This window comes from Hemiscyllium ocellatum, chromosome 19 (genome assembly GCF_020745735.1).
Source record: "Hemiscyllium ocellatum isolate sHemOce1 chromosome 19, sHemOce1.pat.X.cur, whole genome shotgun sequence".
Taxonomy (NCBI): Eukaryota; Metazoa; Chordata; class Chondrichthyes; order Orectolobiformes; family Hemiscylliidae; genus Hemiscyllium; species Hemiscyllium ocellatum.
Window position 1 is genome coordinate 40,105,934 of NC_083419.1, and position 144,179 is coordinate 40,250,112.

A 144,179-nucleotide genomic window follows, 5' to 3' on the forward strand; every position below is an offset into this window, starting at 1 on the left:
GCTTTCTATCTCTCTCTCTCATTTTGCTTTTTCTCACTCTAGCTTTCTCTTTTTCTCTCTCGCTTTCTATCTCTCTCACTTTCTATCTCCCTTGAAATAACTCCACAAAGGTTGGTATCCTGTCACCAGTCACACTTTATTTACACATGGGAAAGTCCTTGACACTGGTCCAACCCCCTCAGAACCAGATCTGAGTGTCACAATGTCTGCCACTCCTCTTGCTATCTGTCAGCCAGAGTATCCCTGATTAGACCAGATTACCAGCTCCAGTCAGAGAAATAATTCTATTAAGTCCACCTGGCTGATCTCATTACAGTCATTGCATCGCTCCCCCTCTGAGTCTGAGGACATAGCTTGGCTTTTCCTTTTGTAGCACGTCCTGAGGGTTTTAGCACCAGCTCAGGTTCCTCCGACTCCGTGTTGGATATGGGTGGGGTGTAACAGATTGGAGCTTGCCTCTTACGCCTGGACCATCTTGGGAGAAATTCATTCAATTCTTAAGACAGCAAAAGCATCAAACTTTATACATCCAACCTGAATCTTATACATTTCTGATGCTGACCTTGCGTTTACCATGCCTGTTACTCATGCATGGCCATTGTGTAGTTCCAACACCAAATTTTATCCCCTTTTAATAAACTGTCTCTCTCACTTAGCAGAGTCTGGCATCTGACAGTGGTGTTCCTGATTCAGTTTCACCCTCTTTCACATATTCTGCTCCATCGTCATGAATTTCATTCTTCTTTGTCTGAAACTGAACAAATTGGTAACCTTGGTGTCATAGTTGTGATCTCAAGATGAGATTGTAATTACGTCTCTGCACTGCCGTTAAGACCACTTATTTCCACTGCCGTACACATTAACACACCAACTTCCAGCAAAATAAGACTCTTGGCCCTTGAGCATGCTCCATTATTCAATAAAATCATGTTGATTTGATTACTCCACACTGTTACCTACTCTAATAACCTTTCACCTCTTGATTATCAAGAATCTATTTACTTCTCCTTAAAAATTTGCAAAGACTCTGCTTCCACTGCCTCTAGAGGAAGAGAGTTCCAAAGACTCTCAATCCTCTTTGAGAAATAAATTACTTTTCATCTGTCTTAAATGGTTGAACCATTATTTTTAAAACCGTGACCACTGATTCTAGATTCTCCCAGGAATGGAGAAATACTCTGCACATCTACCCTGCCAAAACTTCTCAGGATCTTATATGTTTTGTCTTTCCTCTTATACTTCTAAACTCCAATGAATATAATCCTAGCCTGGCTGAAACCTTTGAAAGAGTAACTGAGTTGGATTGATTCCATCTTCTGGATGGTCTTCTCGTGATACCCTACCAATCAGACACACACAATAGGTCTCCTCACCGTCAATGGTCTTCCAATTGACCTTAAATTTCCAGTACCTGTTATCTGTTCTTTGCTTCAAGCTGTCGCCATGATTCCCTACAAAGCAGACACTCACGCTGTGCCTCCTCTCCAGGAGCAATCCTTTCCCAGTCCTCACTAATCAAACTCCAGCTATCAACTCCTCAAAGGGCTGTAGGGTTTGGCTTTACAACTCCATTCCTTTGTTTCTCCTCCCAGATCATAACTTTCCTTAATGGTCATTTTCCCACCTGTTGCAAGATCATAGGGTTAAACTCCTCCTTAGCTTTGGTTGGCTTTCTGCAGTGTTGGGGATAGGGCCGGTGGCGGGGGTCGTTGTGATGGTGGATGGGGTGGGGGGATGATGGAATGGGGGTGACGGGCTGACTGATCACCAGCCAATCCTGATCCATGCTGATTTCTGCTGTCCCCAAGGTCAATTCTCCATTGGGGGATGAGGGAGCACTAACTGAGTCATGAAAATTGCACAGATTCCCGGTACTTTCTGATAATTTTTCAAAAACATTAACTTTAGAAGTTAGTTATTTGGAAGCAAAGGTTAGAGAGAGCAGAGGTTTTTTTCAATCTCCTTTTGTAGCCTCCTTTAATGTCTGACTGTATTGCATTTTACTCAATGACAGAAATTCATTGTGTTTCCTGAGGTTTAACAGTTGGCACTGTTACCAACCAGATGTTTCCCATTTGTAATGTTGCTGAAGTGATAGTCCTTGTAGCAGTTATTTGGAAGAGAGATTTCTTGATGGTCTGCTCCAAAAAAAGGGTCACCTCAGGAAAACTATGCAAAAAGAGTGTTTCCTCCCTGGTGCTACTCCTAAAAGTAATGAAAACAATGTGATCCAAGAGGTGGATAGAGCCTCATTTTAACCTTAGATGTCAATCCTGTTTACTGGTTTAAATATTTTCATATATGAATAGAGAATAGAATATTCATTTTGCATTCAGTTAAGAAATTATGCTGAAAATGTGATTTAAATTGTGTTTAAATTACAGTGAAGTTTTACCATAATTTAATTGCTTAATCACGAGCCTAACCTATTTAATGAACCAGCAAAATTGTGCAAATTAATAAAATGTAATTATTTTCTTTGCGCTATTAGGAAATATCCCTTGAGATAGTTAAAAGTGATGATCTGCTGAGGCTGAAATTAAACCGGCTGGAAATGGTTTTATCACCAAAAACAGCATTTACAAAAATGTCCAGTTGTCCACCTATGAATAAGCTGAGTGAAAATAATTGAATCTGGTTGAAAAGGACTGTATTGTACTATTGAGCAGATTCTTTACCCAAACATTATTTGAACTGTACATTTTTATATGTGCCTGCACACCCAAGAAAGTGGGTGTAATTTGAAGACTCTTTCAGAACCAGCACAATCTCACATTTTTGACCCAGACTTGGTGCTGTGCTCAATTCAGATGAACTAAAACCCTTCAGTGGCATAAGACATCACAGAAAACACAATTTCAATATGCTCAGGCTTATCTGAATTACATTCCAGATTTTCTGAATTTTAATTTAAAAATCACTTTTGGAATATGTTTCATTAGCAAGGTTAGCATTTATTGCCTAAATGTCCTTGACATGGCTGTTGGATGGTTTCTTAAATTATTGCAGCTATGTGTTGTAGGTACACCCACAATATTCTGTTTGGCAGTTTGGAACACTTGAATGACTTGCCTTACCATTTTAGATATCACTTAAAAAGCAACCATGTTGTTGTGAATTCTGAGTCATGAGTATTCTAGCACAAGTGAGGGTGGCAGATTTCCTTCCCTGAAAGACATTAGTGGAAACAATCTGGTTGTTATTATTGAGATTTATTCAAGATTTAGCAATTTCATTTAAATTCCCCAGTTGCTGTCATCAGATTTGAACTCATGTCTCCAGGGCATTATTTGGACCATTAGTCCCGTGATATTATCACATTGATACAGTCCCCTTCGAAGGAAGCTTGTGGGGTCATGCTATATTTCTTAAAGTTTTATGATCCTGCCAGTTGTCTTTTATTTGTTTTGTAACCATTGATTGTCCTGAGCTATTAGGTGTTTGTTAATGATTCATTCATTGGTGGTCCCTCGCAGATGAGAATGACTCTCTCTCACTCTTAGGGTGAGTCTGTAAGTGGCTATACAGACCGATACAGCTATTGCAGGCTCCGTTAGACTTGGGGCAGAGGGTGGTTGCAGGAAGAAGTGGGTGAGGCATTGATGTGGTAACGCATTTGTAACAAAGCTGCTCTTATAACAAGGTTATTGCTGTCCATGGCTTTTTTCTCAGAGAGGTTGTAAATGACACAGGCTCCAAAAAGTCTGGGGTTGAAAGGTTTTAGGCCAATTTGATAATAGCTAACAGATACTGCCTCAGGCAGAATGCTTTCAATTAAAAAAAACACTTGTACACTGAAAGGAGAGTGGCCAGCTCTCCCAGCTCAGCTTGTCTCTGGTTTGGTGTGTTTTTTTTAGCAGTTGTGTGGAAAAAATTGCTGGACCCAAAGAAGCAGATCCAGGCTGGTCCTCTCTCCCTGTGACTTCTCTTCTGTAAGACGCTGTGTTTGATTTTACCTTTTGTGCCAAGTGGTATTTACAGGGATTGTTGCAAGTATTGGAAACAGCACCATTAAGCTGGTATAACCTGTTGGGTTTTTGGACAGATTGGGTTATTTGGTATTCTGTTCTCTTTTGTTTGTGTTTCATTTGGTAATCTTCAAAATAAATTCTGTTTTGTTTAAAACTAAGTGGTTTGACCAGCAGCATTTCTCCTGGAATATCCGCTTTATACCCACTTAAAACAACTAGCAAAGTTACCGGAGGGGGTGCTTTCTTGAAATGTTTTGAGGGGGTCTGGCCTGGTCCATAAGACACTCCTTTCACTGTTTTCACCTCTCTCAACTTTTACCCAAAGGCAAGTCTCGAGGTGCTCCACGCCCTCCCAATGTTCCTCCTCCAATTCGGGTGGCCTTGTGCTAATGATTCCCAGGTGTCAGTGGGAAAGCTGCACTTTGCCAGTGAGGCCTTGAGGATATCACTGAAACACTTCTGTTCACCTGGGGCTTCAGAGCTGGGAGTACAGCACCTGCTTGGGGAGTCTTGTGGTTAGTCATGTGGACAATGTGCCCAGCCCACCGTAGCTGATCAGGAGTGGTCAGTGCCTCGATGCCAGAATGTTGGCCTGGCTGAGGACATTGGTATTGGTGTGTCTTTCTCCCTAGTTGATTAGCAAGATTTTGCGCAGGCAGCATTGATGGTCCTGCTCCAGTACCTTGAGGTATTTGTTACAGACAGTCTACATCTCAGAGTCATAATGGGAGGGCAGGAACCACCACAGATCTGTAAACCATGATCTTGGTGTCGCATCTCATGTTGTTGTCCTCGAACACCACAGGCAATCTAAGGCAGTGTCTGCTCTCCAATCATGCTAATGAATCACACAATAAATAAAACTGTATTCAGACTGAGGTTCTAATTTTTCAGCAGACCAACAATGAATATTTTCTATTTTAAACTTAGTCATAAAGCTCAACAGTCCCCTTTTTCTGACTGTGAGAAGGGGGATACAGGTAGATGTAGCTGTCAGTTGAGTTTGAAGAAAATCTTTTTAATGGGTCCTGTCTTTACCTCAAGAGCAGTTTGTTCAGATTCTCAGTAATAATGTACATTTTTAATTGTTAAAGCTAAAAACACTCTTCATTGAGCTAGTTTTACACCAACAAGATAATTTTGAGAAAACATCTACTGGAAATTATTGTAACCCACACCCACAAATAACCGTATGGTTCCACATCCAGAAGGAAGAATGTAATCCAAAATCAACAGTGATATTCTAGAAGCCTCCTGTCACACAAACCTACAAGTGTGAGCGTGTTTCAGAAACCAAGGTTATATGAAGCTTAAAGTTACACACTAATCCCTTTACGTAGGTCAAACGTTCTGATTATTAATAAATGCACCAATTAAGATATACACTGGCCACATTGCACATCACCATTGTATACTTCTACTTCAGTTCTTCTAAATGTCATTGTTACAGCTTGATTTCACTTACAGTTGCCATTATGTTACGAACCATCTTCTCAAAAAAAGGTCAGGTTGTTAGAGTCATTCTGCAAGTAGAGAAACAGCTTGAATCAGAACCACATACTCTGCTGAATGTTGACTGCTCCACACTGGAATATTGGGTGATAGTCGTTGATCTGTAACAATGCAAGCACGGAGACAACATTTCTCATGACTGGCTGACTTCTAATTCCTGATTGGTCACAGTCACCCACTGTGTGTTTCAATAGCTGTAGACATTCATGAATGGGCACAAATTTAGCATTTTCAGTTACAGTCTTATTTGCTAAATAAATTATTTTTGAAACATACATTGTTTTCATTTATTACTAGTTCTGGAATATTTACATGACAACATGTCTTTAAAGAGATTGTTAAATGTGATAGCTGTTTTAATTGCTCACAAACCATTTCTGTAAACTAACATGTGAGTGTGTCTGCATATGAAATCCCTACAGGGAGGCATCAATCAGGTACTTTCTGTTTGAACCAAAAATAATGAAGTGGCAGAAACATTTCCACAGCGCTCTCACATTCAATCACAAACCTGAGTGTGTTCATCTACTCCAGCTGAGAGATGTAGTGCCTCTGCTCTATGAATGTTAATCTGTCTGTGTGCACGAATTTAAGGGATTTGGACAATCACTGTTCTGTTGACGCTGCTGTTCATGTGAAGCCATTCTTTCGCATCTCAAAATGGAGCTCTGCTGACTCACAATACAAACCTTTGAAAATGCAAGATTACCCTTTCTCCTTACCCAGTTGAAAGCATGCAGTTCAGAGATAATAACATTTTATTTCGGTAACACAATAATTGAGGACACAATGAAGCAGTATCTGTTATACATAAAACAAAAGACTGAGGTGAAAATTATCAAAAGCTACTGGGGCATTCCACCAAATATCAGGCTCAGGATTCCCATCGCATGATCATATTGCCACAGACTGCTTGCAAACTTTATACCACCAGCACATAATCAGTGTGAGACACACTATAGATAAACTCTATGCTGAACAGGGATTCAGGTGTGTGTATAGCTTGCACAATGCACATATAGCTATCACTTCTTACAGCAGAGTTTCAAAGAGGCACCAACATCAGGTGGAGCAGTATTAGAAAGGTTTTATGGGAGTTTAAAGGTTGGTATGGAGCTAGAGCACAGAGACTGAGATCCCAGACTCTTCAATATCATGCTGGAGTTTTTAGTGATCATAATGAAAAGTGAAAATAGACCATGGTACAGAGGGAACCTGGAAGGTTCAGCCAGATCCTGTAACTGTAAAGGGAAGATGTACCCAGAGTGATTAATTCCTACAGTTGTCCCTGAGGATCAATCTTCAGTTCTGGAAAAAGTTAAAATGACATTAAATAGGTGGTGAATGGCAAAGAATGCCTCTTCATATCTCATATACATTCTACAACTAATTTCTCCTGTTGCTTAATGCAATGCAGCCCTTTCACTTACCCATTATCAACCAGTACACATGCTTTACATTCAAATGCTCCATCATGCCCTTTCAAAATGCTGCTTGTTTTATGTCCTCAAACACTTTGGAGTATCCATATATCTCCAGTTATGCAACAATGGCAAATACATCACTGAAACACATAGGAACACTTTCAGTTATGTTTCTCCTTTTCTTGTGCAGGAAAAGATCACACACGACTGCAGAGAACCGGCAGAGAACACGCATCCATGCATCCTGTGAGTTCTGCATCCAGGATCATCAATGATGTAGAAGGTGACTATATTTTTCAGCATTACATCCCCCTTCCCAAAACTCACTTCATCCTCATCCTGCTAACTTGCTTTCTACCCAATTCCTCTTCTCTCAACTCAAACATGCCTTTCTGTATTTTTACTTCCAGACACTTGAGGCTAGCTGTCTGGCAAGTTTGTCTCATCATGAAGAGCAAGATTAATTCCAGAGCTCCAATTAAGAAGCATTGTCATTTGACCTGACACATGCAACCACAAACTTGGATTGGATAGTATGGAGTTGAAATCAGCACGTGCTGAGTTACCAGGCATGATGTATCACTGTCACACCAAACAGGAAGGAGAGTAGGTGTGCCAGCTTCCTGGAGAGTGAGTTTGGTTACCCTCCCTAGTACTAACCTTTCAGTAGCAGAAAATTAGCTATCATTTAGGGAGAAGCTGGGATTCTTTTCCCTGGAGCATTGGAGACTGCGGGGTGACTTTAAACAGGCTTATACAATCATGAGGTGCTTGGATAGAATGAATAGCCAAGGTCTTTTTCTGAGCATAGTTGAGTCCAAAACTAGAGGGCATAGGTTCAAGGTGAGAGTGGAAAGATTTAAAAAGGACCTGAGGGGTAACTTTTCACACAGAGGGTGGTGCGTGTACAGAATGAGCTGCCAGAGGAAGTGGTGGAGGTGGGTACAATTACTACATTTAAAAGGCACCTGGATGACTACATGAATAGGGTGGGTTAGAGGGAGATGGGTCAAATGCTAGCAAATGGGATTAGGTCAGAATGGAATGTTTGGTTGGTGCCAATGAGTTGGACCAAAGGGCTTGTTTGCTTGCTGTGTAAATCTAGCTCCATTTTGCCTTCCATCATATCCATTCATTTGTGATCAAAACCCTTACTGCCTCTGAACTTTTTATGAATTAGTGTGTCAGTGTATGGCCTTGGTGCAAAGTTTGCTAAGGGTTGATGGCACCTTCCCTCTAAATGTGGTTTCCATACCTGGCTATACTTTCCATGACTTGCCCTACCCAAACAGTACAACTTTTATCTTAAAACCACATCTTGATTTGCCACCTTACTCCTATAGCACTTTCATATATTGAACTTCTCAATCCGGATCACCTCTGACACTTCCCATTCGCAGTTCTCATTCTCTATCATTCACTCAGTACTATAGTAAGATTCACTTAGAGAGATTTTTTACTGCTTTTATCCCTGAACTTCAACATTGAGCTAATTCACATCTTTAGGGATTCCAAACACAGCATTTTCTTTCCCTGCTGAGTTCAATATCATTCTAACCACCCTTCCTCCATCTCATCATATAAATCCTTCTTGCAATATTCTTGGTCAGCCCTTGACCTTGCTGTCTCCATTATGTAATTCACAGACAAAGCTATTTTTTAAGTTACCTCCTTGACTCCCTTACAGCCCACGTCATTCTTCTGAAGGAGGGTCATATTGGACTTGAAATGTCAACCCCGTTTCTCTCTTCATAGATGCTGCCAGATTTACTGAGTTTCTTGCACTTGTTTCATGTTTCCAGCATCCGCAGTATTTTGCTTTTATGTCCATCATCCTTCTGCTCCTCACCCTCATTTCCTATTATCATTAAGAATACTCTAGCAAACACACTTTCAAATTTCTAACAGTCACATCTCTCATCATCCATTCACCATAACATTTCAGTTGATCTGTTGAATCAGACTCTCACCTCTACCTTTTACTCCCTTGTCCTCGTTAAAACCACTGGGAGACTGGGTGATCATGATTAACAAATCTGTTGGAGTTTTCTAAAGATGTTACTTGCATCATTGGTAAAGGAAAATGAGAATATTTCTTAAACCATGAAAAATTGTGTGCTGCAGGTATCTAAATTGTCCCAGCAGGGTGGCCTTGTTTGTGACTCACTAAAAGCAAACATATAAGTTCAACAATCAATAAGGAAAGCAAATGGTATGTTAGTCTGCATTGTAAGAGGATTTAAAGACGGAAGCAAAGATGTCTTGCAAATGTATAGAGCCTTGCTGAGACTGCACCTGCAGCATTGTGTACAGTTTTGATCCCCTTATCTAAAGAAGGATACACTTGCCAGAGACGAAACGTAATGCGAGTTCACCAGCTTCATCCTGGAATAGCAGGATTGTCCTGGAGGATAGATTGAGAAACTGGGTCTGTATAGTTCTCTAGAGTTTCAAAGATTGAGGAATGACCTAACTTAAACTTACAAAACCTTTACATGATATGTCAGGATATTTTCCTTGGCTGGTGAGTCCATAACCAAGGAAAACAACCTCAGAATAATGAACAGGCCACTTAGGACTGACATGAAGAGGAATTTCTTCAGTCAGAGGGGGTGAATCCATGGAATTCTCTACTCAAGCAGGCTGTAAAGTCACAGTCATTGAGCGTGTTCAAAGCTGAAATTGATTGATTTCTGGAGAGTACTGACACTAAGTGATATGGAGATGGACATGGAAAATGGCATTAATCTATTGAATGGTGGAGCAAGCTCACTGGTCTGAAGGGCCTACTCTTGTATTTAGATTCCTATCTTCTCCCTAATACAACATTAATCTTTCTTGCTGTAATTCCAAGGAATATAAAATCAAACATTTATGTGAACATAGGTTAAACAGATAATTTATTCAAACGTATGGTTTAAACATTCAATACCTGATCCTGGAATGTAAAGATAACCTCCAGCTATGCTTCTCTAGTCCTCTCAGCTGCTTCACTGATCATTATTTTAACAAGTGCAGAGGCTCATGGCTTTCTTTATCACAAAGAAATTTTGTTTATCCCTCTCAAGTGTTTCCTTTTTTTAAAACCCTAACCAGTGAGTGAAACCTCAACAAAGGCTCCTCACTGTTCCAGCTCTGAACTCGTATCTTTCTCTACATTCTTTCCTAGTGCCCCATCCTACCTTTCTGAACTCACCTTGTTCATGAGCGTCAGCTCCTGCTCCCTGGATTATATTCCCTCCAAACTGTAATTACCTAGTTTCCTTTCTTGAATCTCATATCCTGAATATCGATAAAGATTCTCTTTCTTCAGGTATTGTGTCATCCTCCCTTTAAATCTGTCATCACCTCCCCTTTTCTCAAAATGCATCCTTGAATCCTCTGTCTTTGCAAACTACAGCCCCATCTTTTCCTTTCAACTTCCAAAGTCTTTGCCAAGGTTAAAAACGTCATCCTCCTTCAAGTTCTCTTCTCCATTTCCCTTCTCCATCATCTGATTTCAATCTTATTTGTCAATTTTTAGTGAGCTAATCACCTCACACAACTTCTCTTTCAGCATCACTGTAATTATTCAGGGATCTGCCCTTGGCTCCATATTAGTTCTCATGTAAATGCTGCCTGCAGTAACATGGTATGAGTTTTCACAGTACTCCTGACACCCAAATAAACCTATCCTTCATTTTCCACTGTACCTGGTTTAACATAGAGTTTGCAACATAGCTAGCACACGATGAACAGAAATTCTCTGCAAATAAATATTAGGTTTTTATCATCTCTGTTACAAACGTTGTGACCTAGCTCATGCTCTTGGCTCTCTTCCTAGCTACACCCTAAGACTGAAGTTAACCATTGGTGTTGTATTTGAATTTGAGATGAGCTTCTGGTAATATTTCTGATCCATTACTTCCACTGTTGTCTTTTACCTCTGAAACATCCCCTAACTTTGCCCCCACAACTCATCTAGTAGGCTTGACTATTCCAACAATCTTGTGTCTGAACTCTCATTTCTCAGATAAGATCTACTGCCCAAGGCTTAACTTGCATAAGATCATAGTATACCTCATCCTCCATTTTCTGTTGACACACCTATATTGGTTCCTGATCTAGAAGCATTTCAATTTTCAAATATTAAATTCCTCCATTGTCTCCTATTTTCTTACTCTTTAATCTCTCCAGCCCTCTGAGATCAGTGTAGTTTTGCACTTCCGGCTTCTTGCGCATCCTCAGTCTTAATTACTTTACTCTTTGTTGTTAAACCTTTAGCTGCCAAGGTTCTAATCTCTGGAATATTGTCCATAAACCTCTCCACCTCCCTATTTCTCCTCCTCCTCCTTAGACCTAACTTCTCAAACACACATTTAGTTATTTGACTTATTGTCATTTTAATTGTCTTGGTGTCCACTTTTGTTTTTCCTGTGGTACCCTGGATACTTTATTACATTGAGTGCTTTAATAAATGTTGTCAACAAACTTCAAGCAAACCATGCATTAGACATTTTTAGAAAATAGCTCATTCAAAACTACACTTACTGATTTGAACAGTTTATTTGACTAGAAAACTAATGACATACAAAATTTACAAGGATGTTGCCAGGGTTGGAGGATTTGAGCTATAGGGAGAGGCTGAATAGGCTGGGGTTGTTTTCCTTAGAGCGTTGGAGGCTGAGGGGTGACTTTATAGAGGTATATAAAATTATGAGGGGCATGAATAGGATAAATAGACAGAGCTTCTTCCCTGGGATGGGGGAGTCTAGAACTGGAGAGCGTGGGTTTGGGGTGAGCTAGAAAAGATATAAAAGAGACCTTAAGAGGCAACGTTTTCACACAGAGGATGGTACGTGTATGGAATGAGTTGCCAGAAGAAGTGGTGAAGGCTACTACAATCACAACATTTAAAAGGCATCTGGATGGCTATATGAATAGGAAGGATTTGGAGGGATATGGGCTGGGTGCTGGCAGGTGGGACTAGATTGGGTTGGGATATCTGGTCAGCATGGACGGGTTGGACTGAAGGGTCTGTTTCCTTGCTGTATATTGCTATGATTCTATGACAAATGGAGGAGTCACGTTTATAAGAAGATTGAGAAATGATGTGACTTAGGACTTACAAATTATAAAAGAAATTGATTGCTTCATTGTCAATAGATTTTCTTTCTTGAACTGTGATCATGAGATTAGAGGACTTCAAGATAAAATTGAAATAAAGTAACATTTACTTTGTTTTGAGAACAAAATGATTTGTTGAATTGTCTTTCCAGGCCTTGCCTAGAGAACGTTCCTCCTGGTGTCTAGGAGCCTTAAAAGAATTAAAACATGGAATGTAACTGGGCCTCTTCTCCTGATTACCACCAGCTATTGCTCTGCTTCCAGGACTGTACTCAATTTGCTCCAATGAGATTTAAATTGCTGTCATGCTTCAAATTATCTCATTGGACCCTAAATGGTCATACATAGGAGGTCCCACCCACTTATAGCAGGTGGCCTAACATACTTCAATATCTATGATTAAAAGGTTGGGAATGGGAAGGTGGGCAGCTCAGAGGACACAGCACGTTATGTCTATCCAATCCCCATGTTACCACTTCGATGTGCACTGGTTCCACCTCGCAGGGAAGGTTGAAAATAAAGGCTGTCAAAATTCTTTTCTTGCCAAGATGTTAATGTGTGCAACAAACTTCAATCAAAGTTAGTGCTAAATCAATTACCTCCATTAAAACAGAGCTGGGTAGTTGTCTGTACAAATCAGGACTGAAGGTTTCATGGATAAATTTAGACATTGATCATTAAATAATTTATAAGTAAAGTTATATATCCCTTGGCACATCTTCCTTGTTTTGACTTTTTTGTTATTTTATTAGTGTTTAGTTCCCTTTCAGTTAATTTAAATGAAAGGTGGCAATAACCACATAATTGCCTTAGCTTCATGAAGGTATTAGATTTGGAACAATGAATGGTCTTTTCCTGCTCTATACTTGGACATACTCTGTTATGATGAAGCATTTTGCATCTGTGTTGCTTCTACTAAATGACTAACAGCTGTATCTCGCTCTCCTGGTGAATTCCTCTTTTTGTTAATTGGAACAATTAAAACTAAAAATAGATACCATGATGGGCAAATGAATAAAATGGATTAATGAGTTCTGATGATCTGAATGTCCTATTCCTATCCTTTGCTTTTCTTATGTTATAATACATCAAGCAGTTATAAACCCTTTAAAAGCTGTGTGAGTTAACACTTACCTAAAATGTTAGAGATTGCAAAGGATAACCAAACTAGATTTAAAACTTAGATTTTGTGAAGCTATTGGAAGAAGATTACTTAATTGATGAATGAAGGTTAGCAAATGGATAATATCTTCTTGGACTTGAGAGTATTCTATGTAGTTCCACTTGCTAGGATTTTCCTTTTAATGACCAATTATTTTCTGCTGAAGTCATCTGTTGAAACCATTGATTTTTCTAAGCAGACATATTAAACATATATGACCTTGATAGTACTGCAAGATCAAGTCCAATTCTGTCCTCAGTCAGTGGAGTTTTCCCCAACAGAGATCACTGGACAATGGACAGTGATGAGAGCATTAGTTCAACTTAACGAAAATATCTGAGGTTTATGGATGTGAATTGACTCCAACAGACAGGTATTTTGATTAGATTCCACCCCCCACCCCTGACAGGCCAAATAAATAATATGTAGCAGCCCTTCACAGTGGGACACGTAAAAAAGTCAAGAATTGTCATTTTCTTGTCTTTAGGAACTTTTATTTTCCTAATGGGGTGAAATTCAGCAAGTGGCTCTCTTCCAGATGGTTCTTTTTGACTTTTTGACTTTTAGTCCTTTCTATCCCAACTGCTACTTCTGCTAACTTTCGGATAGTTACATAATCAAATACTGCTTTTGTTATTGTGACAGAGCTCCATAACGCTGAATGTTTTGGAGTAATGTCACTGTTATAACCTGACTGTTAAATGAGGCAGTTAATGTGTATTTTTAATTAAAATCAATATTCATGACAAACCACAAGAACAAGTTTGAAATAAAACATCTTTCACACACTAATATTTTTGCTTTTTCACTACTGATGAGAGAAATAAAAGGTTATTCCTTACTTTTGTGATAATACTTTTTAGCATTCACTACTGATTTAATAAAAAAGATGACATCAACTTGAAAGACAAAATGGCTATATGATAGAAATGTATGTATATGGCTGCATGGTGGTATAGCACTTTGGCTGAATAAGGGTTAAGCAACAGTGAGTCAGTTGAGAAAGGGGAACTTTTAACCCAGAGGAAAATTTGGATTTGATTGCAGGCAGGAGATTAACAGTGTAAAACATCGACTACATCAGGAAGTCAAGTGCAACCCTTTGACATTGTATTTAACTCAGGCACATTTGTTTGTTTTGTACAATCCTTTCTGAAGAAACAAGTTGTATATTGTATTATATTAACATCGTATTGTCTTATATTAACATATTATAATTTTTAAGTTGAAGTGATAGTTCAACACTTTAATGTCGCAACCACAGGTTCTCTGAAATGCGCCAATGTAAACAAGGTGAGAAAGTCTGACAAATGATGAATTGGTTTAAACTCATGGAAATGCTGCAATAGTTTGCAATCACAGCTATTTTCTTACTTCTTGCTTTTTTTTAGATTAGATTCCCTACAGTGTGGAAACAAGCCCTTTGGCCCAACAAATCCACACCGACCCTCCAATGAGTAACCCCCACAGACCCATTTTATTATATATCCTATGTTCTATTTATATGTTAAGCAAAAGGGACTTGGGTTCGATTCCTGCCTCAGACGACTGTCTGTGTGGAGTTTACACATTTTCCCCGTGTCTGCGTGGGTTTCCTCCTGGTGCTCTGGTTTCCACCCACAGTCCAAAGATGTGCAGGTCAAGTGAACTGGTCATGCTAAGTGCATTAGTCAGAGGGAAATGGGTCTGGATGGGTTACTCTTTGGAGGGTCAGTGTAGACTTGTTGGGTCAAATGACTTGTTTCTGCACTGTAAGGAATCTTTTCTAAAAAAAATTAATCATGAGCTTCATTTCACTTTGCAGAGAGAGTTGCGATTGGTGGACTATTGGCACTTAAGATTGGATACCGGTCACAAAGCAACACAACTAACAAGGGAAACAGCAACTTGCTGTTGAGTGACTGCCACTGCACAACAGGGAGGGGGCAGCAGAGGCTGTTGTTGAGAGATGTGAAGTTGAACAATATGTTGGTGCAGTATAAAGAGGGGGTGCAGCAAAGACGTGCAGTTCGAAGGAGTAACCACATGTGCCACTGAAGAAGCTAGTTTCAATGAGATGTTGAAATGTTAGTGCTTGGAGAGACTAGGCTACTGTGCCAGGTGATGGCAACATCCTAAAGCCTCCTGGAAGACCTTACTTGTGGGGCATATATTACTACCCCTCAACACTTTTACTACTTCTGAATAGTTCCAGATTCTATTGGAGGAAAAACAGGAATCCTGCTCCAGTCGCCCAAAAAAGGCAAAACATATAACTGATGGTCTGTCTGCCAAAGTTAGCTGTTTTGTGCATTTCAACTGTGCTATCAGTCGAAAGAAGGAGGCTTGTCAGGTTTCTGTTGCTGATTGGCTTCCCAGAGGTGCAGGGCATCATCAGCCAAACACATCTGGCAACTGTACAGCCTAATTCTCTAAATACCAGCTTGACGGTTCCAGCCCAGTATTTTTGTATGTTTATCTGGAAGGAGCATTCATTTAGTTGAAGCTATTGCATTAATGTTTAGGAGATGGACATTACCATTGCACACTAACTGCACTTTGGACTGAAACTGTTCTATGTTTAAGGCAATTGTCATATGGGATGTTGAATGCCACATGAGTTTCATTTCACTTTGCACTCACTGAAACTCTGACATTCTGCAGAACTGGATAACTCTCTCAGTTAGTGCTCTTATTCTATTGAGAAGCATATGAATTATGAATGGAGCATCAGTGGTCTTCTTATTGTAACAATGAACAGCTGCCTTGCTAGGGCGGTAAAGGCAATTCAAGGCAGTGATGCCTTCTAATCTGTTATCACATGGAGTGGTTGAAACAAACAGCATAGATGCTTTTAAAGGGAAGCCAAATAAGTAGGTAAAGCAGTAAGGAATAGAAGGATTAAGCTGATGAAGAGAGATGGAAAGGAATGCGGAGGAGGCTTGTGTGAAACAAATATTATCATTGAACAGTTGTACCAAGTGGTCTGTTTTGCTATTCATAAACCAGCAGTTGACACATTTCCCCAATAGCCTCCAGGGTATAGCCTGGTGAGGCACTGAAGTGCAGAAAAAGACTCCTGACAAAACCACCGCAGAGATACACTAATGAATGTCTGACAACAGATTATTGTCATTTGATTATCATTTGGGCTCATGAATAAGGTTGAGTATCCTTGGTGAGTTTAGTTGTCTCACGTGAAGATGTTGATACGTGAAAAAATGGGCCACAAATCATTCTACAAGCCAATTATATTGTAAATAAGTCACTGAATCACTGTGTTAGAGGAAATAGGTCTAAAACTGCATCCTTACTGATTTAAGTGAGACTAGCTGTGTGTAACTAAGTGACTGATTTCAAGTAAGACAGGTAGTAACACTTATTATTGAGAGTAAATACACAGGGTGTTTTAATTGATAAGAATTGTATACATGCTGATTGACATGAGATTAGCTGTAAAGTTATTGTTTTATTGGATCCTCAATGTATATGCTTTGATTTAATTCATCTGGTGTACATAAGCTCATTTAGTTGTGGTACATAGTGATTTAATTGACACTAACTGTATAGGACTTGATTTAATTGAAGCTGACGACATTGAGTGAAATTAGACTAATTATACATACTAATTTAATTGAAATGACAGTGCACTCATCAATTTAATTGATAGTAACCATGCACATGCTGACTTAATTGAGGCTGATTGTACACATGCCAATTTAAATGCAACTAGTTATACACATACTGGAATCATCTTATGTAAAAGAAACACATTATAACTGATTGTCACTGTAATTCATGAGCTCAATTATAAATAGATGGTGTTAGTTCCCAAAACACATCATAAAATTTGAAAAAAGATTCCAACTTTTGAGTTGCTGTCACTTACATGTCCTGACTCGATGCCCAGCCATATTGTGAAGCAGATAGACATTGAAAGTATGTAGCAGATGAACTACTAAAGCGCAAGGGAGAAGGTAGAATATAGAAGGCTAATTGGAAGCTTGTAATGGTGACATAAGTTTCAAAAGTGCAGTTATAAATTGGCATTTGGCTGACATTTAAGGCTGCTAAGCAAGCATATTCAGAGATCCTACCTGTCTTCTATAAAGAGATTTGAAGTATCAAGTGAAAATGGAACAACATCGGTATACTGCATGCAATCACTCTAAAATACAGACTATACACGGCTCTGCAAGAATTTAGTTTACACTGAGGACTGACAATCAGAGCTTGAGAGTTGTCAAATGTTTGATTGCTTGAGAATAGAAGGACAAGAATAGGTTGGACCAAGATGCAAGAAAATGTAAAATATGATTACTGTAAGGGAAAATACAAGAGCAGAATTGAAACTTCTGCACATTAGTAATGATTTCACAAATGATGCATAATTCCTATGTATAGTTGCCTGACTTACCATCTCATGTTTTAAATTAAAAACCTGTATGCACACATTCACAAAGGAAAAAAAAACATAGCTCTGATTTTAATTCCAGCATGAATTGGGTAGATAAGGTGGGTGGATTGAATAGGAAAATCCCATTGCTATCCAGAGTGTAGACCCTGTGCAATTTGAATACTAATTGCATTAGGAACTGAAAAAAAGATGAAGCTGGCCACCTTATGCACTCACTTTCTGAACCCAACACTTTCTAAAGGAAGATTATATTCTAGCTTCATATTTCCTTTCAACATGGTGTAGTCTGGTTACAGGGCTGTTTCCAGGTTTTCCAATGCCTCTCTGGAGATTTTTTGTAGAGGGTGGCATGGTGGCAGGTTAGGTAGTTGGGTCATGTTAAATTGCCCACAGTATCCAGGGATGTGCACTCTAGTGAGGTTAACATTGGGAAATGTGTAGCTATGAGGATAGAGCTGAAAATGTGTTGCTGGAAAAGCGCAGCAGGTCAGGCAGCATCCAAGGAACAGAAAATTCAACGTTTCGGGCATAAGCCCTTAGAGTAGGGGTTTGGATCTGGGTGGGATGTTCTTCAATGGCCTCTTTCCACATTGCAGGGCTTCTACGATTCTATGAAGATCTGTGCAAAATGGGCAATCTCATTTCACAACATCTGTCCGGGCACTCCAGGGCAACCATCACCAAATCTAAACTGAGGTGACTAGTGGAGCCAGCATCATCATAAGGACCTGGCTACACTATAAGAAGGGATTTGATGATATCACATAAAACAGAAAAAGTACAGCTTTTCATATCTCCAGCAAATGTACCAACATTTGGTCCCTGTAATTTGTTTCCACAACTTAATAAGCGTATCAACTCAGAGAAAGAGACTCAAACCCAATATTAGACAAAGGGCAGACACTGGAAAATACAATAATTTTGATTGAACTAATTGTCTTTGCAATGATAAATACAAACCTGCAAATATATGCCAGAGATTTCTAAACTGTGTTTGGGCAGGTTCGTTTTACAGTGAAGTAGCTGATTGAACTTTGGTTTCATGTGTTTTTATTGATTTATGGAACATTATCTACAATGACAGAATGAATTAAAGGAGACAGAAGCAGCACCTCTCAAAATTGAGCATTGCTGAGTTTCCAAAGTTTCTGACAACAACTTCTAATCTATTTACTACAATTGTGTAATCAATAAATCCATTGCACAGTTGAAAAAACTCAATAGTAGTCCAAAGAAATTGATTCATTAATGCACGAAATGCTTCAGCAATTAAGACAGGCAGTTTAATTTTATTAAAGATGGATCTGTTAAGCACGCTGAGAATAGAAAATGGCTTTTGAAGGTGTTGTTATAATTGGCGAATGGTTGATAGCAGGAACAATTTGGGTGAAATCAAGGAAAATATAGCAGACTGTGCATAATTGATAAGAGGCAAAGACCACTAGTCAAAGAGTAATAAATTATGTAAGGAATTCAGAGGTCATGGCGTCTCCTTGAGTTATTGGAAAGCCAGCCTAAATTTGAAAATGCTTGTGAATGATACACAGGATAACATCAATTCACATAACATAAACTATAAAGTGTAATCAGGATAAACTTAAAATCAATTTTTACTAAGTGGTGTGGTGTCTCAGTGGTTAGCATTGCTGACTCACAGCACCAGGGACCCGGGTTTGATTCCAGCTTTGGGCGACTGCCTGTGTGGAATTTGTACATTCTTCCTATGTCTGCGTGGGTTTCCTCTGGGTCCTCCGGTTTCCTCCCACAATCCAAAGATGTACAGGTTGATTGAATTGGCCATGCTAAATTGCCCATGGTGTTCAGGAATGTATAGGTTAGAGGCAAATGTAGGGGAATGGGTTTGAATGGGATACTCTTCAGAGGGTCGGTGTGGATGTTTTGGGCCAATGGGCTTGCTTCCACATTGCAGGGATTCTGTTGTGTGTGGAATAATCACATTGGCAGTAGGTGAATTGTTTGCTCAGAGAAGTCAATGTGGGTTCTCATCACTTTGTGATTACACATATTTCAAGTTAAATTTAGTGAGCTACAATTTTTTTCCCAAAAATGAGCCTTATTCATAAAATTTGTAAAGTATGGCAAAGATTTCTATTTGACAATTAAAGATTTTGAAATAATTTTCAAAATTATTCCAATAACAGTCTTAATAGTTACAGTCTATATCATGTATTCAGCTTGAGGGCAAAAACAATTTAAATCAGAAATTACAGCCAAGGCAATAGATATAAAGTTCCCTGTGCACTCTTTCACTCTGTTATGCCTCAATACCTTTTCAATAATTTTGATTCACAATGATGTGGAGGTACTGGTCTTGGACTGGGGTGGACAAAGTTAAAAATCGCATAACACTAGGTTATAGTCCAACAGGTTTATTTGGAAGAACTAGCATTTGGAGTACCAATCCTTCATCAGGTAGTTGTGGAACATAAGGCAATAAATTTATTCTGTGTCTTATGGTCTTAGGCTCTTGTCTTAGGCTGGTGTTGTCATTTTTAAATTGATTCACAATGTACATTCTTTGTAAGGTACATATCCCAAGAGCTCTTACAGTTTCCAGCTCCTTCTAGCGTTACCCCTGAAATGTCATAAACAGTGATCTTTCCCCAATGTGCTTGTGTGACAACTATCCAATCCTTAGTGCATCCCTCAGTACATGCAGTCATGGACAACTCCTTATTCTGAAAGACCTGCAGGTTTTGGGCTTTCGTCAAGTAGATGGTTCTCCATGTTTGTCAAAGTATGTCTCCCTTGAAACAACCCGTAGAGCTCAGAGTCCTGTATCATAGCTGTTCAGGATGAACTGCAACATAAACCATTGTATCTCTCCAGATTTTCTTTGCAAAGGCACATTCCAATATTTCGTCCCCACCACAGGAACCTCATCATCAACTTGAGGGTGAACTAAATGCTGCAACTGGTTGGTAAAAAGTCAAAACATTTTGGTACAAAGCTAACTTTATGTGTTAGCATTTCACTGAAGCATTAAATAAGGCTATAATAAAGCACCAGCTGTACTTAATTAATTAGTGAAGCAGCAGAAACTGGTTTCTCTATAATAGGGTCAGCAAGGCTGTTTTAGAATAGGTTGTTTTGGGATGGTAAAACATGAAACCCAGATTGCTAACTGATTAATAGAGTGGGAAATCTTACAAAGAAGTTGTTTTTTAAAGTCAACCATGAAACGTTAGAAAGGTTTACATTTTTGAGAAACCAATAAGATGGCCAAATGACTTGCAACAGGCGCTCATTGGTTTTCACAGATGGCCAGGCTAGAGAGTGGTGCAGGGGAGTTTATCCTTCATTCTCTCTTTCTTTAAATTTAGCTTTCTCAGCCATATGAAATGGACCAATCTAGTTCACACTACAGGACCATTCATCTGCTATTCCTTATCCTTGCCAGGCAATCTAAATGATTCAAGTAAATATCAAATTAAATATGGATATTTACAACTGTCTGAGGATTTCACATATTCCTTTGTTTAAAGACTATCAATACAAAATTTATGGCATTCTAGTTGGTTCAGCTTTCTGTTTCACGAAGGACAAAACAACAAACTCAATGTGTGTTAGGTAAATATGAGTCAGATACCATTGACCTTCAGTTGTGTTATGAATGGTTCCTCATCCAAACCAGACTGCATGAAAATCAAATGTCAACACAGAATGTATAGTCAACAAACCAACTTTGTTTTGGAAATAAGTCTTTGAATTAGTACAAATCACATGGTGAAGAGTCTTTCTGTCCACTTTAAAAACTGTAGTTGATTACAGAAAGAATTCCATCAGACTGGCAGCCATGCTAATAACCAATGGTACCTGGAATGCAGGAGATCGACTCTTTCCAACCAGCTCCAAACTTCAAGTTGACTCAAGGATTAACCTCAGGAAGGTTAACTGTAAAAACACTCACTGCTTACTAAGCATCCTTTATTTTATGACACCTTCAATTCAATTAAAACATCAACTCAGAAAATTAAACTACATGCTTATCATGTGAATCAGACCAAGACAATCGTATTGTAATTATATTGGTTCATCAGGATCTACTGTTTGTATATGAAATGTCATATTTTAATATTTGGTGGAAACCTATGATAATAAATGACATTTTTATTTTAAAATGAACAAAGAAGTTGTGAGCCAGAAGTCTTGAGTTATGTGGAACAAAGGTGAGTGCACAAAATTCCAGAAGAGGATTAAAGGGCTCAATGACTTAACCCTGCTCTAGATCACATAATAACTGTATCTAAGCTGAAGCATTGCATCATGAAGCTGGTCAAATAATTTGTTTCATCCTGTGGACATACACATTTAAAATTGTTAATCATAGTGGAATATTGTCTGGAATATTCTATGCAATGTTGACATTCTAATTTTCAAAGAGACACACACACTCTGGAGATTCTGAATGGCAAGGCTGTTACTGAGTGTTTGTTTTAAATTAACACAACTGGGAGTGCTTTGAATAAAGTAAAATCTCCAGTAGGTCATAAAGAGACACAGTTGGAATTTTATCTGAACAGACATTGCAGTAGTAAGGTTGGGAGTAGATCAGAAACCTGCTTAATTTCAGTCTTTGGCTTTCCCATGGCTCTTCTTTTCTATGTTTTCTGAATGTTCAGACAGAGTGGGTAAGGCAATGCATCAAAGTTATCAAAGGAACAAATTCCTGTTAATGGAACCTTGAAAGAAATCAGAATGGTCAAGCTGTACATTGTTTCCTGATGCTTCAGTGATCTGTGGAAAAATTCTGAGAAATCCGTATTGGAGCTTCACCACCTTGAAATTCTCTCCATGTGGAGGTGATGGCCTAGTTGTATTATCACCACACTACTACGCCAGAGACACAGGTAATTTTCTGAGGACCTGGGTTTGAATCAAGCTACAATAAATTGCAATAAAACAAAATCTGGAACTAAGAGCCTACAGATGACAACTGGTGTCAGTTGTCTGAAAAACCCCTGGATCACTAATGTCCTTTAAGGAAGGAAACTGTCATCCTTACCTGGTCTGGCTTCTCTATGTAGGGACTTGGACTCTATGCTAAATGCAAGAGGAAGATAATTCTTGTCAACAAATAACCTTATCAGCAATAAAGGCCAAATATTACTTTGGAATGCAATCTATCAAGATTAATATTAACATTCTACTAGTTGAGGCATGGCTTAATATGTAGGCTCAAAGCAAGTGAGTCTGTTGTTCCATAGACTCTGGAATTTCTGTGGTGCTGACTCTTTACCTACCCTGCAAATGAAAGCCAACTTACCATACACCTTCTTAACAATCCTGTCACCTTGGGTGGCAGCTTTGAGGGATTTATGGATGTGGACCCCAAGATCCCTCTGTTCCTCCACACTGCCAAGAATCCTACCTTTAACCCTGTAATCTGCATTCAAATTCAACCTTCCAAAAAGATAAGGTGAATAGAAATGGACTTTTTCCTTCAGTTAGAGGAGTTCAAAACCAGGTGGTATGTGTTTACGATGAGAGGAGATGGTTCACGTATAGAATGAACTGCCAGAGGAACTGGTAGCTGCAGGTAGTTACAACATTGAAAAGACATTTGGACAGGTACATGAATAAGAAAAGTTTAAAGGGATATGGGCTAAATTCAGGCAAATGGGTCTAGTTTAGCTTGGGAAACCTGATCAGCACAGACAAGTTGAATCAAAGGGTCTATTTCCATGCTCTACAACTCTATGGTGTCTAACATATCCCACTGTAATTCCTCAGTTTGTGGGTTTAGTGGCTGCTTTAATATTACATTGCAGGTCCTGTCTTCAACTGATTGTGGCATACAGTTTGTAATTCCATTTCTGAACCTCACTGTTCTTCTACCACTCCAATATTTGTAATTCTTGACCAACGGGAAGAGTTCTCTGACTTTCTGCTACCATTCAGCTCATCATCATTGCTGCCTTGGCAACACTCTAACAGTATGTTATAATTTGTATCTTTTTGAAAAGAAATCTTAGAACATCCAATCCCTACAGCACAATCCTAGCCACAACTTCTGTATTTTTTGAAGCAACATCACAGTATTTGGCATTGAAAGGAATGTCAACTTTAAGGCAGCTTGTCATGAAGATGTAAAATATGGACAATTGATCTTTGAATTCCATCATTTTAATACTGGGTGTTCTCATGGACTGAAATTATTTTAAAAAGGAGACAAAGCATGCATGCAAAGTGGCCACTGCAAACACTTAACCACACAAAGATCAGGACAGAACATCAAGATAATTCTGTTACATCAGTTCCAATGATGCCAATTTCGACAAGGGAGCCTTTGAAATATCAAGTCTTCCTCAACCAAGGATTCCCAAGCACCATTGCTGAGAGGGTCCTCAGCCAGGTCTGATCAATCTCCTGCACTTCGGCCCTCACCCCCTCTCTTCCTTCCTGCAACTGCAGTAGGGTTCCCCTTGTCCTTACCTATTATCCCACCAGCATCCATATCCAGAGGATCATTAGTCACCATTTCTCCCACTTCCAATGAGATGCCACCACCAAGCACATATTTTCCTCCCATCCCTTGTCTATCTTCTGCAGGGATTTCCCTTTGGGACACACTGGTCCATTCTTCCTTCAGTCCTAATATTGCCCCCACTCCCTGGCCCCACAGCACCTTTCCCTGCAACTGCCAAAGGTGTAGCACATGCCCATTTGCCTCCTCTTCCTCTCTATCTAAGGGCCCAAACATACCTTTCAGGTGAAACAGCACTTTACCTGCACTTCTCACAATTGAGTCTACTGTGTTCGCTGCTCACAATATAGTCTCCTCTCCATTGGAAACAAAACATAGACTGATTGACCACTTCGCAGAATATCTATGTTCTGCTCACAGAAAAGACCCTGAGCTTCCAGTTGTCTCCCACTTTAACACACCACCATGTTCCCTGGCCAACATCTCTGTCTCAGGCTTGCTGCAGTGCTCCAGTGAAGCTCAGCACAAGCCGGAGGAATAACACCTCATTTTCCACTTGGGGAACCCTGCAGCCTTCAGGGCTCCATATTCAGTTCAACAACTTTAGGGCTCGAGCTCTCCCATGTCTTTGTTATCACTTGGTCTGCTATTACACACAACCCATTGTTAGCCACCAATAGTCCCCATTATTGTTGTCCACTTCTTTATTTGTCCAACTGTTCTTCTCTCCCTTTGGACTCTATTCTCACCTATTGTTTACTTTTTACACCCCTCCCTCAGTCCTATCTTTTGCATATAAACTTATTTTCCGAGGTATTATCAGTTCTGAGGAAGGGTCACTTGAACCAAATGTTACCTTTGATTTTTCTCCACAGGTGCTCATTGACCTGCTGAGCTTTTCCAGCAATTTCTAATTTACAGCATCTTTTGGTTTTTAACAAGTTATGTCTGAGTTTCATTAAATCAATATGGAATGAACAAAATAGTCTGAATTAGAAATAAGCTTTTCTCAAAGAACATTGAACAAGTCCATCCAGTCAGGCGTAAATGGCCTTCATCTATTTTGACACATATTTTGGAGATGGAAGATATCATCTGCAATTATCAAGCTTGGAAATAATGAACTCAGAAACGGAAATACACAAACCAGCTTGCTTTTCAAAGAACTGATTTTTTTTATTAATTGGATGTGTCTGCCACAGGCTACATCAGCATTTATTGCCCATCCTAAATTGCCCTTGAAGGGTTGTTGGTGAGTTGTCTTCTTCAACTGCCACAATCCATTTAGTGTCCATGCACCCAAAATGTTATTTTGCAGGGTGTTCGAGAATCTGCTTGAGCACCAGTGAAGGAATGATGATATAGTTCCAAGGCAGGATGACCTGGAAGGGAATTTGCAGTTGATAGTGTTTGCATTTAAGTCCAGTCCTTGAAGATCAAAACAGACTTGGAAGGTGCTGTTAAAGGAAGTTGTTGCAATGCATCTTGTAGATGATACTTTGTATGTTAGTGATTGAGGGAATGAATATTGAAGGTATTAGATGGGGAGTCAAACATGTGAAGTACTTTGTCTGGTTGGTGCCAAATGTTTAGAGAGTTATTGAACCTGTACTCATCTAGGAAAGTGGAGATTATTCCTTATTTGAGCCTTGTAGGTGATGTACAGGTTTTGAGGAGTCAGATGGTGAGGTACTCATTGCAGAATTCCCCATTTCTGATCTGCTGTTGTAGTGATAGTGATTGTATTTATATGGTTAGTACATTCCAGTTCAGTTTCTGGACCATGGTAAGGCCCCAGGGTACTAAACATGGGGGATTCATTTATGGTAATGGTTAGATTATCTCTTGTTGGAGATAATCACTATCTTGCACATAGTGTGTTGTCAAAGTTAGTTGCCACTTATCAGCTCAAGCCTGAATGTTATCCAAGTCTTGCAGCATTTGGACATAGACTGCTTCAATATCAGAGAAGGAATTGTGCTAAATACTGCACAAAGTTTGATTGATCAATTAAAGAGTAGAGCTGTACAGCATGGAAATAGACCCTTTGGTCCAACTCGCACATGCCAACTAGATATCCTAAAGTAACCTAGCCCCATCTGTGAGCATTTGGCTCATACCCATCAAATCCTTCCTATTCATATACCCATCCTGATGTCTTTTGAATGTTGTAATTGTATCAACCTCAACCACTTCCTCTGGCAGCTCATTCTATACACACACCATCCTCTGCATAAAAATTGGCCTTTAGGTGTCATTTAAATATTTCCCCTCTGACCTTAAACCTATGCCCTCAAGTTTTAGACTCCCCTACCTGATCAATGCCTGTCATGATTTTATAAACTTCTGTATGTCAACCCTCAGCCTCCAATGTTCCATGGAAAATAACCCCAGCTTACTCAGCCTCGCCCTATACCTCAAACCCTCCAACCCTGGCAACATCTTTGTAAATCTTTTCTGAACCCTTCAAGTTTCACATTTGTCCTGTATCAGGGAGACCAGAATTGAATGCAATATTCCAGAAGTGACCTAACCAATGTAGTAACAGTCTTAACATGACCTCCCAAAACATATATTTAATTAATTGACCAATAAACGCAAGCATACTCCAATTGATCAACATCCTTACCTCTGGCCATATAATGAAAGGAAGGTCATTGATGAAGTAGCAGAAATTGATTATGTCTAGCTCACCACTCCCAGGAACTCATGTAGTGATGTCCTGTCAATAAAGGATTGACTTCCAAATACCACACTCGTTTCCCTTTGGGTTAGATGGAAAACTCTCCATTTATTGGAGTCACATATCCCACAGACTCCAGAACAGGAGAGAGAGGTTGGAACCAAATGGAGAAAATGTTCTCCAAGTCTCTCAAAAAAGGAAAATGAACTGATTAAAAATAAATATTAGCACACTGAGAACCCAAAGAAAAACTGAAGTATTTGCTACTGCTGATGATTCAAGTCACCAGTGAAACAACCATTATTGCAGGCTAAAATCTTTCACCTCAACGACATAAAACTGTATATTCCTTTCACCTTCCTTTTGTATTCCTTTTTAAGTTTGCAATGTGTATATCTACTTAACATCAAGTATTTATTACATTTCTTGGAATGAGAAGAATATAAAATTGCTCTTTCAGTCAAGAATATCTTGTAATTGATTTCTACTGATAAATAGGCACAGAGCAACACGGTCTATTTGGAGAAAGGTATAATGTCCTGATTAAAAAAATAAATCTTTGTTGCAGTCAACCAGAAGGGGGACTGCTTCATCCTTCTTCGACACCCCAAACAATCTTAACAACATAATCTCAAATTCATGAATTGTCCCAATAATATACACAAAGTGAGATTATTCGTCACTACGGTTATGTTCAATACAGTTTAATGCACAACTGCGAATACTGCTCATAAGACTTCTTTTTTCCTTTTGGAAAGCCGTGCTAAATGCACACAATGTCTGAGCTATCGGTCACAGTTAGGATTGCCTGGGCAAGACTCAGAAGTTGTTTACCACATGCAGTGGAGAACGGTTCGGGGATTCTTTTCTCGAAAATTATCAGATAATATTTATTATTGTCAAGTCTACTGGGACGAGAGCTTGCCGGGTGAGTTCAAATAGTCGCGATTTCCTTCTCAGAGCGGTTCCAGCAGCAACAGAAATCTCATTAAATGCGTCGTGCACCTGCCGGAGCTCTGGTTGGTATAGGGGCTGGCAGAACGCCGTGGAAATGCTTTGCAAGCGTACAGTCCATCACGCAGCTTAGAGGGTAACCCCCGAGCAAACAAAAGCCGAGTCAAATGGACGCAAGGGAAGAAGTTGGCGAGGAAACGGATTTTTCCAACCTTCCCAATGTTATTCCACCTTGGAGTCAACTGGAAATGATGTCGATTACAGCTTCCGCATTTCTGGGACGGAGTTTGGGAATGCGTTTGCTGTGAGCAGTCTTTGCAGGTTGTCTCCCGCAGTAAGTAATCTAGATAATGTCACTATAAAAACACAAACAGCCTGGGTAGGAACGCGCACCTCAACCCACGGTGTATGTAAACGGTGGGACTTGAACTGTCCTTCCCCTTTCCCCCCAATAGGATCAGTGGCCGCTTGCGGAGTTCACTTTATCATTCCGCTTGCTCATTACAATCGGAAGCCTGGATACATTTTCTTTCATTTTTAAGTGTCGCTACTCAATCGTTTCTCATTATGAACAAGTTCACACTGTATGTGTGCATCCACGAAAGGCCACGTGATGGTCTGTAATACTCGCCTGTTTGTCTCCTTCACACTGGCATCTTCAATATGCATTAGGTTCCCAATATCGCGCCAATTTCCAGTCGGTAGCTTCCACCTCCTCTCCAACCCCACCAAAATAAAACAAAAACCAAGCGGCCAAGCGGTCTGGTGCTTGCACGCTTTGACAGGACAAACAAAATGAACGGGTTAAATTCGAGAGGAGCGATGTGGCCACGCGGGTCTCCCTGGGTCATTGGCGACTTGCGCACAGAATTAACTCGACATCAAAGTGCAACAGTTACAGTAAACCCCATAACCAACAAGCTTAATAGCATCATTTTATCTTTTTGTTTGCTTCCAGCGTTTTCACTCGGCTGCCTGTGTACAGAAACGTGTGACTGACCTGTGCAGTTTCGGCACAGTGTGCATTTGGACATCAAAGCGCTCCAGATGTTCTTCATCGCTGGTTTCTTTCAAGGCGGAGATTTCCCTCTGTCCCAGAGGAGAGGTTAAATCTTTCTGACACATTTACAGTAATTAACTAACATCCGTATTGTCTGTATCTTTAATTCTAACCGTTTATACACTTAGGTTCTCCAGGAGTTTGACGACAAGGTTAAGTCTAGGTAATGAATTGTCATTTTCATTGCGCGTTGATTTATTGTTGTAATTGCACTTTACAATGAATTTAGAATATATCTGATAGAAATCTTCGGTGTACAGAGCTGAGCAGTGTGCCTTCCCGGGACACTGGACAGAGGAGTGTCTATTCAGTACTGGGTAAATCTGTTGCAGTTTACCTAACCTGTATATAAAATTTGACTCACAGGCAGTCCTTATTTCCCTTTGTTGCTATCACACTGATACTCAGATCCCAGCATTCAAAGCTGCTGCCTGTCCACAGGAAAACAAAGAGGGTAACATTGAAAACCTCCGCACAGTCCCCAATTTAGATTCATAGAGTCACAGAGATGTACAGCACGGAAACAGACCCTTCGGTCCAACCCGTCCATGCCGACCAGAAATCCCAACCCAATCCAGTCCCACCTGCCAGCACCCGGCCCATATCCCTCCAAACCCTTCCTATTAATTTTTTATTAAAAGTGATAAACGCTTTTCGCTACAATCTTTCCGAAGGTAACTCAATGCGCTTCGCACCATGGCTCAGGCTCAGTCGAACGGATGTGATGAAATCCTTTTGACAGATTTGAGAAAGGAGAGGATTGTAAAAGGCAGTGCTGACCTGTTAGCCAGTGCCAAGGATTCGAGAGTATTTCTTAAGCATTGCAGGGTTGGATTAAATAAAATGAACGGGACATCCCAATGGCAGAGGGAACAGGCACCTAAGTAACAGAATTGAAAGATTCACTCTTGGGAGTGAAAATTTCCTTTCAAATGATTGTTGTCGTAGGGAAGATTTGTAGAGAGGTAGGAGGAAGGGGCTTGTAGCTGATCTTCTAAATGAAAGAAAGTACGATATTTCTGAGAGAACAAGGCAACTAGATAGTGTGTCACACTGCTATAGTACTGCAGCCAGCATTCACTAGATCAGCGGCGTTTCTTTTTCTTAAAAGAAGTGTTTTTTTTTCCCTATGATGGTTTAACCGCACACTTGTTAGCGCTGAGTTGAGCTCCACTCTGGTCGAATTCTCCCTGTGACGGTGATTATAACCAGCCAGTACTCATTGATGTGGATCCTGCGCCCTCCTCCGCCCGCAATTTGTTCAAGTCTCGAAGATTTTTCGTACGCGACCGAACTCAGAATCAGCATTTAACCACAAGAACCAATTGTAACTCTTTACCGCTAACTACCTAACTGGAAAGTTATCATGAACTCGATTGGACATGGGTCAATGTGAAAAGATTCATCAATGCACGTGTACATTTTAATCATCACTTTTAGCAATCACCAAACAATTGATTTTTCTTTCACGGGCTCTATACAGAAATCTCCCAATTATTTCATAGCCATTTTCAACTATCGATTAGCAGCAGAATCAGGACCGCTCAGCACACTTGCTTTGCAGTCCAATGATTTCTATTCATGGTTGTTTGCGTCTTTCATTTAGACAGCTTGAGGAGGTGTCATAAAACGCGTGAACATCGCTGCATGTTCCATGCCTGACTCTAACGCAGTGTTTTTTTTAATGAGATGGTGCTCTCTTGAATCTGAATGTTGTTACAATTCAACCGTTTTGTTGTGTCAAGTGAAACTGAAATGTCAAAAGCTTTCAAATACATCATTTTAGGTTGACGTGTTACTGTTTCTCTGAATACAGTAATCTGGACTCAATAGAGATTCCAGTGACATCCTGGAAACATTGTTCACAATTCTAATCAAAACAAAATTGTCTTCGAGTTGACTAACTGTCGCCCATCGTGTGCTATCCGTTTTCCTGTCGCCAAAGGTCCTAAAATGAAATAAGTGCCCAAAGAATAGAACAATGTGTTTAAGTACGGAGCTCCCCTATAGCAGGGATGGAAGTCAGGCAACACTATTAGTCAACGTATCATATCCTTGACGTTTGACCAGAATGCTATGATCCTGTCTGGTTCTGCAAATTGTCTCCACTGGCGCCGAGCGATTATAATTCAGAGCTCAATGGGCTCGAAAGATTTCCATACGCACGGACAATTGTTTAACAAATAAAAGTTTTTGAACTAACCTGTTCAGAGATATTGTTACACATCTCTGGAGTAGGTGGGACTTGAACCCGGGTGACCTGGCTAAGAGGCCGGGACGCTGCTACTGTACCACAAGAAGTCCTCGGGTCTGTTCTGTATTTTCTATAACAACCGATCAAGGAATGTTATTACACATCATTGGAGCAGGGGGACTTGAAGCTGGGCTTTCGGCTTTAGAGATACATCCACTGACATTGTGTCACAAGCGCCCTATAATTGGTCAATAAATCTGTTTTTATGTCAACCTGTTCAGCGATGTGATCACACATCTTTAGAGAAGGTGCGGATTTGAACTGGACCTCCCCTGGTTTAGTGTTAGAGATACTACCACCGTACCACAAGAGCCCTACAGTTGGTCAATGAAAAAAATCTAAAATGTTTATTTCCTACACAACTGCTTGCGTTAAAAAAAAGCCACCACACTAATATTCTCCCTTCGTCCGAGCTGAGGAGCAGCGTGATATTCGGTACTAACTGTGGTCACCAAAGACCAGCGACTCACCATACTCCTACCAAGGCTATTGAGCTCCCGTTAGACAGAGATGACCGGTGGGTTAACCTGAGGCGGAGGCAGAAGTTGGGAAGGAGAGCCCCTCATGAGACCAAACATCATGAGTGCAGGAGCTTGTTCTGGCTTGGTATCTACACCCAGTGACACAGTCTTCCAGAGTGGACCCGTTAATGGTGGGATAGCGACAAGTCTCCCAGAGAAAACTGATCAGGAGCAACTGGGTGAGTGACAGCAGGAATTGGGAGTGACAGTAGGGGGTGGGAGAGACAGTAGGGGGTGGGAGAGACAGCAGGAATGGGGAGTGACAGTAGGGGGTGGGAGAGACAGTAAGGGGTGGGGGAGACAATAGGGGGTGGGGTGACAGTAGAGGGGTGGGGGTGAGAATATGGGATGGGAGTGAGAGTATGAGGTGAAGTGAGAATAGGGGGTGGGAGAGACAGTAGGGGGTGGGAGTGAGAGTAGGAGAGTGGGAGAGACAGTAGGGGGTGGGAGTGAGAGTAGCGAGGTGGGAGAGTCAGGAGGGGGTCGGAGAGACAGTAAGGGGTGGGAGTGGGAGTAGGGGGTGGGAGTGAGAGTAGGGGTTGGGAGTGAGAGTAGGGGGTGGGAGTGACAGTGGGGGGTGAGAGTGACAGTGGGGGTGTGAGAATGACTGTAGGGGGTGGGAGTGAAAATAGGGGGTGGGAGTGACAGTAGGGGGTGGGAGTGAGAGTAGGGGGTGGGAGTGAGAGTAGGGGGTGAGAGTCTCAGTAGAGGAGTGGGAGTGAGAGTAGAGGTGGGAGTAGGAGTAGGGGTGGATGAAAGTAGGATGTGGGAGTGAGAGTAGGGGGGTGAGAGTGACAGTAGGGGGTGGGAGTGAGAGTTGGGGATGGGAGTGAGAGTAGGGGGTGGGAGTGAGAGTAGGGGGTGAGAGTCTCAGTAGAGGAGTGGAAGTGAGAGTAGAGAGGGGAGTAGGAGTAGGGGTGGGATGAAAGTAGGAGGTGGGAGTGAGAGTAGGGGGGTGAGAGTGACAGTAGGGGGTGGGAGTGAGAGTTGGGGATGGGAGTGAGAGTAGGGGGTGGGAGTGAGAGTAGGGGGTGAGAGTCTCAGTAGAGGAGTGGAAGTGAGAGTAGAGAGGGGAGTAGGAGTAGGGGTGGGATGAAAGTAGGAGGTAGGAGTGAGAGTAGGGGGGTGAGAGTGACAGTAGGGGTGGGAGTGAGAGTTGGGGATGGGAGTGAGAGTAGGGGATGGGAGTGACAGGGGGTGGGAGTGGGAGTGGGGTGGGAGCGAAGTGGGGTCGGAGTGCGAGTAGGGTGTGGGAGTGAGAGTAAGGGGTGGGGTGGGAGTGGGAGTAGGGGGTGGGAGCGGGTGTGAGGGTGGGAGTGAGAGTAGGGGGTGGGAGTGACAATAGTGGTGGGGTGGGAGTGGGAGTAGGGGGTGGGAGCGAGTGTGGGGGTGGTGGGAGAGACAGTAGGGAGTGGGAGCAGGAATAGGGGAGTGGGAGAGACAGGAGAGGTGGGAGTGAGAGTAGGAGGTGGGAGTGAGAGTAGGAGGTGGGAGTGAGAGTAGAAGTGGGAGAGACAGTGGGGGGTGGGTGTGAGATTAGGGGGTGAGAGTGACAGTAGGGGTTGGGGGTGAGAGTAGGGGGTGCGAGTGAAAGTAGGGAGGAGTGGCAGTAGAGGGTGGAGAGACAGGTCGTTCGAAACCCGTGGCGCCGATGCCTGAGAATAGTTCTAAAAGCAACAAATGCTGGGGATCACAGCGGGTCAGGCAGCAAACTAACGTTTCGAGTCTTGATGACTCATCTTCAGGGCTGCAGTGTGGAGGGGACACAGCATCAATACAATAGTGTGGACAGGGGTGTATGGGACCAGTGCATGTAGAGTGGTTATGGAGAAAAGATGTTGATCGTTCAGATTAAGTGATCGGAATGTAAGAATGTGATTAGGGACCAACACCCTACATCCCAACTCCCCACATTTACCCCCCCGCCCCCCCCCCCCCCCCCCCACCCCCGCCTCCAAACTATAGCATAAATGCTGTCATCTCCATACTTCACGTTGGCTCTGATGATGTTTCATCTCGACTGGCAATATTAGCTTGTTGTCTCCACGGATGCTGTCTGACCCGCTGTAATCTCCGGCACTTGCTGTTTTTATACAGATTCCAGCATCTGCAGTAAGTTGCTCCTATATCTTTTTTTAGTTTTGTTTTCTAATCAATCTGTTCATTGATGCTGTTGAAAGCCTCAGGAGCAGGTGGGACTTGAACCTGGCTCAGAGTAGTAACGCTACCATTGTCCACAAAATCCTTAAATATGTTTTTGTAACCAACTCTCAATTTATTGCAGGTAGTCTAGTTAACCTAAAATGACGCAGCTGAAGTGTGTAGAACTTGACCCCTGGTCTTTTGGGCCAGAGACAGTGGCACTACCACTGTGCCACAACATCCCCTTGGCTTGTCATTTCTGCAATAGTTTGGCTTGTGCTGTTTCTAACAGGCTGTTCTTTTTTAAAAATATTGGAAATGAAGTCCCCAATTTGCGAAGGGAACGTGGGTTGATTAAGCAGGGCAGGTTAGTGAAGCTCTTTGCAAACCTCCAGAGTAACCCAACCTCTGCCGGAATGTCTGAGCACTTCAGGAATCTTGGGGAAGCGACCGTGGTTATAATCACTTTCCAGTGAAAACAGCGTTTGAGGATGTGGAGACAGTCTCAGAGCGACAGACATGGAGACTAGTGATGAGCTGAAACTCGGCGGGACCAGGGCTGGCAGAAGCGGCCAAGCTCTTAATTTGCAAAGTCAGCGGTTCAGGATTTTAGTCGCTGCCTGGTGCAAACAACATTAACGATCGTTTGAACTGAAGCCAACATTGTCGTAAATCAAAGTTATAGGACTCTTTTGGGGACACGCTCCAAGGAGGTAGTTTGTAATGAACTCCGAGCTGTTTGAAATGTAGGAAGGTCCAATCTATAGGATAGTTCTAACTTAGTCCCAATTTATTTCCATAATGCGTGCCCAGTGGAGATGTGGGCGGTGTGTACTGTGATGTATCGATTCCAGCCACCAGGGACATTTCTCTTTCGAGCAACGCATGTAGACATCTCCAAAGAGTTGTCAGCGATTTCTCATGTGTCATCTAAAGTAAGCACAGTAATCACGATTTTGATAATGACCTGAATTTAAGTCAGTGAACAGTAACAATATTGAGGTGAAAAGCAACCTATTTCAAAGCTTAGGAAAATTGAACCCTTCGTTAAGATCCTCCAGATTATCAGGATTCCACCTAACAGCCGCTTTATGGAATGAGCTGTTGAATTTGGGGATGATGATCTAGCTACAACTGGGAAATCAGTTATTGTGAGTCCAGCTCTGGGAATGCCAGGTTCATGCTGGGTGAAGGGACTTGAGAAAACTCGGCTGGCCAAATGCCTCGTGTTATCCCTGACCGCTTTTGGTCTTAATACAGGAATCTTTTTGACAGCAAGTTTGAAAAAGTAATTGGAAAAAGCAGTTAGACAAAGGTCTGCAGTAATGTGACAATTGCTGATAAGACGTCGGTCCAGGGGTTGTTGCAATGTTGCACCAAATCAGATGCAACTGTTTATTTTATTGGCGGTCTGGAACGCGCGTCACACCAACAAATGCTTGGCCATATAAAGAGGTTGGAATGCTTTTTCCGAATAGCTGTTAACAGACTTGAATCGGTACCGTTCCGTAAAAGAAAAGCTTTTCCCCAAGCCAGTGCCTGGGTTATTAACTGTGATGGATATCACAAAACCCTGTGTTCCTTACAATGCCATGCCTAGAAAGCTTCCAGTAGTTGTGTCATGTTAGCGGTGTGGGGTTTGCAGGAATCGCTTTTTGCTGCAGTGCTCTATCTCGGCGGAGCAGCTCCGTTGTGTTCTGCCAGCGGTGGAGAGAAGGTCCAAGCTCCATCCGTGCCTACCCACTGCACGGAGACACTCCAGTTGTCCGGACATCTTTCTGCTTAGACTATCACTGTTCCCAGAGCGCCTGGAGCTATGTAATAACCAGCTCACATCCGCTGCCAACTTCCAGCTCTTTTTTTTTGACGTTTCCAAGCTGTCAAGCGCATCGACTGGAGAGACAGCTGGATGGTATGAAAAGAAAGAACGCTTGCACTTTCAACTGACTCTGGGCTAACCGGTAGGTGTCATGTCAAAGGCCGCGTGAGCATTCCGTCTGCAGTTTGAAGATTCCTCGGGGTGACTGGATTACAGGTAAAAGAAATCACACCTTGATAAATCCAACTGGCAAATAACTGACACCAAGCGACACGTGTTGGTAGGTTTAAGTGAAGAATATAAGCATTCCATATCTTTCTGAAGGATGAATTAGAAAGCTCACAGGCTCCTTTTGTCTGTGTGTATGACTCACTCTGTGTGGGTCTAACACGTTCTCTCAGTCTCTCTGTCTACACGGTGAGATTAGAGAACACTGTGCAGCCGGCAAGATTAAAACGTGCTTTATGAAGGTTTTAGATTAAAGTCCAAATGACGTGTCTTTGCTAATGGGAACATATGGCAGTGTCAGCAGCCTCAATAATAACATTGGTGAGAATGCACAGTAAATCTTGTGTGAGGTTGAATTAAATCTGTTTAATTGGGTTATTGTTTAGATACTGTGATAGGCAGTATTTTCCAGGGTTGTCGCCAATCTCATCAAATCGATCGGTTGATAATCTGAAACTAATGGTAATAGAGTTTGAAAGGCGCTTCGACCCATCTGGCCAAGCCCATGTGTATTCGCAAACTGACATGACTTTTGTCAATAATCTCCGCTTGTCGTCCACCTCAGTTTCCGAAATGTGAATATTAATGAGGACTCACAGATGGGAGCTGGGATTTAACAAAAACAACTTTACTGAGGGTTTCCATTTGAACATTACAATAGTTTGAAGTGACTTAGCATCGCGCAGTGTCAAAGATTAATGGAGTGGGCAGAAGTTACTTTATGGATCTCTCTCGCCGAATTGCCAACTCTTGGTTAGGATATTCGTGCTTTTGAACGGATTGGCACCAGAATCTCGTGCGGAAAAAAACCGCCAGAACAAGCGGCAAGTTTTGAAACGCTCGCCCCCCGCGGCTCCTGTTGAGTCAAAACAAATTCTCCACATCTCCCTCCCTCCTCCCGCTACTGCCTGGTACCCGGCGATTGAGCCTGTCTGTGCTGCGTACGAAAGCTGCAGCATCGAATTGACTTGGAATCATTCTGTCTGCTGCTGTTGAGCAACAGAACTGCTCCCCTACACACACAAAAAGCAATCACTTGCACTGTAATGGTAACGCTGTTGTTCTGGTGTGACTGTGTTTTTGCATAGAGACATGTGTAAATATTGGAGTGATTGGCCATTGTCGAAATCCACAAAATGGTTGTTTCAATGAGTCCAGGTCCAAACTGCTGACTGCGGTGCAAACTACTAAATAGCTCGGTATCCTTAAACAAATAACCCGCTGTGGACCGGTAGGGCGGAAGTTGAAGTGTTGGAACAGGGCGGCCGTTGTGATTTTTCTCAACTGCCTCTATTTCTGCTTTTCAGGAAATGGGTTGCAATCACAGCACTGGTTTGACACAGAAACGTGTCCGGTCGGTTTCTAGAGTGCCCCCAAGCCCCCAGCGGTTGTAATCAGGACCGGGTGGGGAATGGTGCCCTGTGGGAGGGGGAGGGTGTGTGTGTGTGGGGTGGGGGGGGGTGGGGGGAGAGAATTGAATGCGTCCAGAGATTTCGGTCAAATGGCAGAGAGCTGGGATAATGTGCGGAATTATCGGGGCTTCCTGTCTGTTATGCTTCCATTCGAATGCATTCTCAATGGCGGCGGTGCATCCATAATGATGACTGTTGTTGCAGAGTGACGTCGATTTGCCCCCAGGGTAGGTTTCCCCCTTTCCTGATAGGTTCGGTAATAACTCCCTGGGAGGGGGGGGGAAGCGAGCTGTGGTACAGTACAGCCGCCGCGTACACTCCTCTCTCCCCGTTATCAACAGCGAGGTTAGTCCCGGCTTGCTCCGCACTCTGCAATGTGGAGTGTTCCTCTCAAGATGCTGTAACACCCGGAGCAGGCACATTGCTGCTCTGTTACGGCTTCACAGCTCTGACAGGATTGAGAGATGATGTGGAGGTGCCGGTGTTGGACTGGGATGGATAAAGATTTTAAAAAAATCACACAACACCAGGTTAAAAGAAGTGACTTAAAAGAAGTTCTGGGGTTGACATGTTAATGAACGGAAACTTGCAACCCATTCTAAAGGATGAGATTTAACAGCAATCTAAGTCTGTTCAATACTGTATATCTTTTATTCGCAAGATAAACCTGCCCCACTAATTACCTGATGAAGGAGCAGTGCTCTGAAAGCTAGTGCTTCCAAATAAACCTGTTGAACTATAACCTGGTGTTGTGTGATTTTTAACTTTAGGATTGAAGAAAGAGTGAATGACAGTGTTCGGGGGTCACTTCAAATAGCTCTGCAAATCGGTTGGGTGGCATTTTGCAGATACAGTTAATATTTCTTCAGCATGCTCAAGCTCATAAATATCGTCAGCAAAAGATATTTAAAATATCTTTAAAGCAGAAAGAGTCGGAGAGAATGTGGGTTTAAGTGGCTCATGTGGAGAAAGAAACAAAGTTAACGTTTCGAGTCAGTATGACTTCTCTTTAAAGATGATTTTATGGAATAAGAAATTGCTGGAGGTGAGCATGGCGTTACTCCACCCCCCCCCCCCCCCCCCTCCATGATTATGTGGATATTTCCGTTTCTTCGAGTGTTGGATAGTTCCCATGAAACGCATGGTGGCCGCTTGCTCGGGACAGTTGTCCAATCACACGTGCAGATCGGAAAGGCCGATTCCTAACATCAGGGAGCGTGTGGTTACAAACCTCTCTCTCTCGGGGGCTAGATTAGAGTGGTGCTGGAAAAGCACAGCAGGTCAGGCAGCATCCGAGGAGCAGGAAAATCGACGTTTCGGGCAAAAGCCCTTCTCCTGGCAGCGTTGGTCCTGATTGATGCCAGAAGAATTGACACCTCAAACAAAAGCCTCTAATAACAGCAAACTGTGTTCTTTTCATGACGTTTGCTTGGCAGTCAGAAGGCAAGCTCAGGGGCTGCTGGACTGCTTGGTTTAACGATGTCCCATCGACTGTTGCCCGCCCCCACACCAGTGCCGGGGCCAACTCTTATTCATTTTGGCAAACACTTATTCTAAACAAAACCCTCCTGCTTATTTGGAAACTCGTCCTTTGGTCCAAAAGAGACTTGTAATCTGTCCTTATCCTCATGGCTGCAAATGTGTTGCCGGTCAAAGCACAGCAGGCCAGGCAGCATCTCAGGAATAGTCTATTCCTGAGATGCTGCCTGGCCTGCTGTGCTTTGACCAGCAACACATTTGCAGCTGTGATCTCCAGCATCTGCAGACCTCATTTTTTACTCTTATCCTCATGGGTCTACCCAGCCCTTTATTTTCACTCCTTACCTTAACTACTTCGCTTTTTACACATTTATCCACATCGCCCCCTCCCCCAACCCCCCACCCACCGGAATGAGGAGTTCACCTTTTGTTACTGACCCTGGAAATAACAGCTGGCTCGCATTACAGGTAGGAGAGAAAGGATCCGGCGTTTTTGTGTCACTGACTGACTGAATGATCCTATCATTTTGGATCTTATTGTGCGCACGGCGTTTCAACCTCATTTACAAGATGTTTATCTTGACCTAGCGAGGGAAGAGGGGCCCTCGCTCTCCTTAAACCCCATCACACGAATGACCAGACAGTTCAGCCGGTACTAATCGAAAGGATAAAGGTGAATACGTCATAATCGTCATAGTCTCTCTCTCTTCAGGGAAAATCACACAACACCAGGTTATAGTCCAACAGGTTTATTTGGAAGCACTAGCTTTCTGAGCGCTGCTCCTTCATCAGGTGGTTGTGGAGCAGAAAAGCTAGTGGGCTTCCAAATAAATCTGTTGGACTATAACCTGGTGTTGTGTGATTTTCAACTTTGACAACCTTGGTCCAATACAATCTCCTCCACATCTTCATTAGAGAAAGGCGATTATGAATCTATGACTGTTGTTGCTTTAACCAGAGGGTCACCAGTCCTGGGGCAAGGGCAGCAGTTCAGAAGGAAGGTCCTTCCTGCTGACTTCATCTGATGCGGAATTTGGACACACGCTGTCCCTGTCACTCTTACAAACTGGCCGTCCAGCCAACTGAGCTAACCGACCGGAAACCTCCTCAGTTCAAATCAGCTGCCGTGAAAATCAGGAAGGTTGCTTATAGGAACAATAAAAATTGGATGAGAAGGGTTTGGAGACAGGAGCGAGCAGACTATGCAGAATGAGATGGTATCTGTAACAGACGGAGACTGCCAGGGGTGCTGAGGGGGTTAAAGGATATGTTCAGAGTAAGGCTAGCAATGAGGTGTAAGTGTAGGGAGCGGTAAGGGACTGTGTGAAACCCAGTGTACTACCTAGTGACTAATGTTTGAAGGATGAGTGGGCTTTAGCGGTGTGTGTGTGTGTCGGGCAGAGGTATTAGGAGCAAGGGAAGAGATTTGAAGAATGTGGTTGACAGGGTATGGGGAGGGGTGGGGGGAAGTGGTGGTCGGGCGAATTGAAGGTAACCATAGACCACAACCCAATCTCTGTTCCTTCCTCACCTCCTATATGTTCTTTCTCTACTCATCTCTCTTGCCCATCTGACTGCACCTATTAAAAACCTGGCCCAACTCTGAGTTGTCCCCAGTTCTAATGAAAGATAGGGGTTTATCGGAATTATCTTTCCACTGCTGCTGTTTGACTTGCTGAATACTCTCAACATTTTCTGCTCTTCTTTCTGACTCCCAGTTTGGACAGGATTTTGTTTTGGTGGGAGTGTGGGGAGGGGCTGGGCTATTTAATAGTGAGGAGCTTGAGCAAATGGATTCAGTATGAAGCTCATGCCAACAGTACTAATCCCGAGCGGTCGGCCGAATTGGATTATGTAGACGACCGGTTAAACATGAACGGGAATGAGAAGCATGAGTTAGGAGGGCGCAGTGTGTGGGCAAAGCAGGAGGGGTAAAGAGCGCAGGTTATGTAGAAGTGAAACGTGGAGCGGCTTTGGGGTCTGAAAGACAAAAAGTCCTGCAAATACCTCTAGGCGCGGTGTAGGTTATCTTTGCAGTTTTACTGAGAGTGAAAGCCACGTCATTCATTGGCTTTCCCACTGGGAAGAGGTACAAACGATAAAAGGAACTCTGCGCACATCAAACAGAACGCGTTTTGTCCAATGTCACTTTCTATGACACTCGACTAGCATGCAACCAAAAAAAATCATATCAAAAAATGCATTTTCCACCATTTGAATTCCAAGATAAAAAAAAGCATGCCCTTCATTCATTATCAACTGATGTGGAGATACCTTGAAGAAGAAGCTGCAAGGGGCTAACTGTGGTGTTTGGGACTCATCCTGAAAGCCTATGTTGCCATATTTTAATGTGCCAAATATCCATTTGGAACCTGCGGAATTTGCTACAACTCCATACGAAAGACCTTGAAATCGGAGAGAAATCACTTGAGACCATCTTGAAAATGAAAGTATAAAATGCTTTGATCTCATACTATGTGGAGCACAAATCAAAGGCAACGATATCAAATATACAGCGGTTCTTCAAATAGTATCCAGAGTATTTTGAAATATATTACTGCGACTTTAGACTTTGCAACATGGTATATAACAGATTTGCCTCATGCTGTGATAATACATTACAACAATAACATTTTGACAGGGCATCTGCAGCAGAGAGAGATACCACAGAACAAAATAATCTAGTGAGGAAAAAGGGTTCTGTTTAATATTTTCAGATTTTTTTAAAGAAAGGAACATAATAATTGCTACAGAGCGAACCTTTATCCAGAATTTTATAACGATGGGCCAGATAGCTATAGCTAAATAAATAAAACAATCTGACATTTAGTGACGAATATTGGAGTTCTTTAACAGTGCAGCACACAGGCAATAGGAGGCGTCCTGTAGTTTTTATGAGCAGCAGCTCAAGTTGGACCGGAACTCTGGGAAGGTGATTAAACAGAGGGACAAGATTTATCCAATGATACAATTTCCTTGGACTTTCATAAACCATCTGTGTCTGTTTTACTTTGCTTGCTGATGCAGGACCACTGGCAGCTTATGGCTGACTGTAAGGTGACAAGCTGACTCAGTGCTGTGGGTTTCAGGGAAGGGGCTGCTTACGTCGAGTCTTTATTCCCCTGCTGTAAAGTATGTTTGTTAATAGCTGTCTGAGGGGGAGAGCTTTACCACCGAGCTTAAAAAGCTCCAAAGGAGTTAGATTGCGGAATAGATCCTCTCTTCCTTTGGAGTTCACTGAATTTAGATTGTGCTTACAATTATCATTTTCCTTTTATCTTTTGTGTTCTATCTCTCCCGACTTTTGATCAGGAGATTCTATTCAGTCATTATAAATAACCTCGCCTTCTAACACTATAATACAAATCAACTGCTTTTTGGAATAAATAGCCTCTAGCACATTCTAGGATGTCACTTTAACATGAACTAGCCAAAAGCTCAGCTTTAACATTCTTTTAATTGAATTTAGAATGTTATTTTGCCTGGTGAGTCACACTAATCTGATATAAATGATTCTTTTGAATTATTATCAGATTAATTCAAGCATATATTATGTCTGTTTGTAACATGCGCTTGTGTTTTCCGACTAGTGGTGCAGGACTGCGTGCAATACAAACACTGTGGGGTGCCGGCAACTTAGATATTTGCTAATTCATAGGGAATGAAAGGACATTCCTATCAAAACTCATCTCACATCACAAAAGATATGCTGGGTAAAAGGATCCCCTCAATGTATTATTTGACAGTATATGGAAAAACATTGTCAACCGTATGTTCAACTGTATGTATAAACCGTCAGGCATTTTCAACAAACTGCCTAAGCACAGATGCTTGTCTGCTTTGCTATTACACACAAAAAAAATGCCAGAATTTGATTGTTAGTGAGCTGGTATGGATTATGTCACTGACGAGCTACCAATTTGCAGTTTCCCTGCATGTATTACAAAATTGTGCATTAGAATCAGAAGATTCTGGAAACACAATCTGTGTGTGATCCACCAGAATACGTGAAGGAAACACATTATTATTTCGGGCACAGCAATTTATCTCGGCAAGTTGAATGAGAATTAACTGTTCTTTCTCCCCTTTATAGATAACTAGCATTTTTCACTCTAAATCCGTACTGCCAATGTCTCCATCATTGCAGTACAAGTTGACTGGCCTATTGGAATGTGATTTCTTTATCGAGAAACTATTGAGACTTGTTTTGTAGTTATCTAAATGTCTTTGTAATTGTTTTTAGGTATGTTCAATCACCTCATATATATCTAATTACGTCTGAATACGTGACTTTGCATGAGAGAAAAAATGGTGCAGTATTAATATGACTGGGCTCGTAATCCAGAACACCAAGCTAATGTTCTGTGGCCATTGGCATGAATCCCACCAAGACAGGTGGTGACATTAGAACTGAAGGGAAAAACAGCCTAATGGCGACCATTATGGATTGACGCAAAAATATAACATCTGGTTCACCAATGGAAATCTGCCATCTTTATCTTTGCCTGACCTCAATGTGACTCCAAACCCAGAACAATGTTGTTACCTCTTGATTAGGGGTGGGCATTTAATGCTAGCGACACCCGCATTCCATGATCAATTAATATGCCATAAACTTCCATGGTATTAGTATATAGCAGCTCTCTGCATTCTGCTAGTACATGGATGAAGATTACTGTATGAAAGTGACGCACCCATGTGCAAATTTAATATTTGGAATGACTTGCTTGAACTTTCCTTGCGGCTATTTAGCGAGTTAACATCTTGAATCTAGAATGCGACCGCACTTGGTTTAATCACGCGATATTTGCGTTAAAATGATAAACAGAACAATATAACAGAAGAACAGGGAATGTGTCTCCTCAAAGATGGAAATAAGACAAAGAAGGACGGATTCCAGAAACCTGAAACAAAAACAGAAATTGCTGGAGAAATTCAGCAGGTCTGGTAGCAACTGTGGCGGGACCCAATGGTGACCGGGTTCGAAATGTTTCTCTGCCCACTGACACTGCCATACCTGCTGAGTTTTTCTAAATATTTCTGTTTCCTCAAACATGGATTGGCCATCGATTTGGACAACATCACTAATATCAATGCAGATTAATATGGAGACCTTCCTCATTTCACAGCACAATTTGAAGGCTATTGAGTCGGGTTTTTGTTGCTGCCCTTGACATTTGAGTGTGCATCAAAGTCAATTTTGATGGACCCTGTGCTAACCACCTGATGAAGGAGCAGCGCTCCGAAAGCTAGTGCTTCCAATTAAACCTGCTGGGCTATATAACCGGGTGTTGTATGGTTTGTACACCCCAGTCCAACACCAGCATCTCCAAATCATGTGTTGGAGTCAATGGCGGTTCAATGTGACATTGTTTGGAACTAGAACATGATTCTCCCTAACTGCACCAAGTTAGGAACAATGGGATGATTTACCTTTATTGTTAAATTGTCAAGGGCTTGACACTTTTTGGTCTCTGACTGAAAACGTAAAGTGGCGAGCACATAAACTGAGCAGTGTCAGCTCTGTGGAAAGAATATTGATGATCACTGCTCGCCTTCACTTTTTCTGCAAGCTTTCTTCTCAAAACATCTGATATCTAGCATTTATTTTCTCTCTCTTTCTCATCATTTAAGAACGCAGGAATTTAATTTGAAAAGTTCCCCAGTTTGCGTGCCACTCTATGTGGGCAGCTGTCACATCTGGTTTGCGTGAAATTGGCTTTCCTCTGTTGGATCTCAATTCTCTCCAACTAAAGCATGCATTTTGTTTCAGTGCTAAACATAGCATGGAAATGTAATCACTTCCAAACTGTGAGGGCTGACTTACATGGTCATGACTTACACTTTAATAGTATTATGCAGGCGCCTCCTTGGAATCCCATTCCCTGGGAAATGAACACAAATGGGTTTTGCTGTCTGTTGTTCGCAAGCGCTTGGGTTCCGGATTGAAGGCTTTCTATGGTTCCGGACCACTATCTGGAACATTGAGGGAGAGATAGGTATTAGACAGCGCTTGGTTCCGTGCCCCTAAAGCAGCTTCTTTCTCGATACCGAACATATTGTCCTAACGACTGAAAAACACAGCAATCGGGTGGCGTTTGCAACGATGAAGTTTTGAGCGCCTTCGCACTTGCCAGGATTAATCTCTTTTTTTTGCGCAATGAAATAGATTACTGTGCACCCCTGAAATTGAATTTGTCTGTGAGGTAATTTCATACTGAAATCGTAAGAAAAGTCGATTTGCTCGGTTTTCGAAAACACGCCTGCCACTTGGTATAAGAAACAATACATTGAAGGCCATTTCTAATGCATGAATTTAAAGCGTAGAAGTTTCAGTTTTTCTCAGTGCATTTACAAAGTCTTCCTTTTCTGATCGGTATTATCCCACGTTTCCATGTTTCCCCATTGGAACCAGTTTTAAAATGTGCAAACATTAACAGGTCAGGAAAACTAAACATGCGTTTTTCTATTTTGGAAAATCTTTTCCCCATAAGCAGAAGCGGAAGTAACAATACGCTCCACACAAGAAATTGGTCTATACTCCTTTAACTTCACCTTCTCCTCACCCTGGTCCTCCCTGTTCTACATCGGTTCGGAATCTCCCGACATCTCAAGTTTGACTCTCACCCCGGTATTCAAATTGTATCATGACCTTTTCCCTTTCTATTTATGTATCCTTCTCCAACGTTTTAACTTCGCTTTGAACACTGCATTTAATTTCTCTTGAAGTGTGAATATTTGCTACTCTAATCAAAATATCTTTTTTTCGTAAAACATGGGGAGGAATTTTTATTTCTCTATAATTAGGATACTCAGCTAATACCACTAACGAAATGTTACTTTTGTGAACCCTCGGACCCTAGGGTTTTTTTGTTTTGAAATCAAAGTATGTCCAGCTGATAACATTTATTCTTATCAAAGGTGTGCTACAAGAATAGTAGATCCAATAAAAAAGGAATTTTTTTTGTTCCTGCTCTTCATTTACTTGTACTATGTATTTGCAAGCCATTCATAAAATAATCACATGAATCATAATTATGTCATATTTGTTTTTATTCCAATAAGAATCATAGAATCCCTACAGTGTAGAAACAGGCCACTCAGCCCACACTGATCCTCCAAAGAGCCTCTCACCCAGACTCACACCATTCCTGTAACCCTTCTCTTCCCTAAACCACCTAACCTGCGCATCCCTGGAAACTATGAGACATTTCGCATGGTCAGTCCAACTAACTGACCTTAGATCTTTGAACACTGGGAGGAAACCCATGCAGACACAGGGAGAATGCTCCACACAGGCAGTTGCCCAAGGCTGGAATCAATCCCAGGTCCCTGGCACCGTGAGGCAGCAGTGTTAACCATCGTACCACTGTGCCACCCAACAATGATTGCTATAAGGTAGTTATAATTACAGTGGATAGTTTGTATAAATCAAACATTACTTAAAACATAAACAGTAGTTGCTGGAAAAGCTCAGCAAGTCTGCCAGCATCTGTGCAGAGAAATCAAAGTTAACATTTTGGATTCAATGATCCTTTCTTAAAACCTTCTTAAGGATAGTTGTATTTTTAAAGAATTACCTACTTCTATTTAAAACCCAAATGTTTGTGAGTTGGCTGATGGCCAGTTTGTGATATAGAGTGATATCAACAGCATGGGTTCAGTTCCTGTACCAGCTGAGGTTACCACAAAGGATTCTCCTTCTCAACCTCTCTCCTCACCTGAGGCATAATGAATTTCAGGTTAAATCACCACCAGTCATCTCTCTCTAATGAGAGAGCAGCCATATGGTCTGGTAGGGCTTTGATGACTTTACTTTTTGTGTAAGATCAAATAAGAAAGAAAAAGCTTATGAATATAGAAAAAGCGAACACGGGATGAGGAGAAGCAAAATACTTCAATAATTGTTCTTCACTTTTAATTACTTTAATTGTTTTCTTTTGTTAAACAAGGGGAGAGTAAAGCTGGTCCTGCCATTTGAGTAGCTGAAAGTTTAAATGTGTGGCCAAGGAGCTGAGCATTATCCCACCTTGATTGCAATGTACGAGTCATTTATGCTACAGGGATATCTCAGTTGAAATATTGCTGAGGCTTACTTCAGTCAAGTCACTCCCCTGCAAAATAATGGGCAGTGTTATGGTTTTCATGCAGTAAGCTATTATGTTTTATATTATTGCATGAACTAAACTTTGCATTTGGCAAGTTCATACAATATGTTGTATATTTGGAATGACATGGTTGCTCAGTAGTTCTCACTGTTGCCTCGCAGTGCTAGGGACCCAGGTTCGATTCCAGCCTCAGGCGAATGCCTGTGTGGAGTTTGCATATTCTCCCCTTGTCTGCGTGGGTTTCCTCCCACAGTCCAAAGATGTTCAGAGTAGGTAAAGTGACCATGCTAAAATACCCATAATGTTCACGGATGTGGAGGTTAGGTGCATTAGTCAGGGGAAATGTAGAGTAATAAGGTAGGGGAATGGCTCTGGCTGGGTTACTCTTTGGAGGGTCGGTGTGGACTTGTGGGCTGAATGGCCTGTTTCCATGCTGTAGGGATTCTACGTTAAACCTGGAATAACTAATCTCCTGTATGCAATTAAGCAGCAAATATTAAGAACAATGTCAATACAGGAACAAACTCAGAAAATATTGGAAATTGACAACAGGTGCTTCATCACCTGTAAAAAGGAAAGCTAAGTAAGTGTTTTGTTTGTGACACTAAGTGTTGGTGAGCTGCTACCTTTAACTCTTGCAGACTATGTGATGAAGGTACTGCCACAGTTCTGCTAGGAAGTAAGTTCTAAGGTCTTAAGGTCAGTATAATATGTCATTTGGACAAGAACTTGCAGCAGATGACATTCCCATACTTTGTTGTGCTTCTGTTCGCCGAGCTGGGAATTTGTGTTGCAGACGTTTTGTCCCCTGTCTAGGTGACATCCTCAGTGTCACTCAGAACCATAACAACGAGCACCCGAGCTACAAATCTTCTCACAAACTTTGAATTCACATACTTTTATTATTCTTATATAGAATGTGAGTGTTGCCTGTCGAGAATGTGGTGCTGGAAAAGCACAGAAGGGCAGGCAGCATCTGAGGTGCAGGAAAATCGACATTTCAGGCTCCTCGGATGCTGGCAGACCTTTTGTGATTTTCTAGCACCACACTCTCCACTCTGATCTCCAGCATCTGTAGTCCTCAATTTCTACATGTGAGTGTTGCCTGTCAAGACTTGCATTTGTAGCCCATTCTTAGTTGCCCTTGAACAGATTAGCTCTGTAGACCGTTTCAGAGAGCAACTAAGAATCAGTCACATTACTAGGGAGCCTATAGTCACCTGTAAGTCCAGGTCCCTTTGTAAAGCACATTGGCGAAACCAATGACAATTTTTATTGCAATTGTCATGTGTTTTAACTCCAGATTTCTATGAGATGTTACCATCTGCTGAAATGGGAATTGAACCCATTATATTAGATGGCAATGCTAGATGATTAATCTTGTGAGATTTTCATTACACTGCTGCCATTTTTCTAAACAGTAGAGATTGCTGCTTTGGAGATGCTGTAAAATAAACATCTTGGTAAGTTGCTGCAGTGTGTCTATAGATGGTATAAGTAGCATGCATGGTGTGTCTTTGATGGAGGAAATCTTACGTGGTGGGTATGATGCAATCAAGCTGGCTGTTTTGTCTTGGTTGGTATCAAGCTTTGTGAGTGTTGTCAGAGCTAAACTCATCTAGACAAGTGACAAATATTCAATTATATTCCTGATTTGCACCTTGTATATTGTACAGGCTTTGGGATGAGATAACTTTGAAAGGATTCAATGGTGGTAATTTCATTGTATGATTGGATTCTCTTTTGTTGGACGCTTTATTGCCTGGTATTTGTGTGCTGAAATTGAATTTTGATATTTATCAGCTCAAACCTGAATGTTGCTCAGGCAATGTTGCTCGCTATATTTAGACATAGGCTACTTCATTATCTGAGGAGCAGCAAATACAGCTTTTTCTTATGATGAAGGGAGGTAATTGATTGAGCAGCTTAAGATGGTTGGACGAAGGACACTGTCCTGAGAAACTTATGCGGTGATGTCCTGCACTGAAGTGATTGGTTTCCAAAAACTGCACCCACTGTCCTTTTTGTTAGATATGACTCCAACCATTGGAGTAGATTCCAGTTTTGTTAAGGCACCTTAGTGTCACATCTAAAATGGCCTTGAAGGCAAAGACCTTACCTCAACCTTCAATTCAGCTCTTATGACCATATTTGAATCAAGGCGATAATCAATCCTGAAGCTGAGTGATTCTGGGTAAACTGAAACTGAGCACTGGTGAAAATATTTTGAGGTACTGTTGAGCGTAGTCAATGACATCTTTCATCACTTTGTTGATTAAAAGTAAACTGCTTGTGGTATAATTATATTGGACTGGTCTTGATATTTATAGACAATATATACCTGAACACTTGGCAATTTTGTGAGGCAGATATCAATGTTGTACCTGCTGTGGAAAAGGTTGGCTAGATTCAGGCTTAGCTTGTGAGCACAAATGTTTAGCACCACTACAACCCAAATCTTTTACTGCATCCAGTACCTTCAGCTATTTATTGATATCACACGAAATGAATATAATTAGCTGAGGACTGGTTTCAATGATGCTGACAACCTCTGAAGGAGACTGAGATAGATAATCCACTCAACACTGGCTGAAGGTGGTTACAAAGAATTCACTCTTGTCTTTTGTCCTCATTGCCATCATTGAGTATAGCAATTTCATAGAGTCTCCTTCTCCCCATCGTTGTTTAGTTGTCCACCATGAGTTATAACTAGTGGTAATCAGCTGGAATCCATAATGGGACCTCCGCTGTTTATGATATACATAAATGACTTGGATAAAAACATAAATGGATTAGTTTGCAGATTGTACAAATGTTGATGGAGTTGTGGTTAATGTAGAAGGTTGTCAAAGGATACAGCAGGATACAGAACAGTTGGAGGTATGGATAGAGAAATGGCAAATGGAGTTTTATCCATGTAAGTGTAAGATGCTGCACTTTGGGAGATCAAATGTTAGGGAAAAGTATATTGTGAATGGCAGGACCCTGAATAGTGTTGATGTACAGACAGCTCCTTGAAAGTGGCCATACAAGTAGATAGGGTGGTAAAGAAGATGTATGGCATGCTTGGCTTTATTGTTTGGGGAATTGAGTACAAGAGTCAGGATGTCATGTTGCAGCTTTATAATGTTAGGCTACATTTAGAGTATTGTGTTCAATTCTGGTCGCCACATTATAAGAAGGATGTGGAGGCTTTGGAGATGGTGCAGAAGAGGTTTACTAGGATGCTGCATGGATTAAAGGGTATTAATTATAAGTGATGTTAGAAAGACTTTGGTTGTTTTCTCCAGCGTGGCAGAGGCTGAGGAGAGACTTGATAGAAGTCTATAAAATGATGAGATACATAAATGCGGTTGGCGGTCAGAATCTTTTTCCCAGAGGTAAAATGTCTAAAACTAGGGGCCATGCATTTACGGTGTGAAGGGGAAAGTTCAAAGGAGATGTGAGGGACATAGTTTTTACCCAGAAAGTGAGAGGAGTGTGGAGTGTACTGCCAGGGATTGTGGTGGAGGCTGATACCATAGGGGCATTTAAGTGACTTTTAGCTAAGCACATGAACATTCAAGGAATGAAGGGATATGGACCAAGTGCACACAAAAGGGATTAGTTTAATTTGGTGTCAGGTACAACATCATGGGCAGGGCCTGTGCTCTACCATTCTATGTTCTATAGAATATAATCATAAGACTGTGCAACTTTAAAATAATCTGTTAATTGTGACTCACTTATCTCTGTGTATAGTATGCTGCTGCCATAGTTTTAGCATAAATGCTGAATGATGTTGTGGCTTGCCAGGTTTGTGCCTCATTTGTAGTAAAGAGTCATAGAGTTATAAAGCAAGGAAACAAACCCTTTGGTCCAACTAAACCATGCCAACCAGATAATCCAATCCAACCCAGTGCCATTTGCCAGCACTTGGCCCATAACCCTCTAAACCCTTCCTATTCTTATACCATCCAGATGCCTTTTAAATGTTGTAATTGTGTCAGCTTCACCACTTCCTCTGACAGTGCATTCCATACATGCATCACCCTCTGCCTGAAAAAGTTACCCCTCAGGCCCTTTTTAAGTCTTTCTCTTCCGTCCTTAAACCTGGTTTTGGAATGCCCTACCCTGGAAAAAAGATCTTGTTGATTTACACTATCTGTGGCCATCATGATTTTATAAACCTCCATAAGGTCACCCCTCAGCCTCCCCTCTACAGGGAAAAAGTCTACAGTCTCTTCAGCTTCTTTCTATAACTCAAACCGTCCAGTCCCGGCAACATGCTTATAAATCTTTTCTGCAAAACCTTGTGCAACCACACCCTTTATTTTCTACCACCTGTCCATGTTTTCCTACTAAAACATATCACCTTGCACTTCTCCAAATTAAACTTTATCTGCCGATTATCTACCCACTCCCTGGACAAACTTCAAATTTGTCCCTTGAAATTTAAGATCTAGATCATTATTGTAAAGCAGAAAATGCTGACCCCAGGAATCTTCATTACAAACCTCCTCCAATTTGAAACATGTCCATTAACCATTATAGTTTCCCAACACTGAATCAATTTTGTGACCCCTTTGATACTATCAGCTGATTTTAAATTCCACAAGCTGCTGAGAAGTGATTTATATCCCCATTTCCTGAATGTTCGACTGCAACACTAGCACACTGTCACATAATCATCTGGGTCTTAAATAGTCATAGAGATGTACTGCGTGGAAACAGACCCTTCGGTTCAACTTGACCATGCCAACCAGATATCCTAAATTAATCTAGTCTCATTTGCCAGCATTTTGTCCATATATGAATATCCAATATGAATTCCTATGTGAATATCCAATCTTTTAAATGTTGCGATTGTACCAGCCTCCACCATCTCCTCTGGAAGCTTATTCCATACATACACCATTGTCTGCGTGAAAAAGGTGCCCCTTAGTTCCCTGTTAAATCTTTCTTCTCTCACCTTAAACTTATGTCCTCTAGCTTCGGACTCCCCTCTCCTGGTGAAAAGACTTTGGTTTCTCACCCTATACATGCCCTCATGATCTTCTAACTTGCATAAAGTCACCTGTCAGCTCCAGGGAAAATATCCCCAGCCTCTCCCTATAGGTCTAACTTTCCAACCGTGGCAACATCGTTGCAAATCTTTCCTGAACCTTTCAAGTTTCACAACATTTTTCGCATGGTAGGGAGACCAGAATTGAATACAGTACTCCAAAGGTGGCCTGCAACATGGTGTCCCAGCTCCTATATTCATTGCACTGACCAATAATGGCAAGTGTACGAAACGCCTTTTTCACTATCTGTTAACCTGTGACTCCACTTCTAAGGAACTCCAAGGTCTCTTTGTTTGGTAACACTCCCAGTGCCTCACCATTAAGTATTAGTGCTGCCCTTATTTTCCCTACCAAAATGCAACACTTCACATTTATCTAAATTAAGCTCTATTGGCCAGTCCTATGCTCATTTGCTCATCTGATCAAGGTCCTGTTGAACTTGGAGGTTACCTTCTTTGCTATCCACTACACCATCAATTTTGATGCCCACAGCAAACTTACTAATTATTTCTCCTATATTCACATCCAAATCATTTATATAAATGACAAAAAGCAGTGGATCCCGCACCGATCCTTGTGGCACACCGCTGGTCACAGGCGTCAAGTTTGAAAAGCAGCCCTCCACCAGCACCCGCTGACTCCTACCTTCAAGACTTTGGCTTGCTCTCTCTGGATTCCGTGAGATCTAACCTTACTAACCAGTCTACCATGCAAAACCATGTCGAATGCCTGACCGAAGTCCATATAGACAATGTGCACCACTATGCCTTCACAAATCTTCTTCATCATTTCTTCAAAAAACTTCTTTGTGACGTGAAGTGAAAGCAAAGCACTCAGGCACAGAACCTGCAATCAGAGAGATCAAAACACCACACACATGGTGCAAGTGAAGTGTCAACAGGCTGAACAACAGGTCTCTGCAGGTGATCAAGAGTATCAGGCAGTGTGAATAAAGTGTCAATAGCTGAATTACAAGCAAAGAGATGATCTATCATCCAATCAATTGAGGCAGAAATAATTATAAAAAAACAAATAAGATGGTGCTGGCGACAAACCAAGTGACTAGAATTACATGATAGATATAAGAATTGCACAGGTTTAGGGGTCTAACCAAAGTAATAACGAATCCAAAACCATACAAACTAAAGTAGAGCGATCATAACAAGTTATCAAGGTGACAATAAAGAACATTTTACAAATACAGAAATAGCATGCTAAAAACTAATATATAGTTTAGTTTGTTCTGTCATAGTTTAAATTCAGTGTATTTTTCTTCTTGATTTTCTGCCTGAAAGAATACTTGATTCTGATTGATTGCTTATCCTTCTAGGTGTTGTCATTGAGGCTGGGTGCTTGGAGAGTTCCTTGACATGGCCCTGGATTTAAGCGGACAATGGGAAAGGGAAAACTTGTAACAAAGGGATCACAAGATCTTTGTGAGAAGCTTCTTAGAGATGATCAGCAAGCATTGTTTGGTCACTGACTGCACGGTCCATGCCACTGAAACAGATGCACTGGATTGAAACACAGTAACGTTTATATTCTATCCTCCAATATAAATTTTAAATTGCTGACTGCTAGTGGTTATACAAGGCAACAACATGTTTAGTTCATTTCCAGCAAACTCAAGTATGAACAACAGCTTATGCTCTCAGATGTTGAGTCTTTTGGCGGTCACCCAGAAACTAAGCATTTTAGATTGTTGGTAGCTGCAAGCATACATTATATTCATGAATATATAAAATTAGAGGTACAATAGCAATTTATTGACAATCCATGCAGTAATTCCAGCAAACTTACCAGCTGAGAACTAACATTCAAGATGCTCCCTTTCTCCTTACGTTTTCATGCACGGAATTCTCCTCACCATTCCCAAGTGCTCTGTAATCACAGTGGAGGACATCAAGAGAAAATATGAAATTAATACAGCTTATGCCCACCACTGTACAAATTTTATTCCTGATACAGTTGTAGAAATTTGTTTTGAAGTCCAAAATCAATAAAGAATTCATTATGTCACATATTTCAAGGAGCTTTAAATACTCAAAAGAGTATGTTATATTACAAAAGAGGGTATTAGATTTAAATACAGGAGGCCTTTGTTACATTCTGCCAGCTCTATATCTGAAGTTAATACATAAGCCATTTTCTCATACCAGTTGTGTGCCCTTATCAAATATTTGGACATTTTTTAAAATAACATACCTACTCAATAATTACTTGTTTAAAATATTTCATGTACTAATACAACTGGTCGCCAATTACTTTGGTTGCGAGGTTATATTCCAAATAGATTATTTGTGGATGCGCCGATCTAAATTATAATGCTAATATATTCACAATACAAAAGTAAACTTTATTTTGACGCCCCTTGAATCTGAGAAATAACAGCCCTTGATCTCATACTCTAAGCAAAGCTACCTTCTTAAAACGCCCTTATTCTTTCTATAATGAAGTCCCCACAACTGCACTTAAAATTTCAATTAATGCTTTGAAGAAATTCCATATTTTGTATTCCATCTTTCTGTAAGTAAAGTCAAATTTCCCATATGATTCAAGAGCTTTCAAGCTACATGTCAACATGTAAAACTTTATGTTCTACAGCTAATCTCTGTTGTTCTAATGTTAAGCATCTTGCATCTGTGGGATATTTTCATTCACTTTCTTTTTCCCCTCAACATCCTTTTCTGCATTCCAGAGGACATATAAGTTTTTTTCATATTGATAGACGAGTGTCCTTCATTCACCACCAACTGGCAATCTCATTCAAAAAACGCTATAGGATGGTTAAAGGGGGAATATGAAGATTTGAGTCTTCTTAACATGTGACTTACTTGCTAACCAATAGGAGAAGCATTTCACCAGCCAGTAGACATCCTTTAGCTTGTGAAGCACAAAAGAGAGAAAAGGGCAAATATTTCTCTGGAATGCTGAAAAACATTTACTTCATGAATGTATACAAGTGGTGGTAGACAGCAGTACTGATACAGGGGAAAAAAACCTCATTTGATTGAGGAGAAGGGATAGACATGATAATCAGAGCTGGTAATCATCCAGACAACAATAGAACAGGGTGTGCATAAGAAAATACTCAGATTTCTGACATCATTTGGAATTTCTTAAGTGATTGCATAACATTTTACAGTTTTACTATTGGTACTCTCTCAAAAAGTGTCAAAATTCTTTGACATTATTGTTAAATTTTGACTCCATTACAATAATTCCAATGATCCTACTGTTATCCAAAATCAGCTGATACAACAATAGGCTATTGGCTTTAAAAATCATCATAGGCATCCACTTAAAGGGGGATGTAAGTAGTCAAGAGGATTATACGATTCAAATATTGAACGTGTCTCAACTCAGCAGCAACTTTAGATTAGATTAGATTAGACTTACAGTGTGGAAACAGGCCCTTTGGCCCAACAAGTCCACACCGACCCGTCGAAGCGCAACCCACCCATACCCCTACATTTACCCCTTACCTAACACTACGGGCAATTTAGCATGGCCAATTCACCTGACCCGCACATCTTTGGACTATGGGAGGAAACCTGAGCACCCGGAGGAAACCCACGCAGACACAGGGAGAACGTGCAAACTCCACACAGTCAGTCGCCTGAGTCGGGAATTGAACCCGGGTCTCAGGCGCTGTGAGGCAACAGTGCTAACCACTGTGCCACCGTGCCGCCCATTAAGGAATTTAAGGAATATCCCTGTCTTTGAGGATTAATCGCAAAAGAAAACTTCATTTTCCCCAAAGTTATAAATAGAGTGTTATTTCTACTCTACAGATACACAAACAGCAGAAACTACAAAGAAAATTTCCTTACATGAAAATAAACTGTGCCACAGGTGAAAGGCTCACTTGATAACAATTTAAAAATCAAATTCTGAATCTCTTGTAGTTTATGTACAATACAAGGACATTCAGTTGCCTCTGTACGGCAGTATTTAGTCTTTCCCTACTTGATTAATATTTTACTTCCTAACCCAGATGATCTCATTTTTCCACATTGCACTACAGCTGCCAGACCTTTTGGCCACTCATTTAACCTTTCTATATTGTTTAGTAGTTTGCTTATACTCTCTTCAATCTTCATACCATCAGTAAATTTGGTTATCATGCATCAGTCCCTTCATCCAAGTCATTAATATTGTTTGTTACTGACTGACATACCGACAAAGTGATACTTCATTATTTTCACAACCTGAAGGTGAGCCAAATCAAATTTAAAAAAAAGAACTGCAGATGCTGAAGATTTGAAACAAAAACAAAGTACAGAGAAACTCAACAGGTCTGGCAGAGTCCGTAGAGAGATAAATAGAGTTAGGATTTCAAGTCCAGTGAGCTTATTCACTGTTTTTGTATTGGCTTTTGCACTTCTTCCAACTATGCTGAGTCCACTACTTTTCATCATTTACATAAATGATTTAGATGTGAACATAAGAGGTGGAGTTAGTAAGTTTGCAGATGACACCGAAATTGGAGATGTAGTGGACAGTGAAGAAGGTTACCTCAGATTACAGCGGGATCTTGATCAAATGGGCCAGTTGGCTGAGGAGTGACAGATAGAGTTCAATTTACATAAATGTGTGGTGTTGCATTTTGGGAAACCAAGTCTTAGCAGGACTTATATACTTCATGGTAAGGTCCTAGGGAGTGTTGCTGATAAAAAGAGTGCAGGTTCATAGCTCCTTAAAAGTAGAGTCGCAGATCGATAGGGTAGTGAAGGCATTTGGTATGCTTTCCTTTATTGATCAGAGTATGAGTTTAGGTGTTGGGAGGTCATGTTGTGGCTGTACAGGCTATTAGTTAGGCCACTTTTGGAATTTTGCATGCAATTCTGGTCTGAAAGGTTCAGAATAGATGTACAAGGATGTTGCCAGAGTTGGAGGATTTGAGCTATAGGGAGAGGTTGAACAGGTTGGGGCTGTTTTCCCTGGAGCGTCGGAGGCTGAGGGGTGACCTTATAGAGGTTTATAAAATCATGAGGGGCATGGATAGGGTAAATAGACAAGATCTTTTCCCTGAGATTGGGGAGTCCTGAATTGGAGGGCATAAGTTTAGAGTGAGAGGGCAAAGTTATAAAAGAGACCTAAGGGGCAACCTTTTCACGCAGAGGGTGGAGTGTATATGGAATGAGTTGCCAGACAAAATGGTGGAGGCTGGTACATTGCAACATTTAAAAGGCATTTGCATAGGTATATGAATAGGAAGGTTTTGGAGGATTATGGACTGGGTGCTGGCAAGTGGAACTAGAATAGATTGGGATATCTGGTCAGCATGGATGAGTTGGACCAAAGGGTCTGTTCCCATGCTGTACATCTCTATGATTGTATGCCTCTATTGGTTATCTGTTAGTTAGCCAATCCTTTATTGAAAGATATTGCTCCAACACCATGAACTGTTGACTTGTACAGTAACACTACTGAATATTTTTCCAAAATCCAAACAGACTACAACCACTGGTTCCCCTTTGTATACAATAATACTGAAAATACCATTATATGCATCAGTCAACAATTCAGATACTTGGAAATTCAAACATTTCACTTTTGATAATAGATTAAAAACCATCTAGGAGATAATTCCTTTATTCAGGTATTCTATGCATGCTTACCAGCTTACGGGAATGGATTCTGATTGAATACAGATTAAATTAGAATTAAGTATATCTATAATCTATATTGCATGAACTTATTCTAGTTCAGTGGAAGAAAAACTATAATCACTCCCAAGCTTTTCAACCATATGAGGAAACATATGTCAAATTTCTATACCTGTTTATTTTCCAGTCACTTCTGTTAGAAGGTACATATGTGAGAATTAGTCAATGTTTTGGTTCAACATCAAATTCTTCTAAAAGCTTACAGTCATAAGAATGATTATTTAGGTGAGATATCAAAGCTTGTTGGTACCATTCAATCATAATGCAGTGTCAGTTACTGAGTCAGGAAAGAAGAGATAGAGGCTGAAATTATTTTTTATATTTCTTTGTCCAATGTTAATTTTTTTAAATAACTTATTATTTATCTTACTTTCTGCTGCAAATTACTTTTTATTTGCTATATTACTGAGAGTTGTATTGTAACTATTATGTTTAACTTCATGCTAAACTATCAGTATTCTGACTAATTTGTTTTAGTAGGTTACAACAGTGATGAATACTTTTTGTTCAAAATATTACATTTGCAGGTGCTTGCATCAGAGTACAGCATCTTTTAATATTCAATATTAAGAGGTTCTATAAAGAGTCATTATAGACACAAATCCGATCCATATGGATACTAATCCACTTTGTTAGCATCTGATCTTCTAGCAGCAGTGGAATCCTAGTGTTTAAATTTAGACTGAAGATCATTTCAGTCCTAACATAACCTATAGATTCAATTCTCACTGCATCAGAATGCTTGGCACAGGACTTCTTGCGTGCATGAAGTGAATATTGATAAAGTAACCACATTGTTATAAACCAGCATTCAATGTTTAGATTATACCACAAATCTATTATATACTATGAGCTAGGAGTTCACAATAGATTGTCATTTCTGTCAACCTTTAACCACCATAATAGGTTAATTTTAAGCAAGTAATGGTATTTTTCATGAATAAAAGAATCATAATAAATATTTCAGTGGAATAAGAAGACTGATTCAAGAACCCAATAACATCTGCTACTTCATATTTTAAAGAAAATGTTACTTTGGTTTTTTTAATAGCTGAGAAAAAGGAAATGTTTGTCCGATGGTCCATCTAGGTCATTATGTTGGGTTCATATAAGCATTTCCCTTCCAATCTAATGCAAATAGAACATTTTCTCTCCTTTTTGCTATTCCATGTTCCAGACATAACTTCTTTCTTTAACATTGTGAGTCAACCAATTAAATTTAATTATTTGATTTTAATAAATATTTTGTTCACAGTATTGTACATAAAATCACCTAAGCAAAGAGGACAACCTGAACTCCCAGTTTCATTTGTCAGTGCTGGAAATGGCATTAATCACCCAGACAGATGCAATATAACCAATAGGCTGGCATTTGCAATTGTACACAAATGAACATTTGATATGATTAACTGATTAAATAAAATTGCTTCCAGCCCAATAGAGACTACAACCCTTATTGCCTGACATGGTATCACAGATATAAATGAACTATAAAACTCTCACACTATATTTATGTAGTAATCTTCTGCTCAGTCTTTATGTGTATTCTTTATGTTACCCCATCTCACTAATCTGAATTTACTCTCATGAAGTGGTACTAAAGCAAATGGAAATACCTAGGAGCTTAATTCAAGTGGTCAATGGGAGGTCATGCTGTGGCTGTACAAGACATTGGTTAGGCCTCTTTTGGAATATTGCATACAATTCTGATCTCCCTGCTTCAGGAAAGATTTTGTGAAACTTGAAAGGGTTCAGAAAATATTTACAAGGATGTTGCTATGATGGGAGGTTTTGAGCTGTTGGGAAAGGCTGAATAAGCTGGGATTATTTTCCCTGGAGCATTGGAGGCTGAGGGGTGTTCTAATAGAAGTTTATAAAATAATGAGCAGCATGGATAGGGTGAATAATCAAGGTCTTTTCTCAAGGTAAAGGAGTCCAAAACTAGAAGGCATATGTTTAAGGTGAGAGCAGAAAGATTTAAAAGGGACCTAAGGGGCAATGCTATCACGAAGAAGGTGGTGTGTGTATGTGGAATGAGCTGGTGGGAGAAGTGGTGGAGGTACATACAATTACAACTTCTAAAAAGCATTTGGTCAGGTTTATGAATAGGAAGGGTTTAAAGGGATATAGGCCACATGTTGGCACATGGGATTAGATTAATTTAGGATATCTGGTTGACATGGACTAGTTGGATCGAAGGGTCTATTTCCATGCTGTATATCTCTACGACTAGTTTTGTAGCGTGGACTGCTGTAATTACTTGCCTATCATAATGACGGCTCTGTTTCCACTTGGTATTGAGGAATGAGAATTTTAGTGAATTGCTTTTCTTCATGAAGGATTGTGAGAATTTGTACACATAAACTGACTGACTTTCCATGTTAGTTTAATGTATAGCACTCAAAAAAACAAGAGTCATGGTGCTTTTGCACTGGAACTACATTACCAGTCCGTAAGAAAAGAAGAGATGATGGAAAACAGAAGATATTTGATAAAGACTCCTTGAAATACTGTTGGTTAAAATTGCAGTGCATGAAATTAAAGACAAATTATTCACTTGGTTCAGAAATTGCTTGAGTGATAGAGCCCAGAGAGAAGATATAATTGGTAGTAGGTATTTTTCAGACACTTTAATCAGTAGAATTTTACTAGTGGTGCATTATGATCTGTGTTGGGCTTCCACTATTCATTATTTTTTTTTAATGATCGTTAGATAATTGAATAGGAAACCACATAAATTCACTGATGACACATAGATTGGTGGCACTGCAAGCTGTGTAAATGGAAACATTAAATTGCAGAGTGATCTAGTGAATGGGCAAGACTGTGGCAATGTATCTCAATATAAGCATAAAAGAAAAGGGATCAATAGTTTCTAAATGGTGAAGAGCTGCAAACAGTGGAAATCCAAAGAGACTTGGGAAGAGGTAAATAAAATAATTAAAAATGCTAATGGAATGTGGACCATTATATTAATAGGACTAGAAAGTATGAAGTTAAAAATCATGCTTCAGCTGTACAAAAGCCTTGTTTAGAGCTGACATGAATTAATGTGAGCAGTTCTGGGTACCAAGCCTTAGGAAAAATAAAATACATCATTGGATGTAGATTTACCAACATTTACCTGGACTCTGTATGTTATATCAGGAGGAGGCAGTACGCTCACTAGGTTTCTAGCATGAATGTAAATGGTTAAAGGATGATTTCTTCATAGTTTTAAAAGTATCATGGAACCTACAGGATGGATAGAGGGAAACTACTTTCTGATGCTTGGAAAGTGTAGGACTAGGAAACATTGTATAAAAGTTAATACTAGATCTTTCAGGGTTGGAATTAGCAAACGCTTTAACACACAGAGTGATAAAAATTTGGAAATCTCTTCCACAAATGGTTATTAATTGTATATTTTAATTCTGAGATTGGATTGCAAAATTTCATCAAGGATATTCAGGATTTTGGGGCAAAGACAGGTATATAGAGTTAAGTCATGTCGAAACTGTCTCAAGAGGCAATAATTATTTATGCCTTTTTAAAAAATTTGTTTATTGGATGGGGGCATCGCTGGATAGGCCATGCAATATTAGCCATTCCTAATTGAATTGAACTGAATTGCATTTATTGTCATGTGTACCAAGGCACAGTGAAAAGTTTTGTCTCGTGAGCAATACAGGCAGGTGCATAGTTAAGTAGGGTAGATAAGTAAATAATAGATAAATAGTGACAAAAACAAAAATACAGATACAGGCGAATGTTAAGAGCTTATGAGTCCATTCAGTATTCTAACAACAGTAGGGTAGAAACTGTGTTGAAACCAACTGGTGCATGTGTTCAGGCTTCTGTACCTTCTCCCCAGTGGTAGATGTTGTAAAAAAGCATTGCCAGGGTGGGATGGATCTTTGAGAATGCTGGCAGCCTTTCCTTGACAGCGGGTCTGGTAGATGGCCTCTATAGATGGAAGGTTGGCCTTTGTGATTTTTCGGTCCGAATTCACCACTCTCTGTAACCATCTCCGATCTTGAATGGTACAGTTGCCATACCAGGTAGTGATACATCCAGACAGAATGCTCTCAATGGCGCACCTATAAAGGTTAGCAAGGGTATTCGCTGTCATGTTGTCTGAGGAAGAAAAGACGTTGTTGGGCCTTTGTAGCCAGTGCGTCCACATGAAGAGGCCAAGAAAGCTTGTTGTGGATGACCACTCCCAGGAGTTTGACACTCTCCACTTGTTCCACTTCTGCTGTTGATATGTAGGGGGGTGTGAGTAACATCCCACCGAAAGCCAATAATGAGTCTTTTGGCTTTGTTGGCATTGAAAGCTAGGCTGTTCTCAGAGCACCATTTTTCCAGGTCTTCCACCTCCCATCTGTAGTCTGTTTCATTGCCATCTGAGATTCAACTGACTATGGCGGTGTCATCAGTGAAAGTATAAGTAGCATTAGTCTGGTATTTGGCAACGCAGACAGAGAATACAGTAGGGGGCTGAGTACATATCCCTGTGGGGGCTCCAGTGTTGAGTGTTAATGAGAATGAAATATTGTCCCCAATCTTCACTGTTTGTGGACTGATTGGATGTAGATTTACCAATATTTACCTGGACTCTGTATGTTATATCAGGAGGAGACAGCACGCTCACTCCGTTTCTAGCATGAATGTAAATGGTTAAAGAATGATTTGTTCAAAGTTTTAAAGGTGACACTGAAATTCTTGAGGTGTGGGGTCAGCCACAGTGCCGTTTGGAAGTGAGTTTCAAGATTGTAACCAAGCAACAGTGAGGGAATGGCGATATTGTTCTAAGTCTGTAAAGTGTGTGATGTGGAGGGAAACTCACAGGTGATGGTGTTTCTATGCATCTATTGCCTTTGCCCATTTAGGTTCTAGAGATTGTGGACTTTTAAGGAGACTAGATGAGCTGCTAGAGTACATCTTGTACAAAATGCTGCCACTCTACATCAGTGATGGAGTGAGTGGTGGATGGGGTGCCGATCAATCTGGTTCCTACATGAGTGAGCTGTCAATTTAAAAAAAAATAAAAATATCGTTACTTAAAAACTGATCATTTTTCAGGTACATTGAGAACACTGAAAATGGATTGGTTTCTATGCTGAATGAGTTAGAGCTAAGTAGTTTTTTATCCATGACATTTTAATATTTTCATTGTCTGTTCAGTGTCACAACTGAGATGAGCTAATTCAGTATAAATTATGGATTGTAGGCTGTCCTGATTTGTGTGACTTCATTTTACAAAAACAGATTCATTACTCCTGAGCCTTCAGGGGAGCCTCGTGCCTCTGTCAAGGAGAAAGAATGACTTCAACAACTGAGTCATTCAGTGATCAGAAAAATAAAGTAGAAAGGACTGCAAGTGAAGAAACAACAGCATATGTTGTGCGTGTCAGTCTATTAGAGATGGTCTTAAACCAATTTCTGAGTCGATGGATGTGGTGTGTCAGGCATTGATCTCCATATGAGTTTATTAACATGAAGTCATAGAGTCATACAGATGTATAGCATGGAAACAGACTCTTCGGTCCAACCCATCCATGCCGACCAGATATCCCAACCCAATCTAGTCCCACCTGCCAGCAGCCGGCCCATATCCCTCCAAACCCTTCCTATTCATATACCCATCCAAATGCCTCTTAAATGTTGCAATTGTACCAGCCTCCACCACATCCTCTGGCAGCTCATTCCATACCCGTACCACCCTCTGTGTGAAAAAGTTGCCCCGTAGGTCTCTTTTATGTCTTTCCCCTCTCATCCTAAACCTATGCCCTCTAATTCTGGACACCCCGACCCCAGGGAAAAGACTTTGTCTATTTATCCCATCCATGCCCCTCATAATTTTGTAAACCTCTATAAGGTCACCCCTCAGCCTCCGACGCTCCAGGGAAAATAGCCCCAGCCTGTTCAGCCTCTCCCTGTAGCTCAGAACCTCCAACCCTGGCAACATCCATGTAAGTCTTTTCTGAACCCATTCAAGTTTCACAACATCTTTCTGATAGGAAGAAGACCAGAATTGCATGCAGTATTCCAACAGTGGCCTAACCAGTGTCCTGTACAGCCGCAACATGACCTCCCAACTCCTGTACTCAATACTCTGACCAATAAAGGAAAGCATACCAAATGCCTTCTTCACTATTGTATCTACCTGCGACTCCACTTTCAAGGAGTTATGAACCTGCACTCCAAGGTCTCTTTGTTCAGCAACACTCCCTAGGACCTTACCATTAAGCATATAAGTCCTGCTAAGATTTGCTTTCCCAAAATGCAGCACATCGGATTTATCTGAATTAAACTCCATCTGCCACTTCTCAGCCCATTGGCCCATCTGGTCCAGATCCTGTTATAATCTGAGGCAACCCTGTTCGCTGTCCACTACACCTCCAATTTTGGCGTCATCTGCAAACTTACTAACTGTACCTCTTATGCTTACATCCAAATCATTTATGTAAATGACAAAAAGTAGAGGGCCCAACACCAATCCTTGTGACACTCCACTGGTCCACCACCACCCGCTGTCTTCTACCTTTGAGCCAATTCTGTATCCAAATGGCTAGTTCTCCCTGTATTCCATGAGATCTAACCTTGCTCATCAGTCTCCCATGGGGAACCTTGTCTAATGCCTTACTAAAGTCCATATAGATCATATCTATTGCTCTGCCCTCATCAATCTTTTTTGTTACTTCTTCAAAAAACACAAGCTTGTGAGACATGATTTCCCATGCACAAAGCCATTTGACTATCCCGAATCAGTCCTTGCCTTTCCAAATACATGTACATCCTGTCACTCAGGATTCCCTCCAACAAATTGCCCACCACTGAGGTCAGGCTCACTGGTCTATAGTTCCCTGACTTGTCTTTACCGCCCTTCTTAAAGAGTGGCACCACGTTTGCCAACCTCCAGTCTTCCGGCACCTCACCTGTGATTATCGATGGTACAAATATCTCAGCAAGAGGCCCAGCAATCACTTCTCTAGCTTCCCACAGAGTTCTCAGGTATACCTGATCAGGTCCTGGGGATTTATCCACTTTTGACCGTTTCATGTAATCTGGACATTTGGCAAGATGTCACCATCTAGTTCCCTACAGTCTATATCTTCCAGATCCTTTTCCACAGTAAATACTGATGCAAAATATTCATTTGGTAGCTCCCCCATTTTCTGTTGCTCCACATAAAGGCTGCTTAAGGGAGAATCCGATTAAAGTTTTAGCTTAAGTTTCTTAGTTGGACCCTTGTATCAGTTTCAGTATGAACGTTTGGGCAGATTGTCTTCTGAGAAAGGTTACCTTTCATGTTCAATTTACATTTTCCATCTTTTAACATCACCAGTATTCAACTTCACATTCATCAGCATAGGTCATCTCTCTCATTCCTACTTGTCGACTCAGTAAACTACATCCACCATCAGGCTGGTGCTTTCATTTACTGTCATTGGTAATTTAAATTTGTTCCATTGAAGTATGTTGAATTCACACTGATGGTCAGTTATTACACTTTCATGCATAACATTCAAAAATGCCTAAGTTCTCAAGGATAGACTCTGAGTTTCTTTTTGAAGCATACTGTAGTGACCTTTACTTGCATCATTAATTCCTGATCCAGCTTGATGAAATTTCTGATCAGTGAAGCACACATTGAACACAAAAGCCATTTCTTGTATTTAACATTCCACTTACTTTTAATAAAACTGAATATTTTTTAACCATTTTCCTATTTACAGAATATATATGTTATCTTCTTTATTATTTTAATATGTATTTAGTCATCCTCATTTGACATATTCGATTACCTGGTTAACAGTACTTCTTGAGCTCTGCTATTTCAAATATCTGAGTTAAGTTTTCAGCCTGTTTATTCGGTTTTTTAGATTTTCTTCATAAAGAGGTTGTTAGGTTTGCAGACCACTAAGAACACTATTGTAGAACATCTTGCTCGACCCCAGATTTTCTTGTTGTGTTGTCTTCCACATGAAGTTGTTATTTAAGGTTCAAACATTTCTAATGCGATCAAGTCATATTTTTCTTTAATTTGAATGCTCCATTGTTTCCAAGATTCTGTTTATACGTATTTTGGAATGGTAGCTATGGTGGTGCAGAATCTGTAGATTACCTTCAGTGTCATAAAGATATATAATGTAACAGTGGATGATGGTGAATTCTCAAGATAATTTGAAAGGAGAAAGATTATCCAGAAATTCCTGCATGTCCTTAAATTTCTGCATCAAACATTTTCTTGACAGGTTCCAAAGTTGTCATCTCTACACTCACTTTAAATTTATTTCATAAACCGATCACTCTGTTTGAAGAGAACATTTCCTAATATTTGTATAATTTCACCTTTTACTAGCTATAAGCTACAGGTTAATTTTGCAAAGGGAAATCAGGTAAGGAAATGTAATGGGTTTCCTGTTTGCAAAAAAATGACTTCTGGCTGCCCATACCCAAAATAAAAATTATCCCCCTTGTCCCCTCATTTTACTCGATCAATTTAAATTAATGTTCCCACTTCTCCTATTCACTGTTCTCTTAACTGTATTGTTTGCCTATTACATTTCACCTCACTTCCAGGGCAGGGATCACCTTACTTCCAAGCAGGAAGCAACACTGTGCATGGGCCTTTAAGATAGAATTTATTTTAATCATCATTCTGTGTTTTTCTGAATAATTATCCTACAGCTAAAGCAAAACACATCGGACTGTGGAAATCCCAAATAAAATAAAAATTGGAAATATTATACAGTTTATAGAATATTGGAGAGAAATGCAAAACCTTAGTGACTGGGATTTTGCCAGCTGCACAGTGGCAGGACAATGATGGGACTTTATTACCTGAGGCCAATTAAAGGCTGCCATTTATTACACTGACCAATTAAGGAGGTGGCCTGCCTCTTGAAAGTTGCCAGAACAGTCAAGGATCTTGATTGGTGACACTACTTATGTTGCAAGGGGAAAGGAAGGGCACCTACATGAAGGCCTGTGATGATTTTCGTTTAATGTGCCAAAACCAAATAATCAAGTCCAGTGATCAGACAGCTTTATGTACCTAACATTGTTATTACTTAGCAGGAAATCTGTTCCAACACCAATATGTCAATTAATTGAATAATTGTGTGGTGCCTTCTGGTTCACGAGTGGCTAAGGTCTATCTTTTGAAATGTTTCATGGTGGTAGGGTTATGTCGAGCTTTCCTTACTATGCCTTCCATCATCATTTTGCCAATGGCTGGTAAAATGTTTCAGATGAATAAGTTTTCTTTAGAAATTATACTACCAAGCCACATACTGTCACAGCTTTACTGTGCAATTTATTTTTAAATGTGGGAATTATAATGAATAACACTGTTTCATTGAAAGGAAAGACCACTTGTCTAAAATACATGTAGTTAAGGATCATTGTGTCTTTTGAGCAATCACTTCACTGACCACTATAGTGTCTCCACCATAATTGCTAGTTGTTAAACTCACTAGTTTATTGATATGTGTCTTTAAGTGCAATATGTTGTCAATTATTTCATCAGTCAATTAGGATCAACTGCAGCCAAAATGCAAGGTATGGTGAATGGAATATATTCTACTAGTTGTACAGCAAAGCATATGACCGTGACTGATAGAGAGAACTAGCCCTAGTCTCACAAGACAGCTGACAAGCACAAGCAGCTCGTTCTTTTTTTTTCTATTTTCTTCTCATTGTCTCATAATTTAATGACTTCTCAAACTACCCAGGAATGTTAGACTGAAGTCAGTATGTAACCAACTTGACAAATTCTCTCTTCTACTTACAACAAAAGCTTCCTTCAAAAGTGTATCCTTTTTCAGGTCTGGATATTATACCGATAAGCCATTATTGTGCTATAAATGTTTCCCTTCATTCAAAGTGCCTGAGTATGTCACGTTCTTTGTCCAGCTCGTAGTGTTAAAGTCTACCCTTTCATGAGGTAATGCACATACTCTCTGTCTTTGATCAACCAGGCCCTCACACCAGCTTCCCTAATCTCATTCTGTTCTGTTTTGCACAATCAATTTTGTAATCCCCTGAAATGGCTTTCTTTACCTTTGAACTAATTTTCAGAGGCTTCATGCTTGTATTTGCCTGTTGTGAATTGTTTTTTTCTGAAAGCTATCTGTGAGGCCAGTTAATAAACCATTCACAGTAGCTGTTCAGTCTAATCATTCTAGAACCATAGAAAAGTGCAAAAGAGGCCATTCAGCCCACAGTGTTTGTGCTGACTGAGGAAAACAAAACTAACTGCCCACTGTGATACCACCTTCCAGGACTTGGTCCACAGATTTGCAGCTTATAGCACTTCAGGTGAAGATCCAGATATCTCTCAAATGATTAAGGGTTTTCACATCCTCCACCAAACAGGGCAGTGAATTCCAGATGCTCACCACCCTCTGGGTGAAAATCTTTTCCTTATGTCCCATCTAATCCTTCTACCAATCACCTCAAATTTGTGTCCCCTGTAGTAGGCCTGTCCAGTAGGGGACATTGGCCTTCCCTACCTATTCTATTCAAACTCATCTTTTGGATGTAGGTTTGCTCATTGAGTTGGAAGGTTCATTTCCAGACATTTTGTCACCCTAGGCAACATCTTCAGTGGGCCTCAGGCAAAGCACTGCTGCTAAGTTCTGCTTTCTATTTATATGTTTGGGTTTCTTTGGGTTGGTGGTGTCATTTCCTGTGGTGATGCCATTTCCTGTGGTGAAGTCACTTCCTGTTCTTTTTCTCAGAAACCCTAGCCACTCTTCCCTATACCAAAGACATCTTGGAAATTATTGCTAGACTATTCAGACCCCTTAGCATCATGGTAGTCTACAAACCCACCAACACACTAAAGCAGTAGCTAATGAACTTGAAAGACCCTATACAGACAACAAGCAAAACTAATGTCACTTACAAAATACCGTGCAAGGACTGCAACAAATACTACATTAGACAAACAAGCAGAAAACTAGCCACCAGGATACATGAACACCAACTAGCCACAAAAAGACATGGCCCTCTCTCACTAGTATCCTTACATATGGATGAGGAAGGACACCACTTTGACTGGGACAATACATCCATCCTAGGACAATCCAAACAAAAGACACACATGAGAATTCTTAAAAGCATGGCATTCCAACCGGAACTCTATCAACAAACACATTGAGTTAGACCCCATCTACCACCCCCTGAGAAAAGGAACAGGAAGTGACTTTGCCACCGGAAATGACATCACTAACCCAAAGAAACCCAAACATATAAATAGAAAGTAGGAATTTTCAGCAGTGCTTCACCTGAGGCCCACTGAAGATACTACCTAGTAGGATGATGAAACGTCTGGAAATGAACCTTGAGCTCAGTGCGCAAACCTACATCCAGAATCTCAACCTGAGCTACAAATCTTCTCTAAACTTGCTAAAACTCATCTTTATTTTGTACACCAGTTAAGTCACCCTCAGTATCCTCCTGTGTATTGTGTAGTTCCCTGCTTTGTTTGCTCACCCCAAATGAAATGCCACACAATTCTCTGGATTGAATTGCATTTGCAAATTTTCTGCCCTCTTAACCAAACTATTTATATAAATTTGGAGTAGACTGATATGCTTGTCACTATCAATCACATGGCTGATCTTTGATTCATCTGCTAATTTGCCAATTAAGTCTCCCACATTTATGTGTGAATTAGTAATATATCAGAGTGTTTGCTTCCAATGCAAATGAAGGATATCACCATTAAAAATGGCTGCTGAGGTCCACCTGAGCATGTGCAGCAGTTGCACTGGTGACATTCGACACTGGCATGGAGTTGTCCTTTATTTTCAATACTTGTGGGTGAGAGACAAAAGAAAATAATTTAAACATTTCAAATTCATATCAGACCCATCATTACAGTACTGGTAATTTGCACAGGTTGGTTCAGTTGAGCCAGTTCCTTGTGATTTACATCCTGGGTTCTGTGTCTACGAAGTATCCAGACAGAAAACAATATTAACATGCAAGCTACATCTTAACTGAAAACAATCTATATATCCTACATCGCTCAAAATGTTTTAATTTAAAAATTCTGCTATAATGGATTTCCATCCAGCAAGTGGGCATTTTTAGCTTCTTTTGGTGCTCTACCTAATGGTGGCATTCACTGTTAATATGATCATAATACAGTGTATACAACAAATGGCAAGGAATCCAATTCTGTGTCCTGTGGAACACAACTGGGAATCACTTCCCTTCATAAGACATTCATTGACATTACCTTTTATTTCATGCTGCTGAGCCTATTATGAATGTAACTCATCACTGTATACTAATTCCCTGTACACTAATTCCTTATCAGAGTATTGTAGCCTGGACTAATTTACCAAGTTAACTTTAATTCTATTTCTGCACACTAATTAACTTTTGCATATCAGCAGGCATTTTAATTAGTTGAGGTTAACTGAAGTTGCTAACACAGCTTTGAAGTATGATTATTTGTTTTAAGTACTTGGTTGTTCTTCCCCCTTGCAGAGATCTCATCTGATGATGGCTGCTTTCCAGGAGGTGTCATCTCCTAAGTATAAAATTCTTCTAGCTTTGTTTGTTGACTTCAGGTTGAAGTAGTTTCCAATAAAATTACACTTACAACATTAATCTTTACGTATTTCAACCTCCATATTAAATTCAAGGATTTTCCAAAGATATTTCTAATTAGCCTTTATGACCTTTTGATTTATTATCTGAAAATGAAGAATAGAGTTCACTCTAATCCCTTAGTGTTTTTGTTATGAGTGTGATGTCTGAGTGACATTGGAATAATGCTTTCACTGCAACCAGATATTACGTGTTCATTATTATGAACTGAAGGAATGGCTAATAACTTCAATAACATTGGTAACCTTTTAAATCAATTACTCTGATGCTTCACTCATTGCCCAACCTTATTTTAAATTCTTTGCTCAAGAACTCAATCGTCATGAAATCTAATTTGGCTTCGGTATTGGCTGCTCAATCAGTGTGGCCTGAAGGGCAGAAATCTCTCCTGAGCTGAGCTGTTCACTTAGAAAAAGGATTATTTGGTCCCCATACAAGGAAGAATTCGATCAATACACCACAGTGTCCTAACTCCTAGCATTCTTTTGCTGTTTTAACCTTTACAGAAGGATTAGAGTGTGTTGAGCCAGTCCTAATTGATTGATATGTCAGATACAGGTTTAGCCTACATAACAGAATTATTGGAGGATCTGACCAATTTAAGCTTATCATCTCTTCCCCATTGAGTATCACTTTCTGTGCTGGTATTTGGAAAATAAAAATGATCAATAGTGCATTTTAGGAAGGCTGTCCTCCTTCACCTGTGGTATTAATGGCCAAGTTGTATCTTGTAAAAAAAAGGACAAGAAAAATGAACAGTAGCAGCATACCAGCTGAGTGCTATGTTGCTATGTGACCCAGGAAGAGATAGAGTTGTAGAGTCCTACAGCACGGAGACAGGTCCTTTGGTGGAGTGGACTCGATGGGCCGAATGGCCTTACTTCTACTCCTATGTTTTATGGTCTTATGGCCCAAACTGGTTCATGATGAACAAAATGTCCGTCCACGCTAACCCCCTTTCCCTGCATGTAGCCCATATCCTTCTAATCCTTTCCTACCCATGTACTTGTCTAAATGCCTGTTAAATGTTGTTAATATACCTGCCTCAACAGCTTCCACTGGCAGCTCATTCCATATGCATACCACACTCCATGTAAAAAAAATTGCACCTCAGGTTCCCTTTTATTCTTTCCCCTCTAACCTTAAACTGATGCCCTTTAGTCCTCAATTCCCCAACCCTGGGAAAAAGACTGAGTGCATTCACCCTACCCATACCTCTCATGATCTTATACTCCTTTATAAGGAGCCCCCTCAGTCTCCTACACTCTGAAGAAAAAGTCCTAATTTGTCCAACCTCTCCTTATGACTCAGACCATTTAGTTCAGGCAACATCCTTGTAAATTTCTTCTGCACTCTTTCTTGTTTAAAAACATCTTTCCTATTACAAGGTGACCAAAAGTGAACACAGTACTCTAAGTGCAGCCTCACCGACGTCCTAGTTTACTGCAACATTACATCCCATCTTCTATACTCAGTTCCCTGACTGATGAAGGCCAGTGTGTCAAAAGCCTTTTTCACTGCCTTGTCCACCTGTAACTCCACTTTCAGAGAGCTGTGAACCTGAACACTAAGGTCCCTCTGTTCCACTACACTTCTTAAGGCCTTAACATTCACCGTGAAGCTCCTTTCCTAATTTGATGTACCAAAATTTAAGACCTCACACTTATCTATATTAAACTCCATTTGCCATTTCTTAGCTCACTTTCCCAGCTGATCAAAGGCCTGCTGCAATTTTGGTTAACCTTACTCACTATATCTACATGTAGATGTAGATATCATATTGATGTAGATAACAAACAGTAATGGGCCCAGCACTGACCCCTGAGGCACTCCACCAGTCACAAGCCTCCAGTCCAATAAGCATCCTTCTACTATTACCTTCTGCTTCTTACCATCAAGCCAATTTCATATCTAATTTGCCAGCTCGTCCTGGATTCCATGCGATCAAACCTTCCAGAGCAGCATATCTTGCACAACTTTTCAAAGGCCTTACTGAAATCCATGTACACTACATCTACCATCCTGCCGTCTTCAACCTTACTGGTCACTTAATCAAAGAACTCTAACAAATTTGTGAGGCATGATCTCCCACTCACAAAGCCATGCTAACTACTCCTAATCAAACCCTGTCTTTCCAAATGCATATATAATCTTATTTCTTAGAATCTTCTCAAGTAACTTACCCACCACAGATGTTAAGCTTACAGGTCTATAGTTCTCAGGCTTTTCTTTGCAGCCCTTTTTGAATAATGGCACAACACTCGTTACCCTTCAGTCTTCCAGGACCTCACCCATGGCTAAAGATAATGAAAATATATCAGCCAGGGCCCCCACAATTTCTTCTGTAGCCTTTTGCATGGTTCTTGGATATACCAGGTCAGGACCAAGAGATTTATCCACCTTCATACAATGCATCTAACACTTCCTCTATGGTGAGATGGGCTGTCCCCCAAATATCACTGCTAACTTCCCCAAGTTCCCAATGTCTTTCTCCATGGTAAACACAGAGGAGAAATATTCATTGAGAACCTCACCCATTTTCTGTGGTTGTAGACATGCATGCCCACTTTGGTCCTTGAGGGGCCCTATTTTCTCTCTAGTTATTCTTTTTCCTTTAATATACTTAATGTATCTCTATGTATTTACTCTAATCTTCTCAACCAAGGCTATCTCGTGTCTCCTTTCGCTCTCCTGATTTCCTTCATCAGTAAACTCCTGTATCCCCTGTATACCTCTACCTTGATCTCAGTCACCTGTACCTGAGCCACACTGCCTCATTTATTCTGGTCAAAGCCTCAATATCTCCTGTCAGGGTTCCCTACTCCTGTCACCTTGCCCTTCTGCACAGCAACATATAGATCTTGAACTCTAGATATCTCACTTTCAAAAGATTCCCTCTTGCCAGAGGTCCCTTTGCCTGCAAACAAACTACTCTGATCAACTCCTGCAAGCTCTTGTCTAATTCTATCAAAATTCACCATGCCCCAGTTTAGAACTTGAACCTGTGGATCAGTGTTGTCCCTCTCCATAACTATTTAAAAATTAATAGAACTATGGTCACTGGTTGCAAAGTGCTTCCCCATTGTCACCTCTGTCACATATTCTGCCCTATTTCCCAAGAATAGATCAAGTTTTTACCCTTCCCAAGTAGGACCCTTGAGGAAACTTCCCTTAACACACTTGACAAATTTCACCTCATCTAAGCCCTTAATGCTCTGGCAATCCCAGTCTATGTTTGGAAAATTAAAATCCCCTACTATGACAACCTTATTGCTCCTGCAAATCTCCCCATTCTCCCTACATATTTATTCCTTTAATTCCCATTGAGTATTTGGGACCATAGTACAACCACAATAAAATCACCGTCCCCTTCTTATTTCTCACTCCACCCACAAAACCTCATTGGATGATCGTTCAGTTATTTCATCTGATTCCTGTTGTGACACTCACCTTAATCAAAAACACAATTCCCCTCTCCTCCTTCCACCACCTCTGCCCTGCTAAAGCACCTGTACCCTGGCACATTAAGCTGCCAGTCCTGTCCCTTTGTTATGGACTAGGCCTGACCACTCAAAGCATTGTTGAGCAGGCAACCCAGACCATAACTTTGCAATTTGTTTCAGTAGCAAATGTGTTGCTGGTTAAAGCACAGCAGGTTAGGCAGCATCTCAGGAATAGAGAATTCGACGTTTCGAGCATAAGCCCTTTCAGTAAGTGTACAGTGAGGATTACCCAGAGTAAGCTAGCTAGGTTGACTACAAGGTTTTAAAACAGACAGAAATATATTCACAAAATTACACAATGATACACAAAGGACAGATTAAAGAACACCGACAGAACTCAGTCTATCTAAACTAGACTTAATTTTGCTGTTTCAAATATACACATAAGTCTCAATAAGCAAACCCTCTTAAAAACCAGTATAAATGGAAAAGATGCTTACAGTTTGAAGTTAAAAGAGAAGAAGGAGAGAAAGAGTTTACACACAGCTCACTGTTGAACTCCCAACTAGTTCTGGACTGAACTGAACTGCTCAGCTAGAGAGCTGACTACTCTTCTTTTATTATACAGGTCACTTCTAAAACATGACCACTTTGTCCTGAAGTCTCATCTGTTTACATATAAACAAAAAGGCTTCTCAATACCCTTTAACCTCTGTCATTTGTGCCAATGTGCACAATGACTTCTGGCTGCTCACTCTCCCCCTTGAGAACATTTTGCAGTTGCTCTGAGGTATCCTGGACACCTGGGAGGCAACACATCATCCTGGATTCCCGTTTGTGGCCACAGGATCTCCTATCTGTCCCCCTAACTATTGAGTCCCCTATCACTAAAGTCCTGTTTATCTTTACCCTTTCCTGCTGTGCCCCAGAGCCAGTCATAGTGGCACCAATTTGGTCACTGCTGTCTTTCCCTGAACAGTAACCCCCATCCCCACACCCCCCCACCCCTCCACACCCCCCCCAATAGTATCTAAAATGGTAAACTAGTTTTTGAGGGGAATGGCCACAGGGCATTCCTGCATTCTCTGCCTACTCCCTTTGCCTTTCCTGGTGGTCACCCAATTACTCTCTGCTTGCACCTTAGGTATGACCACCTCACTAAACCTCTTATCTATGAAGTGCTCAGCATCTCAAATAATCCTGAGTGCATTCAGCTCCAAGGAGAAAGTGAGGTCTGCAGATGCTGGAGATCAGAGCTGAAATTCCTTGTAGAGGGAGGAAGAGAGCTTCCTGAAGAAGGGCTTATGCCCAAAACATCGAATCTCCTGTTCCCTGGATGCTGCCTGACCTGCTGCGCTTAATCAGCAACACATTTTCAGCTGCATCCAGCTCCAGCTGGTCTCCCACAGTTACGTAGGAAGCGAGGGAGACTTGATGTCCAAATACTCTCTGTGCCTTGCCTCCAGCCTAGCTGTCTCAGTGGCTTTCTATTTACTAATATTTCAATATTTACCAATACTGTTAATGGAGGAGTCATCTATTGGTGACAATATCTAGAGTTTCAGTACCTTTTTGTTCTGGTATGTTGAAATTATTCTGTGCATCAACTTCTCTTCCAAAACAGTGGTAATGTTTAATTTGTACTATTTTAAGACTTTTCAAGATGCAGGTGACATAGATGTAGGTTTGCTTGCTGAGCTGGAAGGTTCATTTTCAGATGTTTCGTCACCATACTAGGGAACATCTTCAGTGAGCCTCTGGACGAAGCTTCGTCTGGAGGCTCAGAGGTGTTGTTACCTAGTATGGTGACAAAACATCTGTAAAATGAACCTTCCATCTTAGCGAGCAAACCTACATCCAGAACCTCAAGCTGAGGTACAAATCTTCTCAAAACTCACTATGCAGGAGACATCTTTATATTGTGTGCATGATGACAGGAAGAAGCAGTAAATCTGGTCAGGCAGATGAAAAATTTGTAAGGACGTTAGCAAATCTTGCATGTGAGTGTAGGTAGAAAGGAGGTGCATGTGGATTCTCTGCTATCTTGAGAATCATGGTAAATGGAATAGGGAACAAATGAGGAGAATGGGTCTGGGTGGGTTGCTCTTCGGAGGGTTGGTGTGGACCTGTTGGGCCGAAGGGCTGTTTCCACACTGTAGGGAATCTAATCTAATCTAATATCTTGGTGACTAAAGTAATGCCATGGAGGGAAGTGCACAGTACAGAAGATGTAAAAGTGATTCTGAATTTGGCCATCCTGGTTGGTTCACATTTTCCTTTCCCTGCATCTCAGAAAGGCTGTAGAGACAATGCTGGTTTTCATGATAATTCTGTCAGCTCTTTATAATTTGATCTGATATTAGAGAAAAAGAAAAGGTGATGGTGTTGTGCTGATAATAGGGGATGGGATCAGAACAATAACAAGGACATATCACAGATCTAAAGAACAAAATGTGGAATCTGCAGAGTGAAACTGAGAAAAAAACAAAGATCTGAAATCATTGGCTATCAAATAACAGTGACAGTGTATTAATCAGTATGTTAGAGAAGCTTTAGGGTGGGTGATACAATAAACATGGCAATTTAATTCAACATATTGCTTGAGAATACCCAATGAGCACTAATGTTGTGGAGAATGAGTTTCTGAAGTGTTATAGGGTTGGTTATCTCGAGGAGAATGTTGAGGAACCAAATAGAGAAAAGGATATTTTGGATTAAGTATTATGTAATGAAAAAGGACTAATCGACAGTCTTGTTAATTAAGGATGTGACCATAATATGAGACAACCTTACATTATTTGAAATTGAAGAAATTCAAACTAAAGACAAGTTGTTAAATTTGAACAAAGGAAGCTATGAAGGTGCAAAAATCAAATTGGCAGAGGTAGATTGGGATGATACACTAAAAGCATAATGGTGCACAGACAATGGAAAGACTTTAAAGAATTCTTATGTAGTTTAAAACAATTAAACATGTTATCAAGGTACTGAAATAAGCAAAGATAAGTTAACAATAGATAACAAAGCAAGTTAAGCATCCTGTAAGATTAAAGTGAAAGTCTTTGACAGGAGTAGTGATATACCTGAGAATTGGGAAAATATCATTGTCCATTTGTGATCCATGTAGAGTGAGCATGCTTAGGATTCAAATGCTGGTCAAAGGTAATTTGTACCATGTCATTGGCGCTTGCAAATGGGACATTGGCATTCTATTGAAGCAGAAGTGGGTTGCAATGACTTAAAAAGAGGCTTGAGTGTGGAATTCTGAGTTGCTGCCTGACCACACAGCTTGAAGGGATCATCGGCTATGAGCAGCATAGCTTTGTGGCTGTTGTGTCAATATTTTGCTGGTGAACACTGGATTGCTAACGCTTCTCCAGGTGCATGATGATGCTTTAAATATGGCATGGACACCAGGGATGCTGATCCTTCAATGGATATCCAGGGATTGATGAGATGTCAAGGAATAGTGTGTGGTAGGATGGAGCCAGGATCAGGTGAGGGGCATGCCATAGCATGGGGTAAGGTGCAAAACAATTCTTGCCAGGCTTTGCAGAAAGAAACCCTCTGTAAAACTCAATGAAGCAGATACATAGCCAAAAAAAAGATTCAGTTATTTGTGTGTTTTCACTCTGGAATATACAAGCGGTCACCAAAATTAGAGATCCATTAAGTAGGGAGAGTGAGGAATTGAAGGAAATTATTATTAGTAAGAAGGTTATGTTAGAGAATTAATGGGACTGAAGACTGATAAATCCCCAGGACCTGATATTCTACATCACTGAATGGTGCAAGTGGGAGATATGGAGAAAATGGATACGCTAGCAACCATCTTCTAAGATTTTACAGATTCTAATATGGTTCCGATGGATTGAAGATATCTAATATCACCCCAAGAAGGAAGGGAGAGAGAAAATAAGAAATTACCGAACTGTTAGTGTTAGATCAGTAGCAAGGTAAATGTTAGGATCTGTTATAAAGTATCAGATAGAACTACATTGTATTCAAAATAATCTGATTGGAAGAACATAGATTTGTGAATGGAAAATTGTGTTTGATGAACAATTAGACCTTTCAGAATGTTATTCAAGTGATAAAGGAGAGTCGGTGAACATTTATGCTTAGATTTTCGGAGAGGAGAAATTAACGTATGTGGGACAGAAGGAAAATTACTGGCTTGGATTAGGGATTAGCTAACAGGCCAAAATAGAGAGTAGGGCTATGTATATCAATGATTTGAATGTAGCAACTAAATGTAATATTTTCGTGTTTGATGAGGGCAAAAATCTAGGTGGGACTGTGTTCTGAGAAGAAGATGCAAAAGGACTTTAAGACAACTTAGACAGGCTTAGTGAGTGGGCAAGAACTTGACAGATGGATTATGATATGGAAAATTGCAAAGTTTTCTACTTGGTAGAAAGACCAGACTTGGAACGTATTTCTTAGATTGCAAGAGGTTACAAAGTACAGATAAGAAAAGGAACAGAAGTAGGCCATTCGGCTAGTCTGATAGTCTGACATATGTCATATTCACTTTTCCTTGTAACCCTTAATTCCCCTCCTGATTAAGAGTCAACCTAGCTAAGCCTTAAATATGCACATGGGCTCTGCCCCACAGCTCTATGTAAGTATTTGAGAAATAAGTGTTTGTTGGTCTATAATGAAAGCGAATGGGACTAACTTTTTTCTGAAGAGCCTACACAAGCGTCATGGGTCAAATGGCCATTCTCTATTTCTCTAACTCTCCTTTCCTCTTCTGCTATCCTGTTGTTCTTTGCCTTCCTTCCTCTCCCTCTTCTACTTCAAAGTATTTCCATTTCAGATGGAGCAGTTAACTATATAATAAATATCCCTCTTCATTGCCCCAAGAACATGATTCAGAAATATGTGCTTACTGCACGATGATAATTTCACTTCTCACAGATGTCATCCTTATGGCTCCTTAAATTAGCTCCAGTTTTATTAAATTACTTTTAACAAGCTGAAGTATATTTTATTTGAGTTCTCTACAGCAAACAGAAAGAATGTGCTTTCATTCCATCACTCTAGGCTTGTTTTGAACAGATCTAGCAGTCGCACCATCGGTTACTCATTCACTTTCACTTGTTTGAGTGTTCATCACAATGTTTCTGAGCTTTCTGTGTGGAACAACTTAACAATTATCATAGCTCTTCCAATCTTCTTTGAGCTAGTGTAGATGATATTATTCCAATAAAATACATTCACAGCATTACGTCTTTCTCAATTATGTTGAGCAATAAGGCAATTGACCTTTAAGACTGTTTTTACACATACAGCATAATCATATCGCTAAAATGACAGCCATTGGAGAATCTATGGTGAAACAAATCAATTGCAATTCAAGGACTTGTTGATTAATTATTATTCATAACAAGTCCTCTGAGTAATGAATGATTCAGCTCTATTAATTAATTACACAATTAGGCCAATTGGGCACACACAACTGGGGGAATCAAAGAGCAGAAAGTGGACATGGATGTTGAATCTTACGTGTCAACATCTATTACCGGTTTGAACAGTCATGATTTACTTTTGTGTTTGACCATTGTTGTATAACAAATTACTTTGCTGTAATTAGATAAGATCCATCAAAGACTTCCACCAAAATTCTGACATTTTAGTGTTTTCACTTAAACGAAGTTCACGAATTATGAGATTATGACAGAAAATAATTTTCATGCTGGTGGCTTCAGTAGGACATGGCACTAATTCAATTCATGCCCTGGCTTAAAATTGCTATGGTTTTGAATTAACTTTTATAATATACTCAGAGTGAGAATTAAAATAACAGATAGGGTTAAATTTATTAAAGAGATGCATCTGCATTTGAATCTGATCATTAATTTATTCAATGGATTTCCATGTGCCGTGACCAAGCATGCATGGTGTATTAGATTTAGATCACAGGTGCCAAGTTTTTAAAATTAATAGATTTGATGAAATTTAAATTTAGTTTATGAGACTTGAAAGTGTTAAAACAACTTCAGGTTCAAAAGAACTATGAAGGAAATGCCAACAAATAATTGATACTTTCTCAACCTGAGAGTTGGAAAACAATTTATTATGTTATGGATTAAGAGAAAGGATTAAAATGAGAGGGAATAGAGTGGTAAGAGCTAAATTCTGTGAAGGATTTTCAAATATAATAATTGCTCATTCTCATCATGTGGGTATGGTTCTTCAAGGAGAGAAATAATCAGTCAATAGTGACAATAAAAAATAAATTAGTTTCTGCACCCAGATGATAGCAAACGGTAAAGCATTAGGGAGCACTGCATGATCACTACCTCCAGTGTTGCCTATTGTGATCTTTAGTTGCCTGACGTACTTTGGACCTTTATGTTGCTTCTGTTATTCTTTTGGGAAAGTAAGCTCCATTTTTCATTTATAAAATGCTTGCACACAAACATTTATACAAACATGGTTTCATACACAGAGACATATATGCACACATATCGAGGCACATTCATTAGGATCAATTACACTTCCATCTTACCAGTCTCTGTGTTTTGCTGAAATCTATAACATGCTAATTCAGTGCTTCATTGGTATCTGACTCATTTTAAATCTCACTGTTACATTTTAATTACTAAATCAAATTTGAATCAGTCTGAATTTTCACAATTTGCTTGATAGCAAATGAAACAGAAATCCTCAGAGCATCAACAGATTCCTAGCTGAAATTTTATTGAAATTTGGAAGGTAATTTGAAAAACAGCTGGTCCACATGAAATGTGAGTATTATTTAAAAAGGTCAAGCATATAAGATGTTGTTGATCAATCCTTTGTAATGTACAATATATCAACATCATGCAGTATTTTCCATTAAGGATCAGTGAACTACAGCAGCAAAGTCAGACTACAATATGTGAATTCTGTCTTAAATTACATTTTAAAAATTACTGTTCTATTCTTACCCTATATTTCTTTCTTTCCTGCTAGCATCTGTTTAATTTATCTTCAACCAGATTTCTTCAAACAATTTCAGAAAACATCTAGTACTTTCTCGAAAATTCAATTGTTTTCTGAGCACTTCCTTTGTATATTCATCTTGCCCCTGAGGACCTGGCTTATTTCTTTCACATAATTCTGTTTTCCTGGTTTAATTCTAATTGTGTTGCTCGTATAATTACATACAAAAGTACAAGTTAGAAGCAGACCTATTGCTGCCTTGCATCTCTTTATTTAAGCAAGAAGGTAAATACATTGGAGGTGATTCAGAAGAGATGAATTAGATTGACACCTGGAATTAATGGATTTTCTTTTGAGGAATGGTTGGACAGACCAGGCCTGTTTTCATTGGAATTCATGGGTGTCATTTTTATTCATTTGTGGGATGTTGCTGGCTGGCCAGCTTTTGTTGCCCAGTGGTGGTCAGCTGCCTTCTTGAACCACTGTAGTCCACCTACTGTGGGCCGACCCACAATGTCACTAGGGAAGGAGTTCCAGTATTTTCACACGAGAACAGCCATATATTTCCAAGTTAGGACAGTGAGTGGCTTGGAGGGGAACTTGAAGGGTTGATTAGATGCATGAGGAAAATGGTGATTCCTCTTGTGGGTGTGACCACAACAAGGCGACACTGTTTAATTTGGGTAGCCGTTTTATGTCAGAGATGAGGAGACATTTGTCTTTGAGAGGGTTGTGTGGTCAGAGAGACTTTACAACTCTCCATCTCAGAAGATGCTGGACGCAGAGTCCTTGAATATTTTTAAGGCAGAGATGGATAGGTTTTTGTGAGGCAATGGAATAAAAGCTTTTTGGCAGTAGATATAGATGTGAAAGTGGAATTCACAACACAAACAAATCAGCCATGATCTTATTAATCAGTGGATCAGGCTTAGGGGATGAATGACCTTTGTACACTCCTATTTTATATCTTTGTATATGCAGTTCTGGTATCCTTTCTGTTGCAAGGATGTTGTGAAACTTGAAAGAGTACTGAAAAGATTTACAAGGAAGTTGTCAGGGTTGAAGGATTTGAGCTACAGGGAGAGGCTGTATAGGCCGTGGCTGTTTTCCCTGAGCATTAGAAGTTGAGGGGTGACCTTCTAAAGGTTTACAAAATGATGAGGGGCATGGATAGAATAGATAGACAAGGTCTTTTCCCTGGGGTGGGGGAGTCCAAAACTAGAGGCCATAGGTTTAGGCTGAGAGGGGGAAGATATAAGGGACCTAAGGGACAACTTTTTCAGACAGATGGTGGTGCATGTATGGAATGAGCTGCCAGAGGAAGTGGTGGAGACTGGTACAATTACATTATTTAAAAGGCATCTGAATGGGTATATGAATAGGAAGGATTTAGAAGTATATGGGCCAAGTGTGGAAAATGGGACTAGACTAGTTTAGAATATCTGGTCGACATGGACGAGTTGGACTGAAGGGTCTGTTTCGGTGCTGTACATCTCTATGACTCTTTGATTCTATATCGTCTCAGCAATGCCATGTTGCATAACCCTTCAATTAGCCACTTCTTTTAAGAGCCTATCATGAAATCCATTCAGACACAAGGACTTTCAGCATGCATGTCTACCAATTTTCTAAGTGTCATTTCCTTTCTTTCATCCTCAAATGCCTTCATTTCCTAATTTGTAGCTATTTCTGGGATGTTACTTGTACCCTCTATGGTGAAGACTAATTCAAGATTTCTGTTAATTCATTGCCTTTTTTGCCATTACTAATTCCACAGATTCATGTGCTCCAGGACAATGTTCACTTTGTTAACTTGTTTCCTTTACAACTATCTATCAGAACTCTTACTATCGTTTTAATATTTCTAAACAGCCTTGTCTCATATTCTAATCCTTCTTACTCTTATACTCATTCTTTGCTTTTTTAAATAATCTGTCCAAATTTCTGATCTATAGCCATTTATGCAGAATCATAATTTTTCTTTTTATATTTGACACTTAACTGATCTCCAACTTATTTTGTTAACCACAAATGGTAAATCTTCCCCTTAAAATTTTATATCCCCATTGGAATATACCTAATCTGTGCATTCAGAAGTATTTCACTAAATGTCTTCCAACACTTTTTTCTCTTGACCTAATTCTTGACCTTCTCTTGACCTTTTTTCTCAGAACCTAATTTTCAGATTCACTTTAAATAGCTCTGCCTTTGTGTCCACGTAATTGCCCTTATTTATGTTTCTAAAACTAGTCTTGGACCCACTCCTCCCTCCTTCAAATTAAATGTAAAATTCAATCATATTACAGTGCCCCAGAATGCCTTCACTTTGAGATCATTAATTAATCCTAACTCATTGCCAAACCAGATCGAATATAGCCTTCTCACGATTGATTCCAGAACATGCCAGTTCAAGAAGCTACCCTAGAAACATTCCATGAACACCTACTTGATGCTATATTTGCCCATTTGATTTTTCCAGTGGGTTTAAACCTGTCACGATTATTTGCTGTACACTTCTAACAAGCTCCCATTAATTAGTCCTTTATACTCCATTCTACTATGTGATTGCTGCTAGCGTACATAACAGTAATGATTTTCTGCCTTTTTCATTTCTCAGTTTGAACTAGAGTGCTTAGACTTGCTCATTTCCCAAACTCTATTTTGTACTAGTACTATCATTATTTAAGAGAAGAATCCCTCCAGCTTTTCCTCACTACCTGTTCTTCCTAAATTCCTTGTACCCATCAATATTCAGATTCAAAGCAATTTCATCCTTCAGCCTTGTCTATCAGATCATACTAATTTATTTCTACTTGCAATATCTGTTTTATTCTGAATGCTGCATGCATTCTAATACAGAGCCTTTAATTTTGCCCTTTTAATTACTTTGGTAATTGCAAGTCTTCTATGCTGCTTCCATTTCTGGAAGTTGTCAGAGCTTTGTCAAAATCTTTTCAATTGATGAACTGTTTCCTCATTAAATATTATTTTTTGAAATTCTACAAAGGCATTGATAAAATATATAATAATACAAAGTTGCTGCAGAGGCACAGTGCACACAACCATACCAAAAGAATTGTTTTTTTGATTTCTCTTGAGATTAGATTGCTGCAGAGAATTGAGATGCATTTTGTTCTGATTTTTTTAGCCATCCAGAAGTCTGGAATAGGCTTGATGAGCACAAATAGTCCTTTCCTATCAGCCAATTTTGTGTGTCACAAATATTATTAAAATACATAACGAACCAATGATGGAACATCAATATTTTCTGTTAACTTAGCATTAAAAGATTTACTATTCCTCTTTGCTTCTATTTATACAAGTACTGTCCATTATAAAAATCATTTGACACCTTTCCATACAAATTAAAGGGACCTACAGAGAACAATTTCTCTAACATGGTCAACTGTTCAGAAAGGTAAAATTAAAAGCAATGATTGACAGAAATTGATTAAGAATGCATTGAAACAGCAACTAGAGTATTCAAAGGGTAATGTAAATGAAGGAGCTATACACATTGCAACCTTGGAATCCAGCAAAATGTCAGCAATATCAATATAGAACAAAAAAAATTGCATGCCAAGTGCAATTGAAATTATAAGACCATAGGGGTAAATTTCCTTAGGGTTTCATCTGCGTAGTTGAAGTATCTTAAGCAAAACCCAATTGACATATATATGTGACAAGTGCATAAGGAATTTACCTTGAATGATATGTGAAAACAAGTAGTGACAAAGGTTTTTCAGTTTGAATAGTATAAATGATCTCAGAGTGAAAGAGCTCCTGGGCATTATAATATGATTGAATTTTACATTTAATTTGAGGGAGAGAAGAATGGGTCCAAGACTAGTTTTATAAACATAAACAAGAACAATTGTGTGGACTTAAAGGCAGAGCTAACTGAAGTGAACCAGAAAACCAGGTTCTGTGGTAGGTCAAGAGAGTTGGCATTGGCAGACATTTAGAGGGGTATTTCTTAAAGCACAGAATGGATATATTCCAATGAGAATAAAAGGTTTTAAGAGGGAGATTTGCCATTTGTGGTTAACAAAATAAATTAAAGATCAGTTAAGTATGAAATATAAAAGGAAAGCACATGATTATGCAAAACTGGTTTGCAGGTCAGAAGATTGGAGAGATTATTTTATAAAGTAAAGAATGAGTGTAAGATTACAAAGGATTAGAATATAAAATCAAGCTACTTAGAAATATTTTTAAAATAGTAAGAGTTCTGAAAGACAATTATAAAGGAAACAAAGTGAACATGGTCCTGTAGTAAATGAGTCTGTGGAATTAGTAATGGCAAATAAAGAGATGTACTGACAGGAATTTTGCAGCAGTCTTCACCACAAAGGACAGTGACTACATTTCACAATAGCTCATTGGAATGTAAAGTGCTTTAGGACATCCTATGAGCTCTCCCTCATTCTTCTGAACTGTAGTGAATATAGTCCTAATCAATCTGGTCAGTCCCTATACATCTGTCTCGTCATCCTTGTTTTTCCATAGCTTTGATTCTCTTTTTTTTACTCTAAACTGTCTGTAGGCAATGTTTGTACTGCAGCAGATGGTACACCAGTTCAGTGGAATTTTTTCTCACATTCAGCTGGCAAAAGTACATTGCTTTTACATAGATGCCATTGAAACACTTGGCTAATTACTTTTCAGGTGACAGTGATGCTTCTAAAATCTTTGCTCTTGCATCATATATGTAACCGTTGACAGCCACCAGAACCCTCTCCATCTGTCATGTCAACCTGCCTTCTTCAATATTAGACCACCAAAGTTAATTAACCTTCTTAGAAATTGGGCTGAATTTTGTCAATTTATGGTTTCTGTTGAACGAGATTCATGGCGTCCAGCCTTCCAGGCCCATGGGGACTTTTCTTCATCAATCCTTCGTTCTTGGTCTCATTTATCATGCAAACAGTTTCAACGGTGCCTGTCTTATGGATTTCTGCTGCAGGAGAGGTGCATTTTCTCTTGCTGCTTGTGGCATATTTGAATCCCAACTCTACTGCACTTCAGACACTGCAAACCAAGAACTGCCTTTCACACTCTGGTCCTGCACTTTTATCACAAGGGGAATGGCCAGAAAGCAAGTTAGCTCATCAGTTTCCTCGCAGGAATCTGGAAGTGCTGGTTGATGGGATGGTGGAGAGGAGATCAGTGCTCTATCCTGCAGACTGGAAAATGAAGCGATGCCACTAGACCCAGACAAACTGGACCACAATACTAACTTGGGTCAGTGCAGTTTCTGTGTGAAATGCAATATATAACAGTGCGGGAAGAGACTTAATGATCTTCCATCTTCCACAAAGTCAGGAGCCATTGTCTTCCCTCTGCTATCATGTACTCACAATGCCACCACTCTGACTCTGTCATTGTACACACCTCTCATCAAGGCTCACAAGAGTACAACTCTCTTATAGCTGCATACATCATGTCTGCTGAACAGCTCTCACTTACCTCATTTTCTTAAACTATCGACCTCACTTACTGTCACCTCAATTAGTAGGGACACCTGCTATCATTCCTGCTCATTCATCATCATTGAATATCCTTTTAGCCACTTCCATCATTATCCCTCTCTTTGTCTCATTGTAGGAAGAATTGGCCCACCTTCTGGATTCTCCATAGCACCCTGAAGGATGTATCTGGACCCCCCACCGGACCAGCCGCATTTTGCCTGCAGGGCTGACAGTGGTCCAATCACTGATTGGATTCTGATTGACCCTTTGACTGTGGCAATACTCCTGATGGACTGGTCTGACTTAATCCAATTCTGATTGTTCCCTTTTGATCTTGAAACATGGCCATTTGATTGAAGTACATGCAATGCCGTTGCTACATAAAATGCTGGCAGATACTGAAGCTGTGACATTGACATATCCCAGGGCCATACAGTAATATATCCACCCTTTAACTGTCAGTGATCTGACAATGATAAAGTGTCTGCCTTTTCCTCTGTGCTAAAAACAATGTAAGTCACAGAGGCTGTGAGCCTCCGGTAAGCAGGTCTCCAAGTAATTAAGCCACCAAGTGCTAAGAAATGAATCTATAGCAGCAAAATAGGTCCTGTCCAAATGCATAATATGTGTGTGAGTCCCTGCAAGTAAAGTGACCTAGAAGTAGTATGCAAGTTGCTGGTATTCCTGATCTCCAAACTGAAATTCTGAAGGCTAAAGAGCAGACATGATGATGTGGTGAGGCTAGGGGTTTGCTGATGCACTCATATATGGATGCAAGGCAGATGACAAAACTGTTGTGGAGCATGCAGAGATATGTGGTGAAGACAGAGTTGGATTAGGGCCTGGAAAAACAATTCATGAGCGGTTGCTGCTGTCAGGTAACCATTCTGATCTTCATTTTGGTGTCAGACCTCCTGGGCAGTGCCCTGCTATTCTTGAAATCATCTCAAATGTAAAAAAATTGATTAAAATTGTTCAATTTTACATAAACAGATAAGTCTAATTCAGAGATTTTATTACTAACAATAAAATCACAGCCAATGTCAAGAAAGAAGCATAAATTGCTAACTTATAACTCTACAATTTAAATACGACCCACTTCTGCTCCTTGGAGCAAAAATCGCCAGTTTGGTGAGTTGATTCCTTCGATTCCCTTCCAATTTGTTTTGATTCTTTGTTGAGGATGTGAGATTGTGAATATATTGATTTTTAACTTATCATTTGTTGGTAGGAGATTTATCCTCTCAATGTCTTTGAAGGTAGCATTTCCCCTTTTCCTTTTCCTTTCAAGAAAGGAAATGCAGAGATGGAGAGAATAACTAACTCCTTGTAATTTTCTTCTCCAATCACAGAAAGGAAAGAAAAAGAGAAGCATTTGGATGCTTCCTTTTCTCACAAGCTGGATGTTTCTACAATATTGTCTAAGCACAAAGCTGTAGCCACTTTCCCAGGAACCAGTCAAGAAGTTGTTACTATGCTGAGCACTTATAGAGTCATAGAATCATAGAGATGTACAGCACAGAAACAAACCCTTTGGTCTAACATGTCCATGCCGACCAGATATCCCAACCCAACCTAATCCCACCTGCCAGCAACCGGCCCATATCCCTCCAAACCCTTCCTATTCATATACCCAACCAAATGCCTCTTAAATATTGCAATTGTACCAGCCTCCACCACTTACATATAGAAATGGTCCTGCCTGAAAAACCAGTCAAATGTCTATCACTGGGCAAAACTGTCCTGATTACACACCCATGGAGCTAAGGTATCTATTATCCTGCTTTTGATTGTTTGAATGAGGCAACACCATCCATAAAAATGAGACTGTTGGACTACTAATGAGATGGATGTATGGAAATTAGGTCATCGGTGCCCTTTTGTGACATTCTCAATTCAGTGTTTAAACCTTAAGGAGAAAGTTGGAAATTCTTTTCTTAATGTTGACATACTGCATTTTTCCTTTTTGCTATATTTTCACACATTTCTTGCAATTGCTCATCCATCCATTGATTTGAAAACTATGATTGTTGTGAATTCGTATTTATACCCTTCTGTGCTCTATTCATCTCAAAATTCGTTTACGCTGGAAGTGCAATACATAATTATACAGTAAGTGCCATTGAGCACTTGTGAAAGATGACAAAAGTCTAGCTACTGAACTCATTTAAGGATAGAATAAAAATGTTTGAAAGTTAGAAAAAGGAACAATGGAGGAGCAGGGTGAAATCAGGTTCACAAACAGAAATAATGCAAAGAAAAGTAATATTCGATTGAGAGTCAGCAAAATAACAGATGGAATAAATGTTGCAATTCAAAAAACAAGAAAAGGAAACAAAAGGAGCAAGCTGATAGATGTCCTTTTAAGATCCTGAATGGTTTACATTGACAAAAGCCTGATTTTCTATAAAGTTGGAAAGACCGTGTATGTAATCCAGTCCAGAATCCAGACATCTGACCTCTCAATCCAGCATTCAGTTTTGTTGGGGCATTTAGGTGTTGGGGATGTAGGAATGGTTTGGTGGGGAGAGCATAGGGAGTAGCTGAAAGGAACAGGACAGGAAATACTTTACTCATTATTAATTTGCAAAGGCTGCAGCAGATTTAAAAGTGCAGAGTAATTTTGATCACCAGGACATGTGGAAAAATAACTCGTGATCTTTAGACATTTGAAGGAATGGTCTAAGCCTACCAAATTTCATTGCAAACTAAGGATCCCGTTTGAGAAAGGTTAGGCACTCCTTTGGAATTGTTAAAAGTAGACATGAGTCTAAAAATGACCACAGTTTGATTAGATTCCCTACACTGTGGAAACAGGTCCTTTGGCCCAACTAAGTCCACATCAACCCTCTGAAGAGCAACCCACGCAGACCCATTCCCCTACATTCACCCCTGACTAATGTACCAAACACCACAGACAATTTAGCATGGCTAATTCTCCTAACCTGCACATCTTTGGACTGTGGGAGGAAACTGGAGTGTCCCCACACAGGCATAGGGAGAATGTGCAAACTCCATACAGACAGTTGCCCGAGGTGGGAATTGAACCCAGGTCCCTGATGCTGTGAGGCAGCAGTGCTAACCACTGAGTCATTGTGCTGCCATCTTTGGAACAGTCAAATTGTTTAAGTACCTTGCCCATTAAAATTTTGAAACAAACCAACCAGCTGAAGAAAACATTAGTGCTTGCAATTTCAAAAGATGTTTAACGACATAAGCCTCAAGTGTTCTTTTAAAATTAGTACTGTTTGGCTATTTCCAAAACCTATAATTAACACAGTGGGGTCCCGTAAATCCACAGTTTGATTGACAGTTGAGAGAGGTTATAAAGTGATTAGCTTATGTTTTTGAAACTGTAGTTTATGACTCCAATTGTGTCTATATGGCTAGCATAGATGAGTTAAAAGGAAACTAGACAAATACATGATGGAGAAATCAATTGAAGGATATGTTGATGGGTTAGATGAATAAAAGGAGGCTTACATGGCATGTCACAATCCTAATGGGAGAATTGTGCTGGAAATGCAGCCTGAACATTCCATGAGCTGTCACAAATGTACAAATGACCAACTGAATCACTAAAATGGTTAATTTACCTGAGTTTGAGCGCTGTCTAAGATAACAAAAGTGATGATCACCTTATTGGGACTGTATTATAGACCTCCTAATAGTCAGTGGGAAATTGAGAAACAAACTTGTAAGGAGATCTCAGCTATCTGGAAGAATAATAGTGTGGTTATGGTAGAGGATTTTAACTTTCCAAACATAGACTGGGACTGCCGTAGTATTAAGGGTTTAGATGGAGAGGAATTTGTTAAGTGTGTACAAGAAAATTTTCTGATTCAGTATGTGGATGTACTTACTAGAGAAGGTGCAAAACTTGACCTACTCCCGGGAAATAAGGCAGGGCACCTGGGAAATAAGGCAAGGCAGGTGACTGAGGTATCAGTCGGGGAGCACTTCGGGGCCAGCGACCATAATTCTATTAGATTTAAAATAGTGACGGAAAAGGATAGACCAGATCTAAAAGTTGAAGTTCTAAATTGGAGAAAGGCCAATTTTGATGGTAGTAGGCAAGAACTTTCAAAAGCTGATTGGGGGCAGATGTTCACAGGTAAAGGGACGGCTGGAAAATGGGAAGCCTTCAGAAATGGGATAACGAGACTCCAGAGAAAGTGTATTCCTGTGAGGATGACAGGGAAGGCTGGTAGGTATAGGGAACGCTGGATGATTAAAGAAATTGAGGGTTTGCTTAAGAAAAAGAAGGAAGCATATGTCAGGTATAGACAGGACAGATCGAGTGAATCCTTAGAAAAGTATAAAGGCAGTAGGAGTATACTTAAGATGGAAATCAGGAGGGCAAAAAGGGGACATGAGATAGCTTTGGCAAATAGAATTAAGGATTTTCACAAATACATTAAGGACCAAAGGTAACTAGGGAGAGAATAGGGCCCCTCAAAGATCAGCAAGGCGGCCTTTATGTGGAGCCGCAGGAGATGGGGTCGATACTAACCGAATATTTTGCATCAATATTTACTGTGGAAACGGATATGGAAGATATAGAAAGTAGCAAAATAGATGGTGACATCTTGCAAAATGTCCATATTACAGAGGAAGAAGTGCTGGATGTCTTGAAATGCATAAAGGTGGATAAATCCCCTAGAACTCTGTGGGAAGCTAGAGAGGTGCTTGCTGGGCCTCTTGCTGAGATATTTGTATCATCGATAGTCACAGATGAGGTGCCGGAAGACTGGAGGTTGGCTAACGTGGTGCCACTCTTTAAGAAGGGTAGTAAGGAGATGTCAGGGAACTATACACCAGTGAACCTGACGTCGGTGGTGGGCAAGTTGTTGGAGGGAATCCTGAGGGAAAGGCAAGGACTGATTAGGGATGGTCAACATAGCTTTGTGTGTGGGAAATCATGTCTCATAAACTTGACTGAGTTTTTTGAAAAAGTGACATAGAGGACTGATGAGGGCAGAGCGTTAGATGTGATCTATATGGACTTCAGGAAGGCGTTCAACCAGGTTCCCCATGGGAGACTGGTTAGCAAGGTTAGATCTCACGGAATAAAGGGAGAACTAGTCATTTGGATACAAAACTGGCTCAAAGGTAGAAGACAGAGGGTGGTGGTGGAGGGTTGTTTTTCAGACTGGAGGCCTGTGACCAGTGGAGTGCCACAAGGATCGGTGCTGGGTCCTCTAAGAGGTACAGTTAGTAAGTTTGCAGATGACACCAAAATTGGAGGTGTAGCGGACAGCGAAGAAGGTTACCTCAGATTACAACAGGATCTTGACCAGATGGGCCAATGGGCTGAGAAGTGGCAGATGGAGTTTAATTCAGATAAATGCGAGGTGCTGCATTTTGGGAAAGCAAATCTTAGCAGGACTTATACACTTAATTGTAAGGTCCTAGGGAGTGTTGCTGAACAAAGAGACCTTGGAGTGCAGGTTCATAGCTCTTTGAAAGTGGAGTCGCAGATAGATAGGATAGTGAAGAAGGCGTTTGATATGCTTTCCTTTATTGGTCAGAATATTGAGGACAGGAGTTGGGACATCATGTTACAGCTATACAGGACTGGTGAGGCCACTTTTAGAATACTGCTTTCTGTTCTGGTTGTCCTGCTATAGCAAGGATGTTATTAATTTGACAAAGGTGCAGAAAAAGATTTACAAGGATGTTACTGGGACTGGAGGGTTTGAGTTTAGAAGGAGAGGCTGGATAGACTAGGCCATTTTTCCCTAGAATGTAGGAGGTTGAGAGCTGATCTTACAGGAGTTTATAAAATCATGAGAGACATAGTTAGGATGAATAGCAGAGGCCTTTTCCCTAAGGTAAGGGAGTTCAAAATTAGTGGGTGTAGGTTTGAGATGAGAGAGGAAAGTTTTAAAAGGGACCTAAGGGGAATGTTTTCACATACAGGGTAGTGCACATATAGAATCAACAGCAAGAGGAAGTGGTAGAGGCAGTTAAAGGACATTTGGAAATGTACACGGATAGGAAGGGTTTAGAGTGATGTGAGCCAAATGTAGGCAAATGGGGCTAGTTTAGATGGGAAACTTGGTCAACATGCATGAACTGGATTGAAGGGTCTATTTTCATGCTGTAGGACTCTATGTGTCTGAGTTTTGTGGGCAATGGTGAGAAATATGGAAAGATACAAAAATGGAAACATTAGAATCTTGCATTAAGAAAAGTAATTCCAACTTCTTTCTTAATGTTCAAACAGCAACTTCAAAATCTTACTCATGAGTGAAGACTAACTTATTCCTATGTATTTGCACCTCAATAATAATTCAACTTGCCAAATTTTTATGTAATTTCCAATTCTCCTCTTTTTCTCTGAGAAACTAATATTACAAATGCTGAGCATGGAAATTACCATAGAATCCATAGGCCAGATTGGCAGTCACAGCCTGGATGAGGTGATCATGGATTGTCATCAAGGTAACTTCTTAGAGCAGAACTTACGGGAACCAGCCAGAAATCAGGGTATTTAGAATTCGTATTATGTGAAATGACAGGATGAATTAATGAATTTGGAGGAAAGACACTCCTAGATAGCAGTGAGTAAAATATGGTTGAAGTTTACATCCAGTTTGAAAGGAATCGGACTGGAGCTAAGATTGTATTTAAACTTCAAAAAGAGCACTATGTGGACACATAAACTGAGCTAGCTAAAGTGAACTGGCATACCAGGATAAAGGATAGATCAATGGAGACACAATGGCAACATTTAAGAGGACATATTTAAGAATACTCAGAATGAAAATATTCCTACCATGAAGGAAAATTCTAAAGTGAAGACCCACTATCTGTAGTTAACTAAAGAAATTAGGGAAAGCATCAACCTTAAGAAAATGAATACAACTGTGTCAAGACAATTGGAAAGTCAGATGTTTGGTCAGATTACAAGGAAAAAATAGCAGCAAATAGCTAAAACTATAGCTAGGAACATTAAAATGGATAGCTAGAGTTTCTGTAGTTATTTAATAAGGAGAAGGTGAAATACTGTGAGTGTTGGTGCTAGCAAGTGAGAATGCAAAGCTTGTATAGATAAGGAGGAAATAGCAGATGTAGTGAACAAATATTTTGCTTCTATTTTCATTATAGAGGATAGAAAAAAAAACTATAGCTAGAACTCATGCTGAGTTCTAGAAAGAGAGAAAGGACCTTACTGAAGTTACAACCACAAGGCAAACTCTACTGTGCACACTGGTGACACAGAAGGCTGGATCCAGAAAAAAAAAATCATCATATAGTCTTAAAATAAGTTGCTAATGAAGTAGTTGATGCATTAGATGTTAGTTCTTCAAACTTCATCGGACTGGAAAGTAGCAAAACTAACCCCTCTATTCAAGATGGAAGGGAGGCAGTCAATTTAAAATAACATAGTCCAGTTAGTTTGAAGTCTGTCTTGGGAAAATAACATCAAAGAGATTAAAGCTGCCCACATAGAAAAACTCAAGGTAAATGGTAATGCTCAGCACTGTTTTGTTAAAGGAAAATCTTGTTTAAACAATTTATTGGAATTCTTTAGAAACAGGGGAACAGGAGGAGGCCATTCAGTCCCTCGAGCCTATTCTAACATTCAATGAGATCATGGCTGGTCTGTAGCATAACTCCATTTACATGCCCTGGGCCCATGCCTTCGCATAACAAAAATTTGTCAATCGCAGATTTAAAATTAAAAACTGTTCCATCATCCATTGTCATTTGTGGAAGAGTTCCAAGATTTTGAAGGACGAACGTGTGTTATGGATAAAGGAGAGTCCTTAAAAGTATGGTACTTTACTTTTCAAAAGGTATTTCATAAGATGCCACATAAAGTATTATTGCAGAAGATAGAAGCTCATGGTATAGAGGAACGTTTGTCTGTTTGGTAGCATGAGATGTGGGAAGTCCTGTAGGGAGTCTGTGCTGGTCACTCAATATTTTACAATTTATCTCATCGACATGGATGAGGAGAGTGAAGGTATGAAGGCTAAAATCATACACAACACATAAATAGGTAGGAAAGCAGGCTGTGCAGATCTGTAAGGAGGCTGCAGATGATGTAGATAGGTTCAGTGAGTGAGAAAACATGCAGCAGATAGAGGATGATATGGGAAAATATGAAGTTGTTCACTTTGGCAGGGAGAATGAAAGAACAAAATGTTACTCAAACAGAAAATAATGGCAGAATACTGTGCTGCAGAGGGATTTAGGTGTTGTCGTACATGAAAAATAGTTTATACAGTTAGAGTACATAATTGCGAAGATGAATGGGATATTATAAGTGGACTTGAGCATGAAAACATGGATATTATACCTCAGTTATACAGAGCATTTGTCAGACCACATCTTGAATATTGTGGGCGGTTGTGGTCTGCTTACTTAAGGAATGTTGCAAACGCTTTCGAAGCAGTTTAGAAAAGGTTCACTAGATTAATATTTGGAATGAATAGATTGTCTTAGGATTTGAGGTTGGTATTATATTCACTGGAGTTTAGATGAGTGAGAAGTGTTGATTGAAGCATATAACATCTTGCAGTTCTGAAGAAAAGCCACATCAGACTCAAAATGTTAGCTCTGTTAAGCAGCATTTTCTGGTTTCACTTAGCCCATCAAGCCTGCTCCACCATTTAATTAGATCATGGCTAATCATCTGCCATTATGCCATTTTCCAAAATTACTTCCGTATCTATTCATATCAGCAGTCTCCATAAATCTATCGATTTCTGTCTTGAACATGCTCAGTGATTGAACTTCCACAGTTCTCTGGGGTAGGAAATTTCAAAGACTCACCAAGTAAAATAGTTTCTTCTCATCTCTGTCTGTAATGTTGAGATAATTATCCTGAGATAATTATCCTGAGATAATTATTCTGAGGTAATAACCCTTAGTTTTAAACTCACCAGCCTGTCATGCCCGAGAAGAATTTTGTAAATTTCAATAAGTTCACACTTCCTTGTTAAAACTCTCAGGAATACAGACCCTCAATCTCTCTTCAAAGAGCAATCCTGCCATCCCATTGCATCGACAACTATCACATTGTTGAAAGGGTGCTTATTACAAATTTGAATTGTTGAGTTTAATATGCACATCCAACACAAATGATTGGGAGGTTGAAGGTGAGATGCTAGTTACATGAGGCAAGTAGAGATGTAGGGTATACTCATCAACAAGTTATAACAATTTGCAACTCATGGTGTATCTTTCATTGACCTGAACATGCTGACTGATCTGTATGTTAATAATGGTTTGAGTTGTGAGCCTGCTATTATTTGTCCAGTAATATTTGACCCCATATCATTAATTGAAGAATAAATCATATGGGGAGGTGACAGCCTGCTGATATTATCACTAGACTGTCAGTCTAGAAACTCAGATAGTGTTCTGAGGACCTGGTTTCAAATCCCACCATAGCAACTGGTGGAGTTTGAATTCAATTTTGAAAATTCTGGAATTAAAAATGTAATGATGACTACAGGTCCATTGTTCAAAAAGTCCCATCTGGTTCACTAATGTCCTTTAGGGAGGGAAACTGCCATCCTTACGTAGTCTGGCCTACATGTGACTCCAAACCCACAGCAATGTGGTTAACTTTTAACTACCCTCTGGGCAAGTAGGGATGGATAATAAATGCTGATCTAGCTAGCAACACCCTCATCCCATGAATTAAATTTTTAAAAAGTCTATTTGGGGCTCACCCCAATTTTCACCTAAAACATAGGATGGGTAAAACTGCAGCAAATAAACTGTTTCATGTTTTTAATCACTTGTCATTCAGTTCTATTTCCAATCTTGCTTAGTCTTATTTCTATGAACCTGCTTCTCCATGTGCCCTCTTCCATTCTTTGCTCAGTTCTTCCCTTTCCTTGGACCTCTGCCTCTTGCCTTTTTCATTATTGCTTTTATTCTACTAATTTAGTTCCATTTCACTTCTTTTCTTCATCATTTATCATATACTTTCTTCCAAATCTCATTTTTAGCTCTCTTACATCCTCTCAGTTTTGTTCCTCTGATTTCTTACCTTGTTCTTTATTTCATGCTTTTTCATACTGTTATTTTCACTTCACTTCCCGCAGCATTGTAGTCATCACATAGAGAGGATTGTGAGGTGGATGAAAGATCTACATGGCTCTTCACTTACCAAGAAAGATTATGATAAACAAAAGCAGAAATTGCCAGGAAAACTCAGCAGGACTGACAGCATCTGTGGAGAGAAAGCAGAGTTAATGTGTTGGGTCTTGTAACCCTTTTTCAGAATGGAAGGCTTTCAAATGAACATGGGGAATGGAATTTTCAAGAAGGAATAATTCAGAAGCAAAGTAAGAAATACATTTTGGAGTGGAACTTTGACCTTATTGCACCTATGTTCTGGGTGTGAAATGAATGGAATCGGGGTAAATTTTGGAAGCGATGCTCCAATGTAGATTTGAATGACCTCCCTTCCAATTTTGGATCAGGCTATTTAATATGTCTCCCTGGCAGTGTCCCAAGATAAGCAGCGAGCAAATTTCATAGTTAAGTGTAAGAATCCAGGTACTTCTCAGAGAGCTCTTGAGCTGGCAGCCTACATCAATTGGTCTTTTAGCAGTTCTCTCGTAACTGCTCAAAAACGTCCAGTTTTAGACACCAAAATATCAGATATTTTCATTGGTTTTAATATTAGCAAAATACTAAATTCAAACTTGATTGGAGTTTGGTATCTTGGAGCATAATTTAAACTGATTGGCCAAATTTGAATTTGTTTTTGTCTCATGGCAATCCAGCTACTGCTAGCTGTTTTGACTAAATGTTACATTGTTACCTTTTTCAGAACACTTTGTGCTGTCAGGCAGGCCTTGCTAGCTTTTCAACTCTCTTAAAGGTACAGAACCTCTGTATCTTCACAATAGTATGTGTTGGTTTACTAAAAATATTTCTTGTAATGATGACATGGCCTGTCAAATTATTATTTAAATTTACCATCAATCATTTGATTTTTAATTGGTAGTGCTGGATGTTGCCCAATTATACCTCATAAATGTGGCAAAGCTCTAGATATAGTGAAATCTTTTCCTCCACAATAGGTTCAGGAACAAAAGAAACTATCTTGAAGTTATAGCATGGCTGTTTGCTACACACATCAGGAAATGTATACTTTACACAGAGGGTAATGGAAATCATAAAATGATACAATGCAGATGGGTGCCATTTGTAACAGCTTTATAGCCGGTCATATTGTCCTGCTGTTCCTACACATTTTCTCTTTTCAAGGAAATAAATCTCTATTAAAATGCAAATCCCAATCCTTTCTGGATTTATCATCGACGTTAAAGTCAAAGAATGTTGTTTAATGCATTCCATCACCCTCTCCAGTCTAGAGGCTGTTCCCTAAAAGACCATAGCTACTAGATGAATTGAGACTTTCAAGACTGACCGTGATATATTTTTGGTAGGCTTGGGTATTAAGGGTTATGGAGCTAAAGCTGATAAATGGATTTAAGGGACAGATCATTCATTATTTGTCTGAATGTTGCAAAAAAACTTGAGAGGCTAAATGGCTTACTTTTGTTCCTCTGCTTGTCAGATGTGTCAGGGAATAGTGTGAATAATAGAGAAAACCAGAGAGAGTGGGAAAGAAAGTGCACAGCTTCAGTAAATAATTTAAAATGTTTAAAAATAATCCCAATAAGTAAAAGGAAGCAAAACAATTATATTGGTTAGAGTAAGCACAAAGAAATAGAAACAAAATTGAAAGTGTGAAATGTTGTGACCGGAGTGCAAACAGATTAAAAATTTACCAGTCAGTGCCTGTAATCGACTTGCCAATTGTACCTGTGAATTATTAATCAAATCAGCAATGGATGATGAAGGCGCCATGTTACTAAGGTGTCAAAAGAATTGATTTCAAATTCTGAATCCAGGCAGAATGTCACTTTTTCAGAGTGCTATAAAAAGTTATGATAGCTTTTACTGACACTTGTGTGATCTGATTCCCAGCAAGTTTAGAAACTGTGGAAACATTGCTGGAAATGCAGAGTAAATCAGACAGTAATTATAAAAAGGAACAATAAGAGGCTTTTAAAAATTTATTCATTGATGTGGGCATTATTAGCTGGGCTAGAATTTATTGCTCACCTCTAATTGCCATTGAGAAGGTGGAGGTGAGTTGACCTCCTTCAACTGCTGCGACCTTGAGATATAGGAAATCATTAGTTCTTCCAAGAAGGGAGTTACAGGATTTTGACCCAGCGATAGCAAAGGAATTGGTGAAGTAGTTCAAAGTCAGGAAAGTCTGTGGTTTGGTAGGGAGCTTGCAGATCATGGTGTTTTCCTGGATCTGTTCTCATTGTCATTCTTAATGGTAGAGAAGTGGGTTCGGAAGATGATATTGGAGGAATCTTGTTGAGTTATAGATTCATACAGCATGGAAACGTCCAAAAAAGTGCTGCAGTGCATCTTGCAGATGTTGTGCACTGCTGCCAGAATGTGCTGGAAGTGGAGGGAATGAATATATAAGGATGTTGGATACGATGCTATAATTAGGCAAACTGCTTTGTCCTGGTTGGTTTTGAGTATTATTGGAGCTGCAGCCACTCAGGCAAGTGAAGAGCATTCCATCATACTTCTGCTTTGTGCCCTATAATGGTGGACAGGCTTCAGGTAGATGGGAGTGAGCCATTCATTGCAAATTTCTAGCTCCTGATTGCTTTTTTAGCTACAGAATATATATAGCTGAACTAGTTTAGTTCATGTTTAACTGAAATACCCAGCATATTTTTATTGGTTATTCAACAATGATAATGGTGTAGTATAGTATAGGTTCCATTTGATAAGGTGTACCTTTGATACAGTTTCATGGTATCATATTTGTCATGTCTGAGTATAAAGATTCTTGCCTTGCCTTCAGTCACACTCTCTGTGTAATGAGTAGTCTTCAGTCAATCAACTACGTGTATATGATATAGAGTAACTTGAGTAAACACTGAATCCAGACTTTATCTATAGATCTGTGATATTAGAGCAGTGTAAATAATTGACTTTGTTAATAAACTCTAAAGTATCTGATTAGAAAAGAACACAAGCTTCATGATATATGTAATACAGACTATCATGCAGAAAACCACAAAGAGATGCCATGATTATCAAGAGAAAGATAATCATAATCTTTCATGAGATAGAGTCATGGAATCATACAGCATGGAAAAAAGACCCTTTGGTCCAACTTGTCCATGCTGACCAGACATTCCAATATAACTTAGTCCCATTTTCCAACACAGTTAGTTTTGCGATAACATGCATTTCTTCAATGTGAATTGGCTGTAGCATTATTTGTACAATGAGAACTTTCCTAACTGTATTGGCTATAATGCAATTCTGGATCCATTTGTTTAAATTGTGCTGCAATTACATGATTTTTTAAAACACGGGATCGCAAGGGAATGGAACTATCCCATTATATGAAAACAAACTGCATTTGGCCCATATCCCTCCAAACCCTGCCTATTCAGATACCTACTCAGATGCCTTTTAAATGTTACAATTGTAACAGCCTCCACCACTTCCTCTGGCAGCTCATTCCATACATGCACCACTCTCTGCTTGAAAAGATTATCCCTCAGGTCATTTTTAAATCTTTCCCCTCTCACTTTAAATCTATGCCCTCTAGCTTGGACCCCCCCTTCATCCTATCCATGCCCGTCATGACTTTATAAAACTTTATAAAGTCATCCCTCAGTGTTAGATTTTCTGGGAAAAAGGCCCCAGCCTATTCAGCCTCTCCCCATAGTACAAACCCTCCAACTATAGCAACATCCTTGTAAATCTTTTCTGGACCTTCTTAAGCTAACAACATCCTTCCAATAGGAGGGTGACCAGAATTGTATGAAGATTGTCATTTTCTGGCACTTGCGTGGTGCAAATGCTATTAGCTACTCATTAGCCCAAGCTAAGGGGGCAGATTCACTTCCTTCTTCCAAATTACTAATATATATTGTAAACAGTTGCAGTCCCAGCACTGATCCCTGTGGAACTCTACTGGTCGCAGGTCACCAACCTGAAAAAGAACTACTTATCCCCATTTGTGGTGTCCTGCCCATCAGCCAATTGTCTGTCTATGCTAATATACTACATCCAACACTACGAGCTCTCATGGCTTAGTCTTTTGTGAGGAAACTTGTTGAATGCCTTCTGGAAGTCAAATACAACACATCCAGTGGATCCTCTCTATTCAGTCTGGTTGAGATTTCCTCAAAAAAATTCAGTTTTAATCAGACACAATTTCTGTTTCATGAAGCCATGCTGATTCTGCAATATTAGGTTATGAATTTCTGAATGCTCCACTATTACTTCCTTAGTAATTGATTCCAGTACTTTTCCAACAATAGACTTAAGATTAATTGGCTAATTAGTTACCTGCTTTTTGCCTTCCTCCCATTTTGAATAGGACTGTTACTTTCGCAGTTTCCCAAACCTCTGGTACTTCTCAAGAATCCAAGGGGTTTTTCAAATTACAATGAATGCATCTACTATCTCTGTAGCTACCTTGTTTAGAATCCTAAGATGCAAGAGATCGGGACCAAGGGAGGCTCAAATGTTGCTGAACATTATGTACTCATCAGTGAATATCCCCATTTCTGACCTTATAATGGAGGGAAGCTCATTGATAAAGCAGCTGACGATGGTTTGGCAGAGGACACAACCTGAGGAAATCCTTTATTGGTGGTGGTCGGCAAACTGTTGGAGGGAAATCTGAGGGATAGGATTTACTTGTATTTGAGTAGGCAAGGACTGATTAGGGATAGTCAACATGGCTTTGTGCGTGGGAAATCATGTCTCACTAACTTGACTGAGTTTATGAAGAAGTAACGAAGAGGAGTGATGATGGCAGAACGGTGAACTTGATCTGTATGAACTTCAGTAAGGCGTTCGACAAGGTTTCTCATGGTAGACTACTTAGCAAGTTAGGTCTCATGGAATACAGGGAGAACTAACCATTTGGATACAGAACTGACTCAAAGAGTCAGGGGGGGTGTGGTGGAGAGTTGCTTTTCAGACTGGAGGCCTGTGAAGAGTAGTGTGCCACAAGGATTGTTGCTGGGTCCACTGCTTTTCGTCATTTATATAAATGATTTGGATGTGAATGTAGGAAGTATAGTGAGTAAGTTTACAGATGATACTAAAATTAGACATGCAGTAGGCGGCAAAGAAAGTTACGTCAGAGTACAATGGGATCTTGATCAGATGGGCCAATGCGCTGAGGAGTGGCAGATGGTGTTTAATTTAGATAAATGTGAGGTGCAGCATTTTGGAAAGGCAAATCAGGGCAGCAGGTCAGACAGCATCTGAGGAGCAGCAGAATTAATGAGGTGCTTAAGCCCAAAATGTTGCTTCTCCTGCTCTTCAGATGCTGCCTGAAGTGTGATGGCATGGGGGGGTTGGTTAACTCAGTGGCTGGATGGCAGGTTTGTGACGCAGAGTGATACCAATAACATGGGTTCAATTCCCACACCAGCTGAGGTTACCATGAAGGACTTTTCTTCTGAACCTCTTCCCTCACCTGAGGTGTGGTGACCCTCAAGTTAAACCATCATCCATCATCTATCTCTAATGGCCTTTGATCTGACAGGACTATAGCAACTCTAGCTTTTAACTTGTAAACTCTCTTCCTCAATCTTCATTTCTTTCTCCATGCCATTGTCTCTTCCCTCTCTATTCCCTTTTCATTCACTGTCATTCAGGCCTTGTTTTTCCTTTTACTGTATCTTCCCCTCTCCTGTGCCTCTCTCCATTTCCTTCTTAATATTTTCACCACATGTCTTTCTTTTCCAATGTCATCGGGTAGACTATTGATTGATATTTAAAGGTTTGATCAATTTACATAATCTTTCTAAAGCATTTAATAACCATAAAGGAAGTTATTTAAATTTTAAGGAATACAGGACATGGAGAATTTTTATTTGACCATCAGCTTAAATGAAGATTTCAGTGGAGAATCTCATGAAAAGTTTCTTACTTCTGCCCTGAAATACTTGCACTGGGATATTCATGCTGCTATTTATATTTAGCACACTTTTCTTAAAGAATAACAGCATCATTATGGAAATGAAAAAAAAATTAAAACTGGTGTTAGATCTCCATTAAAATGACCTCAAAACCATCTGTTTTGAAATGCGTGACATCGACATCAAGTGATTCAGTCTCAGATTTTGCTTTCCTTCCCAGAGGTGAAGCTCTAGGGCTCTGCTTCACATCTGCCTTTGACTGAGGGATTGTTGGACAAGATGGTTGTTCTTTTTATGTGGGAGACATAACACTGAGTGCATCTGTTCTTCTTGTCACACTTCCCTAGGTTATCTAGATTTTTAGTGTTTATGTGAGTTTACAGACTTGGACACAAGAATTTAAAGGAATTAAAGGAGTGAAAATATTTTATCCTTAATAGTTGAATATTTGCAGAGCGCAAAGGTGAATATATTGGATCACTGAAACTTGAACTCTGACATGTTTGCAATGTGAGTTATCAACATCTTCATTCAGTTCAGCAGAAGTCATTAAGTATTAATTCATTATTAATTGTATAGTAACTTACCTATAAGATGATTTCTAATTAAAACTGAATCCCTCCTGGCAAAGATTTTTGAAGTTTATGAGAACAGATGTCTTTGGATGTTCTTGTGAGTAGAAATTCAATTAGTAGCCAGTTGTCTTCTGACTTCAACAATCTGAAATCAGTTTCCTAATGATTTTTCTCTTGTTTTCTGCATTTAGGCCTCATCAGTGCTAACTACACATCAGTTTGAAATGATGGCAAATTCAACAGAGCGAAATGAATCTCTCAGCAACCTAACAGACATCTTTGATACTGAAAGAGGGAGCTCTTACAAAACAGTTGAAGTGGTCTTCATTGTAATTGTGGCCGGATCTTTAAGCTTGGTGACCATCATTGGAAACATTCTAGTCATGGTTTCTATCAAAGTAAACAGACATTTACAAACTATTAACAACTATTTTATTTTCAGTTTAGCCTGTGCTGATTTGATTATTGGGGTATTCTCTATGAACCTATACACCATTTACATTGTAATTGGCTACTGGCCTATGGGCCCTGTAGTATGTGATTTATGGCTTGCTCTAGATTATGTTGTCAGTAATGCCTCTGTCATGAATCTCCTTATCATCAGCTTTGACCGGTACTTCTGTGTAACAAAGCCCCTTAGTTACCCCGTGAAGAGAACAACTAAGATGGCAGGTATGATGATCGCAGCTGCTTGGGTGCTGTCCTTTATCCTGTGGGCTCCTGCTATTCTCTTCTGGCAGTTCATCGTAGGGGGGCGAACGGTTAGTGAGGGTGAATGTTATGTACAGTTCTTCTCAAATCCAGCTGTCACTTTTGGCACTGCTATAGCTGCCTTTTATCTTCCCGTTATTATAATGACGATTTTGTATGTACATATATCTCGCGCCAGCAAGAGTCGAATTAAGAAGGATAAAAAGGAAACAGAATCAAACAAGGGCACCATTTCTCCTAGTCTAGTAAAAGGCAAAATAATAAAACCAAATAATAACAACATAACAAATGCTCCTGATGGGTTGCCACACTGCAAAATGCAAAATGGTAAAATAACTGGTGATGTAACAACTGATAATTGTGGCCCAGGAGAGGAGAAGGAGCTCTCCAATGAGTCAACTTCACTCAGTGTGGTCCCATCAAACCAGAAGGAGGAAGGAGTGATCCAAGAGAGCAGAAACATCTCTACTACGCAAAGCCGTTTCAAGATGGACAACTCCAAACTCTCTTGCATAAAGATAGTCAGCAATTCTCAAAAAAGTGACTACTGTAGCACCACAGTAGAAATAGTGCCAGGTAGCAGCAGCAAGAATGGGAATGACAGAGAGATCAGAACAGCTCATAAGATCATTAAAATGACTAAAACCCCGGCAAAGAAAAAGAAGGTGGCTGTAACCCGAGAGAAAAAGGTGACTAGAACCATCCTAGCTATTCTCTTGGCATTTATCATCACCTGGACCCCATATAATGTCATGGTGCTCATTAACACCTTCTGTTCAATCTGTGTCCCCAACACAGTCTGGACTATTGGATACTGGCTCTGTTACATCAACAGTACAATCAACCCAGCCTGTTACGCACTGTGTAATACTACCTTCAAGAAAACCTTCAAACACCTTCTCTTGTGTCAGTACAAGAACATAGGTGCAACTAGATAAAAACAACTATAAGCACAACTTTATGAACATTTTATACATATTGAGGAAGTTACTTTCATATTGTACATCCAGAAATATATGTATTGTGTTAATTGTGACAGATTATGATCAAGTAGACTCCTATATATAATATTGAAAGCACATTTGAATTATATCCATTGAACATATAATGTCTGTTGTAAATCAAGAGTGTGCTGATTATTAGAATGTATTTATGAATGAGCTAAAAGATAAATTGGGCCAAATTTAAACATCATAAAATATATCTATAACATATTCAGTTACAAGTTCTGACTTTTGCAACATTACTCAGTATAAAAAGTATTAAAGCTTTATATTAGTGTAAAGTAATTTTCTTAGTTTCTTCAAATCAAACACAGGAAGCACCATGTGGATTGTACGTCTCCTCTGTTTCCATCTTTGAAAGAATCTATTTGATTTGTTTAGATCCTAACTCATTCATTATTTTGAAAAGTACATTTGAAGACAGAAAACAATTTCCACTTTAAACAGTAAATGGTTTTCTTGACTTTCTACTCAGTGATGATCAGGTGACTTAGACTGATGTCAATGTATTAAATTAATTCCTCAAATGCTTTTGATCTTTATCAGCATTTAACTCTGCCCTCAAGTTATTCCGAATATAATTGCTTTGAGTTCAGTGTTCACTGAGCAACATTAACCCACTGCCTTTATGTAAATTGATCTAAATTACAATCCATAGAATCTTGACAGCACTCTGTTGGTGGCACAGAGTCTAAAAGTCTATAGAAACATACGTAATTAGGTAAATGCCTTTGCAAAGTCCTAAATGCATGTCTGTGATTTCTTTTTGTATCTTTCCTGATGAAGGGCATTTGCCCGAATCGTTGATTCTCCTGCGCCTCAGTTGCTGGCTGATCTGCTGTGCTTTTCTAGCACCACACTCTTGTCTCCAAGCCAGTTCTGAGTTTCCAAGTGCTTATCTGAGTGAGTCAGTGGGGAACAGAGATCTTTACCTTCTGACATTAGGGTCACTCCCTGGTCATAGGGCAAGAGACGTTCCTGCTATAAAGTAAGGTGTAACTTACCAAAGCAGTTACATAGCACTTGAAAAGTTGGAAACCTTTGCAGCAGAATTGTTTAGGTTAAAAAATGCCAAGACATGATCATAAAAAAAATCAACGCAAATGCACTTTCAGAACTCAAAGTTGAAGGTACATTAGGATGCATTTTGGTCATTTTGTGGACTGTTGGCCTTTAATATCTGTCATGCTACTGGTAAGCTAATGATAGAGTATGGTGCATATTTGGTACAAGTAAAACATTTGACATATAACCCTTCAGTGAAATGAATATGATTAATATATTTGTCAGAAACTGTAGTGTGGAATAAACTGCTCTCCAGTGATCTGTGACCACTCTCCCACAATCTTTCAATTTCAGTACGAACCTCAGCAAAAGCAAAACATTGCGGATACCTGAAATCCAAAATGAAAACAGAAAATACTAGAAATAGTCAGCAGGTCAGGGATCTGAGGAGAGTGAAGCAGAGTTACAGGGCATAATGTTCTTACTGGAGATGGGCTTGAGAGTGAGCATGGTGTGGAAGTCCTGGTTAACATGTTGTTTAATACCTCTAACACTTCCCCACAACTTCCAGGTATTCTCTGAGCAGGTGTAAAGGTGAGTAAGGAATTCCCAAGGATATGTAAGGTCATTAATTAAAAGGCATTTGAGATAGTTAAAGATCTGGTACAGCTTCTTTTGACCATGAATCCTGAATTTCCTCACCATGGATCCTGTTCCCTACCCTGTTAGCAACTTGCCAGGGTTACCAAAGTGCGTTTCTTCAGTGGAATTGACAAATTGGGAAGATATTGATCAAGAGACTGAATGTGAATGTAAGTTCAGATGGGATAGCTGTAGAGATAGGAAGGACAAGATTAATGCACTGGCAACAGGGATCCAAATCCCCCAATGGCTGCTGTTAGAATTTAAAAATAATTAAGTTTTAAAACACTGGAATTGGAAATTAGACTTAGTTTTGGTGACCATGGAACTATTGTTGATTGTCATAAAACTCAACTGGTTCAGTAAGGATTGAAACTGCCATCCTTTCCCAAACTGGCCTACATGTGTGTCTTTGGAACTATTTTTATGTGATTGACTCTTAATTGGCAAAGAAAGATAAAGAGCAATTCAAGAAGGGCAATAAATGATGCACTTGTGAATGACACACAAATTCCATAAAAGAACAATGAAAGTGTGCCATGGTCTGTTTTCGAGAAAGTTCACCACATCTTGTGTGGCACTTACCACACTTTAACATGCCGCCAGCAGGCCGTCTCTCAAGATCAAAGATTCTTTCTGCCTTGCAAAAGCTGCTGACCAATCAGAGGCTGGCAGCTTTTTTGTATGTAACAGTGCCACCTGCTAGGTGGCTGTTGCTGGGATTACATCTATCCAGGGCCTTGGATTGAGGAGAAGTCCAGTCACAGGTTTGTGTTCGTGGCGAGAGGATGGGGAGTGAAGAAACAGTGTGGAAACTGGTCAGCAGCAAGTGAGTTGGCTTCCCCTGGACATCTTCTTTCTGATGCTGCATTCCTCAAACAGACACTGAGTGTCTTTGAACAAGGGAATCCTCGGCAGCCTGCAAGCAACACAGTGCAGGATTGTTTGCCAAGCTCCCTGGGTGGTGAGCCATATGCTTGCTGCTAAGTCAATATCCCGCTTACATCCCATAATTGGCAACACTGTGGGAACACCATTCGCAGATTTTCTCACCTCAGACTTATTTATATTGGGGAAAAAAAACAAAAGAACTGCGGATGCCAGAAATAAGAAACAAAAATAGAAATTGCTGAAACATCTTAGCAAGTCTGGCAGCATCTGTGGAGATAAATCAGAGTTAATGTTTCGGGTCTGGTGACTCTTCTTCAGAATAGACGGCAGCTAGGAAAACGTTAGCTTTTCTGGAGAAGATAGGGTGGGGTAGGGGGTCAGGAGCAAATGATAGTTGGAGATAGAGCCCAAAGAGAAAGAAGAACATGTGGGCAGACAAAGGAATGGATAATGGCTAGTCTAGGAGAATGAATTTCTACTTAGGCAGACCATTAATGGGTAGTGTGTAATAGCAGACCATGTGATAACAAGGCCTGGTGTGTGGAAAATGAGGTGTTCTTCCAGCTTGTGCTGAGCTTCACTGGAGCACTGCAGCAAGCCTGAGACTGAGATGTTGGCCTGGGAACACAGTGGTATGTTGAAGTGAGAGACAACTGGGAGTTCAGGGTCTTTTTTGTAGGCAGAGTGTAGGTGTTCTGTGAAGTGGTCACCCTGTTTACATTTCATTTCCCCAATGTAGAAGAGACCAAATTGTGAGCTGTGAATGCAACAGACTAGTTTGAGTGAAGTGTAGGTAAAGTGCTTCAGCTGGAAGGTGTGATTGGATCCTTGGATACTGAGGAAGGAGTTTTCATTTTCCACTTGGGAACTCTACAGCCTTCTGTGCTCAATATCAAGTCTAACAATTGTAGGGCTTGAGGCAGCTTCTCCCATGTCCTTATCTCAACCCCCACATACCAGGCCGTATTATCACATGGTCTGCTACTACACACTACCATTGTGATCTACTAATAGACCCCATTGGCAGCCGTTCATTCTCCTATGGTGGCCTTTAGCCATTCCTTTGTCTGTCCAACTGGTCTTCTCTCTCTTCTATCTCCAGCTATCATTCACTCCTTACCACCCCACCTCACCCTATCTTCTGGATGAAAAGTCACTTTTTCCTAGATACCACCAGTTCTGAAGAAGAGTCATTGCACTCAAAACATTAACTCTGATTTCTCTCCACAGATGCTGCCAGACCTGCTAAGATTTTCCAACAATTTCTGTTTTTGTTTGTTATTCATGTTGGAGGTTGACAATCCTTCCTGCTCTTATTCATCTCTGCCATCAGACTCACCACACGTGAGGACACAAGATTCCACTCAATGTGTTTAAGAAAAAATGGTTGTTTTAGGTTTAATAAATGGATTCTAAAATATGGATATATTTGAACAAAAAGGCATAAGTCATTTGTCTTCTTCAATTAATTTTAAAACAAAAGAACCATTCTATATTTCCAGATATTGAGTTGTACCTATATTGAAAAATCCTCTGTTAAAATGTGCAGGAGCTTTTTAGTATTAAGAAATTTTCATAAAATATCATGACTGTTCAATAACTAATCAGGAATATCCAGTTTAAATCAAAACGCCAAGAAAACTACATTTACTCAAACAGTTTAACAGCTTGTATTGTTAAGTTCTGAAGTATCTGTGATTTCAAAATGTTGAGACTGTACTAAATTATGAACAAAACAATACTCAATAGAAATGATCAGCACACTCTTTCCGTAATTATGCTGTACTTTGCTTATTGATATTTCTATGAATATTACGTATGTTAGAATGAAAGATCATCTTGCAAAGTGATCACTTTTGTAAAAATGTGCCACAATAGAAACTTGTATTTCTATCAGGGTATAGCAAATGAATCCTGAACAATATCTTAAGATAGAAATACTATGGGACAATAGGGCTAATGTAAGGTGTTGCTCCACATGTTCCATGTTGTTAACTTCTTTTAGCTGTCTACCAACTGTGGATAAATGACATGAAACCAATGCTGTCTTGTGCTACAGGCATCTCATTTTTAACATGCCATTCTTTCAAACATATGCAACAGATTTATAATGACCATTGATTTGTGTTCATTAACATCCACAATCTGGATGTCCTCAAATTATCATAATGTCACAGTTCAATGAAGTTTCCATTCTCTCAAATACTTGAACAAACAGAAATGACTGTTTTGCATTGTAATCTATGAATGAAACAAGATTGTGCATTTGATTAATGAATAGTGCACAGTATTTGAGCATGCTGATATTTAGATGACATTCCCTTGTCCTTTATTTTTATTTAGAGATCAATATTTGCATGAACTGTTGTGTTTTTTTAAAACGGCTGGACCAAAAAGGCATGGTCCAGACTGTTATACACTAATGTGCCAACTTTTTAAATATTGGTGAACAGTACCAGTAGAGATGTAGACTTAGAGATCTCACCCCAGAGATTACACCATACTCTGGGAGTGGATCTATCAGGCAAAAGTGATTTTTTTTTTGGATTCAGTCCCTTACATGTTTGCTCTTGAGCTCACTGGGGACATAAATGATTTGCTGGGAAATTTCACTAGACCTGTCAGTATCAGTCCTGACAGTTGAAAAGAACTAAAGATGACTGGAAGCACAACGTGTTTACAGGTCTGCATTGAAATGCCAAAAAAGTTAGACAATGTCCTCCATGGTGAATTTCAAATTATTCGTTATAATCAATACTGACATTAGCATTTAATTCTTTCATTATTTGATCAAAGTTAAAGCAATGTGATATTTTGTTTCCCTTACAGTTTGCGTACACTGGTAGGTTACTCAGACACTGACTCTTGGAATATACTTTTGTATTTTAATAATTGATCTCATTAGATGCATATAGCACACCATTTCATTATGGTACTTTTTAATTAATGATAAATTGTTGGTGTGACAGAATAGAATTGATTATTCATGGTGCCATAGCTATTGATAGGAAAAAATATCAGCTTTATGAATTTATTAAGAATGATAAATTTGTGAAATAACAAAACATTTTAAATGTTTTATGACTAATGAGTGACAGTCTTATGCACTAATTAATGTATCAATTGAAATCTGTATGTCAAAGTTGTATTATCCGTGGGAAGAGAAGAATATATACATATATTTATATGGAAAAAAAGACTGACTTATGTACATATGATGTACAGATATTTATACAGACTTATTTAAATTATTCCACTGCAGTAGTATAGTGGGTAGGGGCACCAACATGTGATAGTTTGAAGCTGTTTGATATAGGTTCAGTTTGAAATGAGTTGGTAATCAAGCTGAACAAGATAATGGGAGGGTCCACAGTGCCTCTAATGTACATATAGTGACAGCTATCCAAAAGTGGCATTGGCAATTATTTCAGTAGACATTGCTTGCTGTGTTTTTGTCTACATTTGTGGTGTGCAATTCAGTGAACCAGAAAAGGCTTAGAGGAAGTATATGCTTACTATCCTCCAAAATATTTTCAGTTACAGTTCTTTTAATTATTTTGAATTCCTTTTGGCATTAGAGGAAAATATCTGCTTTGCTTTTTTAAAATTATTCTTGGGATGTAGACATCGCCAGTGACTATTGGTGATCTCTAGTGACCCCGAGAAAGTTTGACAGAATGCAATGAATTCTTAAGCCACTTCACAGGGTAGTTAAGATTCATGCACATTGATGTGAGCTAAGAGTCATTTCTAGGTCAGACTGGGTAAGGATCGTGGGTTTTGTTCTTTAAAGGACATTCTTGATCCAATATTTCTTCACAATGGTTCAATATCTTCACAGTCACTATTTCTAATTCCAGATTATTTAAGACATAAACTTTGACTTCCTATTCTCTTAAGCATTAATCCAGCTCTTTGGATTACTCGACCAATAACATAACAGTTCCATACTCAATTTATAAAAATGTGCTGTGATGTGCTGTGTCTTTGTCTGTTTAGTTTCAGTGTTTGAGAGTAAATGTAAAGCAATTGATGTTTCTGTAAGAGATTCATGTGTGCATGTCATCATCTGGAAAACATAATGGTCAAGGTTGCTTGTTTGGACTTTTCACAAAGAAATTGAGCAGAATTGCTGAGGTAATTTTCACTTCTTTCCATTAGATGGAATGCATGATTTACCCATAATAGGAGCTAAATATTTTTAAATTTTTATTGCTCCAAACATAATTTAAGAATGGGAGTGAACAGGAGTAGTCCAATAGCTGGTGATTAATGCACTGCATCAGTTTACCATTCAAGCACTGAATATGATGGTTCTCCCTGTTCAGTGCAATTGTTAAATCAGAGATTAAAAAAAAGGAATGCACATAATAATAAAGGAATTTGATCTGTTTCATCTCTGTCAACCAGAGACTTTCATTTGTAAAAGTTGCAAAGGCTGAATTCAATCTTTTTAAAATTCTGGAATCTGATGTAATATCAATAGAATTGATTCTTTTTCCTATGATTTGAATCTCGAATGTTTTGAAAGAGCATTTCAAGAGAGTAGGCTGGTTAAGACCTAATGACTTCAATCCCAAATGACAGTATTGGGTTCTCCTCTAAACTCGCTAACAATTGGGTTGGGTTTGCTTATATTTCTTGTTAAATTTGTCAATCATTGCACAAACATGAAAGGCAAGGTATCCATTCTTGTGTATGAGAAGGCTTTATTTATGTTTTTGATGATGGCGCAGGCCATGTTAATTTTCACAGCTACAGTTAACCATTTTGTATATAAGAACAGTCATTGCCTAATTAAAGTAAATCATTTGTTGGAGACATTTTAACATGATGAAGCACCACTCAAATGCAAATATTGTTATATTTTTAGTGCTTTGTAAATAATATGCACTTATAATTGTTTTATTAAATTATAAGCTAATGCTGGTTTTCATGTTCCTTTTGGCATCTGTTTCATTATGTTAATAATAACTCATTGGAAGTGTTACTTACTATAATAATCAATTAAAATATTAAACTGTGACTATGATAGTTATTTGTTTGTTAAAGAGTACTATCTTAAATTCAAAGCACAAAAAGGCTAAGTATGGTCAATGGTATTAAAGTTATACTAAAGACTAAAAAGCATGTAAAAATGTACCTAAAAGTGCAAATACATGCATCAGAAATTACTTTATTAGATGGTGTGGTTTCATTTTCTATGATTAAAGGTGAACATCTAACAATAGGACTGATGCTTGTTAATTTTTTCCAAGGATGTTATGTGGTGAACTTTGACATATCCAACCATACATGGACCTGATTAATTTGAAGTTATCTCCAAATCACTGATGCTGCAGCACCTTCGGATTCTCTGAATTACACTGCTAAGCTCCATCTTGGTAGTAGAATCCTGCAAGGAGTCTTCCTTGCTTTGAAAATGAGCTCTGTCCTTATGGGAAGTTTGTTGGTGTGCATTCAGTGGCGAGGATGGAACTTTGTTCCTAGTGGAATGGAAAGACAAAGTCAAACAATAAAGTATGAGATGCCTTCTCTTTACCAGGGATGCTGTCACAAAATTCTATTGCCTGCTGCAGGTCAGCACACGGTGAAGTTGAACACTTTGATTAGATTATGTATTAAAAACACTTGACCCAAGTGCTCTTGTTGGTGAGGCAGTCAAAGGGACACAGACTTCGGTTTACAATTCAACTTGAGTTTGCTAATAATTATTCACTATTAAAAACACTATGGGAACATTTGTCAAATTCACACAATATTAAATCTCTATCTCGCTCCATACATCCGAGAAAGCATATTACCCACAGTCATCCACATATTTGAGCTGGTCCATTGGAATCTCCTTCCTCTCTGGTGGGGGGATTGCTGTCTTTGACAAAGCTGGTTCTCGCAAGTCAAGGCAGATCTTCTCCTGGGTCTTCTTGGGTTGCCATATGATCTCCTACCAAGTGTCTTGTTGTGAGCCTTCACTGAAGGAGTGGCATACAGGTGTGTTTTAATTCCCCTTGTCTCAGACCTTCCAGAATGTTCTGTGGCCTTTGGCCATTGGGATCATGAGTAGGATTCAAAGCATCCAATGGGTTCGCAACAACACCCTTCACACTTGCCATGCCAGGGCGTATAAGGTGCGTTTTCTCAGATATTGGCTGGAAGTCAAGGTGCCAGAAAATCTGATTGACTCTTCTCCATTACACAGCCCTAGGCTGGTTATAACTGGTTTCTCTGAACCTTTGTGGACTCTTTGATCTTGGTTTTCACTGTTCTCTATAGCCAACAGCTGATGGCTCAATTTCTCTATAACTAGGTTAAAAATTATATTATTGTCAAAATCCCCGGTCCTGGGGAAGGTGGGACTACTACAAAATGGACGGTCTGCATCTGAACCAGACTGGAACCAATGTCCTTGGGGGAGTTTTTGCTACTGCTGTTGGGGAGGTTTTAAACTAATGTGGCAGGGGACTGGAAACCAGAAGAGAAAACAAGTTGGCAGCGAGGTGGAGACTGGAGACTGTAAGGATTATGAAGATAGCATTAATAAAGAGAAGAGTAGGCAGGGAGCAGGTGAGCGCAAAAGAACAGGTGGCCTGAAATGCATCTACTTTAATGCAAGGAGTATAGTGTGTAAGGCAGATGAACTTAGGGCTTGGATTGGTGCCTGGGAGTATGATGTTATTCTGGATTAGTGGCGCTGGAAGAGCACAGCAGTTGAGGTAGCATCCAAAATGCAGCGAAATCGACGTTTCGGGCAAAATCCCTTCATCAGGAAGAAAGGCAGTGAGCCTGAAGCGTGGAGAGATAAGCTAGAGGAGGGTGGGGGTGGGGAGAAAGTAGCATAGAGTACAATGGGTGAGTGGGGGAGGGGATAAAGGTGATAGGTCAGGGAGGAGAGGGTGGAGTGGATAGGTGGAAAAGGAGACTGGCAGGTAGGACAAGTCCGGACAAGTCAAGGGGACAGTGTTGAGCTGGAAGTTAGGAACTAGGATGAGGTGGGGGAAGGGGAAATGAGGAACTACCACCCCCACGCTGATTGATGATGTCACTTCCGCCCTCATCACGGCCACTCCCACAACCACTTCCGCCCCTCACAATTCCTCATGCATCACACGTGACATCACGTCTACCCCTCACATCATCGCTGATACCACATGCTCAGTGACTTCCGCCACCCCTACTGCCATGGTCACCACTACCTCCGCCCCCACCAGCGCCACTCACCTGCATTCTGCTAACATGCCCGCCACAGACCCCACTGTCACTATCCCCACCCCCCAGAACCCCTGGAACACTACCCCTGCTCATGACTCCACCCCCATTCCCCCCACCATCACACCCACTTCAGTTACTGGCTCCACTCCCAGCTCCACACCCAAACCAGATCCCAGCTCCCAGCCCTGCCGAGTTTTCACCATCCCCCCACACCTCCCCCTCACTGAGGACAAACGATCAGTCCTCAGCAAAGGACTCGCCTTCATCCCCCTCCGTCCATGCATCAATGAATTTAATACACGCCGTGACGTCGAACAATTCTTCCGTCGCCTTGGACTCCGAGCTTACTTTCACAATCAGGAATCCCGCCCACCTTCCGAGGACCCCTTCGCCCACCTCCAACACACTGCATCCACCTGGACACCCCGCGCTGGCCTATTAGCTGCCCTCGACCTCTTCATTTCCAACTGCCGCCAGGACATTAACCGCCTCAACCTGTCTACCCCTCTCCCCCACTCCAACCTCTCACCCTCACAACGTGCAGCCCTCCAATCCCTCTGCTCCAATCCCAACCTCACCATCAAGCCAGCAGATAAAGGGGGCGCGGTGGTAGTCTGGCGCACTGACCTCTACACCGCTGAAGCCAAACGCCACTCGAGGACACCTCTTCCTACTGCCCCCTCGACCATGACCCCACCCCCCATCACCAAACCATCATCTCCCAGACCATACAGAACCTCATCACCTCAGGAGATCTCCCACCCACAGCTTCCAACCTCATAGTCCGGGAACCCCGCACTGCCCAGTTCTACCTCCTTCCCAAGATCCACAAGCCTGACCACCCTGGCCGACCCATTGTCTCAGCATGCTCCTGTCCCACTGAATTCATCTCTACCTACCTCGACACTGTCCTATCCCCCCTAGTCCAGGAACTCCCCACACACATTCGAGACACCACCCACGCCCTCTACCTCCTCCAAGACTTCTGTTTCCCCGGCCCCCAATGCCTCATCTTCACCATGGATATCCAATCCCTCCACACCTTCATCCGCCATGACAAAGGCCTCCAAGCCCTCCGTTTTTTCCTCTCCAGATGTCCCCAACAGTACCCTTCCACCGACACTCTCATTCGTTTGGCCGTACTGGTCCTCACCCTTAACAACTTCTCCTTCGAATCCTCCCACTTCCTCCAGACCAAAGGGGTAGCCATGGGCACACGTATGGGCCCCAGGTATGCCTGTCTCTTTGTTGGCTACATAGAACAGTTGATCTTCCGTAAATACACCGGCACCACTCCCCATCTCTTCCTCCCCTCGTGCTCCCGCGAGGAGGTTGAGCAATTCATCAACTTCACCAACACATTCCACCCTGACCTTAAATTTACCTGGACCATCTGACTCCTCCCTCCACTTTCTGGACCTCTCCATCTCCGTTAATGACGACCGACTTGACACTGACATTTTTTACAAACCCACCGACTCCCACAGCTACCTGGATTACACCTCTTCCCACCCTACCTCTTGCAAAAATGCCATCCCATATTCCCAATTCCTCCACCTCCACCGTATCTGCTCCCAGGACGACCAGTTTCACCACAGAACACACCAGATGACTTCCTTCTTTAGAGACCGCAATTTCCCTTCCCACGTGGCTAAAGATGCCCTCCAACGCATCTCGTCCACATCCCGCACCTCCGCCCTCAGACCCCACCCCTCCAACTGTAACAAGGACAGAACGCCCCTGGTGCTCACCTTCCACCCTACAAACCTTCGCATAAACCAAATCATCGGCTGACATTTCAGCCACCTCCAAAAAGACCCCACCACTAGGGATATATATTCCACCCCTTTCCAACTTCCGCAAAGACCGTCCCCTCCGTGACTACCTGGTCAGGTCCATGCCCCCCTACAACCCACCCTCCCATCCTGGCACTTTCCCCTGCCACTGCAGGAACTATAAAACCTGTGCCCACACCTCCTCCCTCACCTCCATCCAAGGACCTAGCGGTGCCTTCCACATCCATCAAAGTTTTACCTGCACATCCACCAATATCGTTTATTGCGTCCGTTGCTCCCGATGCGGTCTCCTCTACATTGGGGAGACTGGGCGCCTCCTAGCAGAGCGCTTTAGGGAACATCCCTGGGACACCTGCACCAATCAACCACACCGCCCCGTGGCCCAACATTTCAACTCCCCCTTCCACTCTGCCGAGGACATGGAGGTCCTGGGCCTCCTTCACCGCCGCTCCCTCACCACCAGACACCTGGAGGAAGAACGCCTCATGTTCCACCTTGGAACACTTCAACCTCAGGGCATCAATGTGGACTTCAACAGTTTCCTCATTTCCCCTTCCCCCACCTCACCCTAGTTCCTAACATCCAGCTCAGCACTGACCCCTTGACTTGTCTGGACTTGCCCTACCTGCCAGTCTCCTTTTCCACCTATCCACTCCATCCTCTCCTCCCTGACCTATCACCTTCATCCCCTTCCCCACTCACCCATTGTACTCTATGCTACTTTCTCCCCACCCCCACTCTCCTCTAGCTCATCTCTCCATGCTTCAGGCTCACTGCCTTTATTCCTGATGAAGGACTTTGCCCGAAACGTCGATTTTGCTGCACTTTGGATGCTGCCTGAACTGCTGTGCTCTTCCAGCACCACTAATCCAGAAGCATGCATAAGATCCAGGCAGCTAAGAACAGAATGGGCCCTGGAGGAATATTGGAAGAGTAGGACAAGTCTTAAATGAGGAATCAAGCAGGCTAAAAGTAGTCATGAAATAACTTCAGCAAGCAGAATTAAGGAGAATTCCAAAGCATTTATTCTTTCTAAGAAGCAAGTGGGTAACTAAAGAAAGGATTGGTCCACTAAAGGATAATGAAGGAAGGCTGTGTGTCGAACCTGATAGAATAGGTGAGATTCTGAATGATTACTTTGCATCACTGTTCACTGAAGAGTGGGACATGATGAATCTTGAGATTAGAGATAGAAGTTTGATTAGTCTGGATCACGTTGACATAGGTAAGGAAGATATGTTGGATAGACTAGAGGATATTAAGGTGGACAAATCCCCAGGACCGGATGGGATCTATCCCAGGTTGCTGAGGGAGGCGAGAGAGGAAATAGCTGGGGCCCTGACAGATATCTTTGTGGCATACTTAAATACAGGTGAGGTGCCAGAGAACTGGAAGGTTGCTCATGTTGTCCCCCGTACAAGAAGGGTAGTAGGGATATTAGAAGGGCAGTAGAGTAATGACAGACCAGTGAGCCTGATGTCGGTGGTGGGAAAGTTGCTGTAGAGGATACTGAGGGATAGGATCCATTTATATTTAGAAAAGAATGGGCTTATCAGTGATAAGCAACATGGTTTTGTGTGGGGGAGATCGTGGCTTACCAACTTAAAAGAGTTCTTCGAGGAAGTGACCAAGTTGATAGATGAAGGAAGGGCTGTTGATGTCATATACATGGACTTTAGTAAGGCATTTTATAAGGTTCCCCATGTAGACTGATGGAGGAAGTGAAGCCACTTGGTGTGCAGAGTGTTCTAGCTCGGTAGATAAAGAACTGGTTGAGCAACAGGAGACAGAGAGTAGTAGTTGAAGGGAGTTTCTCGAAATGCAGAAAGGTGACCAGTGGTGTTCCACAGGGGTCAGTGTTGGGGCCACTATTGTTTGTAATATGCATAAATGATCTGGAAGAGGGCACTGTTGGTATAATCTGCAAGCTTGCAGATGACACCAAGATTGGTGGAGTAGCAGAAAGCATAAGGAACTGTCAAAGAATACAGGAGGATATAGATAGACTGGAGAGTTGGGCGGAAAAGTGGCAGATCGATTTCAATCCAGATAAATGTAAGGTGATGCATTTGGGCAAGACTAATTTTTGGGCGAATTATATAATGAACGGGAAGAGCCTTGGGAAAAGTTGATGTGCAGAGAGATCTGGGAGTGCAGGTCCATTGTACCCTGAAGGGTGTCGCACAGGTGGATAGAGTGGTCAAGAAGGCATATGGTATGCTTGCCTTCATTGGACGGGATATTGAGTATAAGAGCTGGCAAGTCATGTTAAAATTGTACAAGACATTGGTTCGGCTGCATTTAGAATACTGTGTGCAGTTCTGATCACCACATTACCAAAAGGACGTGGATGCTTTGGAGAGAGTGCAGAGAAGGTTTACGAGGATGTTGCCTGGTATGGAAGGTGCTAGCTATGAAGAGAGGTTGAATAGGTTAGGTTTATTTTCATTAAAAAAAAGGAGATTGAGGGGGGAACTGATTGAGGTTTACAAAATCATGAAGGGTATAGAGAAAGGTGGATAGAGACAAGCTTTTTCCCAGGGTGAAGGATTTAATAACAAGAGGGCACACTTTCAAAGTGAGAGGTGGAAAATTTAAGGGGGATACATGCGGCAAGTACTTCACACAGAGGGTGGTGGGCATCTGGAATGCGTTGCCAGCAGAGGTAGTAGAGGCAAGCACTGTAGATTCATTTAAGATGCGTCTGGACAGATGTATGAGTAGGTGGGGAGCAGAGGGATACAGATGCTTAAGAATTAACCGACAGGTTTAGACAGCACATTTGGATTGGCTCAGGCTTGGAGGGCCGAAGGGCCTGTTCCCAGGCTGTAAACTTTCTTTGTTCTTTGTCCTTTGTTGTGAGTTTCGCCACTTGACCCAGGGTTGCATCCAGCAATGCCTCTTTCTTTGTTGGGCAGGAAACTAAACAAGAAAATTTCCCAAACACACTTCATCCTTCTCTGACATGAACTTAACCACTTCTTCACTCAATATTGGAGGAATTCGATTTCCCATTACCACAACTCAATTGTTCTTGCAATCTGAGTAATTTCTTTATAAATCAGCTCCTTCATTTCCTTCCCACTATTTTATGGCCTATAAAATACATCAAGTTGCTATTTGCTCCTTCATGGTTTCTTGCCTCAAATCAGTTGAACTCTGCCTTTGATTCCACAACGATCTTTGTGCTGTAATAGTCTAATATTTTCCCAAATCAAGATTGCAATCTCCTCCATTTTTGTTCCATTCTTTAGTTTTCCAGAAATCCTTATCTCCATAAATAATGAGTACTCAGTTCTCTGCATTTGCAAAAAGATGAGCTTTACTGACATTTGAGTCTTTTACTGGCTGCAGCCTTACCTTTCAGGGCACACTTGGCATTTTCCTGGTCCTAGTTTTGTTAATATATAATTAAGATACTTGAACACGAGGTGTTATCACATGGTTAAAATAAAAGATGCAGGCAGTGTTTGTGACTTAACCATTAGCCACCAAAGTCATGCAGAATGAATGATACTTACAAAATGTTGAAGTTAAACTTTGTGGATGAGAAGCTGCTTGAAACTGGTTCAAGTCAGATCAATGTTTGCTCCAATAGGTATGCAAATGAGAAGGCTGTGTATTTCCCTCTACAGGCCAGGGTGAGATTAACTTTTGTAAAGGTGCAACGACAATATGCATTTATATTGTAATGTAAATTACAACAAGGAAATTCCTGGCCAGGGTCATAGAACAAGAATGGTATTGACTATTTCTGAGAAATACATTTTATGAATGATCTCTCTCTGTCTCATTCACCTTTCCAGATTGCCTTTGGTCTACATGACACACATTCTAAGAAAGATAGCAGCATTTTCTTATTAATGAATGTTAAATTACAACCTGCTTCTTTGCACCCACTCTGATCCATTTTACAAGGTTAATCGTTGTTTTCCTACCCCCAAGAATTGGACTGTTGTCACAGCAACAGAACAGGTAAATTTTATGCCTTGGCTAAGTCCTGGAACTCTGAAAGGCCAATCTGCTGGAGAGAGCTTCCTCTAGCACCTCTCTCCACCGCTGGAGATTGAGTTTGCTATCATTGCTTTCTTAGACAATCTGCCACTTTCCAACAAGCCGTCCTCAGAGGGGTTGGCTGGTAAGGAAGTTGATTTGATTTTACAGAGAAGGTGCGGTAATTGGGAGCCCTGACAAGTGGGGAAGTACATTTCAGAATGGAATGGTGAGAAGGACCAGAAGCATTGTTTTCCATTTTCAATTTTTTCTGTCTGATTGAAGACAGCAAAGCAGTGAAAACTTCAGCACATGGTGGAACAATTCATACACCTGATGAAGGGCTTTTGCCTGAAACATCAACTTTCCTACTCCTTGGATGCTGCCTGATCTGCTGTGCTTTTCCAGCACCACATTCTTGTCTTTAATCTCCAGCATCTGCAGTTCTCACTGTCGTCGCAGCAATGCGCCGGCACCTAACCTCTCTACAGTCAGCCCTACCTCAGCTGAGGGCCACACTCTCTCAGAATTGCAAAGGACCCACTCTGTACTACTTCCTCAGGAGAATTCATACTCACAACAAACAGTATTTCAATTCCATCTCAAACATCAAAAACTAAGTACAACAAACTTTTGTCTACCCACCTCCATAACCAGCACTCCTCAAACATTCCAGAAGATTCACCTGGCCTCGGAAACTACTCAGATGCCATTAGCCATGTGGCTGGTGCAGCTGCCATCCCCATGCTGATTGATGATGTCACTTCCAACCCCCATCATGGCCACCCCTCAACCACTTCCGTCCATCACAATTCCTCATACATCACACGTGACATCACTTCCGCCCCTCACATCATCGCTGATGCCACATGCTCAGTGACTTCCGCTAACCCTACTGCCATGGTCACCACCACTTCCGCCCCCACCAGCGCCACTCACCTGCAGTCTGCTGACACGCCGCCCCCCCCCCACAGACCCCACTGTCACTATCCCCACCCCCTGAACCCCGAGGGGAACACTACCCCTGCTCATGATTCCACCCCCATTCCCCCCACCATCACACCCACTCCAGTTACAGGTTCCGCCCCCACTCCCAGCTCCACACCCACACCAGATCCTAGCTCCCAGCCCTGCCGAGTTTTCACCATCCCCCCAGACCTCCCCCTCACTGAGGACAAATGATCAGTCCTCAGCAAAGGACTCACCTTCATCCCCCTCCATCCATGCATCAATGAACTTAATACACGCCGTGACATCGAACGATTCTTCCGTCGCCTCCACCTCCGAGCTTACTTTCACAATCAGGACTCCCGCCCACCTTCCGAGGATCCCTTCAACCACCTCCAACGCACTGAATCCACCTGGACACCCTGCGCTGGCCTATTACCTGCTCTCGACCTCTTCATTTCCAACTACCGCCGGGACATTAACCGCTTCAATCTGTCTACTCCCCTCCCCCACTCCAACCTCTCACCCTCACAATGCGCAGCCCTCCATTCCCTCTGCTCCAATCCCAATCTCACCATCAACCCAGCGGATAAATGGGGTGCAGTGGTAGTCTGGCACACTGACCTCTACAGCGCTGAAGCCAAATGCCAACCCGAGGACACCTCTTCCTACTGCCCCCTCGACCATGACCCAACCCCCCATCACCAAACCATCATCGCCCACACCATACAGAACCTCATCACCTCAGAAGATCTCCCACCCACAGCTGAAAATGTGTTGCTGGTTAAAGCACAGCAGGTTAGGCAGCATCCAAGGAACAGGAAATTCGACATTTCGGGCCAGAGCCCTTCATCTGGCCCGAAACGTCGAATTTCCTGTTCCTTGGATGCTACCTAACCTGCTGTGCTTTAACCAGCAACACATTTTCAGCTCTGATCTCCAGCATCTGCAGACCTCACTTTTTACTCCCACCCACAGCTTCCAACCTCATAGTCTGGGAACCCCGCACTGCCCAGTTCTACCTCCTTCCCAAGATCCACAAGCCTGACTACCCTGGCCGACCCATTGTCTCAGCATGCTCCTGCCCCACTGAACTCATCTCTACCTACCTCGACACTGTCCTATCCCCCCTAGTCCAGGAACTCCCCACATACATTCGAGACACCACCCACATCCTCCACCTCCTCCAAGACTTCCGTTTCCCCGGCCCCCAATGCCTCATCTTCACCTTAGATATCCAATCCCTCTACACCTTCATTCGCCATGACCAAGGCCTCCAAGCCCTCCATTTTTCCCTCTCCAGATGTCCCCAACAGCACTCTTCCACCGACACTCTCATTTGATTGGCCGAACTGGTCCTCACCCTTAACAATTTCTCCTTTGAATCCTCCCATTTCCTCCAGACCAAAGGGGTAGCCATGGGCACACGTATGGGCCCCAGCTATGTCTTCGAGTAAAAAGTGAGGTCTGCAGATGCTGGAGATCAGAGCTGAAAATGTGTTGCTGGTTAAAGCACAGCAGGTTAGGCAGCATCCAAGGAACAGGCTCTTCCTGATGAAGGGCTCTGGCCTGAAACGTTGAATTTCCTGTTCCTTGGATGCTGCCTAACCTGCTGTGCTTTAATCAGCAACACATTTTCACCCCAGCTATGTCTGTCTCTTTGTTGGCTACATAGAACAGTTGATCATCCGTAATTACACCGGCACTACTCCCCACCTCTTCCTCCACTACATTGATGACTGCATTGGTGCCACCTCGTGCTCCCGCGAGGAGGTCGAGCAATTCATCAACTTCACCAACACATTCCACCCTGACCTTAAATTTACCTGGACCATCTCTGACAACTCCCTCCCCTTCCCGGACCTCTCCATCTCCATTAATGACGACCGACTTGACACTGACATTTTTTACAAACCTATCGACTCTCACAGCTACCTGGATTTCACCTCTTCCCACCCTACCTCTTGCAAAAATGCCATCCCATATTCCCAATTCGTCTGCCTCTACCGTATCTGCTCCCAGGAGGACCAGTTCCACCACAGAACACACCAGATGGCCTCCTTCTTTAGAGACCGCAATTTCCTATCCCACATGATTAAAGATGCCCTCCAACGCATCTTGTCCACATCCCACACCTCCGCTCTCAGACCCCACCCCTCCAACTGTAACAAGGACAGAACGCCCCTGGTGCTCACCTTCCACCCTACAAATCTTCGCATAAACCAAATCATCCGTCGACATTTCTGCCACCTCCAAAAAGACCCCACCACCAGGGATATATTTCCATCCCCACCTCTTTCCGCCTTCCGCAAAGATCGTTCCCTCCGTGACTACCTGTCAGGTCCACTCCCCCCTACAACCCACCCTCCCATCCTGGCACTTTCCCCTGCCACCGCAGGAACTGTAAAACCTGTGCCCACACCTCCTCCCTCATCGCTATCCAAGACCTTAAAGGAGCCTTCCACATCCATCAAAGTTTTACCTGCACATCCACTAATATCATTTATTGTATCCATTGCTCCCGATGCGGTCTCCTCTACATTGGGCAGACTGGGCGCCTCCTAGCTGAGCACTTTAGGGAACATCTCCGGGACACCCGCACCAATCAGCCACACCGCCCCATGGCTCAATATTTCAACTCCCCGTCCCACTCTGCCGAGGACATAGAGGTCCTGGGCCTCCTTCACCACCGCTCCCTCACCATAGACGCCTGGAGGAAGAATGCCTCATCTTCCACTTCGGAACACTTCAACCCCAGGGCATCAATTTGGACTTCAACAGTTTCCTCATTTCCCCTTCCCCCACCTCATCTTAGTTCCAAACTTCCAGCTCAGCACTGTCTCCTTGACTTGTCCTACCTGCCTATCTCCTTTCCCACCTATCCACTCCATTCTCTCCTCCCTGACCTATCACCTTCATCCCCTCCCTCACCCACCCATTGTACTCTATGCTACTTTCTCCCCACCCCCACCCTCCTCTAGCTTATCTCTCTACGCTTCAGGCTCACTGCCTTTATTCTTGATGAAGGGCTTTTGCCTGAAACGTCGATTTCACTGCTCCTTGGATCCTGCTTGAACTGTTGTGCTCTGCCAGCACCACTAATCCAATTCATACACCTGTCTATCAGCTGCAAACTAATTCAATGACAGTTTTGAAAGTACGCTACTGCCTTTTTTTATTAACAAAACAATCAGAAGAGATCATAATATTTCTGTAGCTGCCGTTGTGCTACATTTCTGCATATTCAATTCATGTTCATCTCTCCAATGATGCTGCCAGACATGATGAGTATTTCCAGCAATTTCTTTTACTCCAGATTCACAGCATCTGCAAAATTTTCCTTTTAGTATTATGAATGTTGCCAAGAATACCTCTATAACTGACCAAAGTGATGTTCAGCAGCATGTTTCACATCCAGTAAGTAAAAATGAAAATAATACTAAATACACTTGTTTAATTGTGTGTCTAATTTTAAGATGAAGAAGTTTTTGTGTTACGGGGTATATTAATCTTATATATATATAGGAGGTTGTCTTCAGACACAGAAATGAAAACCTGCCATCATAGAATCTTTCAGCATAGGAGACCATTCAGCCCACCTTTACAAGGTGCTGTCCAAATCCCTTTCCCTCTCCTAACTCAGCAAATTTGCCCTCCATAAGATTAATTGAATACACAGCTTTCCCTGATAGGATTTGAATTCAAAGTCTCTGCTATACTAGTCCAGAACAACAACTTGTTCACTGCAAAATCCTGCTTTCCCATGTGCATTGATGTTGCCCATATATTTGACTCAGGCACTGCCAGTTATTGATTGATACAATATTGATTGTCCTTTATTATCACTGAGTAATGCTTACAGGAGAACTTCTGAACTTTGCCTTAAGTTTCACATCTCATTATCAATGATGTTAACTGGTTAGAATAAGCATGGGAATTCCTCAGCAATTTCATTTTAAGGTAGAGAGACTGATTAAGGGAGATATTTTGTCGACTACTAGGTTTTATTTAATTAATTACATTATCTTATAATCATTGTTTTTCCCACTGGCAATGTGTCTTACACAGAAATATCTACAGGACAAAGCTAAGGTTTGCTTATTGCATATGATTGCCATTTCTGATACCCAAATCTCATTTACAATAGATCTAAAACCATGTTATCACAACCTGCTATCAAACTGTAGTGTAAATGCAGTGAGAGAGAAATGAGATTCACATCACCATGGAAACTAGGCAGTCTGGTATTGATGATAAAGAAAAACAATTTTTTTTAAAAATGTCTGGCTTACTCACAATTCTCTGCCATTCACAAATAAAATGTACATATAAAATGTTACAAAATTTATCCATAATTCCATATAAATTGAGGTATATTATCACCTTTACCCATGTCCTTAGTGACCGTAATGATAAATGCATTGATTTTACTCAAATCTTTTAGAAGGTAAGATAGCCAGATGTTAACTTAGAATGAAGATGCGTTCAGATCTTGTGATTCTTTCATGAACGTAGGCACTTAATCTTTGTTGGAACTTTCTTTAAACTGGATGTTGTCTCAACAATTTTATCAGCCAACCTTCAAGGCAGTGATGGATAGGTACAAAATTAATGGTTGCCCTTTTACAGGAAGTAATTTCTTAACCCTTATCATTCTTTTATTGTTCTAAAGACTAGAAGGAGTACATTATATAAATAGAATTAAAAAGAACAAAGGAGAATATTTCAGAGCATAACTAATTATTATAATAATGAAAGAACAGAAGTACACAAGGATGTTTACAATTTAAAAAAAATATAGATTGGAGGAAGAAGCAATTTTCTTTTGGAGGACAAAATAAATTTATATCCTGTCAATAACTGGCCTAAAGATGGGACTATGAATCATCTGAGAGAGCTCTATTGAGACGACTATGTCCCTGTTCACACTTCTTCATGAGATAGTTCCTTAAAATTGTTTTAAGTAACTTTGTGATCCAAGATGATGTTTCTGCTGAAAACATCTGAGAATATATTCCAACTTGTTAGGCCATATTTTGTCTTTTTCTTTAATTTAACAGCAGGCTTTCACTGAAACATAAACACACACAGCTGCAGATTTGATTTTAACAACAAAAGAGGAGCTTGTTACACAAAAGAATACATAAAATATAATGCAATTCCAAAAAATTTCAATGGAACCCAACGGAGCGCAGTGGAGGCCAGGATGTTAAATGTCTTCAAAGCAGAGATTGATAAATTCTTAATCTCGCAAGGACTTAAGGGATGTGGGGAGAGTGCAGGTAGGTAGTGTTGAAACGCCCATCAGCCATGATTGAATGGTGGAGTGGACTTGATGGACCAAATGGTCTTACTTCCACTCCTATTTCTTATGGTCTTAAAATCCCATATGTTCCCCAATTCCATCACTTTACAGTTATTCAAAATCCAGAGGTATTTCCCCTTTCTATCAAATCTGTCGGTTAAATTAACCACCTATTCACAGTTCCATTCTTGTGAGCTATGAAGCATTTTCTTTGTATATCTACACACTGAGAAGTTAAACCTTTCCAGTCTTTTAATAATCTGTAGCATTCTAACCAAACACTCCTAGTCTGGAAGTTTCACAAACTAAACTCTTTCTCTGAGGTGACTCATTCTCTTAACTGCTATGAACAATCTCCTTTCTAGTAGAAACTATACTGGTATTAATCAGGTTTCCTCTGAACTGCTCAAAAGCTTTCCAATTGTTTGGGTTTTATAATCTAAAATCAATTTTTGATTATGTGAAAGCCAAAAAAAAAACTAATGTCATTCTCTCCTGCCATAAACCACCACAATAAAAACAAACTTCGATCACACTCCAGAAGGAACATACTGGTTTAAACTCATGGTCTGGAAAGACTGACATGGTTAATTTTTAAATCCTTTTACAAGAGCAGCTGAGCATTCTTTACGGCATGAATTTAAAATCCAAATTCTAAAATTAATTAACATACATAAATGATGCATCTTCCATCACAATAAATAAGACATGGGCAGCACAGTGGCACAGTGGTTAGCCCTGCTGCCTCACAGCGCCAGAGACCCAGGTTCAATTCCCGCCTCAGGGAAGTGTCTGTCTGGAGTTTGCACATTCTCCCTGTGTCTGCGTGGGTTTCCTCCGGGTGGTCTGGTTTCCTCCCACAGTCCAAAAATGTGCAGGTTAGGTGAATTGGCCATGCTAAATTGCCCGTAGTGTTAGGTGAAGGGGTAAATGTAGGGGAATGGGTCTGGGTGGGTTGCACTTCGGTGGGTCAGTGTGGACTTGTTGGGCTGAAGGGTCTGTTCCCACACTGTAAGTAATCTAATGATGTGGAGGAAAACAGTCAATAATTTCTCCTATCCTTAAACATCTGATTTTTTTTTGTTTTTTCTTGTTGAGCTTTCAGTTCCATTTTAGTACATATAAATATTGCTCTAGCAGAATTTAATATAATAATTATTAACATTGGATAATGGAAGATATTTCATGGAAGTTAATTACAATGTCTTTGAAATAACATTAAATATAAAACCAATTTGTTTACCAAGAAAAATGTGTACTGAAAAGATTATGCAGCTGACATCACCACTCTGTGTCATGTTCGCTTCTTTTCTCCAAAAGCATTAAAGAGAAATATGAAGGAAATGCAACTCTAATCCTCAGTAGGAGCTCACAAACTGACTTACAGAATGTAGTATCCACATCACTTTTATACCTGCATTTTCTACATCCTCTTATGTCAGCGCAATAATTACTTAGATAGCTTTGAAACGAAAGGTTAGGGAATGTGTTGGAGGAATTGTCTTTTTCCTATTTATAGAATCCCGGCTGGCTTTCAAAAGGTCTGATGATTTTATTTTGTGCATAAATTTGGAGCACGCATTTATATCACAAATAGGTAATAATTGAGAGGTTGGTTCAATGCAGAATCGAATGGAAGTCTCTGCATCTCCTTCATTTCCTGTACCTCTGCCCTCAAACAAATTCCCCCAAACCACAACAAGGGTTGAGTCCTCCTGGTCCTCACAAACCACCCCACTGGTCTCAAAATCTACCGCATCATCCTCTGCCACTTCTGGCACCAGCAGTTTGACCCTACCACCAAAATAATATTTCCCTTCCCACCGCTATCCACTTTTCAAAGGGACTGTTCCCTCCACAACATCCTCATTTTGTCCACACCCCCCCACCAACCCCTCCTGCACATCTGGAGCCTTCCTCTGTGACTGCAGGAGTGCAAAACCTGCCCCCACACTTGCCCCCCCTCACCTTTGTTCAAGGTCCCAAAGAATCAATCCAAGTATGGCAGATTTGTATTTCCTTTAATTTGATTTGTTGCATCCCTTGCTCCTGATGTGGTGTCCCCTACATCAGAGAGACTGGGCACAAACTTGGAGATCAGTGCAGGGAACGTTGATGGGCAAATACCACACCTTCCAGTTGCCAGCCATTTCAATTCCCCTCCCACTTCTTTGATGACATGTTCAGCCTGGGCCTCCTCCACTATCAAACAAGGCCACATGCAAACTGGAGGAAAAACACCTCATCTTCCACTCCAGGAGCTTACAACCACACAGCCTGAACAGAATTCACCAACTTCTAAATCTCTCAGTCCTCACCTTATCCCAGGACCAGCCCTCCCTCTCCACCTCACCCCCTTAACCTTACCCTACCTAGCCATCTTTCTTCTCACCTATCTGCTCCACCCTTCCAACGGACCAAGCACAGCCAACCCCTCCCTGCATCGACCTGTAGCTATCCAACCAATCTTTCCCCTAGCCTGACCTCCTCCCTATATTTATTTCTCAGCCCCTTTCCCTTCCTGTAATCCTAATGAAAGATTCTGACCTGAAACATTGACTTCCCTTCTCCTTTGATGCTGCTTGACCTGTTTTTCAGCTCCGCTCTTTATCCACTCCTTCCAGCCATGCCCACTATTACTGTAGAAATCTACAGCTAAAATAAAAACTGTAAGGCTGTATAATTTTGGACTTTAGTGGCTATGACAACTATATTACATAACACAGAAAATAGTAACAGGAGTAGGCACCATTCAATGGGATGAATAACTTTGCTTCACAAAAATATCTCCATTTTCCAATTAAACTTAACAACTGATCTAGCATCAACTGCCATTTGTGGAAGAGAGTTCCGAACCTGGATCAGCCTTTATATGTAAAAGTGCTTCCTTGCACCTCTCCTGAACAGTCTGGCACTAACTCTCAAACTATGGCCCCTTGTTCTATATTCTCCAACCACTGGAAAGGGTTTATCTTTATCTAAACTTTCTTTCCTGTTGATACCTTAAAGGTTTTGATTAGATCACCTCTTTACTTTCTAAATTGTAGAGAAAACAGGCATAATCAGTATAATTGCTCCCTGTGACTTAATCTATGAAGTCCAGATATCATTCCTCCAAAGCTACGTTTTACTCCCTTCAAGGCCAACGTATCCTTCCTCAGATGTGGTGCCCAGATCTGCTCACAGTACTCCAAGTGGGATCTAACAAAGGTTTTGTTTAACTGAAACATAACTTCTGCATTCTAGATATAAAGGCCGCAAAGAGCATAATTTATATATTGGGTCTTTAGATTAGATTAGATTTAGATTAGATTTACAGTGTGGAAACAGGCCCTTCGGCCCAACAAGTCCACACCGACCCGCCGAAGCGAAACCCACCCATACCCCTACATTTACCCCTTACCTAACACTACGGGCAATTTAGCATGGCCAATTCACCTGACCCGCACATCTTTGGACTGTGGGAGGAAACCGGAGCACCCGGAGGAAACCCACGCAGACACGGGGAGAACGTGCAAACTCCACACAGTCAGTCGCCTGAGGCGGGAATTGAACCCGGGTCTTCAGGCGCTGTGAGGCAGCAGTGCTAACCACTGTGCCACCGTGCCGCCCACTTTGGGTATTATTAGTTGACTGAGCACATATTTTTTATAGGTGGCGTCTCAAAGAGGCAGTTTCAAATGTAGGTGAACAAAGGGGAATAAGTTAATGTTGATCCATTGCTGCATGAGAGTCTGTGATGAACCATGCAATGAGTTTTCCCAGCAAGGATCAATTGATGTCTTGAAAAACTGTCCACTTGCATAATCAATGCAAAGTGTGGTACTATTTTATGCTACAACAACATGAAATATTAACAAGGTGTCAGACCTATTCCAAACAAAACAGCCTGAAAATATATAGAGCCAATTCAAAGCTCATGAACATGAGTCCCCACAGAACTGATTTTTGTTTTGAGCAATAATTCTGAGAACTCAATTATATCACAAATAAATAACAATTGAAAGTTAATCCAAAAGTACTGCAGGCATTTTTTAACTGGCAATTCCAAAACATTCTTCTTTAAGAAAAAAAGTTGTGGCAGCTGTAAATTAAGAGGCTGTCAGAGAGAGTGGGAGAGACCCATAGAACGATGCACCCATGAATACAAAGAGAACTTCAAATCACACCCTTTAAAGAGAAGAGGCAAACCAGAACAAATCAGTCTGTGATTTCTTTTGACTAAAAAGATAGTGAAGGGCTGGCAGCTACCTGCTCAACAGCAACCATCATCTACAGATTATGTCTATGAAGACACTTTTTTTTGTTTTTCCCTTTAATGAATATAGCAGAGAAGGAGTTAAAAAGCCAGATTCAACTCTGCTGGTGTGTGTTACTGGGACTGAACATTCTCATGGATAGCAGTCTGCGTTTGAATGTTCATGTACTTTGAAGGTCACGGTCAAAGAACTATCATCTCCTCAGCCCTGGGCCAAAGGTAAAGACCTGACTGCTGGAAGTCACTAGCTTATAACCAGATAAAAGAAAATAAATAAGAGAATAAAATAACTCTCTCACTCAGAATGCTAGAATTCAATCAGTTGAAAGCGATCTGAAGTACAAAATCTCTACTAATCAAAATTGAATGATTGTGAAACTGAAAGTTGAACTACCAATGTCTACACTACTACCAATGTCTATACCACTGTCAACACTACTACCAATGTCTACACTACTATCTACACTACTACCAATGTCTACACTACATCAACTGTAACAGCGGAAACATTCAACGATTCACTCTGTGCAAATAATTCAAAGATTAATATGTACATCTATCGTTCATAACTTGTTACTTTTTTGATTCACTTTTCACCTCTTACTTTTAATGTGTGTTGTGTTAGTATTTCTTGTCACTTGCAGTAATTAATAAACTCCCTCTTTGTTAATTCAAGGTCACCTGGTTAACTTAGCTCCCTGTAAAGCATAACTTTATTTTGGTTTGGAGGTAAGGGAAGTGATCCTTTTCAAATTAACCGCATCACACTAGCCAAGGAGAGTAGATGAATAAAGAAGAAAGCCAATTCATCCTTCAGCACCTGGAAGCGTAACACTTTGGGATATCACCTCTGGAGCTGGAATTAATTGGGGAATGTCAGACCTGGGTGTAACAAATTAAAGGATCTTGCCATAATTTGAACACACAGATGAAATGAAAGTTGGTAAACTGGTTCTTTGAAACCAATTTGAATGAAGAAAAGTGCAAGAGGCTTTCTTGAGTTTGTATAAAAATTTCTGTATTTGACACTAACATATTTGTAGCACAATTAAGGGATGTCATTTTGAGAATTTAAACATTCTGTCTGATATAAAGGATTAGTGAGGCACTTCAGGATTTCACCCAAAATCCAGAAAATCTTTATAAGACATACTCAAAGGTTTACAGGTAAGAATTGAGGATTATGAAATTGATAGAGTAGCAGTAGAGAGATTGGAACAGTGTAAATAAGAACTTCAAGAAAAAGGGATGGAATCAGAATAATAAATAAATAGGAAGGAGAGGAACGAGCAAGGAGAGAAAGAGCGTTTCAAGAAATACCGTGGGAAAAAGAGTTTTAAGTAAGACAGATTGAACTGATAAGCAGGAACTCTACTGTGTCCCATGAAGACAATACTGGTTCAGAATTGAGTGTAGAGGTAATTTGCTCATTTAATTCCCAGGTTTTTGGAGGCAGAGATAGAAGCTTCCTTTGCCTCTTTTGAGCAGATGGCATGGCAACTAAAATATTGGTCCTGATGAGTAGAAGGTATGTTTTCAGAGTGAGTGGATGTTTTGCAATCTCTCTTGCTTGAAGAACGTGCCACTGATTATGAAGTAGAAAGAAAAGGTCTCATTAAGTCCACACCAGTTAGTGCCAGAGGTTTAACATCAAAAATTCCATACTCTCAGGAAATGACCTGATCAGATATACTGGGAATTTGAAAGGCTTAATCAGCTTCCTGTTTAGAAGCCACTTATAAAAAATGCTGTAAAGTAATTCTCTTTGAAGAGTTTAAAGATTCCATCATCTCCAAATAAGATGACACCTTAAGGAACAGACAGTGACTGAGACAAAGCAGGTAGCCACACAGGCTGATGATTATGATTCATGGAACATGTGGGCCCAGTGAACGGGCATGAAATGTAAAGTTCTTAAGGGAATCGAAAAGAATGATGCCTGGGTTTTCAGCATTGAAAGAACTAGAATTCATAGGTAATCAAATTAAGAAAACATCTTTCTAGAAGATCATACCTAGTTGTGACTACTGAGGTTGATCTGCTAGGATTTATGTCAATTCACAATTGTGAAAACTCACTATCGTGAGCAGCGAGATCAAGAAACTTTATCTTCCTTGCAAGCACCATGGAGTGAGTGGCAGAATCAATGTAATCTGTCACAGAGCCACAGTTTAGAAACAGCCAGGGAGAAATCAATGGCTTCACGTGTGCAGACAAATAGATTATATTTCATGAGGATCTGGGTTCAGATTGGAAAGCAGCATGCATCACATAATGCCTTGGCCCTTTCAGGATCTGGTAGATACCACGCTTAGTTCACTTTGGTTCATGACACTGTACTGTGCTAGGAAACAGCATCTTTGACATTCAAACTTTGAGTATTATACTGAGAAGAAATATTATAATAGAATGAGAAAAGTTATTTATAAAGAAATTTGAGAATTGGATATAGAAAGAGTAGGGTAATTGTTTGCAATTATTAGGTTATACTAAACTATGCACTGTCATGAGTTCTTTTTAATCCACAGAGTTTACAGGCATACAGAAGTGATGCTGATTTATTTCCCTAGCAGATGATTACTGATATAGTCATGTGGTGCAAAGAGGGCTGATGTGCTGTCATGTTGTAGGATGGGCCAAACTTTGAAGGAATGGCTTAATGAATGCAGTTATGAAGGAAGTCAGATTGTTGTTTTAAGGAAAAGACTTCTCAGATCGTTTGTCCTCTGATGCAGTTTGCAATGACACAGCCTCCTACGTCTGTACATCATACTGTTGGCTGTCTTCACGCCATTCAAGTTCGAACAGAACCAAGACAACATCCTCCATAATTTTTTAACAAGATGAGGCAGGCCTGAGAGTCAATGTTCAATTAAACACACAAACTAGAGCTGTAGGGTTCTGGTTTGCAATCTGGTTTGCAATCAGTAATTGGCTGATTTTAGGTGGTTCGAATCACCCCCAGATCTGTGGTTCTGACACTGGGCTCATTTAGGAAATGGACTCATTTAGGTGTTTCAGGGACAAAACAATCTTTATGTTTATTTCAGTACAAAAAAGTACAAAAAGGTAAGCATGATACGAGAACTATAACGCAAGTAGAATAAGAACAGTGAAATTGACACAATCATACTGAGGACAGTAAATCTATACACTACATGTAGCTCACTTATAATACCATAGTTCGGTTCACGTGCGATTTTGTTTTATATGAAAATAGTGCAATACCAACACCATTTAACCTAATGGGACCAGAATCATGTTATAGCCAGTACAGGTAAGGGAAGTTCATGTTCTACAAATATCAGTCTAAATTCAGACACATGTTATAGCAAACATTAAAAATCACTCAACACCAGGTTATAGTCATCTGATGAAGAAGTAGTGCTTCGAAAGCTAATGCCTCCAAATAAATCTGTTGGGACTATAGCCTGATGTTGTGTGATTTTTAACTTTGTTCACCCCAGTCCAACACCGGCTCCTCCAAATCATCCTTTAGCCAAATTGTGCCGTAGAGACACGTGCGATAGGAGAACCACCTGTATTATATTGAACACAGGTTAAACACTATTAGGTGCTAAATAGCAATTTTAATCACAGACATTTCCTTCAAACTTTCTACCCTTGAGATTTGCTGTACAGTCACCAGCCACCTTCCACTTCCTGCTGGCTTGGTCGGAAACTTTGGGGTCATGGGAATTAAGCTCACCACTGGGGAGAACTTGTGATTTCGAAGTACAGGTGGTTGTTCCTGCTTGCCATACTAATTGCAGGCATGTTATCATTGTGCCAAATCTGCGCTTGCCATTGTGTTACTAGTGTTTCCTTTTGAGGTCATTTGGCTTCCAGGTAGCTAAGAGCAGGTGTGAATGTATTTTGATTGAGTGGAATGTCCAGTATCTCTGTGCATGAATATTCATCAAATTTGAATGTTTTGGTATCTGTCTCGGCCCCACAATGTTTGGGTTGGCATAACCCGAAGGTTAAAAGCTAGTTCAGTCTAGGAGTGTTAGGTCTGATTAAGTTTGCTTTTAAAGTCAAGGTGTGAATTAGATTTTCAATTGAACAATAGTTCCAGGCAGCTATCTCTGTGTCTGTGTATTTTTCTCAGAGCATAGCCCAGCTGCCTATTTCACTTTGAAAAGACCAGGATTTTGATCCAGTATTTTAAATGTTAGGGATTTTTGCTCAATTCTACAGAGCCTAATGTTAATAGTTATATGATGTGTGATAGTCACATTAAGTTCTGTACCTCTGGTTTGAAGTGTCATACTCACTGTGTTTACAACAAACATGTCACATCACACAAACATCACAAATAAAAATTCAAAATTTCTGAGTTTGTAGTTAACCAAGGACTGAGCCTCATACTTTACTTTGGAGTTATTACGTTATTCAGCAAATGTAAACAAGAGCATCTTGGTATCACTTGGCTGGTAACAGATTGTTTTCCCACTCTATAGTCAACATACTCCCACTTAGTGGGCAGCACGCTGGCTCAGTGGTTAGCACTGCTGCCTCAATAATGCCAGGGACCCAAGTTTCAATTCCAGTATCAGGTGACTGTCCGTGTGGAGTTTGCGCATTTTCTCTGTGTCTGCATGGGAGATGGGTGCTCCGGTTTCCTCCCACAGTCCAAAGATGTGCAGATCAGGTGAATTGGCCATGCTAAAATGCCCATAGTGTTAGGTGCATCTGTCACAGGGAAATGGGTCTGGGTGGGTTACTCTTTGGAGGGTCGGTACGGACTTGTTGGGCCAAATGGCCTGTTTCCACACTGTAGGGAATCTAGTCTAGTGCACGAATATGGTTTGGAAGTTAGATGGGGAGAATTCGCTCTCAATAATTGTCATTTATTATGTGAAGCTGCAAATATTGGCCTACTTCCACACTGTAGGTATTCTATGATTCTTCATCATTATTAATGAAATTAGCATTTATTTGAGATTTGATAATTAATTGAATTTATATTCTCTCATTTGCATTGGTGGGGCTTGAACTAATGCTTCTAGAGCATTAATACAGGCCTCTGGATTACTCATTTTACAACATTACTATCACCCCCAACTCTTTGTGCATTAGCTGTTTCCTTGCTTATAGCTTCTAGAGTAAGTAGCAGCATTTTTATTTCTGTAATATGTTTGGTCATGATGCTCACTTTGCTCGTGATGTCTAGCACATATTCTTCCTCAAAGGAGAGAAAGCAAATTCCATGTGCTCCAAAGAAATCTTCCTGGTGCCAAAATTAGGGCGGCACGGTGGCACAGTGGTTAGCACTGCTGCCTCACAGCACCTGAGACCTGGGTTCAATTCCCAACTCAGGCAACTGACTGTGTGGAGTTTGCACGTTCTCCCTGTGTCTGCGTGGGTTTCCTCCGGGTGCTCCGGTTTCCTCCCACAGTCCAAAGATGTGCGGGTCAGGTGAATTGGCCATGCTAAATTGCCCGTAGTGTCAGGTAAGGGGTAAATGTAGGGGTATGGGTGGGTTTCGCTTCGGCGGGTCGGTGTGGACTTGTTGGGCCGAAGGGCCTGTTTCCACACTGTAAGTCTAATCTAATCTAATGGTGTATAACCTTCTCCCACAGTAAAGAAGCATGGTCTTACAGAGATACCATTTTAAACTGTTTGAAGAATGTTCCTGCCACAGTTGAATGGATTATATATAGTTTGCAAGCAGTAGTGAGATATGGAGAAATGGGAGCTGCATAGTAGTGAATGTCAGAATTTGAGGAGAAGGAATTGTGGTAGAAACTGCTGCAATAATTGGAGGAGAGTGGAAGAAAACAGGAAATGTCATGGGTCGTGAGGCTGCAGAAGGTGGCAACAGAGAATAAGAATACAATATTCTGACTTTGATCTGGTGAGCCCAATAAACATGAGCAAGCAGTCATGAGCCTGGACCTAAGCTCAGGAATTTAATCTGAGTAGCAGTGGAGTGTTGCCTGCAGAACTTTCTGCCTGTACGTGAAACAGAATCTATCCCCTTGTGTCGACTGTGTGCACCAGGATCTGGCTTTCAGAATTTCAGATCATCTCTGGGTCTCTTGTACCCAATTTTCAAATTATCTACAGCCAGACTGAACCTCCCCTTTAAGGCATGCTGGTTGAGTAGCTGGCTGCCTTTAACTTGTGTCAGTGAAACATAATTGTCCAATGCGTAGCTAATGAAGAGCGCAGCTAGTGCTAACTGCACGACTGAACCTTTTTAATAAGGTGCCAGCACCAATTTCATATGATCACAGGGATTATATGAAGAGGCATATATCATGCACCCCCCGGTTACTTGTAGGGGTGACAAAATTTCTCAACTGATCATGCTTCTTAGAAAAAGCTCCTGTTAGGCCTTAAGCAACATGCTTTGGGAAAAATCCTTCTCAATCTAATATCTGGTCGTCCAAACAAACGGTTTGTTTTGGAACAGTTTATCTGCCTTTCTGACAGTGAAGGAGTAGCATGAATCTTTCCAGTCCATTGAGCGAAAACAGTTTTGGAATAATAATGACAGTGACAGGAATTATTTCCACAGAGCGGAGACATTCCTGCAGAATACATATTGTTCACTGGCAAAAGGCAACTGTTGTCAGTTAAGATATTTTTAAAGTAATTCAGATAAAAAATCAAATATAAATTGTCATAAATCCAAAACATTCAGAACATAATCATCAAACAAATTTTTCATTATCATTCAAAACATGAGGAAAGTGCCATTCACAATACGGTCTAAAAGATAAATCAGATTAAATTCTCGGAGCAGATAATTAAATCAATTGATGAGGATAATCAAGTGGATGCTATCCACTTGGATTTTCAGGCGCCATTTAATATAGCTCCACAAATGTGTCTTACAAAGAACAGTGGGGCTTTTGGAATGAATTACATGCTCGTTAATTGGAATGAAAACTGACAATGCAATCAAAAGCTATTCATTTCTAATATTGCCTTGTTTTGAGGAAAAGTCATTAACCTGAAATGCTAACTTTCTTTCTCACCACTGAATCTAAATGTTTGCAGTATTTTCTGTTCTTAATTAATAAAGAAATGTGTTTTAAAATTAGAAGACCCAACTGAGAAGTTATTGATAAAGATCTGCCTGGATCAACTCTGGATCTCTTGCTGTTTGTTTTGTCCAGAGTATTTTTTGCAATAATATTGAATTACAATAGCTCCTGAGAAGTATAACTGCTAAAATGAGTGAAAGGCAAGAACATTCCAGGTTGAGGTTATACCTTATTACTGACATCAACCAGGACAATGTAATGGCTTTCCTTATCTCACCTTCCCTTGGTTTCTACTCAGTTTGGTGATGGCTGCTGCAAGTTGCTGGTGTGGAGGCTGGCTAAAAGCAAAATTCACTGTGATGCTTCTACTGGATTGACTCAATGCTTTGCTTAACATGGACAATGGCTACTTGGGCAAGGCATTGAGAACATGTGATATCAATCAAACTGTGCTCCAGAAAGGAGTCAATAGTCTTGGAAGAGAAAGAGTGAAGAAATGCTTGGCAGAAATGACAGGAGGATGATTATACATTAGAGCACTCAGTGCTGTGGCCAGCTCATAAGTGTAAGAACCACAGAAAGATACTTGAACAAACTAAGAAAAGATGAAATACTAGATGTGGAAATAAAGCAGATAACATTAAACTGTGTAGTGTATGCGAGAAAACAAAATAATCCAATGTAATCAGTTATGATTTTCTGTAAGTCTCCATTTATTATGAATTAATAATCAGCAAAATTCATCAAGACAAATTCTGGGGACCCAAGTTACATCCATTGATGAAAATCCCATTAAAGTCTATTAAGGATAACATTAGATATTTAGGCTTAGCTGTAATATAGCATTAGATTAGATTACTTACAGTGTGGAAACAGGCCCTTCGGCCCAACAAGTCCACACCGACCTGCCGAAGTGCAACCCACCCAGAACCATTCCCTTACATTTACCCCTGCACCTAACACTACGGGCAATTTAGCATGGCCAATGCACCTAACCTGCACATTTTTGGACTGTGGGAGGAAACCGGAGCACCCAGAGGAAACCCACGCAGACACGGGGAGAATGTGTAAACTCCACACAGACAGTCGACTGAGGTGGGAATTCTGGATTCATCCAGTTACCTATACATATATTTACGAAACATAATGCTCTGCTCCAACAAGATTGCTCTTCATGTCCTGTCCTTCGATAAGCTCAAAGGGATAAATCAGCAGGTTCATTGTCTCATTCCAAGATCTTAGTCACATATAAGAATTTGGGATGGAGTGAATGCATCCACAATATAAGGTAAGCAGACTGGTCTACTATACGATGGCATGTTGACAAGTCTAATTGAAGTAGGCAAAAGTGAGGACTGCAGATGCTGGAAATCAGAGGCTAGATTGGAGTGGTGCTGGAAAAGCACAGCCGGTCAGGCAGCATCCTAGGAGCAGGAAAATCGATGTTTCGGGCAAAAGTCTTTTGTCTACTAATCATTCTAGAAGAAGACAAAGGATTGTTGGCATGTGTAACAAAATTAATAAAACAAAGAATTGTGAATGGTGGACAAAAGACAGAACTTGCTGGTGAAGTTCAACAGGTCTGGAAGCATTTGTGGGGAGAAAGCAAGATTAATGTTTTATGTCTTGTAAGGCTTCTTCAGAACTGATCTATTTATTGAGCTCAGAAAAAAAATAAAAGGTTTGAAGTCATTTCCAAAAGCAAGCACATTATACTAGTGCTAGATTTAGACATTAGCACAATAATTTTACTATGTATTTATTATTCAAGATAATTCTGTCATTGTGGAAAGTGTTATGGAAATAGATCAAAATGTGTGCAAATGATATGTTCAGCCACATTTTTGTTCTGTGAAATAAATTAACTTTGTGATTTTGAATTGATTTGAATGCATGTGGATCCATTACTTTTCGTCATTTATATAAATGATTTGGATGTGAGATAAGAGGTATAGTTAGTATGTTGGCAGATTACACCAAAATTGGAGGTGTAGTGGACAGCAAAGAAGATTACCTCAGATTACAACAGGATCTAGACCAGATGGGCCAATGGGCTGAGAAGTGGCAGATGGAGTTTAATTCAGATAAATGTGAGGTGCTGATTTTTTGGAAAGCAAATCTTAGCAGGACTTATCCATTTAATAGTAAGGTCCTAGGGAGTGTTACTTAACAAATAGACCTTGGAGTGCAGGCTCATAGCTCCTTGAAAGTGAAGTCGTAGGTAGATTAGATAGAGAAGAGGCTTTTGTTATGCTTTCCTTTATTAGTCAGAGTACTGAGTACAAGAGTTGGGAGGTCATGTTGCGGCTGTACAGGACATTGGTTCAGCCACTTTTGGAATATTGCGTGCAATTCTGGTCTCCTTCCTATCGGAAAGATGTTGTGAAACCTGAAAGGGTTCAGAAAAGATTTACAAAGATATTACCAGGGTTGGAAGATTTGAGCTATAGGGAGAGGTTGAATAGGCTGGGGCTGTTTTCCCTGGAACATCGGAGACTGAGGGGTGACCTTATAGAGGTTTATAAAATCATGAGGAGCATGGACAGGATAGGATAGGATAGGATAGGATAGGATAGGATAGGATAGGATAGGATAGGATAGGATAGGATAGGCACGGTGGCATAGTGGTTAGCACTGCTGCCTCACAGCGCCAGAGACCCGGATTCAATTCCCGCCTCGAGCAACTGTCTGTGTGGAGTTTGCACGTTCTCCCTGTGTCTGCGTGGGTTTCCTCCAGGTGCTCTGACTTCCTCCCACGGTCCAAAGATGTGCAGGTCAGGTGAATTGGCCATGCTAAGTTGCCTGTAGTGTTAGGTGGAGGGGTAAATGTAGGGGAATGGGTCTGGGTGGGTTGCTCTTTGGAGGGTCGGTGTGGACTTGTTGGGCCAAATGGCCTGTTTCCACACTGTAAGTAATCAGAAAAAAAATAGACAAAGTCTCTTCCCTTGGGTGGGGGAGTCCAGAACTAGAGGGCATAGGTTTAGGGTGAGAGGAGAAAGATACAAAAGTGATCTAAGGGGGCACCTTTTCCTGCAGAGGTGGTGCATGTATGGAATGAGTTGCCAGAGGAAGTGATGGAGGCTGGTACCATTGCAACATTTAAAAGATATCTGGATGGGTGTATGAATAGGAAGGGTTTGGAGAGATACGGGCCAGGTGTCTACAGGTGGGATTAAATTGGATTGGGATATCTGGTCGGCATGGATGAAGGGTCTGTTTCCGTACTATACATCTCTGTGACTCTATGACATTAAGGTGTTCATCACTTCTACTTATTAGCAACTTGGAAAAAAATTATCTGAAGTGAAATATAAATCATTTATGTAAACCCATATATGGCTGTAATAGGATATCTTGTGGCATGTGATTTGAATTAGAAATGTTCATACACTTTTAAGTTAAAGAAAAGTCCATAATTGAAAGTGTATGCTGATGATGGCAGGGCAGGCAAAGGACAGCAGCCATTTTGATAAGCAAAAGTAAAGAGAACAGAACAAACACGAGTGATAAATTATAGTGGAATGTTTGAATGTTAAACAACCAAACAAAAGGAGAGAAAAAAAATCAGAAAAAAAAGGAACATTAACCATAGATTAAAATTAACATTTTTAACATCACACCAATAATTTAAAACTGTTAGAATGAAACTCTACACTTTTCCTTTTTCTCTTTCTGGGCAAGAAATGTTGTTCATCAGTTCTGAACAATCATTATGCTTCGGGAAGGGTGCTTACATTGTTAATTATTAGACATAGCTTCCTGCAGCAAATGTATTGGATAATTACAGTCAACATCATGAAAATCACGGGGAGGTGAAGGTTAAAAGTTTTAATTTTGCAAAGCTAATAGTGTGTTGTCACAAATTTTCCTACAGATCTTTGACAATTTGCTATTTCTTCATCATCACAATTTGCTCGGAGGTTTGTATATTAATAGCAGCAAACAGTATGCCATAATTCTTTCAGCAAAACCTCGACCACAAAAGATATCCAAGCATTGATTCCTGGGCCAGTTATATAACATGTCTCTCAAAGCCTAAGATCCTCCTTGCATTGAATACTTGTCAACACTTAACCACATAGAATGAAAGATTGAATAAAAGGAACTATGAGCTTCAATCTTCTGACCATTAATTTAATCTTCTCAAAAAACCTTTTTATAAATTAACATGTTTGATTTCCACATACAATCTTCTTTTCACTTCACCACTGTCAGTTATTATTCAACTAATCTCACTCTGTCCTCACTTCGCATTCTTGGATATGTAGCCAAATAGTGCTGGAACAGTGGGAGCACAATGATGGAGGTGGGCAATGAGACTTTTTAAAAATTTCTCAGATTGAAATGTTGGAAAAAGGGCAGTCAAACAGAAGAACAAATTAATTAAAGAATGAACCAACTACTTTATCATTATGAACAAATGACAGAAAAGGCAGACCTGACTGAAAATCATCATGCAGCCAACTATTTTAAGTATGTTTGGATATGCAGAGCAATTATGCAACTTTGTAGCCATTAATATGTAAACTCAGCCATCTATTTTATAGAGCATTCATGTCTGCATCACTGAGGGAGCATACTTGAAATTAGCTTCACTATTCCTGGAGTTGTCATAAAAGTCAGCATTTTTTATTAAAATACGCAAATTCCCCAATTTACTTATCTTTTTAGACCCAGGTGGAGAGAAAGCATGGACCAAATTTCTGAACTTAACAAGAATTACTATTTATTCTGAATAAATAGAGTTTATCTACAAGTAAACAAATATGAACTATAAATATAAGACACTAATAGTTAAAACTCTAACCACCTTTTAAAATTTCCCTCCGATGCATGTACATAGATAGATAAGTAAAACAATGGTTAAAAGAAATTCTGGAAAGACTATTCAATGATTCATGTCCACAGAATTCACTGAGATGATCTTTCTGGCTTGCTAGGGGTTGCTGTCCCATGACCTCTCTTCTCCAGATACTTTACACTTGGTTGCATGATGCACAAAGCAACTGGGCGGCACAGTGGAACTGTGGTTAGCACTGTTGCCTCACAGCGCCAGAGACCCGGGTTCAATTCCTGCCTCGGGTGACTGACTGTGTGGAGTTTGCACGTTCTCCCCGTGTCTGTGTGGGTTTCCTCCGGGTGGCTCCGGTTTCTTCCCACAGTCCAAAGATGTGTGGGTCAGGTGAATTGGCCAAGTTAAGTTGCCCATAGTGTTAGGTACAGGGGTAAATGTAGGGGCATGGGTGGGTTGCGCTTTGGTGGGTCAGTGTGGACTTGTTGGGCCAAAGGGTCTGTTTCTACACTGTAAGAAATCTAATATTTATAAAATCTCCTATTTATTGGTTAAATTAAGAAATCCACCCCAATCCAACACCTGCACCTCCACCTCCACATTATTGGTTAAAGGCAGCAGCTTATAATAACTGTTAGCACAAAATGAATTTGTTTACTTCAGGCTTCATGTACTTTATTTGCTGCAGACAGAAAGACATCAGTACCCCTTTCCAGAGATTCAAAAGATTCTGACTATATTGTTCATCAGCTCAAGCTGTTGAACCGCTTAAGAATCAATCACAATGTTCACCACCAATCGACAGAACAATGAGCTACTTGTTTCCAGCTGAATTTCCCTTCATGTGTACCCCTTTGCTCCAGTCTGTCTACAGTAACATTCCGCATTGCTTTAACCAAGTGTAAACAACTCTTGCAATGTGTTTTGGTAACCTCCTTTTAAAAAGTGCAGAAGTCCCTTTCACAATCTTTGGTTCTTAAAAAGATCCTTTTCCCATTTCAGTTCACAATAAAAGATACAGAATAATAAAAAGGAAACACTCTTTATACTCAGTAATCAGAATTTAAGCATTTTGAATAACAACACCAGCAGGTGGTCAATTAATTTATTAAGTTCCAGCATCAACAAAGCTATCAAAGGTAAATGACATTCCATGGGGCATGACGAGGACCCCTCCCACAACAAAAAATTAGCAATTTTAGAGGAGAGAAAATTCCTTCTGTAACAGGAGGGAAAGATAATTTCTTTCACAGGAGAAAATGACATCGGCATGTATTGTGCAAGATTGGAATTTTGACTATGTTTTCATGCAAGGCTGTTTTAGATATCTGTCACTATCAAAGTGCAGAATAGTGTCCAATTACAAAAGTTCAAAATCCTAGGTGCAGCCTGATGTAGTACAGAGATTGTTTTGTCCTGTTCTGATGATTACTCTGAGAAGGTAAACTTTTTGAAGACATAAGAGTTGATGTACAGACTGTTGGTGATTTGATTACTTGCTAATTAAGTTCTATTTGCTGGAATTAGGCTGGTATAATTTTTATGGTCTGTTGCCATCCATATTTGTTGTCTCTGGATTAGTTGTTTAATGGAACAACTTTCTCTGAGAGACCACAATCCTCTTAAAAGCAATTATTATTCTTGGAGGCAACTTCATTAATTCATGCTTTTGAAGTAAAATGTTTGCTTGTAAACCTTTACATTTTCTGCTTAAATTAATTTGGCTCAGATAGATTTATTGCTGCTGAAATAAAAATGATAAATACAGAAAATGAAAAAGAAAGCAACTGCAAGAGTTAATATTGGGGACTGTTTGGATAGAAATGTTTATCAGGTTTATATGATTGCCTTTCTGGTCCAATTCTATTGAAGCCTTATACACGTTCAATACCATGGCAACAAATAAATAGGTTCATTTCATTCCAGATGGATTAACAGGCAGATTAAAAATATAAAATAATATTTCAAAGAATCTTAATTTAGCTGCTAAATCATCAAACAAAATGCAGCACAGCATTTGGCACTGTTGATGTTGAGCAATGTTTCTCTCTATGGATGTAGCTGGGTACCATCACCACAGGCAAGTATGAAAGTTATCACATCTCACTGAGCTAGAATGCTGGAACCCACTTTCTGCTATTCCCAGACTCAGAGCAATATTTAAGATTTTATAAAAGTAGGCAAGCTTCTTCCACTTCAAGATTAGAGTGGTGCTGGAAA

General features: G+C 40.4%; 1 protein-coding gene across 2 annotated transcripts; it reads left to right on the forward strand.

Annotated features, from left to right (window-relative positions):
• The first annotated feature begins 27,686 nt into the window (after positions 1-27,686).
• Positions 27,687-104,150, forward strand: chrm2a (cholinergic receptor, muscarinic 2a). 2 transcript variants are annotated; one of them, XM_060839381.1, is made up of 4 exons: positions 27,687-27,990; positions 28,615-28,879; positions 53,055-53,253; positions 102,599-104,150. In XM_060839381.1, exon 4 carries the CDS (start codon positions 102,632-102,634, stop codon positions 104,054-104,056), a length of 1,425 nt encoding a protein of 474 aa, XP_060695364.1. In that variant the 5' UTR covers positions 27,687-27,990; positions 28,615-28,879; positions 53,055-53,253; positions 102,599-102,631; the 3' UTR covers positions 104,057-104,150. The 2 variants fall into 2 exon arrangements, with proteins under 2 accessions (XP_060695364.1, XP_060695365.1); XM_060839382.1 differs by lacking the exon at positions 53,055-53,253 and having other exon boundaries at positions 28,615-28,761; positions 28,845-28,879.
• Positions 104,151-144,179: the final 40,029 nt, after the last annotated feature.

Excerpts from the sequence above, each read along its gene's own strand:
- chrm2a (XM_060839381.1), top strand. The coding sequence starts at position 102,632 with ATGATGGCAAATTCAACAGAGCGAAATGAATCTCTCAGCAACCTAACA.